At 42.4% G+C, this 127049-nt stretch overlaps 4 protein-coding genes across 4 annotated transcripts; all 4 read left to right on the top strand.

Moving 5' to 3' along the window:
* Window positions 1-19476: 19476 nt before the first annotated feature.
* On the top strand, window positions 19477-53167 carry LOC132884635 (uncharacterized). Its single transcript, XM_060918475.1, has 14 exons — window positions 19477-19481; window positions 23763-23872; window positions 24075-24419; window positions 24703-24802; window positions 25081-25196; window positions 25245-25273; window positions 25516-25568; window positions 31172-31248; window positions 31342-31662; window positions 51328-51672; window positions 51958-52064; window positions 52337-52448; window positions 52760-52812; window positions 52922-53167. Exons 1-14 carry the CDS (start codon window positions 19477-19479, stop codon window positions 53165-53167), a joined length of 2019 nt encoding a protein of 672 aa, XP_060774458.1.
* A 2364-nt stretch (window positions 53168-55531) lies between these two features.
* Window positions 55532-79587, top strand: LOC132884634 (uncharacterized). Its single transcript, XM_060918474.1, has 13 exons — window positions 55532-55637; window positions 58408-58752; window positions 59038-59140; window positions 59413-59528; window positions 59850-59902; window positions 60025-60383; window positions 63967-64457; window positions 64844-65167; window positions 65309-65653; window positions 73536-73721; window positions 73833-73937; window positions 77281-77336; window positions 77447-79587. Exons 1-13 carry the CDS (start codon window positions 55532-55534, stop codon window positions 77852-77854), a joined length of 2997 nt encoding a protein of 998 aa, XP_060774457.1. The 3' UTR covers window positions 77855-79587.
* On the top strand, window positions 63999-64848 carry LOC132885422 (CMRF35-like molecule 8). The gene is made up of 2 exons (XM_060920084.1): window positions 63999-64043; window positions 64137-64848. Exons 1-2 carry the CDS (start codon window positions 64004-64006, stop codon window positions 64538-64540), a joined length of 444 nt encoding a protein of 147 aa, XP_060776067.1. The 5' UTR covers window positions 63999-64003; the 3' UTR covers window positions 64541-64848.
* A 6405-nt stretch (window positions 79588-85992) lies between the features above and the next one.
* trim25l (tripartite motif containing 25, like) lies at window positions 85993-121137 on the top strand. The gene is made up of 20 exons (XM_060920054.1): window positions 85993-86733; window positions 95586-95681; window positions 96222-96455; window positions 100337-100493; window positions 101944-102009; window positions 103854-103898; window positions 104018-104056; window positions 104737-104799; window positions 106635-106700; window positions 106910-106969; window positions 110149-110214; window positions 110315-110386; window positions 114262-114330; window positions 114416-114487; window positions 114581-114640; window positions 114864-114914; window positions 115019-115036; window positions 117627-117689; window positions 117804-117899; window positions 118526-121137. Exons 1-20 carry the CDS (start codon window positions 86077-86079, stop codon window positions 119101-119103), a joined length of 2628 nt encoding a protein of 875 aa, XP_060776037.1. The 5' UTR covers window positions 85993-86076; the 3' UTR covers window positions 119104-121137.
* Window positions 121138-127049: the final 5912 nt, after the last annotated feature.

The raw sequence follows: 127049 nt of genomic DNA, 5'->3' as shown, positions 1-127049 counted from the left end.
TTGGCCAACAATATTAAATATACTTGTTAAATAAAACCTCCGCCTTGTTTTTAATGAATACTTAGGCCTACTACGCTACTGTATTTTAATGTTGGTCATTATGGTGGTACTTGGAGAGCCAAGTATTTTCTGAGGTGGTACTTGGTGAAAAAAGTTTGAGAACCACTGCGCTATACAAATAAACTTGCCTTGCCTTGCCTAAGGGTGGAGCACAGAGGACGGCAGGACAGAGATCAGGTTTGTACACTACGGCTTTTATTGCCACACTTTTCAGTGAAAACAATACGGTTAATGCAGACACACACACAACCGGCATCTGGTGTCGGGATGAGCCCCTCTGCTCTCGCTCTCGCTCCTTAAATAGGGCGCGGTCACTGGGAAGACACACACAAACACAGGTTAATTGCCATCAGGTGTAGTGATTCTGCCACTTACCTGCCCTGACTCCGCCTCCCTGTCACAGACCGGTGCTTGACCACGCCCCCGCTGCCACATACCCCCACTGCCCGACTCAGGCCGGGCGGCCGTCCGGCCCGCAGCCGACTCCCCCCCCCCTTGACGGGAGAGGAAGTCCGCCACGACCATCTGCGCCCCCGGCCTGTGGACCACCTTAAAATTGAAGGGTTGGAGTGCCAGATACCAACGGGTGATCCGCGCGTTGGCATCTTTCATGCGGTGGAGCCACTGGAGGGGCGCGTGGTCCGAACAGAGGGTGAAAGGACGCCCCAGCAGGTAGTAACGGAGGGCAAGGACTGCCCACTTGATTGCCAGATACTCCTTTTCAATGGTGCTGTAGTGCCCCTCACGCACTGACAGCTTCCTACTGATATAGAGGACGGGGCGGTCCTCCCCCTCCACCTCCTGGGACAAAACTGCCCCCAGCCCTCTGTCCGACGCATCGGTCTGCAACACAAAGGGGAGAGAAAAGTCAGGGGAGTGTAAAAGTGGCCCCCCACACAGTGCAGCCTTTACCTCTGAAAAAGCCCGCTGGCATTGCTCCATCCACTGGACCGGATCTGGGGCCCCCTTTTTAGTGAGATCAGTCAGCGGGCTGGTGACGTCCGAATAATTAGGTATAAACCTACGGTAATAGCCAGCCATCCCCAGGAACTGTCTCACCCCCTTTTTGGTCTTGGGCCTCGGGCAGGCCGCAATCGCTGCCGTCTTATTAATTTGGGGACGCACCTGCCCGTTGCCCAAGTGGAAGCCCAGATACCGTACTTCCACCTGCCCAATCGCACAGCACGCTTCTTTGGGTTGGCTGTGAGCCCCGCTCGCCTCAGCGACCTAAGGACGGCCCTCAGATGTTCAAGGTGCCTCGGCCAGTCATTACTATAGATGATGATATCATCTAGATACGCGGCTGCATACGTGGCGTGGGGGCGGAGGACGCTGTCCATCAGCCGCTGAAACATAGCAGGCGCCCTAAACAGCCCAAACGGAAGGGTGACGAATTGGTGTAAACCAAACGGTGTGGAAAAGGCCGTTTTTTCTCGGGATAGGGGAGTCAAGGGGATCTGCCAATATCCCTTCGTCAAATCCAGTGTCGAATAAAAGCGAGCAGTGCCGAGTCGATCGAGCAACTCATCAATACGAGGCATTGGGTACGCATCGAATTTAGACACCGCGTTGACTTTTCTGTAGTCCACACAGAACCGGACCGACCCGTCGGCCTTGGGTAGCAAGACCACCGGGCTGCTCCAGTCACTGTGGGACTCCTCGACGATGCCCATTTCGAGCATGGTCTCAAGTTCTTCCCGAACCACCTTTTTTTTGTGTTTGGGTAGTCTGTAAGGGCGGCTATGCACTACTACCCCCGGGGGCGTCTCTATGTGGTGCTCTATGAGGTTAGTGCGACCGGGCAGGGGCGAGAACACATCCAAAAACTTGGTCTACAACTGGGCGACCTCCGTGAGCTGGGTCGGGGAGAGGTGGTCTCCACAGGGGACTGGAGGGGTATGTGATGTCAATGCCCCTTTTTGAACCTCCGGCCCCAGCTCCGCCTTCTCCGGAACCACTGACACCAACGCCACGGGGACCTCCTCCTTCCAGAGTTTCAGCAGATTGAGGTGGTAAATTTGTAGTGCCCCACCCCTGTCCATTCGCCTCACCTCGTAGTCAACGTCCCCGACTCGCTGTGTGACCTCAAAGGGTCCTTGCCACTTGGCGAGCAATTTGGAGCTCGATGTGGGCAACAGTACGAGTACTTTATCTCCCTGTGTGAACCCCCTAAGGCACGTACCCTTGTTGTACAGGTGGGCTTGCCGTTCCTGGGCCTGCCGCAAATTCTCCTGGGTTAGGTGGGTGAGCGTGTGGAGTTTTGCGCATAGGTCCATAACGTATTGAATTTCGTTCTTGCTTTGTGAAGGTCCCTCCTCTCAATTTTCCCGCAGCACGTCTAGGATGCCGCGTGGCTTACGCCCATATAATAATTCGAACGGGGAGAACCCCATGGAGGCTTGGGGAACCTCTTGCACTGAGAACAACAAGGGCTCGAGCCACTGATCCCAATTATGTGCGTCCTCACTTACGAATTTTTTAATGATATTTTTGAGGGTGCGATTGAACCGTTCCACTAAACCGTCCGTTTGTGGGTGATGCACACTGGTGCGGATCGGCTTAGTCCCCAATAACCCATACAGTTCGCGCAGTGTCCGTGACATAAATGTAGTGCCTTGATCAGTCAGAATCTCTTTCGGGATTCCAACTCGGGAGATGACGTGGAAGAGTGCCTCGGCAATACTGCGTGCTGAGATACTGCGCAGAGGCACTGCTTCCAGGTATCGCGTTGCATAGTCCACCAGAACTAATATAAAGCGGTACCCCCGTGCTGACCGATTTAATGGCCTGACGAGATCCATCCCAATTCTCTCAAATGGGGTCTCGATCAATGGAAGAGGGCGCAAAGGCGCTTTTGGAATGGCCGCTGGATTTACTAACTGGCATTCGCGGCATGCCGTACACCACCTACGAACATCGCTGCGAATCCCCAGCCAATAGAATAGGGCCATTATTTGGGCTAGTGTCTTATCTTGCCCTAAGTGTCCAGCCATGGGATTAAAGTGAGCTGCCTGGAATACCAATTCCCGGTGGCTCTTCGGAATCAAAAGCTGTGTGACTCGCTCTTTAGTTTGAGTGTCCTGCGTCACTCGGTATAACCTGTCCTTCATAATCACGAAGTAGGGGAAGGACGGGGTGGCGTTCGGCTGGAGCGTTTGAACATCGATTACTCTCACTTGGTCAAACGCATGTCGCAGAGTCTCGTCTCGCGACTGCTCTAATGGGAAATCTGTGAGGGATTCCCCAAGAGAGAGAGGAGGGGCCGGTGGCTCCTCACTCTGACGCGGAGATGACGTAGACGGCTCTGTGACAGCTGCTCCCGCCAAAGCGACACCGGGACCTCCCCCCATTAAATGGCAGGACCCACTCTTGACTAAGTGCGTCATTAAATCCCAAAATCCCGGCCAATCAGTCCCCAAAATTAAAGAGTGGGTAAGGCGAGGATTAACCGTCGCCTTCACTATAACTTTTTCCCCTCTAAAAAAATGTGGACCGACACCAAAGCACACACAACACCTTCACCCCCTGTGCTCCTCCTAATGCCTTGTGTTGCACCAGGCTTTGGTGAATTGAGGTCTGATTACAGCCAGAATCCACCAACGTCTGATATGTATCCCCTTGGATACTCACCGGTATGCGATACGCTCCGGCCTGATCAAGGGCGGCCTCTGGTGCGTCGGGGATCCGAACCACCATGCCCACTTCCATCGCCGTGCACTGCTGTTGAAGGTGGCCCGGCTCCCCACAGCGCCAGCAAACCGGCCCGGGCTTTCCCTCTGCACTGGTGTTCTGGGGCTCACTCACCTGAGGGGGGGGAGTGACAGACACAGAAGGGAGAACCGGGAGGGCACCGCGGGTGTGGCGGGCCAGCTGGGGTGGTGCCGGCCCCCACGGTGGGGGAATGGGGTGAGGATGGGACACAGGAGGGGGGGAGAGAGAGAGAGAGAGAGAGAAGAGGAGAGGAGAGAAGATGCCGTCTGCTGTCCTGCCACCGGGACAGCCACCAAATGGTCCTCCACCAGCTCGACTGCCTTATTCAGTGACGCCGGGTGGTGGCACTGGACCCACTCCGCGGTTCCTGCTGGCAAGCGAGCGATGAATTGTTCCAGCACCACCTGGTCGATGATTCCCTCGGCGTCGCGGTTGTCGGCCCTCAACCACTGCCAGCAGGCGTCCCGGAGCTGCTGGCCAAACGCGAATGGCCAGCCGACTTCCTTCAAGGACAATGCGCGGAAGTGCTGGCGCTGCTGTTCTGGGGTGCTCCCCACGCACTGGAGGATGGCCCGGCGGAGGTCCGCGTAGGCCAGCCGGCGGTCGGCGGGGAGCGGTAGCGCGGCCAGCTGTGCCTCTCCCGTTAGCAGGGGGAGGAGGCGCGCCGCGCGCTGCTCCATCGGCCACCCCGAGGCTTCTGCGACTTGTTCGAAGAACGTGATGAACGCCTCGGGGTCGTCCTGCGGGCCCATCTTGGTGATGGTGAGGGGAGACGGGCCCACGGTAGGAGTGCTGGTGGACCCCGCCGATGCGAGGAGGTGCCGGAACCCCCTCGGTCTTCTTGCTGGGCCAGCACCAGGGCCTCGAAGCGTTGCTCTTGTTCCTTTCGGAGGGTGACAAGCGCCTGGTGCTGGCTTTGCTGGGCCATGGTGAGGGCGTGGACCAGGTCGGCGAACGGGCAGGACTCAATGGGGCTGATCGGCTGGTGCTCCACGTCCCGGGTTTTGGCACCACTGTAACAGTTCCCACTAAGGGTGGAGCACAGAGGACGGCAGGACAGAGATCAGGTTTGTACACTACTGCTTTTATTGCCACACTTTTCAGTGAAAACAATACGGTTAATGCAGACACACACACAACCGGTATCTGGTTTCGGGATGAGCCCCTCTGCTCTCGCTCTCCCTCCTTAAATAGGGTGCGGTCACTGGGAAGACACACACAAACACAGGTTAATTGCCGTCAGGCGTAGTGATTCTGCCACTTACCTTCCCTGACTCCGCCCTCCTGTCACAGACCGGCGCTTGACCACGCCCCCGCTGCCACACTATATAATAGTAATATATAGATTTAGGCACTGCCTAAAAGTGGAGCTCCCATCTGTTTCTGTTAAGTAACACTGGCCACTCGGCAGTGTGTATAACTGGTAATTACTAGCGGAGCTCCTGCGCGGGCCAAAGACCTGCACAAGCGGAGCCCCATAGGCATGGAGTGTGGATACATAAAGAAACCTATCGAGTTGTTTTTTGATGGTTTCGGTCCTGTGCGCACCTCTAATATACCAGTGTCAGTAATTACCAGTTATACACACCACCTAGAGGCCAGTGTTAGTAATTATCAGTCCTAAACATGGCCTAGTGGCCAGTGTTAGTAATTGCCAGTCTTACACACCACCTAGTGGCCAGTGTTAGTAATTACCAGTCATGCACACTGCCTAGTGGCCAGTGTTAGCCAGTAAAAAAATAAAACAAAAGAGGCTGGCTATGATGTAAGAAGATGCGACTTGATTGTGAATGGACAGAGCATGGAAGAAGGTAGTGATGGATCAGGAAGTGAGCTAGGAGGAATGAATGAGGGCAGTGGGAAAGATGAAGGTTGGTGTACTGCAACTTTTAAAAATAGTCGGAAGCAAAGGACGTGTAAGCAACTCGGGAAAAATTTGAGTGTTGAAGACACTGACAGTGATCAAAGCATGGTAGATGCAGGAAAACAAGTTGAAGTTCTGTTGTGTAGGATTAGATGTTGATATCCCTTGTTACATACATACTTGAGGCACCAATGAGAATCTGTGGGGTGGTCGATTGAGTGATGGCATGCTTTGGGTTATCAAGTGGGTGCCCTCCTTCATGGGTGTTTTGCTGATAGACCCACGACACCTCCAGAGGGTTCAGCAGTGAATCCCAACATCCCAGGTTCACCCCATAGATGCCATCAAGTCATTTGAGGGCCCAAGTGGAGTCCTTCCTCTTCATCCACAGCCACTGACTCCCCTTTTCAGCAGCCTTGGAGAGGTCTTTGACTGCCTGCTGGTGGGCCTTCCCTTGCACTCTCCCAGGGCACAGTGAGCTCGATAATGAAGACCAGCTTGAGCGAGGCTGACCACAGCACAAGGTCTGGTTGCAGGTTGGTGGATGTGATCTCAGCTGGGAAGGAGAGCTTCTGGCTCACGTCTGCCAGCATCTTCCAGTCCCATGCACTGCCTAGCTGCCCAGTGTCTGGTCTTATGGTGGTGAGGCTTGCTTGACCCTCGCCCTCCCGGACAAATGTTGTTGCCTGCCAGCGGGATGACGGGGGTGGAAGGGTGTTGACACTTGTCCATCAACTTTCCAGCACTGATGCAAGACATTTTAACATCTGGTTGTGCCACCAGGTGTAACGGCCTTGGATGAGGCTGGTCTTGCAGCCCACTAAGACGTGCTTCAGTGTTGCTGGATTTGGACATAGAGGGCACATGGGTTCTTCACCATACCACTGGCTTAGGTTTGTGGCTGTCATCATCAACAGCCCTGATGGTAAAGCTTTCCCTGAATACCTCCATCTCCCAAGCTCTTTCCAGGAGACCTTCCTCTTCTCCACTCCTTCCTATGCCAGCCACTGCCCTTGCTTTGCCTGCACCACAGCTTGTGCATGCCTTCTTGCTTCCTCTTCCCGACGTACCTCCTGGACCACCAGCTTGTGTCTCTGTGATGGAGTGGCCTTGCTCCAGGCTGGTGTACTGGCCCCAAGGCCAAGGCCATTCCTCCCCTCCTGCATTCGGCCCATGATGTCCCTGTGTCTGAGTGCTGCCTTTGCCTGCTCAGTTGCAGCCAATGGAGTCCACTTCCTCCCGGTGGCCAGAATGGGGGCAGCCTGGGCTACAAATGGATCATTCGAATCCAGCGTCATCATCTCTAGTCTGAGTTTTGCGCACTTGAACTCCTCTGATAGATTGGCAATGGGCAGATCTAACATCCCTTTGCCATAGAGCCCAGTACTGCTGAGGCACCTGGGAAGGCCAAGCCACTTCCTTGCATATGAGCTAACCAGCCTCTCCAGCTTTTCCACCTTTGACAGCGGGACTTCATAGAGGGTTAGTGGCCACATAAGACATGGAAGTAGTCCATACTATGTGCACCATAGCTTCAGCTTGCCAGGAAGTAGGGTTCTGTCGATGTTCTCCAGACAGCTAGCTACCTCCTTCTATAAAGTGATAATTAAACTAACTCAAGAAGGAGCATCATTCGATGAGTGGAACCCAATTCAACTAACTAAAGCGATAAACAAACTGGTAGGTGATGTGAACAGTGCCAAGATACTACGAAGTGGAGCACTTTTAATTGTTTGCAGAGATAGTATTCAGCAAGGGGGGCTATCAAACTGAATAAAATTTAAGACAAAAGAGTGAACATAACATTGGTCAAGGATAAGAAGTTTGTATGAGGAATCATTTCAGGGGTAACCATAGCTGCGTCAGTGGACCAGATTAAAGAGAATATAATAGAGACAAAAGTGATTGAGGCAAAACGACTGAGAACGACTAGAAACGGGGAGACGTGTGATAGTTTAGCAGTAATGGTAAAAATTGATGAGGAAAAGCTGCCAGCTAAAGTATATTTACGTTATATGTGCTAAGATGTTAAGCCTTATGTTCCCCCGGCACTGAGGTGCTTCAAATGCCAGAAATATGGGCACGTAGCGGCCATTTGCAAAGGAAAACAGAGATGTGGAAGATGTGCAGGACAGCATGAATACGGAATGTGTGAAAATGGAACCAAGTTAAAGTGCTGTAACTGTGGAGGGGAGCAGAGCACAGCCTATCGCAGATGTGAGGCCAGTAAGAGAGCAGCAGAGGTGCAAAAAGTGAAAATCTCACAAGGGATAACATATGCAGAAGCAGTAAGGAGAGTGTCTGGTTAGACAGAGAAGCTAAAACAAAGTAACACAGAAAGCTACAAAACAAAACCATGTGAAGGCTGTGATAAAATAAAGAAGGATATGCTGATTGTAATGAGAAATGATTTTGTGTTATTCATGGTGGAGGTAATAAACTGTTCCGCACAAACAGATGAGAAAAATGAGAAAATCAAAATAATAATGAAGTCAGCAGAAAAATATCTTGGGGTGAAGGGTTTCTGTTGGGAAGCAGTTGAGGAAATGCTAAGTGGGGAAGACCCCCCCCTAGTTCACAGGCACTGAGGCTTGGTGATTCATGGCACTGATCGTTCTGCAGTGGAATGCAAGAAGTCTCATTGCTAATGGGCAGGAGTTTAAACATTTCTTAATAAATTACAAGATAAACCACACAATCTGCATCCAGGAAACATGGCTGAAACCAAAATAGGATTTTATTCTACATGGATACACTGCTATTACAAATGAAGGAAATATGGTAAAGGTGGAGGGGTGGTAACATTTGTGCAGAATGGGATGAGGCAGGGGCGCAGATAGGAATTTTGAACTGGGGGGGACTGAGCTGTCAGCAAATGATTCCATTTTGTGTATATATATATATATATATATATATATATATACACACACACACACACTACCGTTCAAAAGTTTGGGGTCACTTTGAAATGTCCTTATTTTTGAAAGAAAAGCACTGTTCTTTTCAATGAAGATCACTTTAAACTAATCAGAAATCCACTCTATACATTGCTAATGTGGTAAATGACTATTCTAGCTGCAAATGTCTGGTTTTTGGTGCAATATCTCCATAGGTGTATAGAGGCCCATTTCCAGCAACTATCACTCCAGTGTTCTAATGGTACAATGTGTTTGCTCATTGCCTCAGAAGGCTAATGGATGATTAGAAAACCCTTGTACAATCATGTTAGCACAGCTGAAAACAGTTTAGCTCTTTAGAGAAGCTATAAAACTGACCTTCCTTTGAGCAGATTGAGTTTCTGGAGCATCACATTTGTGGGGTCGATTAAATGCTCAAAATGGCCAGAAAAATGTCTTGACTATATTTTCTATTCATTTTACAACTTATGGTGGTAAATAAAAGTGTGACATAACATTTTAACATAGCCTATGGAAATCCAAAGTTTGCACATTATCATCACGCACAGAAATTGCAAAACTAGTTTTAAAACCGCTAAGTTCCAACTGTTAAACATAGCGAGAGGCTGGGCTACGTGTGTGTGTGTAAGGTGTAAACCAGTGCATCCTGACTTTCTAACTCTGCCTGTGTGTTGCGTGAGCGGCAGTCAGTCAACAACTCTTCGCAAAGTTTCCTTATGAAACAATATGTTCGCTGAAATTATGGCAGGGAACGCCAGATTAAACATTAAAACTGCCTTCTGAGCACTGTATCTACAGGCTACCACCGAAAGAAGGAGGCTACCAGAAAGGCATCTCTACTCCATATGATTTTACTTTCACTACGACATTACTTTGAACAGACTATCAAAAAATTGCAAGGTGATATGATAAAGTAAGGCACAGTTTACTCACAGTCGTTTTTTTTTTTTAAAACGATGCAATCGTTTTCTGCCTTTTGGCACCCTTCATCATGCCGTGTTGGGGTCCTGAACTAGGAGGCGCTGTCCCCGATATGCCTGTCAAACTTGTGGGTAACCATAGCAACCAAGCTCGAGCTCGCAACCTGTGCAGTCTGCGCAGTTGCAGCTATGTCTGTACTGCTGTGCACCTCAATAAACCGAATGGTAATTAGTCTTTTGATTTTTCCGTGAGGTTTGCCTTATGCAAAGAAAGGCAGCATAGACATTTTTTCCTCCCTATAAGTGGGGGGGACCGAACGAGGTGAATTTAAATCTGGGTGGGACGAATCCCCCCGTCCCCCCCTCTATCTGCGCCCGTGGGATGAGGTACAATGTAGTCAATAAAGGGAAAGAAGATGAATCAATAATGGTTAAGATCTGGACAGGACAAGAGGGGATTTCAATCATTAATTATTATAATCTTTGTAAAAGGTTAACTAAAGACATTGTGGCAGTGGGGACATGGCCAAGCAGCAGTCTGTGAATGGAGGGTGGGGTTGGGGAAGGTAAATAACTAAGTCATTCCACCTGCTGTCAATTAACTGTCTGAACACCGCCTGGCGTCGCTCCAGTGAGCCATTGAGTTGGCAGAGGACCATCTAGCAGCAGTTCCGACTCCAGGCGGATGAGGCGAAGGCGCCTCTCCTCATTTCTTTTCTCTGCTCTCCTCCTCCTTTTATGCTCCATCCCTGTAACAAACACACACACATTAATTGACAGCAGGTGGAATGACTTAGCCACTTACCTTCTCCGACCCAGCCCTCCATTCACAGACTGCTGCTTGGTCACGCCCCTGCTGCCACAGACATTCATCTCATTATCTCAAGCCGCTTTATCCTTCTACAGGGTCACAGGCAAGCTGGAGCCTATCCCAGCTGACTACGGGCGAAAGGCGGGGTACACCCTGGACAAGTCGCCAGGTCATCACAGGGCTGACACATAGACACAGACAACCATTCACACTCACATTCACACCTACGGTCAATTTAGAGTCACCAGTTAACCTAACCTGCATGTCTTTGGACTGTGGGGGAAACCGGAGCACCCGGAGGAAACCCACGCGGACACGGGGAGAACATGCAAACTCCACACAGAAAGGCCCTCACCGGCCCCGGGGCTCGAACCCAGGACCTTCTTGCTGTGAGGCGACAGCGCTAACCACTACACCACCGTGCCGCCCTGCCACAGACATGTTAAATATTATTGGTGGAGGGCTACAGGATAAAGTAATATGGTGTGGGGACTTTAATGCTCATAGTACACTGTGGGGAAGTAGGAATACAGATGCTAATGGTTCAAGTATAGATTTTACTGATGAGAAATGATTAGTGTGTGTTAATGATGATAAAGGCACAAGATATAACTGTATACAAAACACAGAAAGTTCAATCGACCTCACATTAACATCACAGGAAATAGCAGGTACCACAACATGGGAAGTGATTAATAAAACAATGGTTGATAGTGATCATTATCCTATAGTGATCAAAGTTGGTGCAGAAGTATATCAAGAAATATCAATGGGAATACCAAGGTGGAATTTCAAAAAAGCCAACTGGGACAAATTTCAAATATTAAATAAAATAAGATATGAAGAACTGGTTAGGGAGGATATTACTGGTATAGATGAGTTTAACAATAAGTTGGTGGCAGCAATCATACAGACAGCAGAGGAAACAATTCCAAAGGTAGGGGGAGGCAGAGAGAAAAAGATGGTTCCCTGGTGTAATGAAAATCGTAGAAAGCTATCAAAAGAAGAAATGGAGCTTTCAGACAATTAAAGAAATATCATTCATTTGAAACATTCATTCAGTATAAAAGAGCACAAGCAATAGTTTGAAGAACTATTAGAATAACAAAACGTTCATATTGGAGACACTACTGCAATGGTACATGGCAGGGAAACACAGTTGTCAGATGTCTGGGGAATGGTCAGATAAATGAGTGGTATAAGAAGAAGGTATGAAATACCAGTCAGGGATGAGAGTGGGTCCTGATGAAAACAGCAGAAAATCTGTAATAAGGGGGGAATTTTTTTTCAAAATGAGACCTTATGCACCCTATTTCCTGCAATCTGAGCTGTAGTTAATTAAAAGCTTATCAGTCCTCTCTTTTTTCCTTTTTCTTTCATTAGCCAGCTCCTCCTGTGTTTTTACATGCTCTAACCTGGTTCTCTTCTGCTCTCGCTCACACTCCTCTCTTGCTTTCCTTTTGCTTTGCTAAACTTGTTTTTTATACCAGCATCAATTTCTTGTACCTTCGCTTCATCTTGCTTATCAATAGTATTCAGCATATTGAGAAAAAACTCCGATTAGAGGAAAGTATTTTTGATATGCAGCTCACAAACGTGTAAGTTTTGATAAAAGAAAGCGGATGTGGGTGTCTTTGTAAAAACTGTTTTGATTGGCTATTATGGTATCGACATCGATGTTTTGACCAATAACAATGTAGATAACATGAATTTTACATCACATTCAATGAGATTAAACAAGACTAAAGATGGCAACTTACAAATAATGTCTAAACATCGTTGGAGTTAATAAAGTTTGAACAGCATGAAGGCACATACCCCAACCCCCCGAAATTAATAAAAAAAAATTCTCAACAGATTTGGCATAATATAAAAAGGTCGTTTTTACTCAGAAAAAGCGGAAATCCACCGAAAAGCGGAAAACTCTCATCCCTGACCAGTATAAACCAAAATAATAAAATAGCAGTTACAAACATAGACAAAGCAGAGCTATTGGCACAAACGTTTGTTAAAATTCATAGCATAGAGAATCTGTCAAATACAGCTAGACAATCTAGGGAAAATACACTGGCATTAAATCCAGGTGTTGAGGTGAGGAAAACTACATTAGGTGATAGTCTAGACTTACCCTTCAGTCTATTTGAGTTAAATAGAGCTATCATGAAGGTAAAGCAAACTTCCTCAGGGAAAGATGGTATTAGCTATAGCATGCTGGAACATATGGATAATAGCTCACTTGATGTAGTTTTGAGATTATTTAACATGGTGTGGAAAACAGGAATAATTCCAACAACTTGGAAGCAGTCAATAATTGTGCCAATTTTAAAGCCTGGAAAAGACCCTTCAAACGACAGACCAATAGCGTTAACATGATGATAACTGAGAGGCTTAATTACTTCATGGAACATAAACACCTGTTCGCACCTTCTCAAAGTGGATTCCGTAAAGGAAGAAACACATTGGACTCTGTCTTATGCTTGGAATCAGAAATCAGGAAAGCCCAGACTCATCTCATCTCATTCTCATTATCTCTAGCTGCTTTATCCTTCTACAGGGTCACAGGCAAGCTGGAGCCTATCCCAGCTGACTACAGGCGAAAGGCGGGGTACACCCTGGACAAGTCGCCAGGTCATCCCAGGGCTGACACATAGACACAGACAACCATTCACACTCACATTCACACCTACGGTCAATTTAGAGTCACCGGTTAACCTAACCTGCATGTCTTTGGACTGTGGGGGAAACCGGAGCATCCGGAGGAAACCCACGCGGACACGGGGAGAACATGCAAACTCCACACAGAAAGGCCCTCGCCGGCCCCGGGGCTCGAACCCAGGACCTTCTTGCTGTGAGGCGACAGCGCTAACCACTACACCACCGTGCCGCCCAAGCCCAGACTCATAAAGAAATAATTGTAGCTGTCCTGTTTGATGTAGAAAAAGCATATGATATGTTGTGTAAAGAAGGACTTCTTATAAAGTTGAATAAGATAGGTATAGGTCGTAGGTTATATAACTGGGTGTTAGACTTTCTATTTGGCAGAACAATAGAAGTAAGAGTAGGCACAGAGTATTCGAACATGTATTCAGTAGAAAATGGAACTCCACAAGGCAGTGTGTGTAGTCCGGTGTTATTTAACTTAATGATCAATTACATTTTTGAGCAGGTGGAATATGGCATTGGGAAAGCATTGTATGTAGACGATGGGGCCCTCTGGATTAGGGGTAGAAATTTAGGATACATTCAGAAGAAAATGCAGACGGCAATAAAAACAGTAGAGGAATGGTCAAAGAAATGGGGGTTTAAGCTATCAGTATCAAAGTCCTGGTTAATCTCATCTCATCATCTCTAGCCGCTTTATCCTGTTCTACAGGGTCACAGGCAAGCTGGAGCCTATCCCAGCTGACTATGGGCGAAAGGCGGGGTACACCCTGGACAAGTCGCCAGGTCATCACAGGGCTGACACATAGACACAGACAACCATTCACACTCACATTCACACCTACGGTCAATTTAGAGTCACCAGTTAACCTAACCTGCATGTCTTTGGACTGTGGGGGAAACCGGAGCACCCGGAGGAAACCCAAGCGGACACGGGGAGAACATGCAGACTCCGCACAGAAAGGCCCTCGCCAGCCACGGGGCTCGAACCCGGACCTTTTTTTATTTATTTAACTTTGCCTTAGAATAATTAAATTATGTAAAAGCATAATATCGACAACAACAATGACAAAAGAAAAAAAAAAAAAAAAAACTAAGGCAGGGAATCCGCAACAGCTGAGCCATTTACTGCAGACCCTTCTATAAAGTGAAAGTATAACAATAACGTCATAATTAATTCTAAAATATTTAAAAACAACAAGTCAAAGGCTTATGAAGACTTCGTGCAAAATTGCACTTCACACATATTGTTCTCCATGAGCGTAGGTCATCTGGATCGTAAGTAGACTGTAAGGATAGTATGTAGTACTGTAAAAGGAGCGACTTGTAAGAAGACAGTGATACTTTGAGTTGACGAGTTTCTTGCGGAAGTGAATTCCAAATTCTTGTCGTTCTTATCAAAAATGACTTCTGGTATGTGGAAGTTCTGCAAAATGGTTGTTTAAACAGGATTTCAGCTGAACCTTGGTTTCTTGTCCTTTTTCTTGGACTGATTACCGATGGTGTGACTTTGGGATCAATCTTAGCTATCCCAGTGACAAGCTTATAAAATAGTACCATGTCAAGATGTCAAGTCTTGCTGTGAGGTGACAGCACTAACCACTACACCACCGTGCCGCCCGTCCCGGGTAATATGTTTTTCTAAATGGCAAAAATCACTTTCTCTGAAACTACAGTGCCTTGAAAAAGTATTCATACCCCTTGAACTTTTTCACATTTTTCCATCTTACAACCACAAACTTAAAAGTTTTTTCTTGAGATTTTATGTGATAGACCAACACAGAGTAGCACATAATTGTGAAGTAAAACGAAAATGATAAATGGACTTCAGAATTTTAAACAAATAAAAATCTGAAAAATGTGATGTGCATTAGTATTCGGCCCCCCTGCGTCAATACTTTGTAGAGCCACCTTTTGCTGCAATTACAGCTGCAAGTCTTTTGTGGTATGTCTCTACCAGCTTTGCACATCTAGACACTGAATTTTTTGCCCTTTCTTCTTTGCAAAATAGCTCAAGCTCAGCCAGATTGGATGGAGAGCGTCTGTGAACAGCAATTTTCAAGTCTTGCCACAGATGCTCAATGGGATTTAGGTCTGGACTTCGACTGGGCCATTCTAACACATGAATATTCTTTGATCTAAACCATTCCATTGTAGCTCTGGATGTATGTTTAGGGTCATTGTCTTGCTGAAAGGTGAATCTCCTTCCCAGTCTCAAGTCTTTTGCAGCCTCCAACAGGTTTTCTTCCAGGATTGCCCTGTATTTAGCTCCATCCATCTTCCCATCAACCCTGACCAGCTTCCCTGTCCCTGCTGAAGAAAAGCATCCCCATAGCATGATGCTGCCACCACCATGTTTCACAGTGGGGATGGTGTGTGCAGGGTGATGAGCAGTGTTAGTTTTCCACCACAAATAGCACTTTGCATTTAGGCCAAAAAGTTCAACTTTGGGCTCATCTCACCAAAGCACCTTCTTCCCCATGTTTGCTGTGTCCCCTACATGGCTTCTGGCAAACTGCAAACGGGACTTCTTATGCCTGTCTTTCAACAATGGCTTTCTTCTTGCCACTCTTCCAAAAAGGCCAGATTTGTGGAGTGCACAACTTATAGTTGTCCTGTGCACAGATTCTCCCACCTGAGCTGTGGATTTCTGCAGCTCCTCAAGAGTGATCATGGGCCTCTTGGCTGCTTCTCTGACCAGTGCTCTCCTTGCTCGCTCTGTCAGTTTAGGTGGACGGCCATGTCTTGGTAGGTTTGCAGTTGTGCCATACTTTTTTCCATTTTTGAATGATGGATTGAACAGTGCTTCTTGAGATGTTCAGAGCTTGGGATTTTTTTTATAACCTAACCCTGCTTTAAACTTCTCCAGAACTTTATCCCTGACCTTTCTGGTGAGTTCTTTGGTCTTCATGATGCTGTTTGTTCTTCAGTGTTCTCTAACAAACCACTGAGGCCTTCACAGAACAAGTGTATTTATGCTGAGAGTAAATTACACACAGTAGGACTCTATTGACTAATTAGATGACTTCTGAAGGCAATTGATTGCACTGGATTGTATTTAGAGGTATCAGAGTACAGGGGGCTGAATACTAATGCACACCACAAAGACATAACCTGCATGTCTTTGGACTGTGGGGGAAACCGGAGCACCCGGAGGAAACCCACGCAGACACGGGGAGAACATGCAAACTCCGCACAGAAAGGCACTCGCCAGCCATGGGGCTCGAACCCGGACCTTCTTGCTGTGAGGTGACAGTGCTAACCACTACACCACCATGCCGCCCCTGCTGCGTTTTTGTATATGCAAATTGTTTTGAATGAAACAAAGAAATCAGGGTTTTGTTTTTTGTTTTGTTTTAAATGGGGTAAAGCCTTTACAAAAAACAAACAACAAAGAAAAAAACTCTTATATATACTAACCCTGATTAACCTGTATACCCTGTATGCCCCCACATTTTGTATGCTGCTGAATCTGTCCTTTTTTCAGTAGCTTTGTATAAACAATAACCGCTAAATGTAATGCAATGTTATGTAAGGTGATCGCCTAGGCATTCTCATTGTGAAAAGTAAGTCACATGTACATGGACTGGCATTTAATGTTTTATTTGTTCCTTTCTATTTGTTTTGTCTGTTCATATTCTTTTTGGGGGAGTAAAGTCAGTTTAAAAATGCCGTTAAATGCATAGGCCTATAGGCCAAGTTTAATGACCTTGAGATTATCAGAGGTCATATGTCATTTTACAAATGAAAAATGAATTCAGCACCCAAACATTTAACAAACAAGGCCATTTGCTAACTTCATTAATCATTTTAATACATTTCATTCCTTAGAAAGCTGAGAAACTGGGTTCAGCTGAGACGTTTACAGGCCCAAAGTTCAATGATGTCTAGAGGTCAACAGAGGTCAGATAGAGCTCGGCATATTGCAGATTTGAATTCGGCACACCCAAATTGACAAAATAAGACTGTTTGCCGACTTTGTCTCAAAAATGCCTTTAACTCCTTAAATAAGCACTTTTTTGAATTTTGGTACCAGTCTATATTGGTAAATTAAAAAATCTGATATCTTTGTTTTGTTCAAAACAATTTTGCATATCCAAAAATGCAGCAAAGCCTTCCCATACTGATCAATAACAACCAACTCCTCTGAATGAAACACTACAAGAGTGCCCCCTGTCATGGCGGCGTAGTTACCATTGTTATGGGGTCACGTGACGGTGCAAAGCCTCTAGTGAACTTTTCTGCTTCCTTCACTGACTTCCTTGTATTTATTTCAGTTCATTCTTTATTTATCTTTGCAAGATTTCATTTTTATTAGCATGTGTGTTTCTTAGCATGTTTTCTTGACTCATTATTTATGTTTTCTTTATTTGTTTTTTAACTTTTTCCTTCGACACTATATTTTGTTTCTGATTGCCCTGTACTCTTCAGTTTGCCTGACATTTCACTCCTGCCTTTTTATGACCATCTGATTTCAATTGTCTCACTGTGACCGCCTACCCTTTAGTAACTTTTCATGCAAATTGAATAATGTTTGTAGTCAGGAATTTACCAGTGAGACATCATCTTGAAAGAAAAATATTTTTTTCTAATTTGAACTCCACCATAAAACTTTAGTAGTTATTTACAGTCTTAGTTAATTGAGCATGACTTGAACTTGTTTTTAACAGGAAACTTCGTCTCGAGAGAAGTGAGAGCATATGCAGGGGGAGGAATCAACATCAAGTGCAGATATGAGGATGAATATAAAGACAAACCAAAATCTTTCTGTAAGATCGAAGCTGATCAGTGGTGTTTTAATCAAAAAACAAAACTAAACAGTGAATGGTCACATGATGGCAGATTCTCAATTCATGACAGCAGAAGTGCAGGATTCTTCAGTGTGTTTATCAGAGAGCTGATCACAGACGACACTGGAACATATTCGTGTGCTGTTGTTGTGTCTGATGAAATAGAGACCTACACTGTAGTGAAGCTGAATGTAACAAAAGGTGAGTAGCTATAATTATGTGTTTTAGCAAAAGAAACATTCTGTGATTATATTTATATGTAAATTTACTGTATCCATGTTGGTAGTCAGAGCTAGGACACACATACACATCTAAACTGATCAGATTGGTTGTAATTTGCAGATCTGTCCTATGAGAAGTCCATCAATGAGACTGTTCATGTAGGAGGAAATTTGAACATCAGCTGTAAATACCCAGGATCCTTCAGGAGTGACCCCAAGTTCCTCTGCAAGACGAGGCTGCAAAAAGCTGCTTGTTATTATAAAGAATCTGTGAAAGAAAGTAGAAAGAATCTAAATATGGGGAAATTCTCTCTGTATGATGACAGAGTAAAAGACATCTTCACTGTGATTATTAGAAATGTGACTGAGCAGGACTCTGGTGAATACTGGTGTGGAGCTGAAGCAGCCTGGATGTCTGATCATGGATACAAGGTTTATTTCACACGGATCAACCTGAAAGCTACTGGTGAGTTTCTAGAGACATGCAGACACATTATATTGACTATTATGACACTGTCAGTGCAAATCCTAACAAGGCTAGCCTGTGATATCACGATAATTCCCAGGACAAAAAATATTTTTGTTTCAGTACTCTTCCTGTGCTTTATCAGATGCACAAACAGCAGTCAGTATTTCTGAAGTTCCACACATCCAAAATGTATATGGTGTTGCATCTGTACCACTTTCAGTCATATACTTGATTTACTCACTTTGTCATTCATTATCTAACTACACTTTTCACTGCTGTAGGTCCTCGTGTCCCAGTTTCAACCTCGAAACCAACACAACCTTCATCATCATCACCACCACCACCGCCATCATCACCATTCCCATCATCTTCATCACCATCATCATCACCGCCATCACCATCAAAACCTCTACTTCGCACAAATAAACACAAGTCCTGGCCTACACCAGCTTCTCCTCCACCAGGTTCTTCTCAGATCCCCATCACCCCCATAGTTTAGCAACATGACTCTGATGAATCTGATCCCTTATGAATGATCAGCATGTAGGTTAAAGTGACTGACTGTCTGTTTCCCTTCCAGGATTTCCAGCTTCCACTGTGATCCCTTTGTCTGTAATTCTGCTGCTGTTTCTGATTGGAATCTCATTCTTCTTTGTGATTGTACAAAGAAGACACAAGATGCGAGGTACCCACATACAAACACAACACATTCTCTAACGTTTAACACATTCAGTTTTGTGTGACCTGTTCATGGTACAGCAGGTACTATTGCTGCATCACAGTTTCAGTGTCCAGTATTCAATCCTGGCCTTGGGTTACTCTTTTGAATGTCCCACTAAACAAAAACATGCTTGTCAGTGGATATGTGACGCCCTGTAATGGACTAGTGTAAAGCATTTACTGGAAATGAATGATTCATAACTGATTCCAAAATCTAACTAAATCCAAAATTAAAAATGACAATTTATAACAATTACTGATGATTGACTTCTGTTTTCAGCAGGTAGAGCTGCTACTGGCAGGAGTTCTATCAAAAGTTCAGGAAACGACCATGGGGTAAGTGTGTGTGTGTATGTGTGTGTAAGTACCAAAGCTTATTGTCTGTTGCAAAAAAAAGTATGAAAACATTTATATTTTTTGTTTCCCTTTGCTCCCAGGTTCCTCTTGCTGTCTGTGAGTTTGAGGAGATGAAAGACACCAGACGACTTTCTGCCTCAGACACTGGAACTTCCACAGTTTACTTTACTGCTCAGCTACCAAAAATCTCCTCTGATCCTCAAACTATTGATACAAACACAGAGTTACCCACAAGCCCCTGTGATTCTGCTGTTTATTCTATTGCTCAATTACCCACAATCCCCTCTGATCAGGACATCTACTCCACAGCTCAGTTACCCACATGAGATAGGAAAGCCTATCTTGGCAGCACTGGATATGAGGCAGTAGTACAACCTCTGAGGAACACCAGCCCATCGTAGTCTCTGGAATTTTCTATAATTTTACAATAAGTTCAGATTGTTGATTTTTAAAAAATGATCACAGATTGTGACTATATTCATCTTTGTATTTGACCCATTTTGAATAGCTATATGTATGTGTCGTATGTATGGAGTGCTGTATGTATTGTCTGTGTGGACTATGGTATGTTTTGCAAGAAATGCAGTATGTATTGTATGAATCGAGAATGCATTTTACTGAATATAAGAGTATGATTTTAAGTTGTATCTTTACAGATCATGAGTGCTAGAAGAAAGATAAAAGTAAAGACATTCATCTTAGCCTATCAGCTTGACTTGCTCACTTCCTTTCTTATTTTTCACGCAATTGCCACCATCTTGCTTTCTCTGATAGTGACTACACTCATTATTACTGCTCTGCACACTCATCTCAGCCATCCTCATGCTCTCTGTCACAGTAAAGACACTGATTCAGTCATGGATTCTTTATCAGTTAAAGGAGCACAGTGTATTTTTAACATTTAGAATGATTTTTTTTAATCTTGCGTTAATTAAGCACTGTTCAGTTTTGATGTTTGTGGCAGCGGGGGTGTGGTCAAGCACCAATCTGTGACAGGAGGGCAGAGTCAGGGAAGGTAAGTGGCAGAATCACTACACCTGATGTCAATTAACTTGTGTTTGTGTGTGTCTTCCCTCATCCCCGAACCAGACGCCAGTTGTGTGTGTGTGTGTTTAAGTTTACAAGTTGTTCACTGAAAAGTGTGGCAATAAAACCACCGTTTACGAACCTGATCTCTGTCCTGCCGTACTCTGTGCTCCACCCACCCATATAAACTGCTACAGTGGTGCTGAAACCCGGGATCTGGAGCGCAGCAGCCGAACAGCCCCATGGAGTCCTCCCTGTTCGCCGAACTGGTCCACGCTCTCGCCACGGCCCAGCAAAGCCAGCACCAGGCGCTAGTCACCCTCCAAAAGGAGCAGGAACAGCGGTTCGAGGCCCTTGTGCTGGCCCAGCAAGAAGATCGTCAGGCGTTCCGGCACCTCCTCGCGTCGGCGGGGTCCACCAGCGCTCCCACCACGGGCCCATCCCCCCTCACCCTAACCAAGATGGGCCCGCAGGACGACCCCGAGGCATTCATCATGCTCTTCAAGCAAGTCGCGGAGACCTCAGGGTGGCCGATGGAACAGCGTGTGGCGCACCATCTCCCCCTGCTAACGGGAGAGACGCAGCTGGCCGCGCTACAGCTCCCCGCCGACCGCCAGCTGGCCTACACGGATCTTCGCCGGGCCGTCCTCCAGCGTGTGGGGCGCACCCCTGAGCAGCAGCAGCAGCGCTTCCGCGCTTTGTGCTTGGAGGAAGTCGGCCGGCCGTTCGCGTTTGGCCAGCAACTCCGGGACGCCTGCTGGCGGTGGTTGAGGGCCGGCAACCGCGACGCCAAGGGGATCATCGACCAGGTGGTACTGGAGCAATTCGTCGCACGCTTGCCAGCAGGAACCGCAGAGTGGGTCCAGTGCCACCGCCCGGCGTCGCTGGATCATGCCATCGAGCTGGCGGAGGACCATATGGCAGCTGTCCCAGCGGCAATACAGCAGACAGCCTCTTCTCCCCTCTCCTCTTCTCGCTCTCTCTCTCCTTCTCCTCCTGTGTCTCGTCCTCGCCCCATTCCCCCACCGCAGAGGCGGGGGTCGGCGCCACCGGTGCCGGCCCGCCGCACCCGCGGTGCCCTCCCGTTTCTCCCTTCTGTGTCTGTCTCTCCCCCCCTCAGGTGAGTGAGCCCCAGAACACCGGTGCGGAGAGGAAGCCCGGGCCGGTTTGCTGGCGCTGCAGGGAGCTGGGCCACCTCCAACAACAGTGCATGGTAATGGAGGTGGGCGGGGTGGTTCGGATCCCCGACGCGCCAGGAGCCGCCCTTGATCGGGCCGGAGCGTATCGCATACCAGTGAGTATACAAGGGGATACATATCAGGCGTTGGTGGATTCTGGTTGTAATCAGACCCCAATTCACCAAAGCCTGGTGCAAAACGAGGCATTGGGGGGAGCACAGGGGGTGAAGGTGTTGTGTGTGCACGGGGACGTTCACAGCTACCCTTTGGTGTCGGTCCACATTTTTTTCCGATGGGAAAAATTTATAGTGAAGGCGGCAGTTAATCCTCGCCTTACCCACTCTATAATTTTGGGGACTGATTGGCCAGGATTTCGGGATTTAATGACACACTTAGTGAAGAGTGGGTCCTGCCATTCAATAGGGGGAGGTCCCGGTGTCGCTTTGGCAGGAGCAGCTGTCACAGAGCTGTCTACGTCATCTCCGCGTCAGAGTGAGGAGCCGCCGGCCCCTACTCTCTCTGTTGGGGAATCCCTCACGGATTTCCCATTACAACAGTCGCGAGACGAAACTCTGCGGCATGCGTTTGACCAAGTGAGAGTAATCGAAGGTCAAACGCTCCAGCCGAATGCCACCCCGTCCTTCCACTACTTCGCGATTATGAAGGATAGATTTTACCGAGTGACGCAGGACACTCAAACTAAAGAGCGAGTCATGCAGCTTTTAATTCCGAAGAGCCGCCGGGAATTGGTATTCCAGGCGGCTCACTTTAATCCCATGGCTGGACACCTAGGGCAGGATAAGACACTAGCCCGAATAATGGCCCGATTCTATTGGCCGGGGATTCGCGGCGATGTCCATAGGTGGTGTACGGCGTGCCGCGAATGCCAGTTAATAAATCCAGCGGCCATTCCAAAAGCGCCTTTGTGCCCTCTACCGTTAATCAAGACCCCGTTCGAAAGAATTGGGATGGATCTCGTCGGGCCATTAGATCGGTCAACACGAGGGTACCGCTTTATATTAGTTCTAGTGGACTATGCAACGTGATACCCGGAAGCCGTGCCTCTTCGCAATATCTCAGCACGCAGTATTGCGGAGGCACTCTTCCACATCATCTCCTGAGTTGGAATCCCGAAAGAGATTCTGACTGATCAAGGCACCTCGTTTATGTCACAAACACTGAACGAACTATATGGGTTATTAGGTATTAAGCCGATCCGCACCAGCGTGTATCACCCACAAACAGACGGTTTAGTTGAACGGTTTAATCGCACCCTCAAGAACATAATTAAAAAATTCGTAAGTGAGGATGCACGTAACTGGGATAAATGGCTCGAACCCTTGTTATTTGCAGTGCGAGAGGTCCCCCAAGCCTCCACGGGGTTCTCCCCATTTGAATTATTACTGTATATGGGCGTAAGCCGCGCGGCATTCTAGATGTGCTGCGAGAAAATTGGGAGGAGGGACCTTCACCAAGTAAAAACGAAATTCAATACATTATTGACCTGCGCGCAAAACTCCACACCCTCACACACCTAACCCAGGAGAATTTGCGGCAGGCCCAAGAACGGCAAGCCCGCCTGTACGACAAGGGTACGTGCCTTAGAGAGTTCGCACCGAACTTTTTGCTTCGACACTTAATTTTGTTTCTGATTGCCCTGTACTCTTCAGTTTGCCTGACATTTCACTCCTGCTTTTTTATGACCATCTGATTTCAATTGTCTCACTGTGACCTACCCTTTAGTAACTTTTCAGACAAATTGAATCATGTGCATCATCAGGCATTTGCCCATGAAAGATCATCTTGAAAGAAATTTTTTTTTCACTTGAACTCCACCATAAAATTGTAATAGCTATTTACAGTTTTATTTAATTGAGCAGGATTTGAACTTGTTTTGAACAGGGGACTTGGTCTCTAGAGAAGTGAGAGCATATGCAGGGGGAGGAATCAACATCAAGTGCAGATATGAGGATGAATATAAAGACAAACGAAAATCTTTCTGTAAGATCGAAGCTGATCAGTGGTGTTTTAATCAAATAACAACAAATCTAAACAGTGAATGGTCACATGATGGCAGATTCTCAATTCATGACAACAGAAGTTCAGGATTCTTCAGTGTGTTTATCAGAGAGCTGATTACAGAGGACACTGGAACATACCGTATTCGTGTGCTGTTGTTGTGTCTGATGAAATAGAGACCTACACTATAGTGAAGCTGAATGAGAAGGTGTGCAGCTATAATTGTGCGTTTTAGCAGAAGAAACATGCTGTGATTATATTTATATGTAAATTTACTGTCTACGTGTTGTTAATCAGAGCTAATACACGCATACACATCTAAACTGATCAGATTGGTTGTGATTTGCAGATCTGTCCTATGAGAAGTCCATCAGTAAGACTGTTCATGTAGGAGGAGATTTGAACATCAGCTGTAAATACCCAGGATCCCTCAGGAGGGACCGCAAATTCCTCTCCAAGAAGACGCTGCAACAAGCTGCTTGTTTTTATAAAGAATCTGTTAAGGAAAGTAGAAAGTATGTAAATGAGGGGAAATTCTCCCTGTATGATGACAGAGCAAAACAAATCTTCACAATGATTATTAGAAATGTAACTGAGCAGGACTCTGGTGAATACTGGTGTGGAGTTGAAGCAGCCTGGACATCTGATCATGGATACAAGGTTTATTTCACACAGATCTACCTGAGAGCTATTGGTGAGTTTGTAGAGACATGCAGACACATTATATTGACTATTATGACACTGTCAGTGCACATCCTAACCAAGACTAGCCTGTGATATCACGATAATCCCAGGACAAAAAAATGTTTTTGCTTCAGTACTCTTCCTGTGCTTTATCAGATGTACAAACAGGAGTCAGTATTTCTGAAGTTCCACACATCCAAAATGTATATGGTGTTGCATCTGTACCACTTTGTCATATACTTGATTTACTCACTTTGTCATTCATTATCTAACTACACTTTTCACTGCTGTAGGTCCTCGTGTCCCAGTTTCAACCTCGAAACCAACACAACCTTCATCTCCGCCATCGCCATCATTACCGCCATCATCACCGCAATCACCACCACCATCATCGCAATTGCCAGCATCACCATCATCATCATCATCATCACCATCGCCGCCACCACCGCCATCATCACCATTGCCATCATCGTCATCACCATCATCATCACCACCATCACCATCAAAACCTTCACTTCGCACAAATAAACACAAGTCCTTGCCTACACCAGCTTCTCCTCCACCAGGTTCTTCTCAGATCTCCATCACCCCCATAGTCTAGCTACATGACTTTGATGAATCTGATCCCTTATGAATGATCAGCATGTAGGTTAAAGTGACTGACTGTCTGTTTCCCTTCCAGGATTTCCAGCTTCCACTGTGATCCTTTTGTCTGTAATTCTGCTGCTGTTTCTGATTGGAATCTCATTTGTCTTTGTGACTGTACAAAGAAGACACAAGATGCGAGGTACCCACATACAAACACAACACATTCTCTAATGTTTAACACATTCAGTTTTGTGTGACCTGTTCATGGTACAGCAGGTACTATTGCTGCATCACAGTTTCAGTGTCCAGTATTCAATCCTGGCCTTGGGTTACTCTTTTGAATGTCCTACTAAACAAAAACATGCTTGTCGGTGGATATGTGATGCCCTGTAATGGACTAGTGTAAAGCATTTACTGGAAATGAATGATTCATAACTGATTCCAAAATCTAACTAAATCCAAAATTAAAAATGACAATTTATAACAATTACTGATGACTTGACTGCTGTTTTCAGCAGGTAGAGCTGCTACTGGCAGGAGTTCTATTGAAAGTTCAGGAAACGACCATGGGGTAAGTGTGTGTGTGTGTGTGTGTGTGTGTGTGTGTGTGTGTGTGTGTGTGTGTGTGTGTGTGTGTGTATGTGTGTGTAAGTACCAAAGCTTATTGTCTGTTGCAAAAAAAAAGTATGAAAACATTTATATTTTTTTGTTTCCCTTTGCTCCCAGGTTCCTCTTGCTGTCTGTGAGTTTGAGGAGATGAAAGACACCAGACGACTTTCTGCCTCAGACGCCGGAACTTCCACAGTTTACTCTACTGCTCAGCTACCAACAATCTCCTCTGGTCCTCAAACTATTGATACAAACACAGAGTTACCCACAGGCCCCTGTGATTCTGCTGTTTATTCTATTGCTCAATTACCCACAATCCCCTCTGATCAGGACATCTACTCCACAGCTCAGTTACCCACATGAGATAGGAAAGACTATCTCGGCAGCACTGGACATGAGGCAGGAATACAACCTCTGAGGAACACCAGCCCATCGTAGTCTCTGGAGTTTTCTATAATTTTACAATAAGTTCAGATTGTTGATTTTTAAAAAATGATCACAGTTTGTGACTATATTCATCTTTGTATTTTATCCATTTTGAATAGCTATATGTATGTGTTGTATGTATGGAGTGCTGTATGTATTGTCTGTGTGGACTATGGTATGTTTTGCAAGAAATGCAGTATGTATTGTATGAATCGAGAATGCATTTTACTGAATATAAGAGTATGATTTTAAGTTGCATCTTTACAGATCATGAGTGCTAGAAGAAAGAGAAAAGTAAAGACATTCATCTTAGCCTATCAGCTTGACTTGCTCACTTCCTTTCTTATTTTTCGCGCGATTGCCACCGTCTTGCTTTCTCTGATAGTGACTACACTCATTATTACTGCTCTGTACGCTGATCTCAGCCATCCTCATGCTCTCTGTCGCAGTAAAGACACTGATTCAGTCACGGATTCTTTCTCAGATAAAGGGGCACAGTGTATTTTTACCATTTAGAATGATTGTTTTTTTTAATGTCGCGTTAATTAAGCACTGTTCAGTTTTGATGTTTTTGGCAGGATGTTCCACAATAAACTTTGAAACTTTCTCAAGTGCATCGCAGTAAGTGATCATCTCGGGCCAGTATTTAAACCAACATACGAGATTATTAAATGCATACATTTAGAATATAAAAGTCTGAGACCATGCTGAAAATCCAGTTTAAAAAAATTGAAAATAAACAGAAAATTTTAGATTTTTGAAAATTCTAAAAGAAAAAAGGAAAGGTGCAACATCTTCGATTGAGTTAAGTATTCAAGATGAGGCACAATTTCAATCACCACACTGGTGATGTTTATATGGAGCTTTATAACCTGTTAATCAGACTGATAACTCTGTTAAAATAAAGTACACTGAATGAGGCCGAGCCGAGTGAATAAATCTGAGCAATAAGTTGAGTAATATATATTTTTTAATAATCCACAAGAAGTCCCTCTGTGTTCAATAATCACACTGTTTTTCTCAAACAAAAATAATTTAAACCTTATTCACAACACGCAGCATGATTAAAAAGGTGAACACACTTATCAGACTCACATGTAGTCATTATAGAAACATTGACACTAAGCCTAACTCCATGCATGTACATTTCTTTGGATCAGCTTTCATATAGCAGGCAAATAAACACATTTTATACAGTGTCCAGGATAGGATCTATATAAACAGGTCATTTTTATGAGTGAATATTTGCATGCAAATATGGCTATTTAGGGCATTAAACAGATACAGGGACAGAAAGTGTCATTGTGTTACACCCCAAGCGTTCACATAGATAGACAGCAAAGTTGTTATGCAGGAAACTGATCTAAGAATTTCAGATTATGTGAATATGTGATTGTGTTTTCCCAACGCAGCACCAGGAATTTCTACAATTCAGACAAAGTTCTGCTCTCTTATTATTAAAATTTTAATCATCCATGGTGAATACTGTAGTGTTGGGTTTAAACTCTATCTTTCTTCCTCTGTGTCACACCTTGTGGTTGAGAGGGCAGTCGAGGCCTTCTGGCAGTAGATCAGTACACACTGACATGGAGTAATAAATATCCTCAGTAAAGTTAACACTGGAGCACTGAGAGGACAAATAACTGTTAATAAATGTTAATATTAAACACTCGTCCACCTTCATATGCTTGTTTACAAACTGAAAATAATAAGAGGCTCATTTTTGTGTCAGTAATGTGAAAGCATTTGTATTGCGATGATGTACAGTGGTTCTTGAAAGTTTGTGAACCCTTTAGAATTTTCTATATTTCTGCATAAATATGACCTAAAACATCATCAGATTTTCACACAAGTCCTAAACATAGATAAAGAGAACCCAGTTAAACAAATGAGACAAAAATATTATACTTGGTTATTTATTTATTGAGAAAAATGATCCAATATTACATATCTGTGAGTGGCAAAAGTATGTGAACCTCTAGGATTAGCAATTAATTTGAAGGTGAAATTAGAGTCAGGTGTTTTCAATCAATGGGATGACAATCAGGTGTGAGTGGGCACCCTGTTTTATTTAAAGAACAGGGATCTATCAAAGTCTGATCTTCACAACACGTGTTTGTGGGAGTGTATCATGGCAAGAACAAAGGAGATTTCTGAGGACCTCAGAAAAAGCGTTGTTGATGCTCAACAGGCTGGAAAAGGTTACAAAACCATCTCTAAAGAGTTTGGACTTCACCGATCCACAGTCAGACAGATTGTGTACAAATGGAGGAAAGTCAAGACCACTGTTACCCTCCCCAGGAGTGGTCGACCAACAAAGATCACTCCGAGAGCTAGGTGTGTAATAGTCAGCGAGGTCACAAAGGACCCCAGGGTAACTTCTGAGCAACTGAAGGCCTTTCTCACATTGGCTGATGTTAATGTTCATGAGTCCACCATCAGGAGAACACTGAACAACAATGGTGTGCATGGCAGGGTTGCAAGGAGAAAGCCACTGCTCTCCAAAAAGAACATTACTGCTCGTCTTCAGTTTGCTAAAGATCATGTGGACAAGCCAGAAGGCTATTGGAAAAAAGTTTTGTGGATGGATGAGACCAAAATAGAACTTTTTGGTTTAAATGAGAAGTGTTACTGTAAATCCTCTAATATAGGCTGGGGCCTTGATTTCACTCAAGTACATCTTGGTCCAGGCCATTATTGGAAGGAGGCCAGAATTAGAGGCAGGCCTCTATTTCTATTTGAGCAAAACAGACTACCAGTGGAATGAATAAAAACGAGATTTTGTGTCTATTTGTCAAGTTGATGCTTGGTTGCCTGGTTACCACCAGACCTACCGGTAATCACAATCGGGGCGCCTGCAGGGTTGAACTGTAAGGTACGCACTAGCGGTGTAATTCCCCCCCCCCCCAAAAAAAAAAAAAAACGCTTGCGTGCTGCAGTTTCTATGAAGAGTCGATCTATAGGCTTATACACAAAACAACAATAGAACTTTAACTTGAAATTGAACAATAGCCTTCCATGAACACAGGCTGATATTTGAACAACATATGTGAACTACACACGACAATAAACAATAAACTCTTTATAGCCTCGATTAGAATCTAGTGAACTTGCTCAGCACTACCGCACGCACGACTCTGACACACACTGTAGCGCAACGTGGGGTACATAGACTCGTTGAAAAACTCCTCGGGTATTTTTCTGAGTTTACCGAAAATCAGAGTAGAAGGAGCCACCCACCCTCTGTCTGGTTTGAAGCGGTTCTGTAGGACATTGAGCTTTACAGAGTCCGGTGCACATTTTAAGGCATCTGGTTGAAGTTTACCTATGTCTGATAAATCTGATGTCAGTGATAGCGGGCTGACTCGTGGCTCATTAGTAAAGCTATCTGATGGCTCATTTGTCAGCAAGGTGGAGCAACCATCTACTTCTGATCGTAAGGGACATGGGGAGATGTAGGTGTTCTTATATGAAATTCACTGGATGTATGGCTAGTTTCAAACTCAGAGGTAGATGAAGGCAATTCCCTCAAAGGAACTGAGCTAGCATCCAGCTGCAGCGTACTGCTGCTAGGTTGCGGAGGAGTGGAAGCTGCCGGTGCCGTGTTACTAGCTGATACTGGAGAGGACTGGCAAGCAGATGACACCCCTGGATCACTGCTTTTGGACTTTTTCGTAAAAGTCTGAAACAAGCTCGTTTGTTTCAGGGTTCGTTTACTCATTTTTGACTCGCTTCTCAATAAATTCTCGCACAAGCTCTGACTACTGACGATTGTCTGTCTCCGTTTCTCAAAACTGGAGAGAATCTCAGTGGTGCAAGAAAAGTATATCTGCATTGACCAATGAGCTTTCTTGGTCACGCACACCCCGCCTACTCCTGAAGCACACAAATGCGCCGGCACACACGTCTCTCTCTCTCTCTCTCTTTCTCAAATTATGTTGCATTGCCAAAGCATTCAGGTAACAATTATAATTAAAAAAAATATATCTCTCTCCCCAAGGTACGCCTAGTGCGTACGGCCATACGCCTGGCGGCGCCACTGATCACAATTGTCTTTCAGATCAGAACGATTGTGTAAGGCCACTATGATCTCAGAAACATCGTTGGTTATAGCCCCGGCCTGTATTAGAGTCCGGCCATTATTTACCTCCTCCGACAGCGAGACCGGCCAATATTAGAGTCCCGGCCAGTAATGGAATACAGGCCAGTATTAGAGGATTTACTGTATGTTTGTAGAAAGGAAAACACTGCATTCCAGCATAAGAACCTTATCCCATCTGTGAAACATGATGGTGGTAGTATCATGGTTTGGGCCTGTTTTGCTGCATCTGGACCAGGACGGCTTGCCATCATTGATGGAACAATGAATTCTGAATTATACCAGTGAATTCTAAAGGAAAATGTCAGGACATCTGTCCATGAACTGAATCTCAAGAGAAGGTGGGTCATGCAGCAAGACAATGACCCTAAGCACACAAGTCGTTCTACCAAAGAATGGTTAAAGAAGAATAAAGTTAATGTTTTGGAATGGCCAAGTCAAAGTCCTGACCTTAATCCAATCGAAATGTTGTGGAAGGACCTGAAGCAAGCAGTTAATGTGAGGAAACCCACCAACATCCCAGAGTTGAAGCTGTTCTGTACGGAGGAATGGGCTAAAATTCCTCCAAGCCGGTGTGCAGGACTGATCAACAGTTACCGGAAACGTTTAGCTGCAGTTATTGCTGCACAAGGGGGTCACACCAGATACTGAAAGCAAAGGTTCACATACTTTTGCCACTCACAGATATGTAATATTGGATCATTTTCCTCAATAAATAAATAACTAAGTATAATATTTTTGTCTCAATTGTTTAACTGGGTTCTTTTTATCTACTTTTAGGACTTGTGTGAAAATCTGATGTTGTTTTAGGTCATATTTATGCAGAAATATAGAAAATTCTAAAGGGTTCACAAACTTTCAAGCACCACTGTATTTCACACATATATTTCAGACACAAACTTGCTGCACAGCTCTTTCTTACAAGGCTACAAGAGGAAATGGGCGATACAACACTTTCTGGTTAAGACAGATCATTTACAGAGCAGGACAGAGACAGTAACAGTGTGTAAAAGAACAGGATCTTTAATATCTTTCTGAAGTGGAGTTGGTGTGGTGATCTGCGAGTGTGAACTCAGGATGAAGATCCTCCTCATCTTCACCCTCTGCCTGATCTCAGGTAAAGAAACGCACTTCAAAATAATCCTCACTATCAGCAGCAGTGTTACAGGAAGGAACATTTTGCTCAGATGGATGTTTGGTGTTTTGTTAGATGGAGGAGCCTCCAAGGAAGTAACAGGATATTCAGGAGGAAAAGTCCTTATCAAGTGCAAGTATGATACAGAATACACACAAAACCCAAAATATTTCTGTAAGGGTTCATCTCCAGGCTGTTCTGACCAAATAAAGACAGGAGATAAAAACAAGTGGGTAAATTCAGGAAGATTCTCACTGTTTGATGACACCAAATCAGCAGAGTTCAGGGTGATGATCAGAGAGCTCACTGTACAGGACACTGGGACGTACCAATGTGCCGTTGATAGACCTGCAGCGAAAGACATTTATACACCGGTGGAACTGAAGGTCAAGGAAGGTGAGTCTCCCACCACTGCCTTCTGTTTATATCCACAAAGCTTCAGTGTTGTTAGCAAACAAAGAAACAAATACTTTATGAACCGACTTATTATATAATAATAATATATAGATTTAGGCACTGCCAAAAAGCAGAGCTCCCATCTGTTTCTGTTGACTAACACTGGCCACTCGCCAGTGTGTATAACTGGTAATTACTAGTGGAACTCCTGCATGGGCCAAAGACCTGTGCAAGCGGAGCCCCATAGGCATAGAGTGTGGATACATAAAGAAACCCATCGAGTTGTTTTCTGATGGTTTCAGTCCTGTGCGCACCTCTAATATACCAGTGTTAGTAATTACCAGTTATACACACCACCTAGTGGCCAGTGTAAGTAATTATCAGTTCTAAACACAGCCTCGTGTCCAGTTGGCTGGCTATGATATAAGAAGATGTGACTTGATTGTGAATGGACAGAGCATGGAAGAAGGCCGTGATGGATCAGGAAGTGAGCTAGAAGGAATGAATGAGGGCAGTGGGAAAGATGAAGGTTGGTGTACTGCAACTTTTAAAAATAGTCGGAAGCAAAGGAAGCGTAAGCAACTCGGGAAAAATTCGAGTGTTGAAGACACTGACAGTGATCAAAGCATGGTAGATGCAGGAAAACAAGTTGAAGTTCTGTTGTGTAGGATTAGATGTTGATATCCCTTGTTACATACATACTTGAGGCACCGATGAGACTCTGTGGGGTGGTCGATTGAGTGATGGCATCCTTTGGGTTATCAAGTGGGTGCCCTCCTTCATGGGTGTTTTGCTGATAGACCCACGACACCTCCAGAGGGTTCAGCAGTGAATCCCAACATCCCAGGTTCACCCCATAGATGCCATCAAGTGGAGTCCTTCCTCTTCATCCACAGCCACTGACTCCCCTTTTCAGCAGCCTTGGAGAGGTCTTTGACTGCCTGCTGGTGTGCCTTCCCTTGCACTCCCATCTCCCTGAGTAGCCTGGATGTAGAGGTGGCTACGAACCCTCTGCAGCCTACTTCCACCGGGTGTACCTTCGCTTTCCAGCCTTGTTGTTGCACATTGGCTGCAAGCTCAGCGTACCTCAGCTTCTTCCACTCTTAGGCCTCCTCCACTGCACTCTCCCAGAGCACAGTGATCTCGATGATGAAGACCAGCTTGAGCGAGGCTGACCACAGCACAAGGTCTGGTTGCAGGTTGGTGGATGCGATCTCAGCTGGGAAGGAGAGCTTCTGGCTCATGTCTGCCAGCATCTTCCAGTCCCATGCACTGCCTAGCTGCCCAGTGTCTGGTCTTATGGTGGTGAGGCTTGCTTGACCCTCGCCCTCCCGGACAAATGTTGTTGCCTGCCAGCAGGATGATGGGGGTGGAAGGGCGTTGACACTTGTCCGTCAACTTTCCAGCACTGCTCCAAGACATTTTAACACCTGGTTGTGCCACCAGGTGTAACGGCCTTGGGTGAGGCTGGTCTTGCAGCCCACTAAGACATGCTTCAGTGTTGCTGGACTTGGACATAGAGGGCACGTAGGGTCTTCACCATACCACTGGCTTAGGTTTGTGGGAGAAGGCAGGACATCATCGACAGCCCTGATGGTAAAGCTTGCTCTGAATACCTCCATCTCCCACAGCTCTTTCCAGGAGATCTTCCTCTTCTCCACTCCTTCCTATGCCGTCCACTGCCCTTGCTTTGCCTGCACCACAGCTTGTGCACACCTTCCTGCTTCCTCTTCCTGATGTACCTCCTGGACCACCAGCTTCTGTCTCTGTGATGGAGTGGCCTTGCTCCAGGCTGGTGTGCTGGCCCTAAGGCCAAGGCCATTCCTCCCCTCCTGCACTCAGCCCATGATGTCCCTGTGTCTGAGTGCTGCCTTTGCCTGCTCAGTTGCAGCCAATGGAGTCCACTTCCTCCCCAAATCCAGCATCATCATCTCCAGTCTGAGTTTGGTGCACTTGAACTCCTCTGATAGACTGGCAATGGGCAGATCTAACATCCCTTTGCCATAGAGCCCAATACTGCTGAGGCACCTGGGAAGGCCAAGCCACTTTCTTGCATACGAGCTGACCAGCCTCTCCAGCTTTTCCACCTTCAAGAGCGGGACTTCATAGAGGGTTAGTGGCCACATAAGACATGGAAGTAGTCCATACTGCGTGCACCATAGCTTCAGCTTGCCAGGAAGTAGGGTTCTGTCGATGTTCTCCAGACAGCTAGCTACCTCCTTCTATAAAGTGATAATTAAACTAACTCAAGAAGGAGCATCATTCGGTGAGTGGAACCCAATTCAGCTAACTAAAGCGATAAACAAACTGGTAGGTGATGTGAACAGTGCCAAGATACTACGAAGTGGAGCACTTTTAATTGTTTGCAGAGATAGTACTCAGCAAGGGAGGGCTATCAAACTGAATAAAATTGAAGACAAAAGAGTGAACGTAACATTGGTCAAGGATAAGAAGTTTGCATGAGTATTCATTTCAGGGGTAACCATAGCTGCATCAGTGGACCAGATTAAAGAGAATATAGTAGAGACAAAAGTGATTGAGGCAAAATGACTGAGAATGACTAGAAACGGGGAGACGTGTGATAGTTTAGCGGTAATGATAAAAATTGATGAGGAAAAGCTGCCAGCTAAAGTATATTTACATTATATGTGCTAAGATGTTAAGCCTTATGTTCCCCCGGCACTGAGGTGCTTCAAATGCCAGAAATAATGGGCACGTAGCAGCCATTTGCAAAGGAAAACAGAGATGTGGAAGATGTGCAGGACAGCATGAATATGGAATGTGTGAAAGTGGAACCAAGTTAAAGTGCTGTAACTGTGGAGGGTAGCAGAGCTCAGCCTATCGCAGATGTGAGGCCAGTAAGAGAGCAGCAGAGGTGCAAAAAGTGAAAATCTCACAAGGGATAACATATGCAGAAGCAGTAAGGAGAGTGTCTGGTTAGACAGAGAAGCTAAAACAACGTAACACAGAAAGCTACAAAACAAAACCATGTGAAGGCTGTGATAAAATAAAGAAGGATATGCTGATTGTAATGAGAAATGATTTTGTGTTATTCATGGTGGAGGTGATAAACTGTTCCGCACAAACAGATGAGAAAAATGAGAAAATCAAAATAATAGTGAAGTCAGCAGAAAAATATCTTGGGGTAAAGGGTTTCTGTTGGGAAGCAGTTGAGGAAATGCTAAGTGGGGAAGGCCCCCCTAGTTCACAGGCACTGAGGCTTGGTGATTCATGGCACTGATCGTTCTGCAGTGGAATGCAAGAAGTCTCATTGCTAATGGGCAGGAGTTTAAACATTTCTTAATAAATTTACAAGATAAACCACACAATCTGCATCCAGGAAACATGGCTGAAACCAAAATGGGATTTTATTCTGCATGGATAGGGTGACCAGACATCCCGGTTTTACCGGGACAGTCCCGATTTGGGGTTGTGTGTCCCGAGTCCTGACAAAAGTCTGTCGGGACACGGGTATGTCCCAGTTTTCGCCACTCGCGACGCTTGCGATTGAGCAGCGTGGAAATCATTAGCGGAGAAATGTCTGCATTTACTCTTTTGATGACTTGACAGGAATCGCAAACTTTCCTGGTTACTGCCCCCTGGCCCTGTGGCATGGGTGTTTATTTAGCCACATTATTCCAGACAACAGAACGTGTTGCCATGCAAATAAAATAAACATTAACTGGCGCAAATGTTATTTGTCTAGCAGCAGTAATGCCGCAGCAATTATGCCGAAAAGAAGGTAAACAAAGATTTACAGGGCACCTACCCCTTCCTCCGAGAGGTGCAGAACAATGCGCATGAAGCCGACTGCACACACTGTAAGTGTTTTGTTCTTGTACTGAGTTGGGTAGCCTATGCTGCAAATGCTGTGCGCTCCTGTGGGGGCTTTCCTCGGGCTGTCGCCCCTCTCCTCCTTTACTGGTGTTTTGTTTGAGTGTATATTTATGGAAGCCACGAGAGGCCCTTCATATAATCTTTTTTATTCACCTTGTTATCCCAAGATAACGACATAATTAATTCAGGATCTCGAGAAAACACAACTAATTCGAGATCTCGAGAAAACAAAACAATTATTCCGTGATCTCGAGAAAACAAAGCAATTATTTCATGATCTCAGCTGATCACTGTATCTCCGTCGGTAGAGACGAAGCCGGGCCAGTCTTCTGCGGAGGTGCCGCGGACTAATTTTGAAATTATCCCTTATTAAAAGGCTTAATGCAATCTCTCCCTGTGACAACCCCTGATCAAAATATTGCCTTATTAGGTGATTGATTATTTCAGACATTCTAATGACCAAAGTTGCGTCTATACAGAATGAGAAATAGCCCCAAAGTCAGCATATCACAAGTCTCTTGGCACACCTGAATGAACCATTTCTCAGCTGTTTTCTCAAGATCACGGAATAATTGTTTTGTTTTCTCGAGATCTCGAATTAGTTGTGTTGTTTTCTCGAGATCCTGAATTAATTATGTCGTTATCTCGAAATAACAAGGTGAATAATAAAAGGATTATATGAAGGGCCTCTCTCGGCTTCCGTAGTATATATTCTCAAATCACTTGTCTCTTTTTTGTTTCTGTTTAACATACCATTCTGACAGTTTGGCCATATTGCTGTGTTGAACAGCTTGTTGCACCTTCCGTTAAAGTGTTTACTTTTGTACACATCTTCTTGCTTTATTCATTCAGTTGTGGGGAATGGTTAGTAAGGTTGATTCTGACCTAGGCTATGTTGAGGTCACATATCTACTTCTTAAGTTCATGCTATAGTGCATGCATGAGATATAGCCTACATGTGCATATGCATTCTTCTTGGTGTTCTCACAAACAGCTGAAATCAGTTTAAATTTGGTCTATGGACATAGCCTGGCCTATTCTCAGCCATTACAAAATCTGTTGTCTGACCATAATTTAACTGATCTGTATACCACTATGCTACTAGATAACAAAATGCCTGTTTGTTTTATTTCATGTAAGATGTTGATAAATGTGAGCTTCAACAAAATGATAAGAGCACCTCTCTGAGTGTCACATTTACGTAAAAAAAAGGTGTGCGTGCACGAGCATGGTCGCGCGCAAAAGTGTCCCGGTTTCAGACTAGGGAAATCTGGTCACCCTATACATGGATACACTGCTATTACAAATGACAGGAAATATGGTAAAGGTGGAGGGATGGTAACATGTGTGCAGAATGGGATGAGGTACAATGTAGTCAATAAAGGGAAAGAAGATAAATCAATAACGGTTAAGACCTGGACAGGACAAGAGGGGATTTCAATCATCAATTATTATAATCCTTGTAAAAGGTTGACTAAAGACATTGTGGCAGTAGGGACGTGGCCAAGCAGCAGTCTGTGAATGGAGGGCGGGGTTGGGGAAGGTAAGCTTTTCAGCCTCACACACGCATGCATTCTAGTCGGGAGCCTCTTTTCTCTGCTCTCCCCCTCCTTTTATGCTCCGTCCCTGTAACAAACACACACACATTAATTGACAGCAGGTGGAATGACTTAGATATACAGAATACACAGAATGGGTTTAAGTGTATGTTTCATCTGGGTTCCTGCTCATGTAGGAGTAGAAGGAAACAAGGATGTAGACATATTGGCAAAACAATCAATGAAATCGCAAACAATTAATCTGCAAACTCCATTATGTAAAGCTGAGGCTAAAACCATCATTAAAAGTCAAACAGAAAAAGTATGGCAGGAGTACTGGGTCACCAGTGACACAGGAAGACATCTCTACAATATACAAAAGCATGTGGGTGTTGGGAGAAAGGTGGGGAGAAACAGAAGAGAGGAAACCATCATCACCCATCTAAGAATAGGCCATACAGCACTCAACAAGACACTTCATATAATATGAAAACATCCAACTGGGTTATGCAGGCATTGCAATCAGCCAGAATCAGTGCAGCATATGGTAGGGGAATGTGACTTCTATAAGGAAGAGAGAAAGGAACTAAGTGAAGCACTTAAAGAAATAAAGCTTAACTTCACACTAGAGAACATCTTAGGTGGGGCATTAGGACATATATATGGCTAACTAATAACATTTTTAAAAGAAACAGGTGTAATAGAGAAAATTGGGGGGAGGGTTCTTTTTTTTCCCTGCCAATCTTCTGTTCCACACTCCAATCCAGTAGGTGGTAGTAATGCACCTTTAAGCTGGCATTCCAACTGCCATTAAATCCAAAAGAAGAAGAAGAAATAGATGCTATAAGAAAATTCTACAACCCAGAAAAAGATGAGAGCTCCACTTTTAGGCAGTGCCGAAATCTCTATATTAAAATTTTGATCATCCATGGTGAATACTGTAGTGTTTGATTTAAATTGTATCTTTCTTCCTCTTTGTCACACCTTGTGGTCTAGCAACGGTAACTAGGCTGCCATGGCAGAAAGGCCCTCGCCAGCCACGGGGCTCGAACCCGGACCTTCTTGCTGTGAGGCGACAGCGCTAACCACTACACCACTGTGCCGCCCCTTTCTTGACTCATTATTTATGTTTTCTTTGTTTGTTTTTAACTTTTTGCTTCAACTATGGAAGCGCATTGCATTCACCTAATAATAAAAAAAAAAACAGCAGGTTATCTCATAATTACGAGATCATTATCTCATAATTATGAGATAAGATCTCATAATTACAAGATAAGATTTCATAATTACGAGATAGTATCTCATAATTACAAGATAATTGTCTCAAAATTACGAGATATTATCTCGTAATTTTGAGATAATTATCTCATAATTACGAGATAATATTATGTCCGCTTATCATCTAGCCATATCAGTTTCATGCTAGGAAGTGATGTGTGGCTGCTGTAATTAGCAAGGGAATGATGGATATCTCTGGCAGTATAAGCTTTTACTTCTTTCTTGGCATGAGGCACTGGGAAATATTAACATGTCTCAGGATGGATGGCATTCAAATAAGCATGTCAACAATACGGAGACGAATGAAATTGTTGGAGTTGTTCAGGCGGAAAGGCAAGTCTGACTTGCTGGAAGTTGCGCTCTTCCTGAATGAGCAATTAAACCAATATGGCATGATGCATGGATACAAATTCATGCATTTGAAATGCATTCAAGCTGGACTGGTCGTGACTCAATCCACAGTGCGTGCTCTGCTGAAGATTCTCGACCCTCAAGGAGTGCAGCTGAGGTTAAGGCGACATCTAAGGGGACGCCTTTACAGCAACCCAGGCCCAAACTTCTTGTGGCATGTGGACTCATATGACAAGCTTAAACCGTATGGAATATACATCAACGGAGCAGTGGATGGATTCTCGCGTGTGGTCATATGGCTTCACGCCTTCTCCACCAACAGCAATCCTAAAGTCATTGCTGGGTATTTCATTGATGAGGTTGGCAGCAGAGGCGGCACTCCTTCTCATATCTGGTCAGATCTGGGTACCGAGAATTGTGCCCTGGAGCAAATACAGCGGTTTCTAAGAGATACCCACGATGATGTGTTTTCGAAAAGATGCTACATAACTGGATCAAGTAACCACAATCAGAGAATTGAGCAATGGTGGGGATTTCTAAGAACACACCACGCACAATTCTGGATGAACATGTTTCAAGATCTCAAAGACCAGGACCAATTCTCTGGAGATTTCCTAGACAAAAATCTCATTCAGTTCACCTGCCTGGAAATAATTAAGGTAGGTAGGCCTACATGATTCTTTGTTGGTCTCCGCTGCTTTAGATTCATTTCATCACAGTTAAATTATTAAATATGATACTTTTTAAATGTTAGATTTGCCGACGCATTTTCTTATTTTTTCGGGGTTGGTGGCGCATAGAATGCGCAACGTTCAAGAAGTGACAACAAGGGCGCAGCTTTACGCGCACCTCTGTACTTAACGCTTGTGCATAGGCTACTTGCAGAAAGGTCTACATCTTTTGGGACACCCATGGGATTATGGAACCCCATATTATTTATTTTGTATGCTATTTTCTGTCTATGAAATGCGCCCCAGTCATCATTTGAAAGACGGTCACTGCATACTCCTATTTCTATTTTTCCCCAGAGAGCTGCAGGAAGTGGCTCAGTTGTGGAACTGCCACAGACTTCGTCCCAGCAGGAATGCTGTTTCTCTGAGTGGACGACCATTGCTTATGTACAGCATTCCACAACTGTTTGGCAGTACAGATCACCTGAAAACTGTACATCCTCAACAAGTAGATCTGTACCGAGATGAATGCCTACCAAGAGGACCATTGCCCTGCGAACAGACTGTTTTTGACATTTGCTGTCTGTTGATGTCAGAAAATTATCTGCACCCACCCACTACTGCACATGAAGCCATAGAACTGTATCTCTTTTTACGAGAAAATATCCACACTTTGCTCTAATTCTTACATTCTTACCTGTTCGCCAACAGCATACGTCAGATTGGAACTCCATCGATTGTATGCTACCAGTCGGTGGCAGCAAATGCACCTCTTTAATTGTGAATGCAGCACATGCAGCTCGGTATTTCAGATATGTTCTCTTATGAGATCCCACCTTATAATACAACACCATACTTTAAGCAGGTAATAAATAAAACTCACGTCATTTACAAAAATAGAAAGTAAGGTCAGTTAGGTTTTATAGTAGTTTTTGCTATGTATGGCTTAGTTATATTAGTGTTCACAGTAACAGTACAGCTATACTACTGTTTGTGTTATTAACTTCAACTGCAAACAGAATTCAGGCATTGCAATAAAATTTTGCCATTTATTCAGGAACAAGTATCAGTCCACCTGCCTTTAAACCCCTTTCAACAATGGACACTCAAGGTGTAGAAAAATTTCAAAGGGCACCTCAATTAACAGCTCAGTGCATTACATTTTACATTAGACCGTATCTGTCTTGTTTTCGTCGCGGATGCACTGTCCGTTCACATTAAAATGCCGGGAAATGACTCCACAGGCGGAACAACTTGAATCCGCCAGGGCCCACGTATTCAACCCAGTTCGTATCTGATCCGGTGCTGTGTAAACATTGAGGAACGTGGATACGCTGTGCTGAGCTCTAGCTGACGTCGTCATTGGACAACGTCACTGTGACATCCACCTTCCTGATTCGCTGGCGTTGGTCATGCCACGTTGGTCATGTGACGCGACTGCTGAAAAACGGCACGGACTTCACTTCATTAAAGAGTATAAAAGTATGAATATAATGCTTTGCTTTGTCATTCTTAATGTTGTTCATGGTAAGATGCAAATACTGCCCATTGTGTAGTTATGATTGTCTTTAGGCTTGCCATCCTTCCACTTGCAAGTGGTGAGTGACTTGTGCATGCCCGATATGCACTGGGATCACACACACAGTGGCTCAGTCCCGAATCACTGCTCGTGTGCTTCACTCGCGCGCTCTGTGAGCTGCGCAGGGCCGGAGTGCGCACCCTCCAGAGGGCACTCGCTGTTCAGGGCGGAGTGATTTGGAGCGCAGGATGCCTGTGCGGAGCCGAGCCGCTGAGGAGGAAGTGCTGAGCTGCACTACACATTTCAACTTACGTGCCATCTAATTAGTCATTTGATTAGCGTATTCTTGTATTGCCGTTGCTGTGTGCACGCGAATCGTGTATTGGCGTTGCTGTGTGCACGCAAATCGTTTTAAAAACGTTAATCTGATGATCCGCTGATACGGTCTAATGTAAACCCCACCTTAAACTCATCTGCAGGGGGGTGGCAATACCATATCAATGTAGGAACACATTACATTTGTTAAAGGTATAGATCACCTCAATTAGAAGGTCAATGCATTACAGGACACATAAACATATCTGCAGAAACAGGGTGGGCATTTATACATCAATGCTGTAACAGAGTACATTAATCAAAAAGCATGCATAATAAGAAACTCATCAAAATCATGTATGCATTACAAAAAAATTCATTCCAAAAGGCAGTGTACACATCCCTGGCCACCCCATCTTCATCTCTGCCACTTTCATTGACCAAACTGTATTTTAATGGGTAGTTCAGGATCAAAGGATCCTTGAACTGAATGATCATTTCATCTAACAGATTAACCCTGTGAAGTTTGATTTGCACTGATAGTATCTCATAGTTTAAATCATCTTCAATCTGGTACACTGGGGCACGAGTGGATGTAGAGGGGGCATCGAACGTGTCTGAAAGAGGCGTTGAGACAAGGCTGGATGTGCTGGATAAGGAAAAGTTGACAGGTGGATGTGGAAAGGCCAAGGTGATTGGGGAGTCCATGTTGGGTAAAACTGGAAGCGTGTCATCCAGCTGGCTTGGAGAGGGTGTAGAGTCTCCTGGCCCTATGATCACCTCTGAATCAGACATTGGGGATGAGGACATAAGATCTACACATTCATAATTTGATGAATTTGCTAAGCCGATGCCATGACCATGTTCAGCTGTACTGGGTGATTCTGCCTGAATGGTTGACATGTCTTGCTGCTCAGAAGGGCGAGAAATTTGTACCTGCTGCCCTCTTTGAATGTCACGCTGGCTGCCCATTTCACAGTCTTCTTCTGTGTCCGTGTCTGACTCTTGCGCTTGACCTGCTGTATATAAGTAAAACCGTAAAATCCCAAATTTTGACACGGTGTACAGCTCACCAACATTTGTGTGGTCATCAAGTTCAGATTCCTTGAAATCGTACACATTGTGAGTGAACTCTTCCCAATTTCCCTTTCTGGACTTCCCATGTGGAAAAAATAGTTCCTTTGCATGAGAGAGTAAATCTTTTTTAGTTGCATTCTTATTCACATCAAGTACCCTTGTGCCTCCACTGCATCGTTTCCTTACTTGCTTTCCCTCATGGATCTAACCCAGCTCAATTTTTCGGGTAGTCTTCACAGCATTTCTAGAGCAGGATCTTGTTGCTCTTAGACCTACAGAAACAGGTCCGGGATCAGATCCTTCATCGTGATTTGTAGCTCTGGTACTCATTCTCTGACGCAGTTTATTTAGAAGTAACACCTTTGATGTATCCTCTACGAGTTGTCTTTGTTTGTCCATACAATATCGTCTTGTGGCAATTCTGTCCCCATATATTGGTATGTAACATGCAAGGGATGTATCGTCTATGTCTTTAATGGCAAACATGTCAATCTGTGAAGACATATGAAAAATAATTACAATTATGATGAACTTAGAACATAGAAATTACGTATGCTACTGTTCATAACCATATCCAACATAACCACACCTGTTACCACTTAAAGGTTCTCAAATAACGTGATGTAAATATATATATTTTTGGACAATTTATTTCACATATCTATAAAAAAGATATTTTAAAAATCAATGTGCAGCCTAATAATAGTTGAAACCCATCTATTCATCAGATCCTTTCTAACCATCCAAATTGTTGCATCCAATCTGCACAATCAAATGTATATTCATGATCAATTTAGCTAGATTTAGAGCCAAATTGGGGTATGATGAATGCCCAAAACTAAACCATGTTCCTGTGTAAATGGGCTATATCTCGAATGTGTTATTCAGATAGGACATGACCATTGGCCGGACTGAGAAAAGGATAGGCCTACTTTTGTCTAGTGAGGACATGGGTTAGCCAGGCTGGTGCCACCTGCCTCTGTTCAATTTCTTTTCACTTCAACAACTAGATCAGGAAAGCCAGCTGTTCAGAACGTTGGGCAGAACTTGGTTTGAGTTTGGCTCTCCGGCTAATCAGCGAGGAGAGGTAAAGCCATTACGTCATGAATTTGTAGTTCAGCGATTTCAAACGCGACATATACATATCATCACATACACCATGGCCAAACAGCAGTGATTTGAAAGTGCAAGCCTAAAGTGGTGTGAATGAATCCTATTGCTGCGAGGTTAGATGGTTTCCGAGAAGTGAAATGAAACCGGCTGATGCATCAGGTTAGACATGGGTAAAAGTTGGCACGATTCTATTCTTCGTGTGTTTCCCCTGACAAGCTTTACAAAAAATAACTAGCTACCCTTTCACATGTAAGAATATTAGTTATTGGGGTGCAAAATTGCAGTTTGCATTGCAGAGCCAGCAACACATAGGAGATCATTAAACACAGCAACTGATGCGCTTTGCAGAAATGCATAAGTAGCGTAACATATATGGACACAATAAATACTCTACAACTTCTTACAAACATAGAGGCTTGTGTCAAAACCTGGACAAAGGTTTTAAAAAGGAATTAGGTCTTTTCTTAAGCGTGACAGAAACACTGACATGTCACCTAGGCGGAAATCCCGACGCACCCTACATTTGATATCACAATCGTACAACCCCGCACATTGCGCAACCTACTGATAACTGTATCTGGCAATCTGTATGATCTATCCAGGATGCTCACTGGTCACAACACAAAAGCAATAGGCCTATTTAAAGGAACTGTTTTTGACATGGGTTGATGTGAAATAGAACTGGATAAACCGGATAAACCAGATTGTTTCCAAGCAAGCCCAAATAGCTTTGTCCCGACACTACGTTATGCTTTGTAACTTCACGTTTATCGTGATTTGGAACACAAGTCGAAGTCTCTCTAAGTCAAAGAAGTTTCTGCGCCTACACTAAAATAAATTACCGGAGATGCGTGCAGCACATTCTTTGAGAGCTGAATTAGCCATGGCTGTCTGGTCTTAGCAATCATAGCAATCAGTTCGTCACTCCAGTAGCGGTTAGATGCTAAATTGTAGCCTACTGTCGGTTCTCACCTTGTCCACTTGCATATCTTCAATTCTGTCTTCGGACACCCCATGTCCTCGAAGAAAATCCCACAAGCCATCATCATCCATCACTCTGCAGGGCAGGCAAACCTTAGCACACCATTAGACATCTTTCATAGGTGCAGCTTCTTAGCCTTGCTAAGCTTCGAACAAATATGAGCCACAGGCATATTGAAAACATAGTCGAAAAAGGAAACATGCTTTAAAGAGGGAGAATATCTAACGTATTCATTTATAAAAACTCAGTTAAAGTTGAAATTTATCCCGCTCACCTGTTTCGCAGCCCGGCAGCCTACTGATCGAGTCACACAGTCACAGCCCCCAAGCAAGCCTCTCATCACTGCAACATGGGTCATGTGGTCACAGCATGACAGGTTATCTCATAATTACGAGATAATTATCTCGTAATTATGAGATACTATCTCGTAATTATGAGATCTTATCTCGTAATTATGAGATAATTATCTCATAATTATGAGATAACTTGCTTTTTTTATTAGGTGAATGCAATGCTTGCTGTTTTTTTTTTTATTAGGTGAATGCAATGCGCTTCCGTATTCGACACTATATTTTGTTTCTGATTGCCCTGTACTCTTCAGTTTGCCTGACATTTCACTCCTGCCTTTTTATTTATTTTTTTAACACTTTATTTTTATATTTTTTAGTGGTACACTTAGGTAAAGAAAAAACAATAATTGCCAACAGTTACCATTACAAAAACACATCAAAACAAAAACAAAACAAACAAACCAACAAAAAATAATAATTAAAAAAAAACCTACAATCTGGATGGGCATGTTTCTAAAGTATTCAATATAGTATAATTTCAGTCAATCTGTCATTGATATGTATACATTCCATTTCATCCATTTTTCTACGCATGTGTCAACTTGCAGTCTTATCCTATGTGTCAAGTCCTCCATTATGTACATCTCTTTCACAAGTTTTAACCAATCAACCCTGTCTGGTGGTTCTGGCTTTTTTCGTTATGGCCTTTTTGCTGGCTGCAATCAAGATTTTGAATATATATCTGTCTGGCTTAGCCACAGTGTTTCCTCTCAAGTTACCAAGATATAATACTATGGAAGTCTTGGGTATTTGATAACCCAAGACCGAAACAATAACAGAATGTACTTCATCCCAAAACTGAACAATATTAGGGCAAAGCCAAAATACATGTGCATGATTCACATTCATCTCACCACATTTTCCCCAACAGGGTTGGGAAACAAATGTGTACTTACTTCTAAGTTGGGGGGTAATAAAAAATCGTATTACATTCTTCCAGCAATGTTCTCTCCATGTACAAGACGACGCAGTAGAGTGCTGGGTTCTCCAAACCTGTAACCAATCATCCTCAGAAATATCCACATTTAACTCTTTTTTCCCATTTATGTTTCACATATGTGGTGTTTCCTTTGCTCTCCATTAGTTGTTTATATAGCACAGATATTATTATTTTACTCTTGAAGCTATATGCCCCATTACAGTTTTGATTACCCTATTTTTGTCCACATTTATGTTTGGTTTAACCTCCTTATTGTAATAGTCTCTAAGCTGTAAATATCTAAAATGATCTTGGTTGTCCAATGAGAACCTTTCCTTCAAGTCTTGAAAGCTCAAAATGCTCCCCTCTTTAATTACAGTACACAGAGCTGTTATTCCACATGAGGCCCAATGTTTGAATCTCTGATCTTGGGTATTTGGAATGAAACATTTATCATATACTGGCCATCTAAGCATCCTGGTATCTGGCTCTAATTTATGTTTACGTGTGATGTCATACCACACTTTAAGTGTAAATTTGGTGATGGTGTCCATGTGATTATAAAAGTCTTTGGCTTCGTCAGCATCGCCAATAAGACTTGAGATTTCCCTCTTTTGCGCGAACTGCTCTAGGTTCTTCCATTTGGCTTCATAGGATTTATCACACCAGCAGACTATATGTTTGATTTGCACTGCATGGAAATACTCCTTGAGGTTGGGCAATGCCATTCCTCCTTTTTGTTTTTCCAACTGTAAAGTCACAAATTTAATTCTCGGTCTTTGTCCATTCCAAATAAATCTGGATATGGTTTTGTCCCATGCTCTAAATTGCTTCTCTGGAATTTCCACAGGTAAAGCCTGGAAAAGATAGAGCAGGCATGGAAGGACATTCATTTTTATTGTCGCTATTCGTGAACTGAAGTCCAGAGACAGGACGGTCTATCTATCTATGTCTTTTTTGATACTTTTATCTATTTTGTCATAATTTGAGCCATATAGGCTTTCTGTTGTTTTTGTTATAGTTACCCCAAGGTACTTCATTGTTGTTGATTTCCAATTAAATTTGAATTTTTCTTGTATATCTTTGGTTGGAGAGTAATTGAATGTTAAAACTTGTGTTTTGGTCAAATTCAATTTATATCCAGAATAAAAACCATAGACCTCCAGTTGACTAATCAGTTTAGGGAGACATACATCCGGTTCTTCTAGATAACAGATCACATCATCAGCAAAGAGGCCGATAATGTGTTCTTCTCCATCTATTCTGATGCCCTTAAGCTCCCTACTCTGTCTAATTGTTTGCACCAGTGGTTCTATAAAGATCGCAAACAGGGTTGGAGAGAGGCAACAGCCCTGTCTGGTTGATCATTCTAGTTGTATGGTCTCTGTCAAGCTGCCATTGATTTTGATTCTTGCAGTTGGGTTTTGATAGAGTGTCTTAATACAATCAATTGCCTTTGTGTTCAGTCCAAACTTTTTAAGAACCTCATAAAGGAAAACCCAGCTGACACAGTCAAAAGCCTTTTCGGCAGCAAGGCTTATATATGCAGCACTGATATTGTTTTGTTTAACATGTTCTAGAACATGAAGAGTTCTTCTTATATTGTCATGTGTTTGACGGCCCTTAATGAAACCTGTCTGATCTTCGTCAATAATGTCTTTCATGAATTGGTCAAATCTTTTAGCAATAATAGAAGTGTATATTTTATAATCTACGTTGAGAATCGATATAGGTCTATAACCTGAGCATGTCTCATTGTTATTCCCCTTGGGGATAACTGATATCACTGCTTCTTTCCATGATGGGGGTATTTTGCCTTTCTCAAGTGAATGGTTAAAAGATGACAAAAGTAATGGTACAAGTTGTTCCTTAAATGTTTTGTACCATTCTGAGGGTAGACCATCGCTACCTGGGGATTTGTTTGACTTTAATCTGCTTATTGCATTCTCTATTTCCAACACTGTAAATGGTTTGGTGATTAGGTCATTCTGATGTTTCCCAATAGATGGCAGATCAAGATTCTGTAAAAAGGTTCTCATTTGATTAACATTTGCTGCTAAGGGTTGACTATAAAGAGTGTAGTAGTTCACAAAATTTAAGCCAATCCCTTTGGGATCGTAGATTACCTGGTTAGTATATACATCTCTTATTTTATGTATTGTCCTGTCAGCCTGTTGCTTCTTTAATCGTTTAGCTAACAATCTAGAGGCCCTAGGCCCTACTTCATAGTAGGATTGTTTCTTGTCTTTTTTTCAATTTCTGCATTTAATAGTTTATTTATGTTCTCCCTTGCTTCTTTAATTTGGGGGAGTAACAAAGGGTCCCCAGAATTTTTATGTTGTTGTTCGATTTTAGTCAGGATCTCTTTTTGTTTAAGAAAAACCCTCTCTTTAGCTTTTTTCATGGCTGCCGTTTTTGCTATTAATTTCCATCTTAAGACTGCTTTTAGGGCATCCCATAAAATAACAGGACTCACTTCACCATTATCATTTTCAGTCAAATATGTTGAAATTTCTTCAGTCATCTCCCTAACCAATACTTCATCGTTTAAAATCCCAACATTTAACCTCCATTGTTTTATTTTCTTTTGCGTATCCAATTGGATTTTTAGACACATTGCACAATGGTCTGATACTTCTGCTCCTTCGATTTCACATTCTTTTATTCTAAACAGGTCTATTTTATTTATAAAGAAATAATCAATTCTGGCATAACTATCATGGGGCGGTGAATAATGTGTATAATCCCTTTGAGTGGGGTGGAGTTCTCTCCATAAATCAACTATGCCAAACTCCTTGAATGTAGTTTTAATAATTTTAGTTACTTGGTTAATTGTTTTTTTTCTTGTTTGTTGTGTCCATCTTATCATCCATCACAATGTTAAAATCTCCACCACATATCAATATTCCCTCTGACTGCATTATTATTTTATCAAGAAGAGATTTAACAAACCTCTTATCACTGTTGGGTGGGGCATAAACATTAACCAGAGTCATTAACTCGTTTTCTAGCTTTCCTTTCACTATAATGAATCTTCCCTCTTTATCCTTAGTCATATTGATACATTCAAATTTCACTGTGTTGGAAATCAATATACTAACACCTCTTTTGCCCTTATTTCTAAAACAGCTATAGAAAGTGTTCATGAAACCAAATTTCTTGAGTTTTTCACTCTCCTGATCAGTCAAGTGAGTCTCTTGTAGATAAATAATCTGGGCCTTCTCTTTCCTTAGTTTAGACATTACCTTTTGTCGCTTAATGGGGTTATTCAGGCCATTTACATTCAATGACAGTATCTTAACACTATTCTCTATCATTCATATTAACATAATTCCACAATCCAGATTGAAACTTAACAATTACTACGGGTGAACTCTGTAACAACCAATGAACAATTACATAAAGTTTAGTGACTTCAGAAGAAAGGAATGAGTTTAAACATCCTTTGGGTTCCCTGTTGGGGGGAGGAGGGAAAGGTGCCTCAAGCACGAAGGGGCCCTCCCTAGTGAGAAAGTTCTCTTCTCCACTAGACGTGTCCAACATTTGGCGTTAAATTGTCCTCAGTCGGGTTGATAATTAGAGCAGGTTAAGTGGTAATAATTATATCAATAAAATAATAATAATTGAGAAGGAAAAAAAAACGCATCCTAATTTACAATATCTAAATCAATATCTGTATTTTGTAGGCCTACATGCGAAATGACGAGTGCCTCAACTTTGTATAAGCTACACCTCAAAAGAAAAGCTATGGAGATTCTCCATGCACTTACATTAAATAACTAAAAGTACCTCACTTTGTGTCACTCCCAGAATATGTGAGTGTCTCTTTTTATTCTGCTCACTGTAGTTTATTCCCCCGGCTGTGAATCTCTTCTGAATTCCAGGAGTCTCTCCCTTGCTCGATGAGCTGCTTTGTCGCCGGTGCTGATGGTGTTCCACGAGAGTAGTTCATCCAGGCGTTCCTCCATTATTTTCATCGCGTTCGGACTCTTTGCTTTCACCGTCACCTGAAATCCACGTCGATTGAGATCCTCCGCTGCTGCTTCTTCTGCGTTCTCGTATGATTGTTGACCAGATTCCCAGTGGATACGCATTTTAGTGTAGGGAGTTTGGAAGCGGATGCCCTTTTCTCTCAGGACAGATTTGATCGGGCCATACGCCTTTCGTTTCTCTAAGACATCTGCTGCATAGTCATTATCAAAGTAAATTCGCCGCCCATCTAGCTCAATCTTCTTCTGCCAGCCCTTTTGCAGAACCAGTTCCTTGACGTGATATTGCAGAAAATTCACTATTAGGGATCTGGGTGCCGACCCTGCTGACGGTTTTGGAGCAAGAGCTCTATGCGCTCGTTGGATCTGTAGGTCCATCCCAGAGGGGAGTTCGAGCTGTTCACTAAGCAGTTCATTCACAAAGTCAGTGACTGATTTCCCCTCTTTGTCCTCCGGTACTCCGTAAATGCGTAGATTGTTTCGCCTGGAGCGACTCTCCAGATCAGTCATTTTATCTTTCATTTCGATGCTTTGCCTTAGAGTCGCAACCAGAGCGTCTTTGAACTCCAGGCAGGTTGACTCCAGATCGGCTATGTGTGATTGTGCTTCGGTAATGCTAGCATTCTGAGTCTGTAGCTCTCTCACAACGTCATCTTTAAACTCAGCAAAGTCATCTTTCATAGTTTTTAACACCTCACACTTGAAAGCATTTAAGTCCCTTCTCATTTCTTCCTTCAGGCTTTTAAATTCTTTTGAAAGTTGTGAAAGATGTTCGATAATAGTCTTTTGGTTACTTTCATTTTCTCCACATGTGGTTACCTCCTCTCCACCATGCTTCCCGTCTCCAGTTTTTGAATCCGTCCTCATTTTAGTTCTGTTCAACTTCTTATCACTTTTCTGACTCTGTTGCATTTTTCCTCCCTTTGTCGATGAATTTGAACAATCTCAGTACCTTATTATCTCAAGGAGGCTTAATTTTCTAATCGACTATGAGGAGCTCTCCTCTTACACATCCATCTCTCTCTAGCGCCACACAGGAAGTCACTCCTGCCTTTTTATGACCATCTGATTTCAATTGTCTCACTGTGACCTACCCTTTAGTAACTTTTCATACAAATTGAATAATGTTTGTAGTCAGGAATTTGCCAGTGAGACATCATCTAGAAAGAAAAATATTTTTTTCTCATTTGAACTCCACCATAAAACTTTAGTAGTTATTTACAGTCTTAGTTAATTGAGCATGACTTGAACTTGTTTTTAACAGGAAACTTCGTCTCGAGAGAAGTGAGAGCATATGCAGGGGGAGGAATCAACATCAAGTGCAGATATGAGGATGAAGATAAAGACAAACCAAAATCTTTCTGTAAGATCGAAGCTGATCAGTGGTGTTTTAATCAAATAACAACAAAACTAAACAGTGAATGGTCACATGATGGCAGATTCTCAGTTCATGACAGCAGAAGTGCAGGATTCTTCAGTGTGTTTATCAGAGAGCTGATCACGGACGACACTGGAACATATTCGTGTGCTGTTGTGACTGATGAAATAGAGACCTACACTGTAGTGAAGCTGAAAGTAGCAGAAGGTGAGTAGCTATAATTATGTGTTTTAGCAAAAGAAACATTCTGTGATTATATTTATATGTAAATTTACTGTATCCATGTTGGTAGTCAGAGCTAGGACAAACAGACACATCTAAGCTGATCAGATTGGTTGTGATTTGCAGATCTGTCCTATGAGAAGTCCATCAATGAGACTGTTCATGTCGGAGGAGATTTGAACATCAGCTGTAAATACCCAGGATCCCTCAGGAGTGACCCCAAGTTCCTCTGCAAGACGAGGCTGCAAAAAGCTGCTTGTTCTTATAAAGAATCTGTGAAAGAAAGTAGAAAGAATCTAAATATGGGGAAATTCTCCCTGTATGATGACAGAGCAAAACAAAACTTCACTGTGATTATTAGAAATGTGACTGAGCAGGACTCTGGTGAATACTGGTGTGGAGCTGAAGCAGACTGGACATCTGATCATGGATACAAGGTTTATTTCACACGGATCAACCTGAAAGCTACTGGTGAGTTTGTAGAGACATGCAGAGACATTATATTGACTATCATGACACTGTCAGTGCAAATCCTAACCAAGACTAGCCTGTGATATCACGATAATTCCCAGGACAAAAAATGTTTTCGCTTCAGTACTCTTCCTGTGCTTTATCAGATGCACAAACAGCAGTCAGTATTTCTGAAGTTCCACACATCCAAAATGTATATGGTGTTGCATCTGTACCGCTTTCAGTCATATACTTGATTTACTCACTTTGTCATTCATTATCTAACTACACTTTTCACTGCTGTAGGTCCTCGTATCCCAGTTTCAACCTCGAAACCAACACAACCTTCATCATCACCGCCATCGCCATCATTACCGCCATCATCACCGCCATCACCACCACCATCATCGCAATCACCAACATCACCATCATCATCATCACCATCGCCACCACCACCGCCATCATCACCATTGCCATCATCGTCATCACCATCATCATCACCACCATCACCATCAAAACCTCCACTTCGCACAAATAAACACAAGTCCTGGCCTACACCAGCTTCTCCTCCACCAGGTTCTGCTCAGATCTCCATCACCCCCATAGTCTAGCTACATGACTTTGATGAATCTGATCCCTTATGATTGATCAGCATGTAGGTTAAAGTGACTGACTATCTGTTCCTCTTCCAGGATTTCCAGCTTCCACTGTGATCCCTTTGTCTGTAATTCTGCTGCTGTTTCTGATTGGAATCTCATTCTTCTTTGTGATTGTACAAAGAAGACACAAGATGCGAGGTACCCACATACAAACACAACACATTCTCTAATGTTTAACACATTTAGTTTTGTGTGACCTGTTCATGGTACAGCAGGTACTATTGCTGCATCACAGTTTCAGTGTCCAGTATTCAATCCTGGCCTTGGGTTACTCTTTTGAATGTCCCACTAAACAAAAACATGCTTGTCAGTGGATATGTGATGCCTTGTAATGGACTAGTGTAAAGCATTTACTGGAAATGAATGATTCATAACTGATTCCAAAATCTAAGTAAATCCAAAATTAAAAATATGACAATTACTGATGACTTGAGTGCTGTTTTCAGCAGGTAGAGCTGCTACTGGCAGGAGTTCGATCGAAAGTTCAGGAAACAACCATGGGGTAAGAGAGAGAGAGAGAGAGAGAGTGTGTGTGTAAGTACCAAAGCTTATTGTCTGTTGCAAAAAAAAGTATGAAAACATTTATATTTTTTGTTTCTCTTTGCTCTCAGGTTCCTCTTACTGTCTGTGAGTTTGAGGAGATGAAAGACACCAGACGACTTTCTGCCTCAGACGCTGGAACTTCCACAGTTTACTCTACTGCTCAGCTACCAACAATCTCCTCTGATCCTCAAACCATTGATACAAACACAGAGTTACCCACAAGCCCCTGTGATTCTGCTGTTTATTCTACTGCTCAATTACCCACAATCCCCTCTGATCAGGACATCTACTCCACAGCTCAGTTACCCACATGAGATAGGAAAGACTATCTCAGCAGCACTGGACATGAGGCAGGAATACAACCTCTGAGGAACACCAGCTCATCGTAGTCTCTGGAATTTTCTATCATTTTACAATAAGTTCAGATTGTAGATTTTAAAAAATGATCACAGATTGTGACTATATTCATCTTTGTATTTGACCCATTTTGAATAGTTATATGTATGTTTTGTATGTATGGAGTGCCGTATGTATTGTCTGTGTGGACTATGGTATGTTTTGCAAGAAATGCAGTATGTATTGTATGAATCGAGAATACATTTTACTGAATATAAGTGTATAATTTTAAGTTGTATCTTTACAGATCATGAGTGCTAGAAGAAAGAGAAAAGTAAAGACATTCATCTTAGCCTATCAGCTTGACTTGCTCACTTCCTTTCTTATTGTTCACACAATTGCCACCATCTTGCTTTCTCTGATCGTGACTACACTCATTATTACTGCTCTGCACACTCATCTCAGCCATCCTCATGCTCTGTCACAGTAAAGACACTGATTCAGTCATGGATTCTTTATCAGTTAAAGGAGCACAGTGTATTTTTACCATTTAGAATGATTTTTTTTTTAATGTCGCGTTAATTAAGCACTGTTCAGTTTTGGTGTTATTGGCAGGATGTTCCACAATAAACTTTGAAACTTTCTCAAGTGCATCGCAGTAAGTGATCATCTCGGGCCAGTATTTAAACCAACATATGAGATTATTAAATGCATACAGTTAGAATATAAAAGTCTGAGACCATGCTGAAAATCCAGTTTAAAAAAATTGAAAATAAAAAGAAAATTTTAGAATTTTGAAAATTCTAAAAGAATAAAGGAAATGTGCAACATCTAATATTGAGTTAAGTATTCAAGATGAGGCACAATTTCAATCACCACACTGGTGATGTTTATATGGAGCTTTATAACCTGTTAATCAGACTGATAACTCTGTTGAAATAAAGTACACAGAATGAGGCCGATCCCAGTGAATAAATCTGAGCAATAAGTTGAGTAATATATATTTTTTAATAATCCACAAGAAGTCCCTCTGCGTTCAATAATCACACTGTTTTTCTCAAACAAAAATAATTTAAACCTTATTCACAACACGCAGCATGATTAAAAAGGTGAACACATCAGACTCACATGTAGTCATTATAGAAACACTGACACTAAACCTCACTCCATGCATGTACATTTCTTTGGATCAGCTTTCATATAGCAGGCAAATAAACACATTATACAGTGTCCAGGATAGGATCTATATAAACAGGTCATTTTTATGAGTGAATATTTGCATGCAAATATGGCTATTTAGGGCATTAAACAGATACAGGGACAGAAAGTGTCATTGTGTTACACCTCAAGCATTCCCATAGATAGACAGCAAAGTTGTTATGCAGGAAACTGATCTAAGAATTTCAGATTATGTGAATATGTGATTGTGTTTTCCCAACACAGCACCAGGAATTTCTACAATTCAGACAAAGTTCTGCTCTCAGACTATTAAAATTTTAATCATCCATGGTGAATACTGTAGTGTTGGGTTTAAACTCTATCTTTCTTCCTGTGTGTCACACCTTGTGGTCTAGAGGGCAGTCGAGGCCTTCTGGCAGTAGATCAGTACACACTGACATGGAGTAATAAATATCCTCAGTAAAGTTAACACTGGAGCACTGAGAGGACAAATAACTGTTAATAAATGTTAATATTAAACACTCGTCCACCTTCATATGATTGTTACACACTGAAAATAATAAGAGGCTCATTTTTGTGTCAGTAATGTGAAAGCATTTGTATTGCGATGATGTAGTTCACATATTTCAGACACAAACTTGCTGCACAGCTCTTTCTCACACGGCTACAAGAGGAAATAGGCGATCCAGCACTTTCTGGTTAAGACAGATCATTTACAGAGCAGGACAGAGACAGTAACAGTGTGTAACAGAACAGGAGCTTTAATATCTTTCTGAAGTGGAGTTGGTGTGGTGATCTGTGAGTGTGAACTCAGGATGAAGATCCTCCTCATCTTCACCCTCTGCCTGATCTCAGGTAAAGAAACGCACTTCAAAATAATCCTCACTATCAGCAGCAGTGTTACAGGAAGGAAGGTTTTGCTCAGATGGATGTTTGGTGTTTTGTTAGATGGAGGAGCCTCCAAGAAAGTAACAGGATATTCAGGAGGAGGAGTCCTTATCAAGTGCAAGTATCATACAAAATACACAAAAAACCCAAAATATTTCTGTAAGGGTTCATCTCCAGGCTGTTCTGACCAAATAAAGACAGAAGATAAAAACGAGTGGGTAAATTCAGGAAGATTCTCACTGTTTGATGACACCAAATCAGCAGAGTTCAGGGTGATGATCAGAGAGCTCACTGTACAGGACACTGGGACGTACCAATGTGGAGTTGATAGACCTGCAGCGAAAGACATTTATACACAGGTGGAACTGAAGGTCAAGGAAGGTGAGTCTCCCACCACTGCTTTCTGTTTATATCCACAAAGCTTCAGTGTCATTAGCAAAGTACCAAGTCATCATACTTTATGAACCGAAATAGTATCTAATAGTATAATTTTACCATATTTTTATTCTTTATGTTTTTGTTCAAACCTTTTTCCTGGCTGAGAAACCAGTCATTTTTCAGTGCATTTTAACTTTATTTCCTGACTATATTTAAAATATCAAATTAAATTCAAACCAACCTACAAACTGCCTATAGAAGCTTTGCACCATCACGTGACCCAATAGCAACAGTATCTACGCTGGCATGACAGGGGGCACGCTTGTAGTGCTTCATTCAGACGAGTTAGTTGTTATTGATCAGTATGGGAAGGTTTTGCTGTGTTTTTGTATATGCAAACTGTTTTGAATGAAACAAAGAAATCAGATTTTTTTTTAAATTTACCAAAAGTAATTCATCATCGGGGGAAAAAGTAGAGAAGGGAAAAGTGGGGAAAAAACATTCAGCAGGACTCGGTGTTGAACGGAGAGATCAAAAACCCTCTGGCATGCTCACTTCATTTCCAGGAAGATAAGAATTTTAAAAAATCATTTCACAACTGCAGTGCGGTTCTCATTCTTATACAATGAAGTGAACATGAGCCTCAACACAGCAGCTCAGCACAGCTTCACCTTCACTGAGACTTAAAGTCCATTTACTTTTGGGGATCCTTCAGAGTGCGTTGTGCATGCACTTGGGACCTAGTCATTATGGGAAACACATGATACTTATTTGAGTGCAAGCAGCATGTGAAGTATTATCATTATTGCTGTCACAGTTGTTTCTAGCCATGTTTATGACTTTGCTTTCTGTGTCGTTTGTGTTTTATTTTTGTAAATATCACGCCTGCTAATAAACACTCTTCCTGCACTTAGACCCGTCTACTCCTGCATACCTGACAGAAGACTTCACAAAGTCTCTGTGAAAACCGCGGGCTGATTGCACTCATATCAGCATCAGGTGTTTCCCATAATGACTGGGTCCCAAGCACAATGCACAATGCACTCTGAAGGATCCCCAAATGTAAATGCACTTTAAGTCCCGGTGAAGGTGAGGCTGTGCCGAGGCTCATGTTCACATCACTGTATAAGAATGAGTAGCGCACTGTAGTTGTGAAATTATTATTATTTTATATAATTCTTATCTTTCTGGAAATGAAGTGAACATACCAGAGGGTTTTTGACCTCTCCAAATGTTTTTTCCCTATTTTTCCCTTCTACGTTTAGATATTTCTCTCGTTTTTCCCCTGATGATGAAGTACTTTTGGTGAATTAAAAAAATCTGATGTATTTTTGTTTCGTTCAAAACAGTTTGCACATCCAAAAGCACAGCAAAACCTTCCCATACTGATCAATAACCACTACCTCATCTGAATGAAACACTACAAGCGTGCCCCGTCATGGCGGTGAAGTTACCGTTGCAATGGGGTCACGTGACGGTGCAAAGCCTCTAGTGAACTTTCCTTCACTGACTTCCTTGTATTTATTTCAGTTCATTCTTCATTTATCTTTGCAAGATTTTATTTTTATTAGCGTGTGTGTTTCTGAGCATGTTTTCTTGACTCATTTTTTTTGTTTGTTTGTTTTTTAACTTTTTGCTTCGATACTTAATTTTGTTTCTGATTGCCCTGTACTCTTCAGTTTGCCTGACATTTCACTCCTGCCTCTTTATGACCATCTGATTCCAATTGTCTCACTGTGACCTACCCTTTAGTAACTTTTCAGACAAATTGAATCATGTGCATCATCAGGAATTTGCCCATGAGAGATCATCTTGAAAGAAAAATGTTTTTTTTTTTTCACTTGAACTCCACCATAAAATTTTAATAGTTATTTACAGTTTTATTTAATTGAGCATGATTTGAACTTGTTTTGAACAGGGGACTTGGTCTCTAGAGAAGTGAGAGCATATGCAGGGGGAGGAATCAACATCAAGTGCAGATCTCATCTCATCTCATTATCTCTAGCCGCTTTATCCTTCTACAGGGTTGCAGGCAAGCTGGAGCCTATCCCAGCTGACTACGGGTGAAAGGCGGGGTACACCCTGGACAAGTCGCCAGGTCATCACAGGGCTGACACATAGACACAGACAACCATTCACACTCACATTCACACCTACGGTCAATTTAGAGTCACCAGTTAACCTAACCTGCATGTCTTTGGACTGTGGGGGAAACCGGAGCACCCAGAGAAAACCCACGTGGACACGGGGAGAACATGCAAACTCCACACAGAAAGGCCCTCGCCGGCCCCGGGGCTCGAACCCAGGACCTTCTTGCTGTGAGGCGACAGCGCTAACCACTACACCACCGTGCCGCCCCTCAAGTGCAGATATGAGGATGAATATAAACACAAAGCAAAATCTTTCTGTAAGAACAGAGCTCATCAGCAGTGTTTTAATCAAATAACAACAAAACTAAACAGTGAATGGTCACATGATGGCAGATTCTCAATTCATGACGACAGAAGTGCAGGATTCTTCCGTGTGTTTATCAGAGAGCTGATTACGGAGGACACTGGAACATATTCATGTGCTGTTGTTGTGTCTGATGAAATAGAGACCTACACTGTAGTGAAGCTGAATGTAAGAGAAGGTGAGTAGCTATAATTATGGATTTTAGCAGAAGAAACATGCTGTGATTATATTTATATGTAAATTTACTGTCTATGTTTTGTTAGTCAGAGCTAGGACACACATACACATATAAACTGATCTGAATGGTTGTGATTTGCAGATCTGTCCTATAAGAAGTCCATCAGTAAGACTGTTCATGTCGGAGGAGATTTGAACATCAGCTGTAAATACCCAGAATCCCTCAGGAGGGACCCCAAGTTCCTCTGCAAGAAGGGGCTGCAACAAGCTGCTTGTTTTAATAAAGAATCTGTGAAAGAAAGTAGAAAGTATGTAAATGAGGGGAAATTCTCCCTGCATGATGACAGAGCAAAACAAATCTTCACTGTCAGTATTAGAAATGTGACTGAGCAGGACTCTGGTGAATACTGGTGTGGAGCTGAAGCAGCCTGGATATCTGATCGTGGATACAAGGTTTATTTCACACAGATCTACCTGAGAGCTATTGGTGAGTTTGTAGAGACATGCAGACACATTATATTGACTATTATGACACTGTCAGTGCACATCCTAACCAAGACTAGCCTGTGATATCACGATAATCCCAGGACAAAAAAATGTCTTTGCTTCAGTACTCTTCCTGTGCTTTATCAGATGTACAAATATCAGTCAGTATTTCTGAAGTTCCACACATCCAAAATGTATATGGTGTTGCATCTATACCACTTTCAGTCATATACTTGATTTACTCACTTTGTCATTCATTATCTAACTACACTTTTCACTACTGTAGGTCCTCGTGTCCCAGTTTCAACCTCGAAACCAACACAACCTTCATCATCACCGCCATCGCCATCATTATCACCATCATCACCGCCATCACCACCACCATCATCGCAATCGCCAACATCACCATCATCATCATCACCATCGCCACCACCACTGCCATCATCACCATTGCCATCATCGTCATCACCATCATCATCACCACCATCACCATCAAAACCTCCACTTCGCACAAATAAACACAAGTCCTGGCCTACACCAGCTTCTCCTCCACCAGGTTCTTCTCAGATCCCCCTCACCCCCATAGTCTAGCTACATGACTTTGATGAATCTGATCCCTTATGATTGATCAGCATGTAGGTTAAAGTGACTGACTATCTGTTTCCCTTCCAGGATTTCCAGCTTCCACTTTGATCCTTTTGTCTGTAATTCTGCTGCTGTTTCTGATTGGAATCTCATTCTTCTTTGTGATTGTACAAAGAAGACACAAGATGCAAGGTACCCACATACAAACACAACACATTCTCTAACGTTTAACACATTCAGTTTAGTGTGAACTGTTCATGGTACAGCAGGTACTATTGCTGCATCACAGTTTCAGTGTCCAGTATTCAATCCTGGCCTTGGGTTACTCTTTTGAATGTCCCACCAAATAAAAACATGCTTGTCGGTGGATATGTTACGCCTTGTAATGGACTAGTGTAAAGCATTTACTGGAAATGAATGATTCATAACTGATTCCAAAATCTAATTAAATCCAAAATTAAAAATAAGACAATTTATAACAATTACTGATGACTTGACTGCTGTTTTCAGCAGGTAGAGCTGCTACTGGCAGGAGTTCTATCGAAAGCTCAGGAAACAACCATGGGGTAATTACTTGTGTGTGTGCGTGTGTGTGTGTGTGTGTGTGTGTGTGTGTGTGTGTGTGTGTGTGTGTGTAAACAAAAAAAGTGTGAAAACATTTATATTTTTTGTTTCTCTTTGCTCTCAGGTTCCTCTTAATGTCTGTGAGTTTGAGGAGATTAAAGACACCAGACGACTTTTTGCCTCAGATCCTGGAACTTCCACAGTTTACTCTTCTGCTCAGCTACCAACAATCTCCTCTGATCCTCAAACTCTTGATACAAACACAGAGTTACCCACAAGCCCCTGTGATTGTACTGTTTATTCTACTGCTGAACTGCCCACAATCCCCTCTGATCAGGACATCGACTCCACGGCTCAGTTACCCACATGTCTCTCGGCTGAGAAATCTTCTGAATGTCTGTTTTATGCTACAGTGAATTTTCATGCCAGTGGCACCAGCTCTGATGACATTCCAGAGGTTATTTTTACGAAGGAAGAGGTCTCGTGTGACTATGCTTCAGTCAGTCATGTTACTTCATGCGGCTAGTTTCTCATCATTCGGGATACTGCTTTAAGATATTTTCTTCTTCTTCCTCCTCCTCTTCTTCTTCTTCTTCTTCTTCTTCTGCTTCTTCTTCAAAATATATGAAGCCCAAATGTGTCAATTGATAGGTGATAGGGTTACATCCCTGAGCTGGAAATCTACAGGCCATGTTTGAGGGAAAGATCAGAACATTGTTCTGCTTAAATTGGCTGGACTTGTCATGACCACCACAGACAATTCCTTTCCAAACAACCAGAGCTCAACCTTCCTTTATTTTTTAAATTCTGCTTTCGAGTGTGAATGGTTGTTTGTGTCTATGTGTCAGCCCTGTGATGACCTGGCGACTTGTCCAGGGTGTACCCCGCCTTTCGCCCATAGTCAGCTGGGATAGGCTCCAGCTTGCCTGCGACCCTGTAGAAGGATAAAGCGGCTAGAGATAATGAGATGAGATGAGATGAGATTCTGCTTTCGTTGTTTGCTCCACTACCTTCATTGATTGTGCATACCTGTTTTATGCTAAACTACGAACTATTTCATATCAACCAACATTTTGCCAGTTTAGCTAGAGCCACCATTTTTTTCTGCATACCGTATTCCCTGCTTTCCAAAAGGATGCATCCTCACAGTAAAAACATGTCCCACACTGATGTTGTCCTAGCAATCTTAGATCGCAATTTAGGTTTGTGTCCCCTATATGCAGTCGTGTTGATGTACAGGTACATCATTGAAAAGGCCCCACCTTGTCCATGTGCATAGGATTGTGGGTGATTAAAGAATGCAGAGGATTGGCACATGCATCCTTGAAAAATTCTCTGAAATAAGGACACAGTCCTTGGTATAAACTGAAGGATCCTAGACACTGGATCAGTCCTTATGTGGGATTCGTTGATGTGGCAGCCTTGAAATCTGGCTTTTGAAGGACGCATCCTTGATATTGAGAAACACTGATTGTATTTGTTTTGTTATTGTTACTGTGTGTTATTGGGGTTTTTTTGGCCCTGTGTCACTTTTGTTTTCCATGTTTAGTTCCTTTGCCTTGCCTCACCTCAGTCAAGTCATTTGTTATAGTTGTCTGAGTTTTTGTGAGATTTTCTTTCCTTGTTTCCTAGTTATCTCATCTCATCTCATTATCTCTAGCCGCTTTATCCTGTCCTACAGGGTCGCAGGCAAGCTGGAGCCTATCCCAGCTGACTACGGGCGAAAGGCAGGGTACACCCTGGACAAGTCGCCAGGTCATCACAGGGCTGACACATAGACACAGACAACCATTCACACTCACATTCACACCTACAGTCAATTTAGAGTCACCAGTTAACCTAACTTGCATGTCTTTGGACTGTGGGGGAAACCGGAGTACCCGGAGGAAACCCACGGGGAGAACATGCAAACTCCACACAGAAAGGCCCTCGCCAGCCACGGGGCTCGAACCCAGACCTTCTTGCTGTGAGCCGACAGCGCTAACCACTACACCACTGTGCCGCCCCTGTTTCCTAATTATTATTAATAATAATAATAATAATAAAGAATTTTGCACTTATATCCACCTCCGCTTCCACTTTGTGACAGGAATAGGGGTTTTTGTTTATATATATATATATATATATATATATATTTCTGCACAGCCCTTTATGTTATTGAGTTCCTGTGGGCCAGACTGCAGAGGGCAGCAGTGATGAGTGAGCTCGTGTGATTCTGCTCCTCAGACCCTGACTAGGATTTCCTCCACAGTGACACAACATATTGGGCCTGGTCCCTCTCTCTCATTCTCTCATTATCTCTAGCCACTTCATCCTTCTACAGGGTCGCAGGCAAGCTGGAGCCCATCCCAGCTGACTATGGGCGAAAGGCGGGGTACACCCTGGACAAGTCGCCAGGTCATCACAGGGCTGACACATAGACACAGACAACCATTCACACTCACATTCACACCTACGGTCAATTTAGAGTCACCAGTTAACCTAACCTGCATGTCTTTGGACTGTGGGGGAAATCGGAGCACCCGGAGGAAACCCACGCGGACACGGGGAGAACATGCAAACTCCACACAGAAAGGCCCTCGCCGGCCCCGGGGCTCGAACCCAGGACCTTCTTGCTGTGAGGCGACAGCGCTAACCACTACACCACCGTGCCGCCCTGGGCCTGGTCCCATTTTACTTAATCCCAAGGTAATCAGACTGCCTGCCAGTCTGATTGGAAGTGACCTCACAACATCAGTTGTCCAATTATTTCCATGGCTTTCTTTAGTTCATGAAATTGAAATACTGACCCACAGCTATGGGATATTTTGAGACTGGGAGCTGGCTGTAATGGCCTAAGGCAAAATGTGTCTGATTTGAAAAAGAAAGAGTGAGATTAGTGCACTGCTTTGAAAGCATCTGGTATTGTCTTCTCTAATAGTTACAGATTGTGGCTTTTTTAAATTTATTTTTAATCATTTGTTGATCCACTGATTATGGCAAGTGTGCTAAATGAGTTGCAGGAGGACATAATGGAATTGGGGCATTTATAATGTTGCTTTTCACAACTTTTTATTTGCTAAATTATGGAAAGCTATTTATGTATTAATAAGGTTCTGTTATGTTTTGAGGCTATTTCCAGGATGTTAAACAATAAAATAACTCTGAAACTTTCTGGAGTCCGTTTTTAGTCCCTGACTTCGTGAACCAGTATCAGGATGAATTTATTGACAGACGCTTCAATGCACTTGTGTTGGTTGCTCTGGATAAGGGGGTCTCCTGAATGCTGTAAAAGTAATGAATTTTTTTGTATTTTTATTTGTATAGTGTTTTTAACTATAAACATAGAAATTTAGATTTAAATCTCTACTGCACAATTCAGAAGACAAAGTGTTGAGGAAAAAGTCTTGAAATCTCTTTCAGTTTTGTTTTGTTTTTCATTTAATTTTTTTTAAACCACATAAACACTGGGACTTGTTGAGAATATTCAGTTTTATATCTCTGACAGTAAATGATTACATCCACCAGTAAACCGAGTTCTCTGTGGGCCTCGTGTCACATGCAAAGCGTCCCCCTTTACACCCTGAATTAACATATATTTTCAGTGATCAGATCTTGACTTGGTTTCACTTGGTTCCATTCGACTGCATCAAACGCCAATGTAAAGGGACTCAATATTTATTCTGATTGGATTATGATTGGGTCACTCAAACCTCATTCTGAGGTGTCAAAATTAGCCAGCTACTAATTTGAGGGGAAAATAGCTAAATTAGCTCAAAGAAAGAAAAAAAGAACATAGTTCTGCTTTGTGTCACAGCCCTAAACCTGTGTATGAATTTCCCCCAAGCATTTAAATAAGGAACTGCAGAGACCTGTAACAGTAGATCTAAAGGAGGGGGCCTTGCTGAGGGCAACAGTAGTCCCCAGCTCATGAGGTTTGCAACTGTTTCTTACTTGGGCAGAAGGGGAAGTAGTTACTGCATCACATATCTGATAAAAAGGCAGACAAAGGCATGGAACATTTACAGAGCAGGACAGAGACAGTAACAGTGTGTAACAGAACAGGAGCTTTAATATCTTTCTGAAGTGGAGTTGGTGTGTTGATCTGCGAGTGTGAACTCAGGATGAAGATCCTCCTCATCTTCACCCTCTGCCTGATCTCAGGTAAAGAAACGCACTTCAAAATAATCCTCACTATCAGCAGCAGTGTTACAGGAAGGAAGGTTTTGCTCAGGTGGATGTTTGGTGTTTTGTTAGATGGAGGAGCCTCCAAGAAAGTAACAGGATATTCAGGAGGAGGAGTCCTTATCAAGTGCAAGTATGATAGAGAATACACACAAAACCCAAAATATTTCTGTAAGGGTTCATCTCCAGGCTGTTCTGACCAAATAAAGACAGGAGATAAAAATGAGTGGGTAAATTCAGGAAGATTCTCACTGTTTGATGACACCAAATCAGCAGAGTTCAGCGTGATGATCAGAGAGCTCACTGTACAGGACACTGGGACGTACCACTGTGGAGTTGATAGACGTGCAGCGACAGACATTTATACACAGGTGGAACTGAAGGTCAAGGAAGGTGAGTCTCCCATCACTGCCTTCTGTTTATATCCACAAAGCATCAGTGTCATTAACAAAGTACCAGTAATCATACTTTATTAACATAATAGCTTTATTATTTATAACATAATTTTGTTTCTGATTGCCCTGTATTGTTCAGTTTGCCTGACATTTCACTCCTGCCTTTTTATGACCATGAGTTATCTGATTTCAATTGTCTCACTGTAACCAAACCTTTAGTAACTTTTCATACAAATTGAATCATGTGTGTAGTTAGGAATTTGCCAGTGAGACATCATCTTGAAAGAAAAATACTGTATTTTTAAACTTGATTTCCAGGATAATATTTTCATAGTTATTTACAGTTTTAGTTCATTGCACATGATTTGAACTTGTTTTGAACAGGGGACTTGGTCTCTAGAGAAGTGAGTGCATATGCAGGGGGAGGAATCAACATCAAGTGCAGATATGAGGATGAATATAAAGACAAACCAAAATCTTTCTGTAAGAACGGAGCTGATCAGTGGTGTTTTAATCAAATAACAACAAAACTAAACAGTGAATGGTCACATGATGGCAGATTCTCAGTTCATGACAGCAGAAGTGCAGGATTCTTCAGTGTGTTTATCAGAGAGCTGATTACGGAGGACACTGGAACATATTCATGTGCTGTTGTTGTGTCTGATGAAATAGAGACCTACACTGTAGTGAAGCTGAATGTAGCAGAAGGTGAGCAGCTATAATTATGGATTTTAGCAGAAGAAACATGTTGTGATTATATTTTTATGTAAATTTACTGTATGCGTGTTGTTAATCAGAGCTAATACACACATACACATATAAACTGATCAGATTGGTTGTGATTTGCAGATATGTTCTATGAGAAGTCCATCAATAAGACTGTTCATGTCGGACGAGATTTGAACGTCAGCTGTAAATACCCAGAATCCCTCAGGAGGGACCCCAAGTTTCTCTGCAAGTCGAGGCTGCAACAAGCTGCTTGTTTTTATAAAGAATCTGTTAAAGAAAGTAGAAAGTATGTAAATGTGGGGAAATTCTCCCTGTATGATGACAGAGCAAAACAAATCTTCACTGTGAGTATTAGAAATGTGACTGAGCAGGAATCTGGTGAATACTGGTGTGGAGCTGAAGGAGCCGGGACATCTGATCATGGATACAAGGTTTATTTCACACAGATCAACTTGAGAGCTATTGGTGAGTTTGGAGAGACATGCAGACACATTACATTAACTATTTTGACACTACAGAGACTTAATGTGATGCATAGAGTCAGTGCACATCCTAACCAAGATTAGCCTGTGATATCATTGGCAGTCAGTGATTAACAGTAATAACAGGACAAACAGAGCAGTTACTTTAGAATGAAGTTTGTTACCACGTGGAATTGAAGTGTTCTAGCTGATATTATCTGTTCACCTGCTGACTTCTGCCCTTTAAGACTAAATTATGTGATGAACAGATTATTTTTTCATTAGGCTCAAAGTGTGTTCTCTGTTCTTCCTGTGTACATGTATTTTTGCTTCACTGCACTTCCTGTGACTTATCATATGCATAAATAGCAATGCCTCACAGCAGTTTATAACTGGTAATTTTCTCAGCTAACAGCATTCAGTATTTCTGAATTCTACACATACAGTGGATATAAAAAGTATACACACCCCGTTAAAATGATAGGTTTTTCTGATGTAGAAAAAAATTAGACCACGATAAATAATTTCAAAACTTTTTCCACCTTTAATGTGACCTACAGTGGTGCTTGAAAGTTTGTGAACCCTTTAGAATTTTCTATATTTCTGCATAAATATGACCTAAAGCATCATCAGATTTTCACAGAAGTCCTAAAAGTAGATAAAGAGAACCCAGTTAAACAAATCAGACAAAAATATTATACTTGGTCTTTTATTTATTGAGGAAAATGATCCAATATTACATATCTGTGAGTGGCAAAAGTATGTGAACCTTTGCTTTCAGTATCTGGTGTGACCCCCTTGTGCAGCAATAACCGCAACTAAATGTTTCCGGTAACTGTTGATCAGTCCTGCACACCGGCTTGGAGGAATTTTAGCCCATTCCTCCATACAGAACAGCTTCAGCTCTGGGATGTTGGTGGGTTTCTTCACATGAACTGCTCGCTTCAGGTTCTTCCACAACATTTCGATTGAATTAAGGTCAGGACTTTGACTTGGCCATTCTAAAACATTAACTTTATTCTCCTTTAATCATTCTTTGGTAGAATGACTTGTGTGCTTAGGGTCATCGTCTTGCTGCATGACCCACCTTCTCTTGAGATTCAGTTCATGGACAGATGTCCTGACATTTTCCTTTAGAATTTGCTGGTATAATTCAGAATTCATTGTTCCATCAATGATGGCAAGCCATCCTGGCCCAGATGCAGCAAAACAGGCCCAAACCATGATACTACCACCACCATGTTTCACAGATGGGATAAGGTTCTTATGCTGGAATGCAGTGTTTTCCTTTCTGCAAACATAACGCTTCTCATTTAAACCAGAAAGTTCTATTTTGGTCCCATCCGTCCACAAAACATTTTTCCAATAGCCTTCTGGCTTGTCCACATGATCTTTAGCAAACTGCAGACATGCAGCAATGTTCTTTTTGGAGAGCAGTGGCTTTCTCCTTGCAACCCTGCCATGCACACCATTGTTGTTCAGTGTTCTCCTGATGGTGGACTCATGAACATTAACATTAGCCAATGTGAGAGAGGCCTTCAGTTGCTTAGAAGTTACCCTGGGGTCCTTTGTGACCTCGCCGACTATTACATGCCTTGCTCTTGGAGTGATCTTTGTTGGTCGACCACTCCTGGGGAGGGTAACAATGATCTTATAATAATAATAATAATAATAATAATAATAATAATAATAATAATAATAATAAATTTTATTTAAAGCGCCTTTCAGGGTACTCAAGGACACTTAACAATAAAAGTGTAAAGATAAAATCAAGCAATTATAAACAATTAGAAATAATGAAAAATAAGATGAATAAAACGAAGCAAGACAGGAATATATAACAAGTAAACTATCAAAAAAAAAACAATAAAATAGCTGGACCATTCTGACACTAAAATAATAAAACCGATTAAAAAAGTATCTATTAAAAGGGAAAAGCAAGAGTAAAAAGGTGGGTTTTTAATTGTGCCTTAAAAGAAGAGAGAGAGGTACACTGCCGCAATGAGAGGGGGAGAGAATTCCAGAGTTTAGGTCCAGCTACACTGAAAGCCCTGTCACCCATGGAATGAAGACGAGTAGAGGGGGTGACAAGGAGGTGTGTGTCAGTGGAGCGTAGGGTGCGTGTGGGCTGGTATGGGGAGAGGAGATGAGTGAGATAAGGGGGTGCTAGATTATGCTGTGCCTTAAAGACGAGTAGGAGGATTTTGAATTGAATGCGTGACTGAACAGGAAGCCAGTGAAGTTGGTAAAGAACAGGCGTGATGTGTTGCCATGGTCTGGTGTGGGTAAGAAGTCTTGCTGCAGAGTTCTGGATATGTTGTAATCTGTTTATTGATTTGGCTGGAAGACCAGTAAGGAGGGCATTGCAATAGTCCAATCTTGAGGTTATGAAAGCATGGATGAGAGTTTCTGCAGTGGCAAGGGTGAGAGAAGATCGGAGTTTAGAGATGGTTTTCAGATGGAAGAATGCTGTTTTTGTGACCTGTTTTATGTGGGATTCAAAAAAAAGTGATGAGTCAATAATGACACCAAGGTTCTTCACTTCAGATGAAGTGGTGGTAAAGTAGCCTGGGATGGAGAACTGAGAGTGGTTTATCTTTTTAAGGAGGGTGGGAGTGGCAATGAGTATGGCTTCTGTCTTATCATGGTTGAGTTTAAGAAAGTTACAAGTCATCCAATTGCTGATATCATGAAGGCAGGCAGCCAGGTCAGAAAGTGGGAGTGGATGTGAGGGCTTGGTGTGGATGTAAATGTGTGTATCATCAGCATAACTGTGGAAATGAAGATTATGCTGGCGGAGGATATGGCCAAGGGGGAGAGTATAAATAGTGAAGAGCAGGGGGCCAAGGACAGAACCTTGTGGTACACCATGAGCAAGGGGCAAACTATGGGACCGGAAATCACCGATAGTAACAAACTGTTCCCTACCCGTGAGATATGACCTAAACCAAGAAAGTGCAGTGCCCGTAATACCCAAAAGTGTCTCCAATCGAGTGAGCAGTATATTATGACAAACCGTGTCAAACGCAGCTGTCAGGTCCAGTAATAAAAGAATGCTAAAATGGCCAGAGTCTGCAGCAATAAGTAGGTCATTAACCACTTTGACCAAGGCTGTTTCAGTACTCTAAAACCAGACTGAAACTCTTCCCATAAGCCACATGATGTAAGGTGGTCTTGGAGCTGCAGGGCCACTATACGCTCAAGAATCTTAGAAATAAAAGGCAAGTTAGAGATGGGCCGGTAGTTTTTAAAATCATCAAAAGCAGCTCCTGGTTTCTTAAGGACTGGTGTGATGGCAGCAGTTTTCAAGGAGCAAGGGACGATACCAGAGACAAGAGATGAGTTTATGATGTTGACAAGGAGAGGGCAAAGAGCAGGCAAACAGGCCTTCACAAGAGGGGTGGGCATGGGATCCAGGAGACAAGTGGTAGGCCTAGCCTTGGTGACTAGGTCGTAAATTGTAGTGTCATCAACAGGGGAGAAAGATGAGAGTGACATGGCAGGTGTGGTCAGAGATGGAATGTCACACTGGGTAGTTGGTAATGACTGGAGTTTCTTGTAGATGGTGCAAATTTTGTTGTCAAAAAGTCCAGAAACTCACAGCAGAGATCAGTTGTGGGGGTAAGCGGGAAGGGTTTGGATGGCTGAACAAGTTTGTTAATTATTGAAAATAGAGCTCTGGGGTTATTGTGACCACTGGTGATGACTGAGGAATAGTACAATGATTTAGCATCGTTTAATGACTGTTTGTAGGATAAAATGTGCTCTTTATAAGCCTGTGCATGCACAGTCAGTCCAGTCCTCTTGCTAAGCTGCTCAAGCTGTCTACCGGCTGCTTTCATCTTTCTTAGCTCAGGTGTGTACCAGGGAGCAGATCGTGTGAAGGAGACAGTGCGGGTTTTTAAGGGAGCAAGTTGATGCAGTGCTTCAGAGAGATGGAAGTTGTAAATCAGCAATGGGTCATCCAAGTGGGAGCTATAAGACTCTGACATAAGCCGTGTTTGTAATAAACTAGTGAGCTCAGCAGTGTTTATGTGTTTTATGTTTCTGTATGTAATGGAGCGCTTTGAGCGCATACGAGACTGAGGCTCAGGGATAGCAAAACCAAAAAGAACAGCTGTGTGGTCAGAGATGGCAAGGTCTTTAGATGACATATCAGATGGGGCTTTTCCACTAGTGCATACAAGATCCAGTGTGTGACCTTTCACGTGTGTGGGAAAATTTACATGCTGATCCAAGTCAAAACAATTTAAAACATTCAAGAACTGGCTTAAGAAATTACAGTGGTTAGAATCAACATGTATATTAAAATCCCCTAAAACTAGGATAGATGAGTACTTAGGGCAGACAGAGGAAAGAAGATCAGAAAATTCAGAAATAAAAACAGTTGACGCTTTCGGGGGCCTATATACAAGTAAAATAAATAGTGGTTGGCTACCATTAAAACTAAGAGCAAGACTTTCAAAAGATGTAAAATCCTTTAAAGTCACATATACAGGCTTAAAACAAGAATGATAAAGCACAGCCAATCCACCCCCACGACCTGATAGCCGGGGCTTGTCAATAAATGTATAACCAGCAGGCACAGCTTCATTTAGTGCTATAAAGTCATTAGGAGCTTGCCACGTTTCCGTTAGACACAAAAAGTCCAAGTTCAAATCTATGATAACATCATTAATAAAAGGTCCTTTGTTGTTTAACGATCTCACATTTAAAAGAGCAAAAGATGAAAAAGTTTGGTTGCAATTTTGAGAAGGCAAGGTGTACTTCACAGTGCGCAAATTGTTCACGTCAGCTGGTCAGTCTGCAGTAGGCCTACGAGCGGGTGAGTATTTGCGGCGCAAACTCCAGAGGGAGTCGATGTCATTGGGGTGGCTATAGCAGGCAAAGACCCTCCTAGAGCCTCTGTGGGTGTATTTTGGAAGACGAATAATACCAAGGTGTTGGTGCATTTTGAGGTCGTCAGGAAATCTATAAGTGTTCTTTCGCAAGCTGTGTAAGAACACCACCGAGTATTTTAGGGCCATGACCATTGGCGAGGAACCCCACTTTACACACAGATGTAGAGAGGGCTGAGATGGCAACAGCCAGTGGACAAGCCAGAGCAAAATGACAGCCAGTCGCATGAAGACCCAAGAGAGGGCTCGCACAGCCAGTTTGGTGCGTTAGCCAACAGGAGAAGCCACTGTCATGCACAAGCAAGAGACTCACCCACTAAGCAGTAAGCAAGTAACTTACCAAGCAGGCCCAGTAGAATACCCCAGAGAGGGCTCGCACCGACACGGCGCAGGCAGGCATTATACCAGCAGACCAACCCTCGGTGGCAGCCAGGGCAGAGGCTGCTAACAGAAAATCCACAAAGCGATTCAGGCCAACCCTAACCCAAGGCAGATAATCCAGGGCAGGGGCAGATGTCAGGTATGCACAGCGTTGCAGTCCACCAGCATATCAGGTACACTCCGTATTTTTTTGCAGGACAGTTTTCCAATAGTCGGCTAAGATATCCAGAGGTAGCAGAGGGATAGTTCCACGACAGTTCACTTAAAATAAACACCAAGCATTTACTCCGGTACACCCCAGGTGATACACTCAAGTTGCGGTAACCAGCGGCAGGAACCTAGGTCAGGTGGAAAGTTTTAGGTCCAATATAATACTTTAACGCAAAAAGTAAGTCCGAGATGTAAAGTAAATAAATAATCTAACTAGTAGGCCTACAGACGACTAAACTAAGCTGACAATAAATCTATAGGCAATAGCGAACATAAACGCAATTTCACACAATTCCAGGGAGCAGCGGCAGCCAAACGCGCCAGAGTTCACTCACAACCGGAAGTGTGAATCTTGAATTTCCTCCATTTGTACACAATCTGTCTGACTGTGGATTGGTGGAGTCCAAACTCTTTAGAGATGGTTTTGTAACCTTTTCCAGCCTGATGAGTATCAACAATGCTTTTTCTGAGGTCCTCAGAAATCTACTTTGTTCGTGCCATGATACACTTCCACAAACATGTGTTGTGAAGATCAGACTTTGATAGAGCCCTGTTCTTTAAATAAAACAGGGTGCCCACTCACACCTGATTGTCATCCCACTGATTGAAAACACCTGACTCTAATTTCACCTTCAAATCAACTGCTAATCCTAGAGGTTCACATACTTTTGCCACTCACAGATATGTAATATTGGATCATTTTCCTCAATAAATAAATGACCAAGTATACTATTTTTGTCTCATTTGTTTAACTGGGTTCTCTTTATCTACTTTTAGGACTTGTGTGAAAATCTGATGATGTTTTAGGTCATATTTATGCAGAAATATAGAAAATTCTAAAGGGTTCACAAATTTTCAAGCACCACTGTATAACCTGTACAATTCAATTGAAAAACAAACAAATCTGTTAGGGAGAAAAACATACAAAATAAAAAACGTACAATAAGCTGGTTGCATAAGTGTGCACACCCTTAAACTAATACTTTGTTGAAGCACCTTTTGATTTAATTACAGCATTCAGTCTTTTTGGGTCGGAGTCTATCAGCCTGCCACATCTAGACTTGGCAATATTTGCCCACTCTTCCTTGCAAAAGCGCTCCAAATCTGCCTGATTGTGAGGGCATCTCTTGTGCACAGCCCTCTTCAGGTCACCCCACAGATTTTCAATTGGATTTAGGTCTGGGCTCTGGCTGAGCCATTCTTTTGTTGATTTCGATGAATGCTTGGGGTCATTGTCGTGCTGAAAGATGAAATTCCTCTTCATCTTCAGCTTTCTAGCAGACACCTGAAGGTTTTGGGCCAAAATTTAGAACTGTTCATAATTCCCTCCACTTTGACTAAAGCCCCTGCTCCAACTGAAGAAAAACAACCCCAAAACATGATGCTGCCACCACCATGCTTCACCGTAGGTATGGTGTTCTTTTGGTGATGCGCAGTGTTGTTTTTGCGCCAAACATATCTTTTGGAATTGTGGCCAAAAAGTTCAACCTTGGTTTCATCAGACCATAACACTTTTCCCCCACATGTTTCTGGGAAAGTTGATGTATTTTTTTTTTTGCAAAATTTAGCCGGGCCTGGATGTTTTTCTTTGACCATACTTCATAGTCCAAACATATGGAGAATACGGGAGATTGTTGTCACATGTAGTACACAACCAGTACTTGCTAGAAATTCCTGCAGCTCCTTCAGTGTTGCTGTAGGTCTCTTGGCAGCCTCCCTGACCAGTTTTCGTCTTGTATTTTCATCAATTTTAGAGAGACGTCCAGTTCTCAGTAATGTCACTGTTGTCCCATATTTTCTCCACTTCTTGATGACTGTCTTCACTGTGCTCCATGGTATATTTAATGCTGTGGAAATTTTTTTGTACCCTTCTCCTGACTGATACCTTTCAACAATGAGATCCCTGTGACACTTTGTAAGCTCTCTGTGAATCCTGGCTTTTGCTGGAGGATGCAACTGAATAAATGTCTGAACTTTATTTGGGGTTAATCAGAGTCATTTTAATTGATGGCAGGTGTGAACCCAAAAAGACTGAATGCTGTAATTAAATCAAAAGGTGCTTCAACAAAGATTAAAGGTGTGCACACTTATGCAACCAGCTTATTGTGCATTTTTTTATTTTGTATGTTTTGTTCCCTAACAGATTTGTTTATTTTCAATTGAATTGTACAGGTTATAGGTCACATTAAAGGTGGGAGAAGTTTTGAAATTATTTACTGTGGTCTCATTTTTTTTTACATCAGAAAAACCTATCATTTTAACGGGTTGTATACACTTTTTATATCCACTGTATAAAATGTACACTGTATTGTGTTGCATCTGTACTGCTATCAGTCATATGCTAGATTCAATCGCTTAACATCATTCATGATCTAACTGAACTTTTTACTGCTTTAGATCCATGTGTCCCAGTTTCAACCTTGAAACCAGCACAATCATCATCATCATCATCATCATCATCATATTCTTCTTCTTCTTCTTCTTCTTCATCATCATCATCATCATCATCATCGTCATCATCCACACCTCTACTTCTCAGTAATAAACAGAAATCCGGGTCTAATCCAGCTTCTCCTCCAACAGGTGATTCTGCTCAGATCCTCATCACCACCATAGTTTAACTACTGTACATGTATCTGATCCCTTATGATTGATCATCATGTCGGTTAAAGTGACTGTCTGCTTCTCTTCCAGGATTACCAGCTTCCACTGTGATTCCTGTGTCTGTAATTTTGCTGCTGCTTCTGATTGGAATCATCATCCTTGTTGTGATTCTGCAAAAGAGACAAAAGATCCAGGGTACACACATACACACACCATAAAAAAGTTAAACATTCTTTTGTGTGACTGGGTCATGGTCAATCGTGTTGCTGCCTCACAACTTCTGTGGTTCAGTCCTGAGCTCAGGTTGCTGTCTGTGTGGCTTTTTTCCCATGGAGACTGGCTGCTTTAAATGACCCCTCTCTCTCTCTCTCTCTCTCTCTCTCTGTGTGTGTGTGTGTGTGTGTGTGTGTGTGTGTGAGAGAGAGAGAGAGAGAGAGAGAGAGAGAGAGAGAGAGAGATGCCCTGTGATGGACTAGTGTAGAGTTATTCCTGTAGCTGAATGAATTAATGAACAATGAGTTTTTGTGCATCTTCCTATGTTCCACCGGGGGGGGGGGGGGGGGGGGGGGGGGGTTTGCACGTGTGTGTGTGTGTGTGTGTGTGTGTGTTTATGCACACACACACACATATATGTGTTTTCAACACGAGAAGATAAACTTCATATCTTCACGCAACCATGTAATGTTCTTTATATTATATGGCACACCCACAAAAAAAGCAAGTTAATCAAAAAATTTTTCATTTTGAACCAGTTTGCCATTTTGACAACACGTGTCCAGTCAGCAGGAAAACACTGGGAGTAACGTCACTGAAGTGAAATATTGGAAAATATTTCACTCAGATACATGATGTATTTTGTATGAAAAATACGAGTTTTTCAACACGAGAAGATGAACTTAATATCTTCAAGCTAGCATGTGATGTTCTTTTTATTATATAGGCATATTCACAAACAAAAACTACCCAAATTTATCAAAACATTTCATCGATTTCCTCACAAGTGACATATGGAGATTTATGTCACGGTTTTGGTTCTCCAGGTCCCGGATGTAGCTCGTATGAAAAATACAAGTGGCGTATTTCCCAGTAAAACACTTGTTTACATATATTATATTATCTCATTCTCATCTCATTATCGCTAGCCACTTTATCCTGTTCGACAGGGTCGCAGGCAAGCTGGAGCCTATCCCAGCTGACTACGAGCGAAAGGCGGGGTACACCCTGGACAAGTCGCCAGGTCATCACAGGGCTGACACATAGACACAGACAACCATTCACACTCACATTCACACCTACGGTCAATTTAGAGTCACCAGTTAACCTAACCTGCATGTCTTTGGACTGTGGGGGAAACCGGAGCACCCAGAGGAAACCCACGCGGACACGGGTAGAACATGCAAACTCCACACAGAAAGGCCCTCGCCGGCCACGGGGCTCAGCGCTAACCACTACACCACCGTGCCGCCATATATTATATTATATTATATTATATTATATTATATTATATTATATTATATTATCCATCCATTACCCATAACCGCTTATCCTGTGCAGGGTCGTGGGCAAGCTGGAGCCTATCCCAGCTGACTATGGGTGAGAGGCGGGGTACACCCTGGACAAATCGCCAAATCATCGCAAGGCTGACACACAGAGACAAACAACCATTCACACTCACATTCACCCCTATGGTCAATTTAGAGCCACCAATTAACCTATCCTGCATGTCTTTGGACTGTGGGAGAAACCGGAGCACCTAGAGGAAACCTACACAGACACAGGGAGAACATGCAAACTCCACACAGAAAGGCCCCTGTCGGCCACTGGGCTCGAACCCAGAACCTTCTTGCTGTGAGGCAACAGTCCTAACCACTACACCACCGTGCTGCCATATTATATTATCTCATCTCATCTCATTATCTCTAGCTGCTTTATCCTGTTCTACAGGGTCGCAGGCAAGCTGAAGCCTATCCCAGCTGACTGCGGGCGAAAGGCGGGGTACACCCTGGACAAGTCGCCAGGTCATCACAGGGCTATATTATATTATATTATATTATATTATATTATATTATATTATATTATATTATCTCATCTCATCTCATCTCATCTCATTATCTCTAGCCGCTTTATCCTTCTACAGGGTCGCAGGCAAGCTGGAGCCTATCCCAGCTGACTATGGGCGAAAGGCGGGGTACACCCTGGACAAGTCGCCAGGTCATCACAGGGCTGACACATAGACACAGACAACCATTCACACTCACATTCACACCTACAGTCAATTTAGAGTCACCAGTTAACCTAACCTGCATGTCTTTGGACTGTGGGGGAAACCGGAGCACCCGGAGGAAACCCACGCGGACACGGGGAGAACATGCAAACTCCGCACAGAAAGGCCCTCGCCGGCCCCGGGGCTCGAACCCAGGACCTTCTTGCTGTGAGGCGACAGCGCTAACCACTACACCACCGTGCCGCCCATATTATATTATATTATATTATATTATATTATATTATATTATATTATATTATATTATAATTACACACATTGTTTGTTTGTTTTTTGGTAAATGTCCCTTAACAAGTTTCAGACTGACCAAACACTTTTGGCAGAATTCTGATTGGATATTTGACTACTACTCTTGGTAGAATTGGTAGAGTTGAACTAAATCTGTTACCTTCCAGGCTGGTGACCTGACTTTTAAGAACAGTCCACATATTTTTGAGAAGGCCATTCCAAAGGCTTAATGTTCACCTGCTTTTTCCATTCCACAGCCAGCTTTGATATGTGTTTGGGGTCATTGTCCTGTTGGAGCACCCAGTTGTGTCCAAATGTCAACTGTCTAGCTGATGGTTTGAGTTTATGCTGAAGAATTCTGAGGTAGTCCTCCTCCTTCATTATTCCATCCACTTTGTGCAATTCACCAGTTCCACTGGCAGAAAAACAGCCCCAGAGCATGATGCTACCACTACCATGCTTAACAGTCGGTACAGTGTTCCTCTGTACCTCTGGCCATTGTGGCCAAACAACTCAATTGTTTTCTTATATGACCATAAAACTTTCCACCAGAAGGCTTTTTCTTTGTCCATGTGATCAGCTGAAAACTGTTGAGCTTGAAGGTGTTGATTTTTGAGCAGAGGCTTTTCTCGGATGACAGCCTCTCAGTCCATGGCTATGTAAATCTTGGTTGGCTATAGACTGTGAAATTGGTGTTCAAGCAGTTTCCAGTTCATTTCAGGCCTGTGCCTTGGAGGCTCCTCGGTTGTTCCTGACCATCCGAACCAATTTCCTCTCATCTGAGGGTAACAGTTTGGGTCTTCTTCCAGACCTTAGCAAAGTAGCTACACCTCCCAATAACTTTTACCTGAGTATTGTTTCCGCCCAACCGGATTATAAAAGTGCAATGCTTGGTCAATAAAATTCATTAATCATTTGTTGAACTAACATTAACAGAAACTAGCTGGACTTGTTGAAATCAGCATAAAATCCAAAACTGAAAATACCAACAGTAATAATAGCCACTGACTACTTTGATGCTTCTTTCAGCTGGTACAGCTTCTACTGGCAGAAGTTCTGTCCAAGACTCAGGAAATGCCCAAGGGGTAATTGTCTTTATCATTGTGTGTTTGTTCAATACCAAAATGTATTATCTTTTGGGGAAAAAAAGAGGTAAAAACTTTTTTTTTTTGTTTCTGTTTCTCTTTGCTCTCAGGTTCCTCATGCTGTCTGCGAGTATGAGGAGATTAAAGACACTAGATACCTTTCTGCCTCAGACACTGGAACTTCCACAGTTTACTCTACTGTTCAACTACCAACAATCCTCTCTGATGCTCAAACTATTTATGCAAACACCAAGTTACCCACAAGCCCCTGTGATTTTGCACATACTGTTTACTCTACTGCTCAATCACCAAGAAATCCTCCTGATCAGGACATCGACTCCACAGCTCAGTTATCCACAGGTCTCTCGGCTGAGAAATCTTCTGAAAGTATGACTTATGCAAAAGTGAATTTTCATGCCAATGCCACCAGCTCTAATGCAATTCCAGAGGTTATTTTTAAGAAGGAAGCGGTCTCATGTGACTATGCTTCAGTCAGCCATGTTACTTCATGTGGCTAGTTTCTTATCATTATGGCTCTATGTGGTGCTGGAACTTTACTAATTATACACAACCCCAATTCCAAAAAAGTTGGGACGCTGTGTAAAATGTAAATAAAAACAGAATGCAATGATTTTCAATTGAATCAGACTCAAAAAGGACCCCATCCTCATTTGGGTGATAACAGACAATGTGATTATAAATAACTTGCTTCTAGAACAGTGTCCTATATAGTCACAAAATATAACTGTGACACCAGGAAATTCCTTATAGTTTTAACTAGGGCTGTCAAAGTTAACGCGATAATAACGTGTTAACGCGATCTCAATTTATCGCGATTTTAAAAAATAGTGCCGTTAACGCAAATTCTAATTTGGCCCTGCGAGTCACCCATAGTTCCTGTTGAGGCTTGTTGCGTGCTGCTTCAATAAGAGTAAGTGTGAGTGATGGAGAAAGGCATAGACATATAAACATAGACGCCGCCTTCTGCGTAGAGTCATACGTCATCCTTGCCGCCATATTGGATTACCTTTCACAGGTGAGACTGGAAAAATACTTTTCAATACTGTTCCTTCAGTCTTCAGTTTCCCAGCTCATCTCCACTGGGTAGGTGTATAGTTATAAGCAGTGAGAATTAGATAATACAGTGCCACACTATGATGACCGTTTTTGAACATATGATGAATGTTTTTAACCTTTCTGAATGTGAAGGAATCAGTGATGTATTTTGTTTTGGTATGATGTTAGAACCTGGCCGAACTCAGTTTGGCGGTCATTCAGCTCACTTTATTCAACGAGAGTAGGTCTGTGTGGTGACTCAATAAATAAAACAGTAAATTTTTATTTTCATTCACTATTTCCAGTTTTTCCACTATTTCCATCATTTATCATATTCAGTCTTGTAGGTTGGTTATTGTGGCCTCAGATTTTGGTAGTTTGCTACGGTATGCTGACTGATTAGCTTACCTGAGCTATCTATCGTGTATCTGTTGCTAGTTTGCAGTGTACAGGGTATTTCGCACACTATTTATAACCATCACATTAAAAGTTATATGTGTTGTTTTGATGCCTGTTTGTTTCCCAAATATATACGTGTGTGTCTTAATGGGTGAATAAAAGGCATTGAGTTAAATATTATTGTACAAAGGGGCTTTATGAAGTTCAGTCCATTTACTTGCATTGGTTTACGGGGAAGATTTGCCACATCCAATATGGCGGACACTCTGACGTATCCCAGCAACGGGCCACCAGGCTCAATGCGGCGTCTAGTGAAATTATAACATTTCACTTTAAAAGCCTTATTCATTTACATAGATTTAAAAAAATGCGATTAATCACGATTAACTATATGAAATCCTGAGATTAATCGCGATTAAATTTTTTAATCGTTTGACAGCCCTAGTTTTAACATGAAGTCTGTTTTGTTGAAGTTATAAACTGTTCATTGATGGAAAATTGAGTGCAAAACTGTTCATGACAACTGCAGTCCTAAAGTTAGTAAGTTAACTGTAGTCCTCAGCCATAAATGCATTACTGTAAGTATCCAGAGCCATCTTCCAAGTGCAACTTTTGACTGTCCATACAGGGCTATCAAAACGTGTTTATGGGTTGCCCATGTTAGTGTTCATTGGCATGTTATTATTGTGTTTGTTCCAACTACCATCCAGCGCTGGTTATCCCTATCCTAGCAATGCTGTAGCTAACCACCAAGCCTGTATTTGTGCTATTAGTATGAATTTGCCAATAAAAAAGCATGTACATTGTTTTACCAATGCTTCCTGGTCAAGCTTTTCCCTTGCAGACACTACAGTATGAAATTACAAGGGTGAGGCATGAGGGATGCAAGTCTGGAGCGGATAACAGCAGGTGTTTTGGTGGGAAGGACAACAATAATACGCCAAGAGGCTATCACAGTTGATTTATGCTATAGGCTACTGTCTAGTGATTTTTCTTTTTGGAATATTCCTTTCATAGACAGTTGATAGTCAACAACATAGTCATCTAGTAGACAGTAGTTTTGAATGATTTTAGAGGTACCTTTGTTTAATTGTGCTTGATACAATAGGTGTGTTTCCCATGTGTAAGATGAACACAGAAAAGGTAATATTGTATCATTAATTGGGGTTGCCAGGTTGCAGCAAATATTTATATCACAAAAAAACACGCAAAAGATTTAAAATTGGTAAATGAATGACTGAATGAATGACTAGCTAACCAACCTGGGTATTGGATTTCTGATATACAGACATTATCCACTCCATAATTCATCTTTCCCTCTCTCAATTTTTGCATTACATCTTACAGAAATGGTTCTGTACATCACAGACACACTGCACTTTCTTAGAAATAATTTCAATTAGTTACTGTGAAACAATATCATGGTGGCTGTTGAGTGTTTTAAACTACACAAACCTGGCAACCATTTGAACTGTTTCTTCCTTTGCACTTATGTGGAGCAGGGGGCAGACTGAATCCTGTCCCAATGCGTTGCTTCAGTGTTGTTACAGTTCCCATGTTTGACCACTAGGTGCAATAACAACTATGGAGTTAAATGGTGCAGTGAGTTTGCAGTCTTATGACTGCGCAACACACAGAAGGGCAACCAAATCATTGGAACGTCAGCTAATATCTGTCCAATAGCAATATTTTATTAAAATATTTGGACAAAAGATGAAATTAGTATTTCAACACAATTTAAAATGTATAGATTTGTGGGTGAAAACTTTATGAAAGAACATCAACAAGCTGTAGAAGAGTTTGCAAGTTAAATTAGTACTTATTTAAATACTCATTTAACGAAGAGGTTGGTCTTCAGCCTTGGGTTTGAAGACAGCCAGTGACTCAACTGTTCAGACAACCAGGGGAAGTTCATTCCAGTTTCAAGATTTTGATGGCATCTTGGGTGGTGTAGTGGTTAGCGCTGTTGCCTCACAGCAAGAAGGTGTTTGAGCCCAGTGGCCGACGGAGGCCTTTCTGTGTGGAGTCTGCACATTGTGTCTGTATGGGTTTCCTTCGGGTGCTCCGGTTTCCCCCACAGTCCAAAGACATGCGGTTAAGCTATCATGGGGCAGCCATGGCCTGAAGGTTGGGTTGAAATGCCTTTGAGCAAGGCACCTAACCCCCAACTGTTCCCCCCAGCACTGTAGCATAGCTGCCCACTGCTCTGTGTGTTTGTATGCTCATTGCTCACTTCTGTTTAGTCTAGTTTAATAGAGTTCGTCATAAATCCATACAAAGCTGATTGACAGGCAAAAATTACAGGACGGATAGTCCCAATTGACAATTTTCCCTTGCACAAATACAAAAACGTAAAAATATTGTATGCTGATAAACTATGAAAATATATAAACAAATTATGTATACAATGCTTAAACAATGATGAAAGAAAAAAAAAGTTTCTAATGTCCCATTATTAATAAAATAGATAACTGACTATGGTGACCGGTACATAGGTAGCTTTTCAAAGTATAAAGTATAAAGTTGACTCTTTAATACAGTTAGACTAGTTGCGTTCTTATGTTTGAAGAAAGACTGTTCCATAGTTTAACAGTTCTTGGGAAATAGGATTCCGGAAAGTAGTTCTGTTTATGACTGGAAAGAGGACGGTAGTTAGCAGCATCAAAGTTCCAGGTGGAATAGCAAGATGTAGCAGGAATTAGTAAGCTGGAAAAATTTGCAATCGTAGTGCCAGACCGAATCTTGTAAAACGGTATCAAGTCACTAATCTCACGCCTGTGTTCGAACAGTAAAAGTTTCAGAGATTTCAGTCTTTCTGTGTAGCAGACATCAGAGGGAGGATAATTTAGAATAAACTTAGCTTTACTGTGTATGGTGACCATAAATTACATGATAAGATAAGATAGCCTTTTATTATCCCACAAGGTGAAGTTTACATTGTTACAGCAGCAAAATATATAAAGAGAAAAAGATAAGGCAGTGAAGGAGTAGTGCAAAAGTACTTAGTATACAAAAAAGGATATCAGAAATAAACTACAAATTTAGAGATAAAAAAATTTACAAATTTGCATAAATTAACAGGTTTGCAGAAATATAGTTAACTTAAGTTAACTATGCATATTCAAGGCAGGGCCTCACTAAAGTACAGTAGAGGAGCTGCCTTGTCGCAGTATCACTTATACTTGTGTGTGTTCACTGCTTCAGGTTTTCACACTGGCTTCTTGTTCTTGACTTCCTTGTACCTTGATAGATAGTGGGTCAAGTCAAGCTGTGATAGATAGATATATAACTTTCTTCTACCTGAATGGAGCTGTGAAGATCAAGCTGTAATAGGCCATTTGCAGGAATTGGTCAAGTGTCAATTTTCCCCATAGCAACAAGCCCGCAGTGGGCAAGCTAACTTGACATTCCTTGACAACCCTAAAAGAGTTTGACTGGCGATGCGAAGCAATCCATTTCTATAATAGCTGTTTTTACCTTTTCTACTGTCTTTTTTTTTTTACCCGAATTTTCGTGTGTACTTGGAAAAAGTTTGTGGTTTTAACTTCTGTCGTAAGTTAAAGCGAATCATTGCGGAATGAATCTGCTTCTTATCGGCTAAAAACACATCTATAGATATATCTGTATTTATTTTCAAGAATCTTCACACATTAAGCGAACGATAAAGGTAGAAAAGGAGAAATTATAACGTTATAAACATACCTGAGAAATCCGCCATTTCGCACGTGAATTTCTTTTGGCGGCGACCAACTTCAGTCCAAAAAACTCTTTTTTACGGCCAATGATTCGCTTTAACTTACGACAGAAGTTAAAACCACAAACTTTTTCCAAGTACACATGAAAATTCAGGTCAAAAAAGACAGTAGAAAAGGTAAAAACAGCTATTATAGAAATGGATTGCTTCACATCGCCAGTCAAACTCTTATGGTTGTCAAGGAATGTCAAGTTAAGCCTCACTCACAACCCGCCGTAAGTGTTTTGGACACGCATGCGTTGCAGGGTTTGGTAGCTCGCAGCCGTGCCGCAGGGTCGCGGTGAACCCGGGGGAAAGTTTGGGGGAAGAGTACAGGCAAAGTACAGGTTGCACACCTGACTTCCTCAAGGCGTGGGAAAAATTGCGCCGTTCGCCCATGGAAAGCATATATCTGACGCATGTGATCAGTGTGTGTTCAGTGAATGTGGAGTGTGTGTGAGACTTGCATTTTACCAGTTTCCTGTGCGAGGAGTACAGGCCACACTTGTGAAGTATGTGTAATGCATGCGATTAGCACGTTACAATCACTCATAACTTGCATGTGATGCAAGCCAGGAGTGGGTATAAAACCAGTGTGTCTGCAGCATTCTGCATCTGTCTTTCAGCTGATGGTAGCAGCACCGGCGAGCCCTGCATGAACAGGGAGAAGTATGCCTTCAAGCCGGCAGAAGGCACAGCATCCTGCCAGAGAGATTTTCACACATGCTTTAAATATTAATTTCAGTATCTATATGCTTATGTAATTAATATTATATATGCTAATTTTCATGTATGTTTCAGCTAACGACACCCAGAAGTGAGGACATTGTAATCCCATCATCGCTGTCAGGCCATTGTGCCATGCTCAGTGATGAGGACAAAGACATCCTGACACCCCGTCCCACCACTCAGCAGGAGTAGGAGCAGGACAGCAGCTCGGTGTCAAAGTGTGTTTCAGTGCTCAAACCGTTGGGCTATTTAGTTGGGATTTTGTACAGTGAAATAAAATGCATTATTCCCTTATATTCATGTTTTATTATTTGACGTTTGCATGGTAAATTAAACATATACCCAAATAAAAACAGCAAATGAGGTGGTCTTCTTCCTTTCTACAATGCTACACGCTACACGATTGGTTCCTTCCCAATATATATACACCCAGAGTCTTGCCCCTCGTGTCATGTGCAGGTCGCGTGTGCTGTGTGCAGGTCGCATGCGCTGCGTGCAGGTCGCATGCGCTGCGTGCAGGTCGCATGCGCTGCGTGCACACCACATATAGGGGTAGAAAGTGAGATGTACTTCTGTCTTGCACGCCGCACAAATAGCAAGTGTGGATACTTGTGTAGTATTTCTGAGTCACGTCACTCATGCGTCTTACTGTCATCGCAAAAAGCCCCTACTAGCCACGCTGCTTACTTGGTTCAGGCGTACAAAAGGAGTACGAGTCCCGTACATAGTGTATGCGTTCTGTTCTTGATTTGTCGCAAGACTCGTAGAATTTGCATGTGCAGGACCAAAAGTCTCCACGGGCAGTCTGCGACCTTCTATGGCACTGAATACACGCAAGTGTCGCGCAAGTCTCAAGCACAGTTTTGCCAACTTTTTTACCATAGACCGCCTGTAGCAGCACATACGGCGGGTTGTGAGCGAGGCTGTAGCTTGCCCACCACAGGCTTGTAGCAATGGAGAAAATTGACATGTGACCAATTCCTGCAAATGGCCTATACTGTAAGGGTAGTATCTCACTGGGCTGCGACAGCTTGCGAACGTCATTTGCGAGAGAGTTTCAAAAGTGTCTTGAAACATTCGCGGGGCTTCTCAATTTCCTCGCATAAGTCGCAAAGTGTCGCTCCTTCGTCGCTGAAATTTTGAACATGCTCAAAAAATTCGTGCAACAAAATTTCTCTCAAAATAGCCGCAAATGCGTTGCAAAGCCATCGCGAACCCTTCTCAAGTCAGTTTCCATGAGGCTTCCTCTACTTCCCTGCTTGCCGAGGGAAAGCCGGGCTGGGACAGCCTGCGACTAGTTGAAGACACAACAATTGTGGTAAAATATGCGAATATCAATTCAGTGTGATTCCAAGTGAAAATTGTTGCTAATTCGCATATTTTATCGCAATTATTGTGTCTCCAACTAGTCGTGGGCTGTCGCAGCCCAGTGAGATACTACCCTAAGCTGAGAGAAATGAGGAAACAGACAGAAGGAGGGCTTGAAGAGAGAGAGAGAGAGAGAGAGAGAGAGAGAGACAGACAGACAGACAGACAGAAGGAGGGCTTGGAGAGAGAGAGACAGAAGGAGGGCTTGGAGAGAGAGAGAGAAGGAGGGCTTGGAGAGAGAGAGAGAGAGAGAGAGAAGGAGGGCTTGGAGAGAGACAGAGAGAGAAGGAGGGCTTGGAGAGAGACAGAGAGAGAAGGAGGGCTTGGAGAGAGACAGAGAGAGAACGAGGGCTTAGAGAGAGAGAGAGAGAGAACGAGGGCTTAGAGAGAGAGAGAGAGAGAACGAGGGCTTAGAGAGAGAGAGAGAGAGAGAGAGAACGAGGGCTTAGAGAGAGAGAGAAGGAGGGCTTAGAGAGAGAGAGAGAGAGAAGGAGGGCTTAGAGAGAGAGAGAAGGAGGGCTTAGAGAGAGACAGACAGACAGAAGGAGGGCTTGGAGAGAGAGAGAGACAGACAGACAGAAGGAGGGCTTGGAGAGAGAGAGAGAGAGACAGAAGGAGGGCTTGGAGAGAGAAAGACAGACAGAAGGAGGGCTTGGAGAGAGAGAGACAGACAGAAGGAGGGCTGGGAGAGAGAGAGAGAGAGAGAGAGAGACAGAAGGAGGGCTGGGAGAGAGAGAGACAGACAGAAGGAGGGCTTGGAGAGAGAAAGACAGACAGAAGGAGGGCTTGGAGAGAGAGAGACAGACAGAAGGAGGGCTGGGAGAGAGAGAGAGACAGACAGAAGGAGGGCTGGGAGAGAGAGAGAGACAGACAGAAGGCAGGCTAGGAGAGAGAGGTGGTGTAGTGGTTAGCACTGTTGCCTCACAGCAAGAAGGTTCCGGGTTCGAACCCAGTGGCCGGCGAGGGCCTTTCTGTGTGGAGTTTGCATGTTCTCCCCATGTCTGCGTGGGTTTCCTCTGGGTGCTCTGGTTTCCCCCAAAGACATGCAGGTTAGGTTAACGTGGGGCAGCCTTGGGCTGAAGTGCCCTTGAGCAAGGTACCTGACCCCTGACTGCTCCCCGGGCGCTGTAGTGTGGCTGCCCACTGCTCTGAGTGTGTGTGTGTGTGTGTTCACTGCTTCAGATGGGTTAAATGCAGAGGATGAATTTCATTGTGCTTGAAGTGTGCATGTAACAAATAAAGGTTTCTTCTTCTACAGAGAGAGATATGCTGGAATGATAGGTATGTTGGTCCCTGTTTTTCTCCTTAAACCTGTTGTGTGAGTGAAACCCCGCCCCTAAACACCTGAAAGGTAACAGTGACTCACCCCAAACCCTCCTCATAGTGTGTGAAGCTACTTGGCATTTGCTTAAAGTACCATAAGTGTATTCGCTCGATTCTTTCTTTTGTTTAAAAATGAGTCGGGGTCGTCTGTGGACAGAGGAGCAGTTTAACTGCCCCGTTTGCCTCGACTTGCCCACCGATCCCGTGACGATCCCGTGCGGTCACAGCTACTGTATGGCGTGCATCACCGACTACTGGGACTCGGAGCGCAAGAAGAGCGGCGCATGCAGCTGCCCCGAGTGCCGTCAGACCTTCGACCCGCGTCCGGCGCTCTGCCGGAACACCATGCTGGCGGAGGCCGTGGAGCAGCTCCGTCTGGGCAACCTCAGCTCGACAGCGCGCGAGTCCATCCGCAACGCGCACCGTGCCGCCGCCTCTGCGTCCGAGCGCGGTGCGCGCGACCGAAAAGCCTCCATGAAGCAACTTCCTGCCTCGAGCGTGCCGTGTGACCGGTGCACGGAGTCCAGAGCCGCCGTGAAAACCTGCCTCACGTGCATGGCGTCGTTCTGCGCGAGCCACCTGAAACCGCACGAGAAGCAGGACAAGCTGAAGAACCACGAGCTCATCGCGCCCACCGGAGACCTGACCGAGAAGATCTGCCTCGCGCACAAGTACCTGCAAGAGTTCTACTGCCGCTCGTGCCAGACCTACATCTGCTGGCTGTGCACGAGCAACCAGCACAAAGATCACGAGAGCGTGTCCACGCAGACGGAGCGCGCGGAGAAACAGGTGACTGAGGAGTCGTTCACCTACGAGTCGACTCATAAAGAGTCCTACCAGATCCATCCATTATCCATAAGCCAGTATCTCACTGGGCTGCGACAGCCTGCGACTAGTTGGAGACACAACATCTCATCTCATCTCATCTCATCTCATCTCTCATCTCATTATCTCTAGCCGCTTTATCCTGTTCTACAGGGTCGCAGGCAAGCTGGAGCCTATCCCAGCTGACTACGGGCGAAAGGCGGGGTACACCCTGGACAAGTCGCCAGGTCATCACAGGGCTGACACATAGACACAGACAACCATTGTGATATTCGCATATTTTACTGCAATTGCTGTGTCTCCAACTAGTCGCAGGCTGTCGCAGCCCGGCTTTCCCTCGGCAGGCAGGGAAGTAGAGGAAGCCTCACGGAAACTGACTTGAGAAGGGTTCGCGATGGCTTTGCAACACATCTCATCTCTCATCTCATTATCTCTAGCCGCTTTATCCTGTTCTACAGGGTCGCAGGCAAGCTGGAGCCTATCCCAGCTGACTACGGGCGAAAGGCGGGGTACACCCTGGACAAGTCGCCAGGTCATCACAGGGCTGACACATAGACACAGACGACCATTGTGATATTCACATATTTTACCGCAATTGTTGTGTCTCCAACTAGTCAGAGGCTGTTGCAGCCCGGCTTTCCCTCGGCAGGCAGGGAAGTAGAGGACGCCTCACAGAAACTGACTTGAGAAGGGTTCGCGATGGCTTTGCGACACATTTGCGAGTATTTTGAAAGAATTTTTCTCGCACAAATTTTTTGAACATGTTCAAAATTTCAGCGACGAAGGAGCAACACTTTGCGACTCGTGCGAGGAAATTGAGAAGCCCTGCGAATGTTTCAAGACACTTTTGAAACTCTCTTGCGAATGACGTTCGTAAGCTGTCGCAGCCCAATGAGATACTACCCTTATCCTGTTCTACAGGGTCGCAGGCAAGCTGGAGCCTATCCCAGCTGACTACGGGCGAAAGGCGGGGTACACCCTGGACAAGTCGCCAGGTTATCGCAGGGCTGACACATAGACAAACAACCATTCACACTCTCATTCACACCTTTTAGAGCCACCAGTTAGCCTAACCTGCATGTCTTTGGACTGTCGGGGAAACCGTAGCACCCGGAGGAAACCCACACAGATACGGGGAGAACATGCAAACTCCACACAGAAAGGCCCTCGTCGGCCGCTAAGCTCGAGCCCAGGACCTTCTTGCTGTGAGGCGACAGTACTAACCACTACAAAATCCTTCTGCTGAAAATTCATCAGTAAAATATATTCATGATTTTCTAATGCATGGTTGTTTGTCTCTGTGTCAGCCCTGCGATGACCTGGTGACTTGTCCAGGGTGTACCCCGCCTCTCGCCCATAGTCAGCTGGGATAGGCTTCAGCTTGTCTGCGACCCTGTAGAACAGGATAAGCAGCTACAGATAATGGATGGATGGATTTTCTAATGCCTTCAAACACACACACACACACACACACACCAGGGGCGTAGCTGGGGGTGCCCGTGACCCCCCCCCTTTATCGGACCATACATTTTTTCAATAGTTGCATAAGAATATTAGAAAAGCGCCCACTGTAATTTTTCTAACATTTTTTTAAACTAGATTGTCACCTCATCCTCATTAGGGTTTCTATAACCTTGACTTCCTGTGGTTTGGGCGCGAAAACCTAGTTTGTCAGAGTGTCTGCGGGAGAGGTGTATGTAAGTGCAGATATGTTAAATAACACACAGTGCGATATGAGCATAAAGTGCGTGAAATGCACACAACAAGCAAACAGTCCAAAACAGCAGGCAAAGTCGTAATCGAGGAAACAGGCAGGAGGTCAATCGAGGCGTGGACAAAATATCAGAGGCAAAACTATACAAGATCAAGGGACGAGAAACAGGAGTCGAAAAACCAGGAGGTCAACAAGAACAGGGACAGGAAACAAGGCTCTCTAAGGCACACTAGACGTGGCATAATACTTCGCATCGTCCTTGCATGGGTGCGGTCGTTAAATAGCCCAAACATAGTTCATCGATTAAAGACAGGTGTTCTTTGTTAACGGCTCACGTGCCGGAGGTCATTAGGCGCATGCGCAGGTGCGCCTTCAGGTGCACGAGCCAAGGCGCGCAGGACTGACCCAGTTCTGCGCAAGCGCAAGACGACCGCACTAGAAAGCATGATCAAGCTGCCAGTGTAGCTGCAGTCTCTTTAGTTGTGAATTACGAGTATTTCTTATTGTATTAATAATTCGCCATGTCAAAACAAGCGAAACTTTCCTCCTTCTTTCGACGTGAAGAGAGGTAAGCAATTTATTATATATTTTTTCCATCAAAGTTGCATTTTGTGGCTTCGAAGCTAAGTTTTAGTGCCGTTTCTAGAACACAACATCAAGAAAACGTGGAAGAAACAGCAATAATGAAAGATCCGGTTTCTAAGCTACCTAAAACTAGCAATGGTAATTTCTTATTTTATTACATAATGTACTCAGGCTGCCAGTCAGTGTGTGACACACACCCCCCTTTGAAAAATCCTAGCTACGCCCCTGCACACACACACACACACACACACACACAGCAGCCATGAGCAGAGGGCATCTAGTGAACCTACACGTGTGCATGCATGTATTATTTTGGCTGCTCCCAATTAGGGGTCGCCACAGCAGATCTTTCGTCTCTGTTGCTCTCTGTCTTCCGCATCCTTCTCTACCACACCTGCCACTTTCATGTCCTCTCTCACCACATCCATGTATCTCCTCTTTGGCCTTCCTCGTTTTCGTGTTTCTGGCGGCTCCATCCTCAACATTCTCCTTCCAACATGCTCTGCATCTCTTCTCAGGATGTGCCCAGACCGTCTCAGTCTCATCTCTCTTAGCTTCATTCCCAAGCTCTCCACATGTGCTGTCCCTCTGATGTGCTCGTTCCTTATCCTGTCCAACCTCCCATCGCAAACCTTAACATCCTCAACTTTGCCTCCTGTCTCTTCGTTAAGGGAACGGTCTCCAATCCATACATCACAGCTGGTCTCACTACTGTCTTATACATCTTACCTTTCACTTTTGCTGGGACTTTCCTATCACAAAAATGCACTATCCCCAATACACTACATACATTATTGGGGATAATCATTATCATTTAATTGAACAGTAGGCTATTAATGAAAGAATGCTTTATGTGGCACCTTTCTGTTTCATATTTTTAAAGTCATTATTTTATAACAAACGACATGTGAAATATTATGTTATTTCATCAAGACAGGAAAGGAAGAGAGTTTTTTTTCCCCAACAATATAGTTTTTTTTAATGGCATTGAGCCGTTTGGGAGCTGAAACAGTCGACTCGTATGAGTGAGCTGAGTCGATTGATGTGACTCACTGGAAAAAAAACAAAACAGGAATTTCAATCAGTTTCCTGCTCTAAATCATCTGATTAACCTCATTGCATAACTAACAAGCCATTCTTAAACCAGGTGTCTCACTTATCACTTTATTTTTGGTGTGCCTCAAGATGTGGATTCATACAAAACTAAGGCCTACTTTCACATAGCAACGTCTAGTGATAAAATCTGATCACTGATAACCTACTATGAGAGAGACTGTGTGGTGGAAAGCTTCATCTCATCTCATTATCTCTAGCCGCTTTATCCTGTTCTACAGGGTCACAGGCAAACTGGAGCCTATCCCAGCTGACTACGGGTGAAAGGCGGGGTACACCCTGGACAAGTCGCCAGGTCATCACAGGGCTGACACATAGACACAGACAACCATTCACACTCACATTCACACCTACGGTCAATTTAGAGTCACCAGTTAACCTAACCTGCATGTCTTTGGACTGTGGGGGAAACCGGAGCACCCGGAGGAAACCCACGCGGACACGGGGAGAACATGCAAACTCCACACAGAAAGGCCCTCGCCGGCCACAGGGCTCGAACCCGGACCTTCTTGCTGTGAGGTGACAGCACTAACCACTACACCACCGTGCCGCCCTGTGGAAAGCTTAGATCTGTAAATAAATATTTTACCTACATTCATGATACATCTTTTATAACACACCCAGGTTTTGTTTATATTAAAATTTCAACCAAAATTACAAAAGTTTGGCCAGGTCCACGTTTTGCTCCATATGCTCCATCTATTTAAACAGGTGTGAGATTAACAACAGCCTACACTTTTTGGCGCTTTGGGTCTATGTAGAATTCTAGATGCATTTCCTTATTAGAGAGGGTTCCAAGCTGAACCCATTTAGGAAGCTAAGAAGAATCTGAATCTATTCTATTCTATGAATCTGAAGGGTTTTTAAAGAGCATATCAGTGATGGTTATGTAGTATGCAGCCCTCTGTGGTATACTGATACTATGTTTGTGAGATGCACTAATTTTATTAGCAGTCACTTTGTTACTTAAAAGTAGACGGCCTTTCGATTTCATAAAATTGGTGAAATTAAGTTCTCTGAAATTTGGTCATTGTGATGTATGTTTATTTTTGTGATATCTTAAAAAAACAAACAAAAAAACCAGGCCATTCTGTGGCAGGGAAGTTATTTAATTTGAGGGGATTCCCGAGCAAATAATATGCATGAAATCGCTCGCTTTGAGCAGTCAACAGACAAATGAAGTCCGGTGTACACATGCACACACAGTTCCATCATTCTGTCGCTAAATGAACAGCTGATCACACCAAGGTGCTCGCTGACCGCCAATATTTATTAGTTTGATCCTGCGTTTACTTTCCTTCACAACATAACGTCTTTTCTTCTCGCTTTCCATTACTGTAGTCGGCCTTTCACGTTTCATTTGCACACTCACGTCCTTCATTTTTCTCTCTTGTTTCAAATTTGTATCCCACAATGTCTTGCGTGAACGGGGAAAGCCCACCACGTGATGCATGACATAGTTGCTTGTATTGCATCATGGTGAAGCAAGAAAAAATAATGGAGAATTTAGGACCACGTGGTCCTAAATTCATTAATTGTTCTATTTTTTAAAAAAAAAAAGCTAATAAAATTGGAAGTCTGTGATTCAAATTCAGTAGCTTTCAGTCCACTAAACAAAAATAATTGGGTGTCAGGAAAATTCTTTTTATGACCTACACTTGAAAAATCTGAAAGTCAGTCTACCTTTATATGATGGCTCCTAAGCACAAATAATAAGAACGTGTTCTACACATACTTTGACAAATTAATTATAAATAAGGAAAACAATACGGCACGCTTTTATCGGAAAATAATCAATGACAAGCTGGTATGATGTAGCCCAGCATGAAGCAGAGTCACTGTTTCCAGCCTCATCTCATTATCTCTAGCCACTTTATCCTGTTCTACAGGGTCGCAGGCAAGCTGGAGCCTATCCCAGCTGACTACAGGCGAAAGGCGGGGTACACCCTGGACAAGTCGCCAGGTCATCACAGGGCTGACACATAGACAAACAAACATTCACACCTACGGTCAATTTAGAGTCACCAGTTAACCTAACCTGCATGTCTTTGGACTGGGGGAAACCGGAGCACCCGGAGGAAACCCACGCGGACACGGGGAGAACATGCAAACTCCACACAGAAAGGCCCTCACCGGCCACGGGGCTTGAACCCTGACCTTCTTGCTGTGAGGCGACAGCGCTAACCACTACACCACCGTGCTGCCCTGTTTCCAGCCTGAAGTTCATTATTTTCCCATAACAGTATGCCCGGAAGTATTTTATTTAATAATTTTCTTTAACAATTACAGTGGTGCTTGAAAGTTTGTGAACCCTTTAGAATTTTCTATATTTCTGCAAGAATATGACCTAAAACATCATCAGATTTTCACACAAGTCCTAAAAGTAGATAAAGAGAACCCAGTTAAACAAATCAGACAAAAATATTATACTTGGTCATTTATTTATTGAGGAAAATGATCCAATATTACATATCTGTGAGTGGCAAAAGTATGTGAACCTTTGCTTTCAGTATCTGGTGTGACCCCCTTGTGCAGCAATAACTGCAACTAAACATTTCCAGTAACTTTTGATCAGTCCTGCACACCGGCTTGGAGGAGTTTTAGCCCATTCCTCCGTACAGAACAGCTTCAACTCTGGGATGTTGGTGGGTTTCCTCACATGAACTGCTCAATTCAGGTCCTTCCACAACATTTTTATTGGATTAAAGGTCAGGACTTTGACTTGGCCATTCCAAAACATTCACTTTATTCTTCTTTAACCATTCTTTGGTAGAATTACTTGTGTGCTTAGGGTCATTGTCTTGCTGCATGACCCACCTTCTCTTGAGATTCAGTTCATGGACAGATGTCCTGACATTTTCCTTTAGAATTTGCTGGTATAATTCAGAATTCACTGTTCAATCAATGATGGCAAGCCGTCCTGGCCCAGATGCAGCAAAACAGGCCCAAACCATGATACTACCACCACCATGTTTCACAGATGGGATAAGGTTCTTATGCTGGAATACAGTGTTTTTCTTTCTCCAAACGTAACACTTCTCATTTAAACCCAAAAGTTCTATTTTGGTCTCATCCATCCAGAAAACATTTTTCCAATAGCCTTCTGGCTTGTCCATGTGATCTTTAGCAAACTTCAGACAAGCAGTAATGTTTTTTTTTTGGAGAGCGGTGGCTTTCTCCTTGCAACCCTGTCATGCACACCATTGTTGTTCAGTGTTCTGCTGATGGTGGACTCATGAACATTAACATTAGCCAATGCGAGAGAGGCCTTCAGTTGTTTAGAAGTTACCCTGGGGTTCTTTGTGACCTCACCAACTATTACCCGCCTTGCTCTTGGAGTGATCTTTGTTGGTCGACCACTCCTGGGGAGGGTAACAATGGTCTTGAATTTCCTCCATTTGTAGACAATCTGTCTGACTGTGGATTGGTGGAGTCCAAACTCTTTAGAGATGGTTTTGTAACTTTTTCCAGCCTGATGAGCATCAACAACACTTTTTCTGAGGTCCTCAGAAATCTCCTTTGTTCGTGCCATGATACACTTCCACAAACATGTGTTGTGAAGATCAGACTTTGATAGATCCCTGTCCTTTAAATAAAACAGGGTGCCCACTCACACCTGATTGTCATCCCATTGACTGAAAACACCTGACTCTAATTTCACCTTCAAATTAACTGCTAATCCTAGAGGTTCACATACTTTTGCCACTCACAGATATGTAATATTGGTTCATTTTCCTCAATAAATAAATGACCAAGTATAATATTTTTGTCTCATTTGTTTAACTGGGTTCTCTTTATCTACTTTTAGGACTTGTGTGAAAATCTGATGATGTTTTAGGTCATATTTATGCAGAAATATAGAAAATTCTAAAGGGTTCACAAACTTTCAAGCACCACTGTACACTTTTTAATTTGTGAATTAACTATTTATAGTTACATTTCATGTTGTGGAATGTCCTTGAAACAAGTTGGATCCTAGTTCTAGTAGTTATGAACAGCTGTTCTTTCACCAGTCTCTCTTTTTTTCTCTTTCTTGAAGTTAATAAAGCAAACAATTTCAGCTTATCATGTTATTAAGAAACCAGGAAGTGTTTCTTTGTTGTCTGTCCTGAAACCTGGTGGAAAACTTACTGACAGTTACAAAGCCCTCGTACTGGAGACTCCTTCCTTAATGTTAAATAAACATCCCATTCAACAATATTCGTTAAATAACAAATTCCCTAATCCATTTATTATTAACCTTAGATTGTTTGGCGTTCCCAGCATATATACGACCCTGTAAGTCATTAGTTCAGTATTCGTATTAACCCTGTCTAGTAGGGTTGATTACTGCAATGGCCTTTTCACAAGCCTGCCAAAAAAGACCATCAAACGACTTCAGGTGATTCAAAATGCAGCGGCTAGGGTTCTCACACGAACAAAAAGAACAGAGCACATTACTCCAATTCTAAGGTCCCTTCACTGGCTTCCAGTAAGCTACAGAATTGACCTTAAAGCATTGCTGCTGGTGTACAAATCTCTAAATGGTACAGGGCCCAATTACCTCTCTGATATGTTGCAGCGGCCTAACCCAATCAGATCTACCAGATTGCAGCAGCAAAATTTACTGGTAAAACCTGTTGTTAAAACAAAGTGTGGTGAAGCAGCTTTTAGCTACTATGCAGTACAGCTATGGAACCAACTCCCAGAGGACATTAAAAATGCTCCTGCTGTTGGCAGCTTCAAATCTAGACTAAAGACCAAGCTGTTTTCAGATGCTTTCTGCTATCTGATAAATATCATCATCTTTACATGTTTTAAACTTTACTTAACTTTTACAGTCTTTGCATGTTTTAAACTTTACTTAACTTTTATTCCATTTTATTCTGCTGTTTTTTACTGAACTTTTACTTCATTTTATTACTTTATTTCTACTATTGTTTAATTCTCATATTATTTTTATTTTTCTCTCTTCTTCCCCCTTTATTTTATGTAATTTTATTTTCTATTGTTTACTGTTTTGCCTTTACCTCTGTAAAGCACATTGAACTACCACTGTGTATGAAATGTGCTATATAAATAAACTTGCCTTGCCTTAGAATGAGTGCATTAATATAAACCTGTGATTTGGAGCTGCACTACAGATTACCGTCCAAGCTGTTATAGAAAATTGCTCAACACCTTTTGAGCAATCAGAATTGAGAACTGAACAGCGCTGTGCTATAAAGCGTGTTAACATGGATATTACGACGTTACTGATTGTTGTTGTTGGGTATCAGTGCAGTCTAGTGTTATGAGTTAGAATGCTTTATGAAGTGTGTTAATATTATTGTGTGGTAAAGATATACTGTATATTTACAATAATTGATACTTATTAAAATGTTTAATGTTTAACAACACATCACTGCCTTTTGCTCCGTCTCAGAAAACCCTGTTGGTTGTTCAGACGGAGAATCTGCAGAAGCTACAGGAGAGAGAGAGGGAACTCAAAGACATGAAGAAAGTTGTGGAGACACTCAAGGTGACCATCATTAATTCACTAATATACACTTTCACATTTTCAAACACAGATTAAAGTCTGACAGTTTGTGAACACCCTAAACACACCTAATGCTATTCTTACACATAAACCCTGCCCTAGCGTTAGCCATCACACAAGTTAAACAGGTCTGAATGTGTGTAAGACGTCTAAAGTAGCTGCTTACGCCAACTATGAATGGAATAGTTTTTTCAAGCTCAGTATTGTGTGTTGTGTGTGTGTGTGTGTGTGTGTGTGTGTTATATCTTGGTGGGAACCAAATGTCCCCACAAAGAGAATATCTAGATATTGGCTTTGTGGGGACATTTGGCAGGTTCCTATGCAGAAAACTGCTTTTGATCCACAACTGCAGTTTGTATTTAACAAAATAAATGAAGAGTCAAAATGTTTCCTTGTGGTTTCTGAGGTTAAAGTTAGGGTTAGATTTAGGTGTAGCATAGCATTAATTAAGTGCATTAATAATTATGTCAGTGGAAGGTTCTGACAGGTAAGTAAGACGTGTGTGTGTGTGTGTGTGTGTAGTGCTCATCCGACACAGTGAGTGAGGAGACAGACACGATGCTGTGTGAGCTTCAGCACTCGGTGCAGCGTCTGGTGGATCTGATCCAGCAGGTCATGAACACCAGCGGGCAGGAGAAGATCGATGAGGCCCAGCAGCTGGTAGACAAACTTGAAAAGGAGATCAGCCAGCTGAGGAAGAAAGACTCTGATTTAAAGGAGATAGTGACATGTCAGGACAACATCTATTTTCTCAAGGTACACACAAAAACTGGAGACAATTTAAAAAAAAAAAAAAGTGACGTCCGGGGATGGCTCCTGAACTTATTTCACATCTGGTCACTTGTTTTATTCCTAATCCACTGAAGAGTTGGGGAAAAAATACTGGGAAATTATCCCAGTTAAAATATCAAAAATGTCTCAAAGTCCTAGTTAATTAAAGTACTTCAAAATGCTGGCATCTACATCAATGCCTTGGATGCATGAAACTGAAATATAAATAAAATGACAATAAAAGTCACATGATCCCATTCTATAGATGTATCGTGTGCAGTCATTGGCTGGATGAGAGAAGAAGAGAGGGTCAAAATGGTTAAGGAGGGCAATGATCAATTTCAATAAAAAGTAAGAAAGAATTGAATAAATAAACAACATGGACAGCCAAGAGAATAACAAACTGGGTGTGTAGAGTACAGGAAGCCATAGGGGTCAGAAAAGGTCACGTGTACATGGTAGAAATGGCATGGGGTAATAGAATTAATACCGACTAGTGGCCTAGTGGTAGCGTGTCCGCCTCTCGATCGGGAGATCGTGAGTTCTATTCACGGTCGGGTCATACCAAAGACCATCATAAAAATGCTACCACTACTACCATCTGGCAAGGCACGCTGCAATACAGATGTGCATGGGGAGTTAAACTCTCGTGGTTACCAGAGGACTAGCCCCCCACTGTAACCCTAGCTATGTAACAGGCGAGAGGCCGAGGGCTACGGAAACGGAGATCGGCGCCGCCCGATCCGCCACCATCAGAGTTGGGCCTGGTTAGTACTTGAGTGGGAGACTGCCTAGGAATACCAGGTACTGTAGGCGTGGGAAGGACTTTGACTTGAATAGAATTAATGCTGCATTCATAGTGTCTTATAATTTGCAAGTTGTAATGACCGTATGCTCAACATGTGAATTGGGAAAAAAACATGGACACCTCAACAAAAGCATGTCTTTTGTTTGCTCTGTCAAAACATAAAAAGTTACTTTAACCACCTTGGTTCTGTTCTTCTCTAGTGAACGTTAAGGCCCTGTCACACTTATTCGGAATTAACAGGAATCAAGCAGAACCAGCCGGAATGAAAAATTCATGCCACATTCGGGCGGGAATTTCAAATTGACCAACATTCTTACAGCTTTGTAAGAATGCCGTTCGAATACTTAGAATGCGCTTTGAACCCGCCTCGAATGATTCTTGCACATTCCAGGTGTATTAGCTTTCGAATGCAGTTCAAATGTAGTTGGAACACAGTAAGAATACCTAGAATGCAGTAAGAATATTAAGAATGCACTTCGAATGCCGTACGAGTGTGGTTCGATTGCTGCCCGAATACCACCCAAAGTCTGGTCGGAAGGTGCCTCGAATGCTGTACGAATTCACCTCAAATGCATTCAGAACACTCCCGGAATAGCCGGCGAATATGTTTCGAACGTCTAAGAATTCAAAGAGAATGCAGCTCGAATACTTAGAATGTACTTCGAATATCCCGGAATATACAAAGAATTTTCATTCTGACAGCATTCCGGCTCATTCGAGGCACAGTCGGGACATTCTGGCAGGATTTGAAGTGGCTTGCCATTTCGATTTTTCCCTCGAATGCGATCAGAATGTTTCGAATGCTGTTGGAATGCCATAAGAATATTTAGAATGCAGTCAGAATGCAGTTAGAATACACTTTGAATGCCATTCGATATTTCTCCTCTTCAAATGCACCTTGAATGTTTTGAGCATGAGCAAAACATTCGGGCCGGCCACAAGAATGGGCCCGAATGTTTGGAATGCACTCAGAATGCAGTCAGAATTTTTAGAATGCACTTCGAATATCCCGGAATATACGAAGAATTTTCATTCTGACGGCATTCCGGCTCATTCCACCTCTAGTGTGACTATACCCTTAGATATTCATGACATTTTGGATCGAAATTGCAGCACAGTGACAGCAGCAGACAGCAAGGAGCATTAGCAACAAGCTAGTCAGCTAATGTTAGTTATATGTGTAGAGTGATAACTTTAACGTTGATGAATTTACCTTCTTAAAACAGTGATTAGTATGGATAATGTTATGGATTTAACCAAGTGCTGTGTCTGTATTGGCCCTTTTCCACTACCCTTTTTCAGCTCACTTCAGCTCGCTTCAGCTCACTTCAGCCCGACACGGCTCGCGTTTCGACTACCAAAGAACAGCACGACTCGGCTCGCTTCAGCCCTGCTTAGCCCCTAAAACTCGCACCGTTTTGGAGTGGGGCTGAAGCGAGCCAAAGCGAGCCGAGTGAGGCTGGGGGCGTGAGCAGACACTCCCCTGTGCACTGATTGGTGAGGAGGAGTGTCCTCACATGCCCACACACACCCCGCGAGCACGCTGGGATCTGTAAACACCGCAAACCCGGAAGAAGAAGAATTACGAATTACGAGAATTTCTGAAGCCTTATGCGCCTCGCCTCATCTATACGCTCTTGCCAGTATCTGTTGGCGTTGTCGGTGACAACAAGCCACAGCACCAAGACCAGCAACACTAACGACTCCATGTTTATTGTTTACTATTCGGGTCGTGAGACTACCGCTTAAAAGCTCACTGATGTCACTGTTTGCGCTGCTTAACGACATCACGTGACGTCCACCCACTTTCGCTAACTCCACCCAATGTGTCCACCCACTTCCAGCCAGCACGGTTCAGCGCGGTTGTAGTCGAAATGCAACTCCAACAGCCCCACTCAGCTCGACTCAGCCCAACTCAGCACGGCACGGCTCAGCCCGACTCAGCCGCGTTTGTAGTGGAAAAGCGGCATATATTAACTGATCGAAAGCCAATATTACAAATATAAAAGTAGATCAATATAAAAGTGGACTTTCCTTTATGTTCACAGTGTGCCATGTTGATTTCATGTCACGTTGTAAACAGGAAAGTAACTAATAGTTGAAGAAACTACCCAAAGTTGACGAGTTGAAGTTTCAAGTTGAGGGGGTGTTTTCTGTGGCTGTTACAGGTTGGAAGCAGTGAATTACAAGTTACAACTTCACCTCGAATGTAGCATAAGTGCTGTTAACTAATGTAAACTACAGAAGGATTAGATTTTGTCATATTTTAACAAATAATATCTGAGTGATGGAGCATTGTTCGGGAAATGTTAACAATGATGGCAAAGGATTTTTTTTAATTTAAAAAAAGGATAGACTCATTCAAAATTTGAATTTTTTTTTTTTTTATATTAAACCGAAATACCTTCAAATGATGCAAAATATTTAGTTCAGATTTGGCAGTATTGCCGTCATTTAAAACATACAGTACTGTGCAAAAGTCTTAGGCACCCTGTTTATTTATTTTTTTTTACAAACTTTGTTATAGATTTCTATTTCATGACTTCTACATTATCGAGTCAGTACAAAAATATTTTAGAGTCCAAACATTCGTTTTCCAGCACAAAATTAAACGTTGCAGAAAAAATAATGTTTGTGTCTGAGCAGTATATTCCGTAAGAGAGCACTTTTCAGATTAAAAAAGAAAATATAATGAAGCCTACTGGGTTTTGGTGCAAAATGAAGAAGCAAGTGTGACAGTCAAAGTGTCCAGAAGAACTGTGGCTGGTTCTGTAAGATGCTCAGTAAAACCTACAGCTCATGTCCGCATAAAACTGCGTTCATTGTACCTGAGACTACTTTTTTTTTTTTAAAGCAAAGGGTCATCTCACACCAAATATTGACTGTTTTCATTTATTATGGCTTACTGCTTACTGTTTATAGTATTTTTTTATGTTGAAATATTTCATTTCATGATTTTTAAACCATTTTGGGTCTCCAGCATTTCTTTACATGTGCCTAAGACTTTTGCTGTATATCTATATTTCCTGCTTGATTTTTGTCTTTCTGTTCTCACCAGACATATCAGTGTCTTTGCTCTCCGGAGTTCAGTGAGCTCGGCAGTTTTACAATAAATCAGGACACCTCGTTTGATCCTGTACAAAACATCGTTTTGGATCTCAGGGAGAAATTGGAGAACGTGTGCGACCAAGAGCTGGATAAAATTAACAAAACAGGTCAGGAACACAAGCGCGCACACACACGCGGTATACTGTGTATTTTGCATATGTTCAAGCTCAAACCCTGGATGCAGTAATTTATGAAACACAAGATAATGCCTTAATGATACACAATGACTTGTCACTGGTTAATCAATCTGTCTGAATAATAAACTGCCCACTTGGTGCATGTATACAGCACTGTATGTATATTCCCCTAGTGTTGGAATAGCCATTCTGAAGATCTCATCTCATCATATTATCTCTAGCCGCTTTATCCTTCTACAGGGTCGCAGGCAAGCTGGAGCCTATCCCAGCTGACTACAGGCGAAAGGCGGGGTACACCCTGGACAAGTCGCCAGGTCATCACAGGGCTGACACATAGACACACAACCATTCACACTCACATTCACACCTACGGTCAATTTAGAGTCACCAGTTAACCTAACCTGCATGTCTTTGGACTGTGGGGGAAACCGGAGCACCCGGAGGAAACCCACGCGGACACAGGGAGAACATGCAAACTCCGCACAGAAAGGCCCTCGCCGGCCATGGGGCTCGAACCCGGACCTTCTTGCTGTGAGGCGACAGCGCTAACCACTACACCACCGTGCCGCCCCCATTCTGAAGATGTATTAGAGAAATCTGGATGTAGATTTAGGTTCCTAATGAACAATCCAGAGCCTAAGATGGCAACAAGAAACTCCCTGATGCAAAATGAGGAACAAACCATAACCTTTATACAAACATTGAAAGGAACCAGATTCAAAACGGAGCCCATTCTCTTCTGTATGACACCGAATAGTGGGATTATAAATCATTATAGTATACAGGTGTAGAAGAGTAAAGAAATTGGTATGAGGTGTATTGAAAGGATGTCCAGTATGAACAGATTGTGAATAAGAGTCCTGGGATGAGCAGAGGACAGTCTTTATGATTACAGCAGCAGCATTTTAGTGCAAATCCCCGGTTTCCAAGTGAGATTAAAATGTGAAGAAATTGTGAGGCTCGGGCATAAACTGTTTGTATTTAGTGTATGCATGGAGGAAAATTCACAACATCAGAACATGAATCGGGCAGGTCTGGAACATGAGACGAGCCACTGCAGTGTAGAAGTGTATCACAGTATGAAAACATCCCAGTTTAGCAAAGTTCTCTAAGTCTATGAAACCCTCTAGATCCGTGCCTTTATTGAAGAAAATGCTATTTATACAAAATAGTCACACTGAGTTGAAGCTATAAATAACAACATGTATTAATAATTCTGACCAGGCTGACAACATTAAAATCACTCCCACTGATCATTGTTGAACATTTTGTATGTGTGTTATGCTCAGTCAGTCTTGATGATCTCATTTCAGGCTTTGCTTTGGTCTTTAGTATATGGTTCTTGGTGATTGCCATTATTATCAATCACACAAGCCCATATTCTGCAATGCAAATTCTAATGCCATTGATTTTCCTACAGTGTACAGCACAGTGCCGTTCACAATGACTGACCGACAGAGCGGACAGAAGCCAGCAATTTTAAAATGTGAGTAAAGACCCCTACTGATAGATGGATATATAGATGGATCGATTGCTTCAATAATCCCAGAGGGGAAATTCACAGATTGCAGCATCAATCCAAAGAGTAGAGTGCTCAAGCAAGAGTATCCAGAATAATAAAAATAAACATATTCAGAAACAACTTATAATAGTATATTAGAATATTTCTCTAGTATACTCCCATAATAATATAGGATATAAAGTGAATATAGATTTTTAGTCTATCCACATTCACCGGATATGAGCAATCGCGCACTCTGATTGGCTACTCTACTACTAGGCTATCAGCTCATATACCATGAGTAGAGAAAAACAAAATGGCGGAGCGTGTTGCTGAACCAACCGAGGATGAAATAAAAACTCTACTTGAAAACAAAACCCTAAAAAATACAAAAAAGCAGCAAAATATGGAATGAAAGTATTTGATGGTAAAAACATATGTTTTTTATTTTTCAAGAATTATTATTGCATTTTTCACAAATTGCTCCTGTCATTTCACCGGTTTGTTTACATTCTAAGCGGAAATGATTTTGTCAGATGTTTTGTATAAAGTTTTTCTTTATTGAATTTGCAAAAAATAACAATAAAAATGCTCTGTTTCTCAAAATCCAGTGAATGTGGATAGAATAAAACAGTTATTCCACTCAATCTCATCATACATGGCTTATAGCCAAGTAGGTGCTACGCGTCTCTTCAGCTATCAGCTCATGTACGACTCGATTTCGTGGAATAGTTCTTAATTAATTCTTAAGAGTAGAGTGCTCAAGCAAGAGTATCCAGAATAATAAAAATAAACATATTCAGAAACAACTTATAATAGTATAGAAGAATACTTATCTAGTATACTCCCATAATAATTAAGAATTATTCCACAAAATCGAGTCATCCATGAGCTGATAGCACCGAGTTTGAGTGGAATAACTGTTTTATTCTGTCCATATTTACTGGATTTTCAGAAACGGAGCATTTTTATTTTTTGCAAATTCAATAAATAAAAACTTTATACAAAACATCTGACAAAATCATTTCCGCTTAGAATGTAAACAAACCAGACAGGAGCAATTTGTGAAAAATGCGATAATAATAATTCTTGAAAAATAAAAAAGATACGTTCTTATCAGATACTTTCATTCCATATTTTGTTCCTTTTTTTGTATTTTGGGGGGTTTTAATTCATCATCTTCTTTAGGGTTTTTTTGGCGGTTGGCAAACCAACTTAAAGCTGCATTACTGCCACTGACTGGGCTGGAGTGTGGAACAGGAGATATTTGGGGGGAATATATTTTTTTAGCTATTTCTGTTTCCTTTAAATACTTGATAACAATTTTTGAGAGTTTGTTTTTGAGTGCAATTTTTATTTCATCCTCAGTTAGTTCAGCAACATGCTCCGCCATTTTGTTTTTCTCTAGTCATGGTATATGAGCTAATAGCCAATAGTAGAGTAGCCAAACAGAGCATGTGATTGCTCATATCCAGTGAATGTCGATAGAATAATATGGTATATAAAGTGACTACAGCTTTATATTCACAAGGACTCTGAGTGATGTAGAAGTGTCACTGTGCAATATTAGAGTATTAACCCCAGGGAAGATGAATAAGTGTACTGATTAGTGTAAATCATGTAAAACAGCAGGTATGGAACCACAGATGTGCAGCAAAGTAGCTGCGATGAGCAGAGCGTCCTCAGTTGGACAGTGAGTGGTACAGTGCAGAAATACAGGATGATCAGTAGCATCAGTGCAGGAAGCAGATTGCAGCCCAGTGCAGAAATGTTGCTTACTTCTTAGTGTTAATGCTGATGTAACTAAGTTTTCTCTCTGTGTCTATCAGTGTTTTCTGGAATCGGAGCCAAATCATCAAGCAGTCGTACACGAGGTATCATTTACGTGTATATGTAATAATAATAATATCTGATTTGACTTGTTTGTGTATTTTCATACTCTGCTCATTAATCTTTGTGTGTGTCTGTGTGTGTGTGTGTGTGTGTGTGGCAGGTCCCCCTCCACTGCCCTCTGTTAGCGTTCGAGGCCCAGGTAACATTTCACAGCTGCTGATCCACCATTTTGATTTGATGTTTGCCATTCGCCATTCCAAAGCTGTCTGTCTGTAAAACTCTGTTTTAAACTGTCCATCTGTCTCAAATTCACCTGCATGTCTCCAGTATTTATCCATCTGTATCAAAAACTATCAGAATTGATTATAAATTTTTGTCTGTTAATAATAATAATCCCATGATCCCATACCGTACAAACTTTACATTGAATCTTCTCGTGATATCCTATCACCCTGAAAAGGATAAAGCACTCACTAAAGATGAATCAATTTCACAGTCATCTACTTTTTTAATCAAATCTGAAAATACTGTCATGCTAGAACTCTTCAAAATGTAGTAAATACGTTCCTGTTTTCGTTCAACATTTAAATTTTGCATTGTCATTTCTAGCATGTTTTCCTCTTGACGTTTTCAGATTAATTCAACTAATTCAAATAACGACAGCCTTTCTAATGACCTCTACATAAAACAGACTTGGAATAATCATCATCTAAACATACTGCCTCTGACACAAAGTGACAATATTTTTATTTATCCATGATGGCAGTATCGTACATGTTAAATCTCAGGGTGTAACATATTAAAGAATTGGCACATGCTGAGTTATATGTGGATGAGATGTTTTACGAAACTTGACCAGATGTTTTGTCCTTGTGTTAGTTGGTAGAGGGACAAACTCACCAAGACCAAGAGCGAGTTACAACAGAGAGGAACGAGAGCAAGGTGGGACACACACACACACACACACACACACACACACACACAAGGATGCACATATTACTGTATACTGTATCATCTTTGATCATTCATAGACATTTGTCATTCCTATGTAAAAAAAAAGGTTAATGTCCTTTTGTTTGATAATTTATCTAAGAATAAGAAGTTAGACATATTCTGCAGTTTAAAGCAACTTTCTTTGTTGCCTGATTCAAAAAATGGCCTTTTTTTAAACACTAATCTTATTTTCACATACATTATTTTGTTTTAACTCATATTTTTTCAGTGATAACTTTTTGGGGGGATGATAAAATAAGATGGATGGATGGATGGATAGATAGATACTTTATTAATCCCAGATTAATAAAGTAAGTATATATCCAGTCACATTTCCGCATTGCAAAAGATCAATACAAAAACTACATAGCATTATACAAGGAGGTCGTATAAAAAACTTAAATACAAAATAACAAAGAATTTAAAACCAATACACTAAATGTCCTGCGGATACAAATTTTGTTACTTGGTGTTCACTCTGTTATGCCCAAAGTGTATGCAAATCTCATCTCATCTCATCTCATTATCTCTAGCCGCTTTATCCTTCTACAGGGTCGCAGGCAAGCTGGAGCCTATCCCAGCTGACTACGGGCGAAAGGCGGGGTACACCCTGGACAAGTCGCCAGGTCATCACAGGGCTGACACATAGACACAGACAACCATTCACACTCACATTCACACCTACGGTCAATTTAGAGTCACCAGTTAACCTAACCTGCATGTCTTTGGACTGTGGGGGAAACCGGAGCACCCGGAGGAAACCCACGCGGACACGGGGAGAACATGCAAACTCCACACAGAAAGGCCCTCGCCGGCCCCGGGGCTTGAACCCAGGACCTTCTTGCTGTGAGGCGACAGCGCTAACCACTACACCACCGTGCCTGTATGCAAATCTTTGCACTCAATTCCACTCAGGCATTGTTAGCATTTAAAAAATCGACATAAAATAAAAACATCTCTTTTGTAGCAAAGGTTTTAAGACGAAAATACAGAGAAGACAAAAAATAATCCATTTATTTTGCAAATGCTTTTATCTGGAAAAAAATATATACATTTACGAATTATTCCACAAATTGAGTCGTACAAGCCGAGCTGGCTATAAGCTATGCACAACGAGATTGAGTGGAATAATTGTTTTAGTATATCCATATTCACTGTGTTTTGAGAAACAGAGCATTTTTATTTTTTGCCTTCGCTTCTTAAAATGCTGGGTCAGCAACAGTTCCAAAGGCTTTGTTATTTGGCAGACGTCTTACAAATTGACTTTAGTGTTGTTGTTTTTTTTGTAGAAAGTGCTGTCGTGCCGAGGTATAGAATAGCTTTAGACATTTATTTAATTTTTCCTTGGACATTTCAGTTCTGTAATTTTCAAACTTCTTTGAGCTTTTGAATCAGTCTAAAAAAATTAACAAATTTTAATGCTTAAAGATGAAGAATGTAAACAAACAGCGAAATGACAGGAGCAATTTGTGAAAAATGCAATGACAATAATAATAATTCTCAAAAAATAAAAAAGATACGTCCTCACCATCAAACACTTTCATTCCATATTTTGTTGCTTTTTTTTGTATTTTGGGGGGTTTTGTTTTCAAGTACAGTTTTTATTTCGTCCTCAGTTGGTTTAGCAACACACTCCGCCATTTTATTTTTCTCTACTCATGGTAAATGAGCTGATCGCCTAGAAGTAGAGTAGCCAATCAGAGCGCGTGATTATTCATATCCAGTGAACGTGGATATATATATTTTTAAAAAGCACAGTTTAAATTGTGTGTTTTCTGTTACAGCTAATAACCGGAGTGTGAGCTCTCTGAGACCAAGTGAGAGGCAGAGGAGAGAGGAAAGAGAGCAAGGTAATCTAATCATACTTCAGTCTACAATAACAGTACATACCGTATTTACCAGACTCTAAAGCCTACACACCTAAATTCATCAATTATATCATTTGCATTAATGTAACAGGTGTTTTTATTTTTCTGTCATTTGTTACTGCTGTTAAAATATGGTGCATATTTCATCAATATTGAGTATATATTTGTTTTTACATGTCTTCTGATTATAGAGAGGGAGATTCGAAACTCACCAAGATCTCAAAGCAGACAAAGCACAAATGATAGCGAGGGTAAGCTCAAGCAAGTAAAAGCTTCTTTTGAGATGTCTACTGAAGTATCGTCATGGCAACTGAAAGTTGCATTAGCTTTGTATAATTATCGGAGTTAGTATGCAGAGAAATTTCTGTGCAAGGTAGAAAAGCAATCACACTTGTGAAAGAGATGTGAAATACAATATACATGCTGTTCATTAGTGACAGAAAGCGTTACACTCTAAAAAGCAAAACCTTCATTGCTGTGTTCTTACGTTGTTTTTCTGTCATCAGCAGGATTTAGATTTTTTTAAAGAATTAAATGCTGATATTGGGTCTGATGTGAATTTAATGAATTCCATAAATGTGTTGTAGTCGTGCCGCACTGAAATGCAATCTGAATAATAGAGAATAGGGGCAAATGCTGACATTTTATTATTATTATTATTTTTTTTTTACATAACTTTATCCATAGCATATACTGTATATAAAACTAACATGGAAAGTGTGGGGCGGCACGGTGGTGTAGTGGTTAGCGCTGTCACCTCGCAGCAAGAAGGTCCGGGTTCGAGCCACATGGCCGGCAAGGGCCTTTCTGTGCAGAGTTTGTATGTTCTCCCCGTGGGTTTCCTCCAGGTGCTCCGGTTTCCCCCACAGTCCAAAGACATGCAGGTTAGGTTAACTGGTGACTCTAAATTGACCGTAGGTGTGAATGGTTGTCTGTGTCTATGTGTCAGCCCTGTGATGACCTGGTGACCTGTCCAGGGTGTACCCCACCTTTCGCCCGTAGTCAGCTGGGATAGGCTCCAGCTTGCCTGCGACCCTGTAGAACAGGATAAAGCGGCTAGAGATAATAAGATGAGATGAGAAATCTAAAATTATAGGAATTTATTTTTTTCGTGGTCCAAATCCTGCGCTCTGATTGGCTGGCGAGTGGGTCCGTATCCTTCGGTATAGACCCCGGTTATGGACCTCTGGCAACTCGCTCGTTCACAACAACAACAAACAGTAGAATTTTTGTCAACGTTTATTTTCGCATTTCTCAGGAGAATAGCGTTAATTTTACAGCATGGATAGCGATAACGACAGTGTTCACAGCGAAAGCGAGTTTTACTACCCTGAGGAAGAAGAAATAAAAGAAAACATTTCAGGAGAAAGCTAAAAACCTCTAACTTGCTAACGCCGAGCAAAAACATGGCTGAATCCTGAATGACTCCTATTTGTATAAATAGGGGACTACATAGGCAGCAAAATGTAGTTTTTTTCCTGCCACGGAAGTGCACTTGTATACTGAGGAGGAAGCCATTTGCATTACAGCCGTGAATGAGGATTCAAAATAGCATTAATTTTACAGCATGGATAGCGATAACGACAGTGTTCACAGCGAAAGCGAGTTTTACTACCCTGAGGAAGAAGAAATAAAAGAAAACATTTCAGGAGAAAGCTAAAAACCTTTAACTTGCTAACGCTGAGCAAAAACATGGCTGAATCCTGAATGACTCAATTTTGTATAAATAGGGGACTACATAGGTGGCAAAATGTAGTTTATTTTCCTGCCATGGAAGTGCAATTGTATACCGAGGAGAAAGCAATTTGCATTACAGCCATGAATGAGGATTCAAAATGGCGGCTCGGCTCGGTTTTCCCTTTTGGGCGCTCTCGTTTTCTGTTAGAATTTGGTAAAGAAAAAAATAAATATATTACTTACCAGCTTAAGGTTGGTCCGTGTGGTGAAATACCGTGACCGAGATCTTGATCCCTCTGGGCCTCGGTCAGTACTTTCAAGATCTCGGTCACAGTATTTCACGATACGGACCTCCCAGCTGGTAAATAACATATATGTATTTCATCTACAGCAGTTTATAAATAAGAATGTCAGGAGTATACAAAAGGATTTAAAAAAAAAACTAGTAGTTCATGAAGGTTCATTGTTTTTCAAAGTATACTGAATACAGTCTAGTAATTAAATTAGAAACAACAAAGTTTGTGACAGAAAATATCATGTGGTGAGCAGCACTTGGGGCAGATAGACTTCCATGTGATGACATTGTTAACATCAAAATACTCGTCCACAGCAGAGGAGTAATGTTGCATAACATAATTCTTGAACTGATTGACTGAAGTAGAAGAGCGGATTGTAGTTGGCAGGTTGTTCCACAATTTTGGACCGGTTAAAGTAAGTTGTCTGGAAAAGTTTAGTGCGGCATTGAGGAGTCTGAAGGTCCAAGGCAGAATAATTTCGCATAGGTCTGCTTGTTTTATCCTTAATATATTTCTTGATTGGAACGTCATAGACCCCAGTGCGACATTTAAAGTAGAAGACAAGATTGTTTACTTCATGCCAGAACGACAGAGGTAATAGGTTAACTCTCTCCAGCCGTTCACAGCAGCTTAGTTTGTCTTCCCAGTGAAGGTTTAAGATGTACTTTGTAGAACGACGTTGAAGGCTTTCTACCCGGCATATATTTCCAACTTGTTGGGGGGCCCATACTTCACTTGCATACTCCACATGAGGTCTAACGAAGGTAAGATAGAGAAGTCTTCTTGTTTGGATGTTGCACGACCTACAAGTATATCTGCGGAGAAAATCTAATATTTTGTAGCCTTTACCCAAGATGTTACTGATACGGGTGTTCCACTTTAAATCCTTCGTGACAGTAACTCCCAGGTCTTTTTGAGAGTCACAGTGTTGCAAAATACTCTGGTCAATTTTGTAGCTGTGTATGATTGGTTTTCTCTTACGCGAGATTGTAAGGACTTGACATTTCGATGTGTTGAAATTTAGCTGCCAGGAACTACTCCAGCTATGTAGATTGTCTAGATCTTGTTGAAGGGAACAACAGTCTTCTGGGTCATTGATGACCTTAAAGCATTTGAAATCATCAGCGAACAAAGCAGTTGAGTTGTTGATGACACTGGGTAGATCGTTTATATAAATAAGGAAGAGAATTGGACCAAGTATGCTTACTTGGTTGCTAAAGCAGGCTGTGTTTTAAAGAAAGTGTGTGTGTTGCAAAGTTGCACATTAAAAGAAGTTTACACATTATTTTAGCTGATACGTGAAGTATACTGTCTCTACAGCAGTCAACACACACACAATGGCACACAGTACATAGTGGATTCTCATGAATAGTTACTATTGAGTACTGCACATACACTGGACAGGACCTTACACAAATATACAAGCCTTCACATACATTTCTCTTTTTTCCTCACAGCTGACAACTGGAGCTTAAGTTCTGTTAGGTCCAGAGGCAGACAGAGGAGAGAGGACAGAGAGACAGGTACATGGCATCTTAACACAGTCTAATTGATTTGTGTGTCACTCACACATGTTTAATCTCTTTCTCGCTCTGTGTTGATCTGTCTCCGTCTCTCTGTTAGCCAATGGAGAAGTGCAGACTTCCCACAGACCTCAGGAGACAGCGATGACCAGACAGCAACCACAGAGGCAATGTAAGATGCAGAACACATGGGGGTTATTATGATAGCCAAATTTTGAATTTAATACAATTACCACATTAGATTTAGAAGTGGGCAGAAAACATTACACGCTAAAAGTAATTGCATTTTTGCTATTTATACAAATAACCCCATCAATGACGGCATAGCTCACTCCAGCCCCGTCTAGTCCAGAAGGAACGATCTAAAGTGGGCCACCTTGCACAATAAATGTTGCAAGCTATATACACTATATACCTGCTATATACAAGCTATATATAGAAGCTATACACCAGAGGTGGACAGTAACAAAGTACATTTACTTGAGTACTGTACTTAAGTACACTTTCTGAGTATCTGTACTTTACTTGAGTATTATTTTTGTTGGGGCGGCACGGTGGTGTAGTGGTTAGCGCTGTCGCCTCACAGCAAGAAGGTCTGGGTTCAAGCCCTGTGGCCGGCGAGGGCCTTTCTGTGCGGAATTTGCATGTTCTCCCCGTGTCCGTGTGGGTTTCCTCCGGGTGCTCCGGTTTCCCTCACAGTCCAAAGACATGCAGGTTAGGTTAACTGGTGACTCTAAATTGACCGTAGGTGTGAATGTGAGTGTGAATGGTTGTCTGTGTCTATGTGTCAGCCCTGTGATGACCTGGCGACTTGTCCAGGGTGTACCCCGCCTTTCGCCCGTAGTCAGCTTGGATAGGCTCCAGCTTGCCTGCGACCCTGTAGAAGGATAAAGCGGCTAGAGATAATGAGATGAGATTATTTTTGTTGGAAACTTATGACTTCACTACATTTGAAAGGAAAATATCATACTTTTCACTCCACTACATTTCTGTCAAGGTCCTCGTTACTATGAAGCAGCTTTGAAAGTGGATGTTTTTTCCTTTCTTTTCTAAAACGTGATGTTTTTTTCACAGGTGACACTGAGGCAGTCGATCAGTAATCACTAGGGTCACGTGACATCCATAGACTGTAAAATCAAGCTCAATTATTTCTCCGCAGCTTTATTTGAACACAATCACTTGATGGCAGAATGGAAGGAGGCGGTTCTTCTGGAGAATGCACGCACTCATGGCTTTACCTTGAACCCATGTTTCAGTTTTCTGAAAGGATTAAAGATTTGTTTCGTTTTAAATGTTGCTTTGTTTGTCGAAAACGAACCACATCACGGCCTACAAAAACTCGCCGTCCAACCTGCAGGAGCATATTGAGTTAGATTAGATTAGATTAGATTAGATTAGATTAGATTAGATTAGATTAGATTAGATTAGATTAGATTAGATTAGATTAGATTAGATTAGATTAGATTAGATTAGATTAGATTAGATTAGATTAGACTTTATTGATCCCTTTGGCGGGTTCCCTCAGGGAAATTAAGATTCCAGCAGCATCATTACAGATAAACAGAGAAAATAAATAGAGACAACTTCTAGATAAATTAAAATAAATTATTTACATATACAAATATAAAAAGAATAAGATATGGGGAAGGGGGGGAAAGGAGAAGGGTGGCAGCGGCAGGAGAGATATTGCAAACGAGAGATCATGTAAACGTTTTATTCCAAGAGAAAGCTTGCAATGAAGTTGTCTGTGCTTTTAGAGCTAGTGATAACGTTGCAATAGCTATGCAGTCTGGTTAGTCAAATGACTTTTCTATGGATTTGCCCTCCAAGCTGCCACAGTCTTGTCCACAGTTAACGTTTACACATCGCTAGTTAACTTGGACGCTGTTAGTTAGCATGTAAAAATAGAGTTACGCTAACATGAATAACGTTAACTTATCTGAAGTCCTTTCAGAGATATGTTTTAGCATAATCTTGCCAAATAAACAGAATGTAGAAATCTTTCTTTTCTAGTAGCGTTAGCTACCCAATATGATTTCGAGTTTGAAAAGAGTTTGCTAGCATGTCAGGTGGAGCTTCACTGACTAGCTAGCTTAACATTAAACCACGATGATGCACAGCATGCGAACATTTTGTGAATTCACATTTCTGTCTTTGGTAAAAGCATTAGGTTTTGTAAGCATTGTGGCAATAATACAACGATGCGTTGACAGAAAATGTACTTTTAAAACTTAAGTATTTTTAAAAGCAAGTACTTTAGTACTTTTAACTTAAGTAAAAATTTGACTGCACAACTTTCACTTGTATCGGAGTAACATTTAACCAGTGGGATCTGTACTTTGACTTAAGTGATGAAGTTGGGTACTTTGTCCACCTCTGCTATACACACCCTTGGAATACCTACCTATTTGCCAGAAAGAATCCAAAACAGCGAGGAATTGACCGAGAAGAAGCGATTTGTGTGGAAACTGCTCGTTAGGGCTTAATTACTACATATCTTCATTATTAATTGCAATTATGCAAATTAGGGTAGAAGCTACTGTATATGCACCCCAGGCAGACTTACCTACCTGCCAAAAAGAATAAAAATCAGTGAAGAACTGAGAGAGAAGAAGCGATTTTCGTGAAATGTGGACGACGCCAGACGGACAATGGACTACACATTATGGCATAAGCTCATTGCCTATGGGTCAGATGAGTTAATAACTGTAACGGGGGTATTTTTTTCCTAAAATTATCATTGAATCATGAACTTATACCCAGGGACATAAAGTAACAAGATAAAAATAGGTTTATGTTCAGGTTGTCTTTAAATGTGTGACTGTTTTTGATTACTTTCTTGATTTCAACTACCATAAGACCTGAAAACGTATTTAGCCTGATACATGCATTCTTAGAGTGTGAATGTGACCTTGTTTCGATTAGCAGAGGAGGAATTTGTCTGAATGTGTAAAACAGTTTTGCCATGTGGACACTTCTGGCTAGCTCGTGTAATACAAGAACTAAATGATGCAAATTCTGTTAACTGAAACATAATCTGAAACAGCGGTTGTGCTTGGATGAGCAGCGTCTCTCTGCTGCGTGTGTGTGTATTTGTTCATATGGGTCCACTGACTGTTCATTTTGTTTATGTGCTTGGTTTTGAAGGTTGTTCAGGTTTTGCTCAAATGTAACAGACATAGGTATGTGGGTAGAGGAACAGGAATGTAGAAACTGCTGTACAGGAACACGTGTATAAGAACAGATGTACTGAAACAGACACTCAGGAACATGCTTAATGGAACAGATGTATAGGAATCGGAAGGGGCATACAGGAACAGGGACAGATGTATAGGGACAGAAGCAGGCATATAAGAACAGGAATAAATGTACAAATGTATTGGATTGATGTATAAGGACAGGAACAGATGTACAGGATGAGGAACTGACAACTGATGGACAAAAACAGGAGCAGGCACACAGGCACGCACACACTATATGGCCAAATGTTGAGACACTTGACCATCACACCTACAGTATATGTGCTTGTTGAACATCCTATTCCAGGTTTATTCCCTCTTTGCTGTTATAATAAGCTCCACTCTTCTGGGAAGGCTCTCCGCTAGATTTTGGATCATGACAGGTATGGAAGTTGGGTGAGGAAGTCTGGGCTGCAGTCAGTGTTCCAGTTCATCCCAAAGGTGTTCAGTGGGGATGAGGTCAGGGCTCAGTGCAGGACACTCGAGTTCAGTCTTCATGGCCCTCTCTTTGTGCTATTTGTGCACAAGGGCATTGTCATGTTGGAACAGGTCTGGGCCTCTTGGTTCCAGTGAAGGGAAATTGTAAAGCTACAGCATACAGAGACATTCTATACAATTGTGTACTTCTAACTTTGTGGCAACAGTTTGGAGAAGAACCACATATGGATGTGATTGTCTGGCGTCCACATACTTTTGGTCATATATGGGATCAGATGTATGGGCTTTAGCGGCAGATCGCATCCAGCCCTCGTGTATACACACGCACGCACACACAAGCACGTATTTTAACAATCCACTTCTCTTTCAGCTGACAGCTGGAGCTTAAGTTCCATCAGATCCAACAGAGACAGAGAGCGGAAAGAAGAGAGAGAAACAGGTACACAGCATCGTAACACAGAGATAAGGGGCTGGTTATTCTGTGTTGCTTACACCCAATTCACCCCTCTCTCTCTGTGTGTTAGCTAATGCAGATGTGCAGAGTTCACCCAGGATACAGCGGACAGCAACAGCCAGACAGCAGCCTGAAAGACAATGTATGATGCTCTACTTACACACAGAGTGCTCATTCTGTTGAATGCATGTCTGTATGTATAATTTCTGTTTTCTTCATTGTTGTGTAAAATCAGCTGATCGCTGGAGTCTGAGCTCATTGTTACCAAAAAACAGGAGGAAGAGACAGGAGTCAGGTGAGCGAAGGAATAATGCCTGATCCACTCACACAAACACACACAGCCAATTTTATCTTCCTGAGGTATTTCCATTGCTAATTCCTACATCGAATCCCTACTCGAATTCTCATTTCTAAAGCCAGTATCATAAACACCGTTGTCTGGTTCTTCATATAAAACTGAACCCCACTTTGAGAAGCTTCAGGCATTAGTTAAACGCGTCCATTTTCTCTTCTGACAGTGAAACAGACCACGCCTATCCAACAGGAAGTAGAGTCTTATCAGGATCAGTGTAAGTTACACCCACTCAATACACTCACCTCCTGAAGCGTATACATACTTTACATTTTTGTGTCTTGTTTTGGAAATTTAACACTTTTTTTTTTCTTTTTGCAGGGGGAAACCAGACTGAAGGTAAAACTTTGACTTGTACTGTCCAATACAGACATACTGAGGCATCAAACATTTGAACAACATGCAGCAAAGCAGATAGATATATGGACAGACCAACACATCCATCCATCCCATCCATTATCTGTAGCCGCTTATCCTGTCCTACAGGGTCGCAGGCAAGCTGGAGCCTATCCCAGCTGACTACGGGCAAGAGGCGGGGTACACCCTGGACAAGTCGTCAGGTCATCGCAGGGCTGACACAGAGACAACCATTCACACTCACATTCACACCTACGGTCAATTTAGAGCCACCAATTAGCCTAACCTGCATGTCTTTGGACTGTGGGGGAAACCGGAGCACCCGGAGGAAACCCACACAGACAGCATGCAAACTCCACACAGAAAGGCCCTCACCGGCCGCTGGGATCGAACCCAGGACCTTCTTGCTGTGAGGCGACAGTGCTAACCACTACACCACCATACCGCCCTAGACCAACACATATAAATACAAATATAAATAGCTTCTTTGTTGAAATAGTGAGAGAAACTATGAGAAGACATACATGGAATACTCTGTAAAAGTCTTAGCCACATGCAAAGAAATGCTGTAAAGCAACAGTGCATTTAAAAATAATGCTATTAAAATACAAAAAAGAGCAGTAAACAGTCAAATTAAACAAAGTCAGTATTTGGTGTGACAACCCTTTTATAAAAGAAAAAATAGTAGTCTCAGGTACAATTTGTACAGTTTTATAAGGAAATTAGTTGGTAGGTTTTACTGAACATCCTGGAGAATCTGCCACAGTTTTTCTGGAGACTTTGAGTGATCTTTCTTTCTTTCTTTCGGTCTGGAAAATGGGCTGTTGTAATATTTTTTTTACAGATTCAAGATTGCTTTATTATCACTGTGTGAGCTACACAACGAAATTCAGTGCACTGCCTTACGAAACGGTCCTCAGTATATACATAAAAGAGATTTACATAAGAGATACAAGATTTACAAACATGAAGATGTACAGACATAAGGGTTTACAAATTTACAAGATATAGACAAAATTTACAAACAAGAAAGATATAAAATGTACAGACGTTCACATAACATACACTGAGCACTTGTGAAGGGTATTGCACTTGGTAATAGATATTGCACTGGCATACAAACTTTATTTCTTTCACATTTTATTTTTTGTTGGAAATATTTTTTTTTTACTGACTCAAAAATGCATAAGTCGTAAATGGACATCTGTAGTTAGTAGTTAGTTCAGGGTTCTCAAACTTTCTAGTTAGACATCAGTAAGTCATGTCAATTTTATCTGTATAGCACTTTTAACAATAGACATTGCCGCAAAGGCCTTTCCCAGCTGACTATGGGCGAGAGGCAGGGTACACCCTGGACAAGTCTCCAGATCATCGTAGGGCTGACACATAGAGACAAACAACCATTCACACTCACATTCACACCTACGGTCAATTTAGAGCCACCAATTACCCTAACCTGCATGTCTTTGGACTGTGGGGGAAACCAGATCACCTGGAGGAAACCCACGTAGACACGGGGAGAACATGCAAACTCCGCACAGAAAGGCCCCTGTCATCCACTAAGCTCAAACCCAGGACCTTCTTGCTGTGAGGCGACAGTGCTAACCACTACACCACCATGCTGGCAGAAAAATATAATTTTTAAACATATTAAAGTATAAATTTATCTCTAATGAACAAGCCTGAGGCAAGATTGGCAAGGAAAAACTCCCTGAGAGGACATGATGAAGAAATCTTGAGAGGAGCCAGGTTCAAAAGGGAACCCATCCTTATCTAGGTCATAACAGATAGCATGATTGTAAATAACTCACTTCTATAAGTGTGTCCTATATGGTCAAAAAGTGCAAGCGTGTAATTGGGAAATTCATTATAGTTTTGACATGAAGTCTATTTTGTTGAAGTTATTCACTGTTCACTGATAGACACTTGAGTGCAGCACTTTAACCAAAACATTAACTACAGATTTATTTTACAAACACACTATTCAGAAATGTGAACAATAATATTTAAGAAAAAGAAACCTTTATTTGTTACATGCACACTTCAAGCACAATGAAATTCATCCTCTGCATTTAACCCATCTGAAGCAGTGAACACACGCACCCAGAGCAGTGGGCAGTCACACTAGAGTGCCCGGGGAGCAGTCGGGGGTCAGGTACCTTGCTCAAGGGCACTTCAGCCCAAGGCTGTTAACCTAACCTGCATGTCTTTGGACTGTGGGGGAAACCGGAGCACCCGGAAGAAACCCACACAGACATGGGGAGAACATGCAAACTCTGCACAGAAAGGCCCTCGCTGGCCACGGGGTTCGAACCCAGAACCTTCTTGCTGTGAGGCGACTGCGCTACACCACCGTGCCGCCCTTTTAAAGCCAGAGAGCCATTCTTAATTGTCTTTAGATTCCTTTTGAAATTATTTATAGGTATAATAACATTGATAACGTTGGGGTTTGGTTTCCACCACTGTAAATCACAGAACCCTTGGCTATGCTTCATGGACTCCATTTGAGAATCATGGAGTTAATGAATGTTATGGTGCTAATGTTAATTTTGGTGCGATTGTGTTTGTTTAGTAAATCCTGGACTTTTCCTGGATTCTCCATCTGCAGACGCTTCCATCTTCCCTGCCTTTCCATGTGAGTGTCTTCCTCATCTCCTCAAACTCATTCTATGCAAGAAGTCCCCTGAGATACATTGATGTGTTTACATTTATACATATCCATATAGAGCCCTTTCATTTCTTCTGACAGCTTCAACATCCCACTCTCTTTCCCCTGCACTGAGAGAGATCGACCTCGACAGCATTCAAGCTCCTGAGCCAAGGAGCAGAGACGAGTTCCTGCAGTGTGAGTGCACATATATACACACACATGCATGCACACACATATCCAACTGGGATCATGGAATTATGAAATTCATTCTATTTGTTTGGTTCAGTGTAAACAACCAAAGCATATTGAGGGGTCCTCTTAACAACAATATAGGGAGATCTTTGTTTAAAAGGGGTTATTATCAAGTCCAAGACAACCCCAGGATCAGGACTAGCCAAGGCTGAGTCAAGATCGAGTCTTAAAGGGGTCAAATGCCAAGTCAAGATCAGTTCCAAATAAAAGCATTTCCAGAATGACACCAAAAACCATCAAATACTTTTCAAAGTCAAGCCTTACATAGTTGGCTTCAATTGTGCATTGCACCGATTCAGCTATGTTTTCTAGAAGAAGGAATTACTTCTTGACTTAACTTTGTACATATGAAAACACAATCATTATTTTTCTAAACGTTAGGAACCAAGAATATAATTAGTGAAACCAATGCCCAAAATCCAGTCCAAGTACAAATCCCACTAAGTCCAAGACAAGTCCATGTTAACACAAACAAACATCTTGGGACCAGATTTGAGTTTATTAAGACATCTATTAAAGAAAAACACACATTACAGAAAAATAATTAAATAAATCTTTATCTCAATTAGATGCTTGCATGTTGACCTTTGACCCCAAGACGGCTCACCGACGATTAGTTCTCAGTGAAGATGACACAAAAGCAACACTGCATGCCTCCACCCAGTCATACCCCGATGTCCCTGAGCGATTTGATAGCTGGACGCAGATTCTCAGCCTCCAGCCGCTCAGTTCGCAACGCTGTTACTGGGAGGTGGAGTGGCGTGGACGGGGCTCTTCAGTGGGTGTGGCCTGTACTTCCATGCCTCGTAAAGGTGCAGATGCAAGGGCAGGGCTTGGCTACAATATCCAGTCATGGAGTTTGGAGTTGTCAGACATGTGTTGCGCTGCTATGCACGCTAATCAGAAGCAGGAGATCTCAGTGACGTACTGCCCCCGAGTTGGGTTGTTTCTGAATCAGGAAGAGGAGTCTCTGACTTTCTATGGTGTTGACGATGTGCTTGTTCACCTACACACATTTCATGGCATCTCATCCAGTCAGCCGATATTTGCTGCTTTTGGCGTTGGGAGTGGAGTCGGAGTTGGCCTCGACTTTGCCATGGGAAACTTCAGCTCATCCCCAGACAGCATTAAAATCTGTCCCCTCTAACCAAGATCATTACCTCATCTTTTGGCAGGGTAACTGATATTACAATTTTATTTAAAATAAAAACAAGTAAGGTTGTTACTTCGGCCCTCAGTTTAAGACATTTTGAGATTTGCACTGAAGTTTGTGGCCAGTGCAGTCCCTCTGATGCCATAAAGAAGTGTTATGCAGTCCTCATCTACTCAAATGCCATTTTCAAATTTAAATATTGGTTTAACCATTAAAAATTGTTTGATAAATTTAGATCAGCATTAGTGTCCGATTAAATACCATACTAGCCTTTGTCTCCCCTATCAACCAGAGTAATTTTCACCAATCACAGAAGTCATAGTCTTTGTTCCATAATAGGGAAATTACTTCTCTTATCCTATAAACGTTTAAAAAGAATGAATTGGCCGGCTTCAGATATCTGCTACACCCTCTGAAACAAAAGGTACTGAACGGTACTTTTCCTTGTCATTTTGGTCAAAACAAATGGAAATGATGTTTTTGGAACTGAAAATGTTTATGTTTAAAGATACATGATTAGATTTTTTATTAATATTGATTTTATTGTATATGCTTGATGTTCATTATAGCTGGTGTGAAAGTGGAAAGGTTTAACTTTTTTTTAACTGCTGCTTTGTGTAAGTCATGTTTTTAGCTGTTTCTGTGGGGGTTTTTTGAGTGAAAAATATATACAAAAATATAATTTTAAAGCTTCACCTTATATACAGTATGTTAGGTAGGTATATATATAATATACACATTCACTGGATATGAGCAATCGCACACTCTGGCTACTCTACTACTAGAGGACAAAATAAAACTGAGGATGAAATAAAAACTCTACTCGAAAACAAAACCCCAAAAATGATCAAGTATTTAAAAGAAACAGAAATAGCTAAAAGAATATAGTCGGCCCCCCAATTATTTCCTGGTCCACACTCCAGCCCAGTCAGTGGCGGTAATGCACCTTTAAGTTGGTTTGCCAACCGCAAAAAAACCCAAAAGAAGAAAACCCAAAAAAATATATATTTTAAAAAAGCAACAAAATGTGGGCAAAATATGGGGTTGGAGATGGTAAGAATGTTTTTTTTTTTTAAGAATTATTATTATAGCAGGGCGGCACGGTGGTGTAGTGGTTAGCGCTGTCGCCTCACAGCAAGAAGGTCCTGGGTTCGAGCCCCGGGGCCGGCGAGGGCCTTTCTGTGTGGAGTTTGCATGTTCTCCCCGTGTCCGCATGGGTTTCCTCCGGGTGCTCCGGTTTCCCCCACACTCCAAAGACATGCAGGTTAGGTTAACTGGTGACTCTAAATTGACCGTAGGTGTGAATGTGAATGGTTGTCTGTGTCTATGTGTCAGCCCTGTGATGACCTGGCGACTTGTCCAGGGTGTACCCTGCCTTTCGCCCGTAGTCAGCTGGGATAGGCTCCAGCTTGCCTGCGACCCTGTAGAAGGATAAAGCGGCTAGAGATAATGAGATTATTATAGCATTTTTAACAAATTGCTCCTGTCATTTCGCCAGCTTGTTTACATTCTAAGTGGAAATTATTTTGTCGGACGTTTTGTTTAAAGTTTTTATTTATCGAATTTGCAAAAAATAAAAATAAAAGTGCACTATTTCTCAAAATCCAGTGAATGTAGATAGAATAAAACAGTTATTCCACTCAATCTCGTTGTACATGGCTCATAGCCAACTTGGCTCATAGCCAACTACGCACCTCGTCGGCTATCAGCTCATGTACGACTCGATTTCATGGAATAACTGTTAAATATAGGATGGGTATTGTTATCATTATCACCACCACATGCCCCTTGGCAGGGAAAAGAGACACACTAAAGGTACAAAACATGTCTCCGTTATGATACTATGGCTTCGAGTCTAGTCCAGTTGTACAATTTGGTATCTTTTATTTCTTAGAACGTAGGAGAGGCTAAGTTTATTATACACCCTAACATCTTGCATTCTTTATACAGAAGATTTGTTAACTCTCAAGGTTTTTAGTTTAGGGTTAACTGTTGTATTTATTATGTTGTATTATGTGGTTTGCGTTTATTGACTATTTTTTCATTTCACTGTTTGATTCTCAATTGAATATTGTGTAATTAATTATTTCATTGAAATTGTTTTTCTCAAAAACATTTTATGCTTTTCTAATTTTGCTTTATTTCTGAGCTTCATTTATGTATGAATATTAGGCTACTATTTAAATAAATTCTGTAACTTTATTATAATTGTCATGATGCTCTGATTACAAAAGTATTCTTGCTAGTGTTTTTGTATTTGTTGATTGTTAACTGCGTCACATCCAAATGCATGCTGTCTGAGTGCTGAAATTGCATTGTGTGTAGGACACACTGGAAACATATTTGTCGTTTTAATGCTATCTTTTATTAGAACTCAAGAAAAAGAAGATATTTAAATGGGTGTCTTTTTGAAAATTTGCTTTTTGTTCATGATTACTTCAGCAAAAAAAAGTCTGGTGGCCAGACTTCATGGTTTAACCAGGGATTTCTACCCAGATTCTGCAATGCTATTGACCTCAAGAGCAAACCTGAAGATTTCCTTGCTGTGTCCAGTATATTCCTTCGACAAGGCAGCAGTCTGTTAATTTGTCAAAGACGATAGAGGTACGTGTCCTTGTCTAAGCAGAGGTTTGCCCAGTGGGTGGTGGACATCACCATGGTCTATATATTGGCTGACCCAGCACCTGGCATGTCATTCTTGTTGGAAATTATTTTCCTCGTACAAAGAAGGCGTCAAAAATCTGGGTTGCAGAATCAGGGTTGTTCTTTATTCTTAGTTGCAGAGATGGTGTTCTTAAATCCCATTCAAACCCACTTGGAGGCAAAGCGCACAAACTTTCTTACAATACCATGGACAACACAATAACGCGTAATACTGCATGAGGTCAATAATTACATCTGCATGACTCTTTCTTGTTGCAAACTTGCATATGGGGTTTTATCATGTTCTAGGGTTACTGCAGATCTTCAGCAGGCTACAGTTACATTATCATTTGTACTACAAATAATGATAGAAATCAGAAAAAAAGACACACACACACACACACCCTCCAGCTTTATACCAGTGATCACGTATTTTTGATGTCTGGTATCAAAATACAATGGAGATTTTCGACTAGATTCTTTTTTTCCATTTTGATGTAATTTCAATGAGTAGCCCATAAAATGATATAAAACAAACTCATCCTTGTGTAATCAAAAATCTCCTTATTGCTATGCATGATCTATAAGAAGGCTTCTGATTGGCTGTGTGTTGTGAACTGCACTTATGAAGAAGCAGTGCAGCCAATCAGAAGCCTTCTTGTAGATCATGCATAGCATCCTTCCTGTATGAACAATGGCGGGAGAACTTACAAAGCCCTTAAACTTAAATTGCAACGATAGTTAAAAGTTGAGCGACTTAGTTGCAGTTTTCTTTGCACAACCCTGGGGAGAGGATATTATAACTAACAACAAAGATGAATTCAAGGATAACTTTGACTCAGAAAGACCAATTTCGAGTTCCTCATGCTAAGCTCGTGCTAAGCTGCCAATGCCAGTGATGTCGACCAAGTCGAGTGAGAGAAAGCTTCAAAGGTGAGTCACGTTTGTGTGTGTTATGGACAGTTACTATGATCTTTCTGCAGTGTGTTGTGGCAGCTCTTATTGCGACAGGCATGATATGGATCGGCGTTCATTTCATGAGTATGAGCAAATATTTCGAAGTCTTACAGAAGCCCAAAACTACATCATTACGTTTATATGCATTTTGTGGAGAATGCATAGCATTGAAGCGACATGAAAAGTCAGCAACCATGAAACAGGAGCAGAAGTTTCATTCACATTCAATTCCAAGACTTGGAAAAGGACTGGCATGTAGTTAACGTGTACCAACACAGATAAGCCGTTCTTTTTCGTGCCCTTTTATTTTTAATTTTTAAATTGACTAGCATACCGTAGCTTGTCATGCTGAGTGTCAACAGTGACTGCACATAACAGACGAGACTAAATTTAATGAAATAGGCCTAATATCTTTTGTTGTATTAGTTTCCTCCAGCTCAGTGAACTCCACTTTTTTCCAGCTGCACATGCAAGATCAGGCCTGATAGAATACCATGCTATCACCTTTTTGTACCAAAAGAAACACTTCCCTGATCTGGAGTTATGCTAGCCAGACAACAGTATCTCTACAAACACATCAGAGCCTTTGTTCCTGAGCCCTACAAGAACATCCTTCCATCCATGCATTATCTGTAGCCGCTTATCCTGTCCTGCAGGCAAGCTGGAGCCTATCCCAGCTGACTATGGGCGAGAGGTGGGGTACACCTTGGACAAGTCGCCAGGTCATTGCAGGGCTAACACATAGACACAGACAACCATTCACACTCACATTCACACCTATGGTCAATTTAGAGTCACCAATTAGCCTAACCTACATGTCTTTGGACTGTGGGGGAAACCGGAGCACCCGGAGGAAACCCACATGGACACGGGGAGAACATGCAAACTCCACACAGAAAGGCCCTCGCCGGCCACTGGGCTCGGACCCAGGACCTTCTTGCTGTAAGGCAACAGTGCTAACCACTACACCACCGTGCCCCCCCTACAAGGACATAATGTGCCCTAAATCAGACGTGCTGCATACAGGTGGGTCAAAGAATGAAGAGATACAGGAACAGGTAGATAAAGGACAAGAAGGACAGAGAGCAAGGACATAGAAGTGGCCATGGCAAATGGGTTGAAGCAGTGATGTGTTGTTGTACATGAACTTACATGGAGGGTACAAGGAAAAAAAAACTGTTAAAGGTCCCATGGCATGAAATTTTCACTTTCTGAGGTTTTTTAACGTTAAAATGAGTTCCTCTGACCTTCTTAAGTCACCCCAGTGGCTAGAAATGTCATAATGTGTAAACCAAACTATGCCCACCCTTTGTCAACATTTGAGAATGGCGCGTCAAAATGGCGCGTTGATAGGCTCTTCCCTTTACTACATCAGCAAGGGAGATGATCCCCATGCCCCCCCTCTGGATTCCCACCCACTGTATGGATTGCCCGCCCAGCTCAAAAGTTGCCACCATAGATACATCACTTCAATTTTGTAGTGAGGAGACCATAGAGGACACAACAACATGGCACCACCTAAGCGAGCGAAACATGGAAATTGCGCTGTACATGGATGTGACAACACAGAAAGGAGTCTGTTTTTACTGCCGACGGGAGAGCCCCTGAAGACACAGTGGCTTAATTTTATTTACTCCAATAATACGCCGTCGAGTCTACCTAAGACGGTGTATGTTTGTCGGAAGCATTTTCCTGATGAATGTTTCCACAACTTGGGACAGTACAGGGCAGGTTTTGCACATCAACTGTCACTGAAGCCTGGGTCCGTACCAAGCATCCCTGCCGCATCAGCCACAAACACCGAACAAGTAAGTGTATAACTGTTAAGTCGTTTTGCCGTGTTTTAAAATCGGTGTGTTAGCCTTGCAATGGCTACATTAGCTGTGCAGCTAACCACTTCCTGCAGTTAGCCAGGTACTCTCATCTCATCTCATCATCTCTAGCCGCTTTATCCTTCTACAGGGTCGCAGGCAAGCTGGAGCCGATCCCAGCTGACTACGGGCGAAAGGTGGGGTACACCCTGGACAAGTCGCCAGGTCATCACAGGGCTGACACATAGACAACCATTCACACTCACATCTACGGTCAATTTAGAGTCACCAGTTAACCTAACCTGCATGTCTTTGGACTGTGGGGGAAACCAGAGCACCCGGAGGAAACCCATGCGGACACGGGGAGAACATGCAAACTCCACACAGAAAGGCCCTCGCCGGCCCCGGGGCTCGAACCCAGGACCTTCTTGCTGTGAGGCGACAGCGCTAACCACTACACCACCGTGCCGCCCCAGCCAGGTACTCTGCACTACAAAACCAAAAAGCATGCAGCATGCTCTGTTAAACTGAGTTTAGTCTGGAAATTGACTGTAACTTATGAGCTTATGTTTGACTATTGCTCCGCAATGCATGTCTTCTGTTGGATAAGCGATATGTTGCTGTAGTTGCTGCTTCTATCCTCTTTGGTTATGGAGTGTGTGTTCAAGCCTAGGGTATGCATGCCCACAGCTTGGTCAAGCCCCTCCCCCCATGGCCCGCCCCCACGCTTCTCATTAGCAAAACGACGCACTGGGAAAAGGGCTGAAATGGGGCTTTCTCCCAGGAGGCTATATCTACGTGCCGAGGGTTCATTTCGAGAAAGGCTGCGGATATAACATCCGGAAACCTCCATGAGCCTGTTTAAAGCATCAACAAACCACCATGCCATGGGTCCTTTAAAAAAATAATCTACATTTTGTATAATGTGTTAATAACCTGTTCCTAAAAAGGTAGCGAAACAAACTGTATGTACAGCTATGAAACCATTAAAAAAATGTGCCCCAAAATTCATTTTAATATTTTTTAAATGTGTATTGCTAAGGAGTTTATATAGTAAACTCTGCAAGCAGATTTCTCCATTTCTGACTTTTCATAAAAAGTAACATCTGACTATTTCAAATACCCATATCTTAGTGGTATGTTGGTTAATTTTCTTGATCTATGAATCACTGAAAAGCTTTTTTTAATGGCCTTTCATGAAAAGCACAATAACTCACTTCTTAAAATTTGACCCATGTGACTCGTTTTGTAATGGAGGGTCACATACGGGTGTAATGGTCAAGTGTTCATATACAGTGTGTGGCCATGTAGTGTACATGTTAACATAGTACTTATTACCTACTATGAAATGTCACGTTTTAAAGAATTGGAGCATTGCATTTTCAGAGCAAGCCATTAAATTGGGCCTTGCTGTGTACCATAGACAGGCTTGTAGTACCCGAGTCCAGGACTCGGGACTCGAGTCCGACTTGTGCCCTAATTTTAAGGACTTGTGACTGGACTTGGACTTGAGCACTGATGACTTGGACTCGTGCATTAACTGCATTCAGACTTGTAAATTGGAGACGAGAACTCGGATTTTTTCTTTTTTTTTTGTAACATGCCATAATTTGGCATAAGATATTTATATCTACGTTAATTTTTATACTAATTTAGTGCAAGAGAAGCACATTCACCTGTTCATACTTCATGTTCAGGAACAAACTAATGTTAACGGCACTAAAATGCCTGGAGAGAATGCCACTATGATTGTCCGCTTTGCTTATACAGCCTTCTCGTGCAGTGGGAAAAAAAACGTACTGCTGCGTGTTCCATATGTAGAAGAACTATCGAGGAGACGACGGGGACAACCTCGAACTTCAATCACCGTTTAGCAAGACCACACCTAGAGAAGTAAGGTGGGGTTTACATTAGACCGTATCAGCGGATCATCAGATTAACGTTTTTAAAACGATTAGTGTGCACACAGCAACACCAATACACGATTCGCGTGCACACAGCAACACCAATACACGGATACGCTCGGCTCCGCAGGCATCCTGCGCTCCAAATCACTCCACCCCTGAACAGCGAGTGCCCTCTGGAGGGTGCGCACTCCGGCCCTGCGCAGCTCACAGAGCGCGCGAGTGAAGTGCACGAGCCACGATTCGGGACTGAGCCGCTGTGTGTGTGATCCCAGCGCACATCACTTACCACTTGCAAGTGGAAGGATGGCAAGCCTAAAGACAATCATAACTACACAATGGGCAGTATTTGCATCAGTATTTGCAGTATTTTCATACTTTTATACTCTTTAATGAAAGGTGATACAAGGCGGAAGTCCGCGCCGTTTTTCAGCAGTCGCGTCACATGACCAACGCCAGCGAATCAGGAAGGTGGATGTCACAGTGACGTTGTCCAATGACGACGCCAGCTAGAGCTCAGCACAGCGTATTCTCAATGTTTACACAGCACCGGACCAGACACGATCTAGATTGAATACATGGACCCTGGCGGATTCCGTTTCCCGGCGTTTCCAGGCGGTTTAAT

The sequence above is a fragment of the Neoarius graeffei genome, chromosome 4 (assembly GCF_027579695.1).
Source record: "Neoarius graeffei isolate fNeoGra1 chromosome 4, fNeoGra1.pri, whole genome shotgun sequence".
Lineage (NCBI taxonomy): Eukaryota > Metazoa > Chordata > Actinopteri > Siluriformes > Ariidae > Neoarius > Neoarius graeffei.
The sequence above is the reverse complement of the archived record's forward strand: the minus strand, read 5'-3'. Positions and strand labels throughout refer to the sequence as shown.

What these genes read in the sequence shown, in the direction of transcription:
- LOC132884635 (XM_060918475.1), top strand. An exon ending in AAGAAGACACAAGATGCGAG is followed by an intron (nt 25,197 to 25,244) that starts GTACCCACATAC and finishes TAACACATTCAG; the next exon opens with TTTTGTGTGACCTGTTCATG. An exon ending in CACCCTCTGCCTGATCTCAG is followed by an intron (nt 31,249 to 31,341) that starts GTAAAGAAACGC and finishes GTGTTTTGTTAG; the next exon opens with ATGGAGGAGCCTCCAAGGAA.
- LOC132884634 (XM_060918474.1), top strand. Translation starts at nt 55,532, where the DNA reads ATGATCAGAGAGCTCACTGTACAGGACACTGGGACGTACCAATGTGGA. An exon ending in GATCTACCTGAGAGCTATTG is followed by an intron (nt 58,753 to 59,037) that starts GTGAGTTTGTAG and finishes TCACTACTGTAG; the next exon opens with GTCCTCGTGTCCCAGTTTCA. An exon ending in GGAACTGAAGGTCAAGGAAG is followed by an intron (nt 64,458 to 64,843) that starts GTGAGTCTCCCA and finishes TGTTTTGAACAG; the next exon opens with GGGACTTGGTCTCTAGAGAA.
- LOC132885422 (XM_060920084.1), top strand. Translation starts at nt 64,004, where the DNA reads ATGAAGATCCTCCTCATCTTCACCCTCTGCCTGATCTCAG. An exon ending in CACCCTCTGCCTGATCTCAG is followed by an intron (nt 64,044 to 64,136) that starts GTAAAGAAACGC and finishes GTGTTTTGTTAG; the next exon opens with ATGGAGGAGCCTCCAAGAAA.
- trim25l (XM_060920054.1), top strand. Translation starts at nt 86,077, where the DNA reads ATGAGTCGGGGTCGTCTGTGGACAGAGGAGCAGTTTAACTGCCCCGTT. An exon ending in CAGAGAGGAACGAGAGCAAG is followed by an intron (nt 104,800 to 106,634) that starts GTGGGACACACA and finishes TTTCTGTTACAG; the next exon opens with CTAATAACCGGAGTGTGAGC. An exon ending in GAGGAAGAGACAGGAGTCAG is followed by an intron (nt 114,641 to 114,863) that starts GTGAGCGAAGGA and finishes CTCTTCTGACAG; the next exon opens with TGAAACAGACCACGCCTATC.